The 123,689-nt window shown below is 33.3% G+C and overlaps 17 protein-coding genes across 25 annotated transcripts; 4 read left to right on the forward strand and 13 right to left on the reverse strand.

Annotated features, from left to right (window-relative positions):
- Positions 1-8,340: 8,340 nt before the first annotated feature.
- LOC140883691 (probable carboxylesterase 12) lies at positions 8,341-9,582 on the reverse strand. The gene has a single exon (XM_073290253.1). It carries the CDS (start codon positions 9,470-9,472, stop codon positions 8,444-8,446), a length of 1,029 nt encoding a protein of 342 aa, XP_073146354.1. The 5' UTR covers positions 9,473-9,582; the 3' UTR covers positions 8,341-8,443.
- A 954-nt stretch (positions 9,583-10,536) lies between these two features.
- On the reverse strand, positions 10,537-11,727 carry LOC140883404 (probable carboxylesterase 12). The gene has a single exon (XM_073289852.1). The coding sequence runs from the start codon at positions 11,613-11,615 to the stop codon at positions 10,620-10,622; it is 996 nt and encodes a 331-aa protein (XP_073145953.1). The 5' UTR covers positions 11,616-11,727; the 3' UTR covers positions 10,537-10,619.
- An 8,291-nt stretch (positions 11,728-20,018) lies between these two features.
- LOC140883887 (2-hydroxyisoflavanone dehydratase-like) lies at positions 20,019-21,140 on the forward strand. The gene has a single exon (XM_073290503.1). The coding sequence runs from the start codon at positions 20,071-20,073 to the stop codon at positions 21,022-21,024; it is 954 nt and encodes a 317-aa protein (XP_073146604.1). The 5' UTR covers positions 20,019-20,070; the 3' UTR covers positions 21,025-21,140.
- An 842-nt stretch (positions 21,141-21,982) lies between these two features.
- Positions 21,983-27,462, forward strand: LOC140883084 (GPI mannosyltransferase 1-like). 2 transcript variants are annotated; one of them, XM_073289389.1, is made up of 5 exons: positions 21,983-22,191; positions 23,969-24,372; positions 25,562-25,744; positions 26,492-27,030; positions 27,132-27,462. In XM_073289389.1, the coding sequence occupies exons 2-5, from the start codon at positions 24,102-24,104 to the stop codon at positions 27,444-27,446; spliced, it is 1,308 nt and encodes a 435-aa protein (XP_073145490.1). In that variant the 5' UTR covers positions 21,983-22,191; positions 23,969-24,101; the 3' UTR covers positions 27,447-27,462. The 2 variants fall into 2 exon arrangements, with proteins under 2 accessions (XP_073145490.1, XP_073145491.1); XM_073289390.1 differs by lacking the exon at positions 21,983-22,191 and adding an exon at positions 25,031-25,130 and having other exon boundaries at positions 24,288-24,372.
- Positions 27,463-29,701: 2,239 nt separating this feature from the next.
- Positions 29,702-34,335, forward strand: LOC140880749 (O-fucosyltransferase 39-like). Of its 3 annotated transcripts, none has more exons than XM_073285461.1 (10): positions 29,702-30,284; positions 31,335-31,397; positions 31,498-31,579; positions 31,790-31,863; positions 31,967-32,055; positions 32,171-32,374; positions 32,691-32,973; positions 33,095-33,322; positions 33,398-33,595; positions 33,831-34,335. In XM_073285461.1, the coding sequence occupies exons 1-10, from the start codon at positions 30,150-30,152 to the stop codon at positions 34,038-34,040; spliced, it is 1,566 nt and encodes a 521-aa protein (XP_073141562.1). In that variant the 5' UTR covers positions 29,702-30,149; the 3' UTR covers positions 34,041-34,335. The 3 variants fall into 3 exon arrangements, with proteins under 3 accessions (XP_073141562.1, XP_073141563.1, XP_073141564.1); XM_073285462.1 differs by having other exon boundaries at positions 31,793-31,863; XM_073285463.1 differs by lacking the exon at positions 29,702-30,284 and adding an exon at positions 30,328-30,413.
- A 147-nt stretch (positions 34,336-34,482) lies between these two features.
- LOC140880790 (pumilio homolog 23) lies at positions 34,483-41,223 on the reverse strand. The gene is made up of 10 exons (XM_073285557.1): positions 40,992-41,223; positions 40,527-40,890; positions 39,979-40,278; positions 39,281-39,442; positions 38,389-38,532; positions 37,580-37,699; positions 37,157-37,342; positions 36,714-36,862; positions 36,017-36,199; positions 34,483-35,447 (listed from the first exon to the last, which is right to left on the reverse strand). The coding sequence occupies exons 1-10, from the start codon at positions 41,126-41,128 to the stop codon at positions 35,102-35,104; spliced, it is 2,091 nt and encodes a 696-aa protein (XP_073141658.1). The 5' UTR covers positions 41,129-41,223; the 3' UTR covers positions 34,483-35,101.
- A 3,529-nt stretch (positions 41,224-44,752) lies between these two features.
- Positions 44,753-46,042, forward strand: LOC140883689 (uncharacterized). Its single transcript, XM_073290249.1, has one exon. The coding sequence runs from the start codon at positions 44,845-44,847 to the stop codon at positions 45,871-45,873; it is 1,029 nt and encodes a 342-aa protein (XP_073146350.1). The 5' UTR covers positions 44,753-44,844; the 3' UTR covers positions 45,874-46,042.
- Positions 46,043-47,516: 1,474 nt separating this feature from the next.
- LOC140883301 (zinc finger protein ZOP1) lies at positions 47,517-51,246 on the reverse strand. Of its 2 annotated transcripts, none has more exons than XR_012150365.1 (6): positions 51,016-51,246; positions 50,061-50,261; positions 49,367-49,490; positions 48,898-48,993; positions 48,337-48,797; positions 47,517-48,197 (listed from the first exon to the last, which is right to left on the reverse strand). XR_012150365.1 is itself a non-coding variant. In XM_073289720.1 (6 exons), the coding sequence occupies exons 1-5, from the start codon at positions 51,022-51,024 to the stop codon at positions 48,436-48,438; spliced, it is 792 nt and encodes a 263-aa protein (XP_073145821.1). In that variant the 5' UTR covers positions 51,025-51,246; the 3' UTR covers positions 47,522-48,197; positions 48,400-48,435. The 2 variants fall into 2 exon arrangements, 1 of the variants encoding a protein (XP_073145821.1); XM_073289720.1 differs by having other exon boundaries at positions 47,522-48,197; positions 48,400-48,797.
- Positions 51,247-51,533: 287 nt separating this feature from the next.
- LOC140878699 (CDPK-related protein kinase) lies at positions 51,534-57,736 on the reverse strand. Of its 2 annotated transcripts, XM_073282315.1 has the most exons (11): positions 57,235-57,736; positions 53,727-53,857; positions 53,533-53,574; positions 53,364-53,472; positions 53,212-53,290; positions 52,831-53,127; positions 52,643-52,755; positions 52,436-52,543; positions 52,297-52,359; positions 52,047-52,214; positions 51,534-51,973 (listed from the first exon to the last, which is right to left on the reverse strand). In XM_073282315.1, exons 1-11 carry the CDS (start codon positions 57,601-57,603, stop codon positions 51,842-51,844), a joined length of 1,611 nt encoding a protein of 536 aa, XP_073138416.1. In that variant the 5' UTR covers positions 57,604-57,736; the 3' UTR covers positions 51,534-51,841. The 2 variants fall into 2 exon arrangements, with proteins under 2 accessions (XP_073138416.1, XP_073138415.1); XM_073282314.1 differs by having other exon boundaries at positions 52,831-53,290.
- Positions 57,737-58,975: 1,239 nt separating this feature from the next.
- LOC140885289 (uncharacterized) lies at positions 58,976-59,905 on the reverse strand. The gene is made up of 2 exons (XM_073292249.1): positions 59,563-59,905; positions 58,976-59,441 (listed from the first exon to the last, which is right to left on the reverse strand). The coding sequence occupies exons 1-2, from the start codon at positions 59,822-59,824 to the stop codon at positions 59,182-59,184; spliced, it is 522 nt and encodes a 173-aa protein (XP_073148350.1). The 5' UTR covers positions 59,825-59,905; the 3' UTR covers positions 58,976-59,181.
- Positions 59,906-60,710: 805 nt separating this feature from the next.
- On the reverse strand, positions 60,711-66,709 carry LOC140877767 (peptidyl-prolyl cis-trans isomerase CYP40). The gene is made up of 10 exons (XM_073281344.1): positions 66,377-66,709; positions 65,169-65,669; positions 64,963-65,050; positions 64,809-64,861; positions 63,647-63,751; positions 62,546-62,621; positions 61,679-61,716; positions 61,522-61,582; positions 61,254-61,436; positions 60,711-60,958 (listed from the first exon to the last, which is right to left on the reverse strand). The coding sequence occupies exons 1-8, from the start codon at positions 66,548-66,550 to the stop codon at positions 61,529-61,531; spliced, it is 1,089 nt and encodes a 362-aa protein (XP_073137445.1). The 5' UTR covers positions 66,551-66,709; the 3' UTR covers positions 60,711-60,958; positions 61,254-61,436; positions 61,522-61,528.
- Positions 66,710-70,776: 4,067 nt separating this feature from the next.
- On the reverse strand, positions 70,777-73,480 carry LOC140877766 (la-related protein 6C-like). Of its 2 annotated transcripts, XM_073281343.1 has the most exons (10): positions 72,864-73,480; positions 72,626-72,707; positions 72,433-72,527; positions 72,282-72,353; positions 72,081-72,160; positions 71,897-71,978; positions 71,750-71,797; positions 71,587-71,655; positions 71,344-71,463; positions 70,777-71,146 (listed from the first exon to the last, which is right to left on the reverse strand). In XM_073281343.1, exons 1-10 carry the CDS (start codon positions 73,263-73,265, stop codon positions 70,907-70,909), a joined length of 1,290 nt encoding a protein of 429 aa, XP_073137444.1. In that variant the 5' UTR covers positions 73,266-73,480; the 3' UTR covers positions 70,777-70,906. The 2 variants fall into 2 exon arrangements, with proteins under 2 accessions (XP_073137444.1, XP_073137442.1); XM_073281341.1 differs by having other exon boundaries at positions 71,750-71,978.
- A 4,876-nt stretch (positions 73,481-78,356) lies between these two features.
- On the reverse strand, positions 78,357-80,849 carry LOC140883327 (transcription factor HHO2). The gene is made up of 5 exons (XM_073289750.1): positions 80,487-80,849; positions 79,911-80,170; positions 79,444-79,828; positions 78,988-79,064; positions 78,357-78,888 (listed from the first exon to the last, which is right to left on the reverse strand). Exons 1-5 carry the CDS (start codon positions 80,698-80,700, stop codon positions 78,649-78,651), a joined length of 1,176 nt encoding a protein of 391 aa, XP_073145851.1. The 5' UTR covers positions 80,701-80,849; the 3' UTR covers positions 78,357-78,648.
- A 5,502-nt stretch (positions 80,850-86,351) lies between these two features.
- Positions 86,352-89,645, reverse strand: LOC140882289 (pentatricopeptide repeat-containing protein At2g15820, chloroplastic). The gene is made up of 2 exons (XM_073288214.1): positions 88,990-89,645; positions 86,352-88,400 (listed from the first exon to the last, which is right to left on the reverse strand). Exons 1-2 carry the CDS (start codon positions 89,524-89,526, stop codon positions 86,490-86,492), a joined length of 2,448 nt encoding a protein of 815 aa, XP_073144315.1. The 5' UTR covers positions 89,527-89,645; the 3' UTR covers positions 86,352-86,489.
- Positions 89,646-90,572: 927 nt separating this feature from the next.
- Positions 90,573-93,883, reverse strand: LOC140884105 (uncharacterized). Of its 3 annotated transcripts, none has more exons than XM_073290775.1 (4): positions 93,734-93,883; positions 92,330-92,755; positions 91,369-91,623; positions 90,573-90,971 (listed from the first exon to the last, which is right to left on the reverse strand). In XM_073290775.1, the coding sequence occupies exons 1-3, from the start codon at positions 93,776-93,778 to the stop codon at positions 91,384-91,386; spliced, it is 711 nt and encodes a 236-aa protein (XP_073146876.1). In that variant the 5' UTR covers positions 93,779-93,883; the 3' UTR covers positions 90,573-90,971; positions 91,369-91,383. The 3 variants fall into 3 exon arrangements, with proteins under 3 accessions (XP_073146876.1, XP_073146873.1, XP_073146875.1); XM_073290772.1 differs by having other exon boundaries at positions 90,573-91,031; XM_073290774.1 differs by having other exon boundaries at positions 90,573-91,036.
- A 1,013-nt stretch (positions 93,884-94,896) lies between these two features.
- On the reverse strand, positions 94,897-101,247 carry LOC140883685 (uncharacterized). The gene is made up of 6 exons (XM_073290245.1): positions 100,739-101,247; positions 99,646-99,973; positions 99,207-99,482; positions 96,439-96,911; positions 95,372-95,699; positions 94,897-95,151 (listed from the first exon to the last, which is right to left on the reverse strand). Exons 1-6 carry the CDS (start codon positions 101,194-101,196, stop codon positions 94,897-94,899), a joined length of 2,118 nt encoding a protein of 705 aa, XP_073146346.1. The 5' UTR covers positions 101,197-101,247.
- A 2,715-nt stretch (positions 101,248-103,962) lies between these two features.
- Positions 103,963-105,877, reverse strand: LOC140882404 (protein LATERAL BRANCHING OXIDOREDUCTASE 1-like). Its single transcript, XM_073288393.1, has 3 exons — positions 105,365-105,877; positions 104,535-104,862; positions 103,963-104,437 (listed from the first exon to the last, which is right to left on the reverse strand). Exons 1-3 carry the CDS (start codon positions 105,826-105,828, stop codon positions 104,159-104,161), a joined length of 1,071 nt encoding a protein of 356 aa, XP_073144494.1. The 5' UTR covers positions 105,829-105,877; the 3' UTR covers positions 103,963-104,158.
- Positions 105,878-123,689: the final 17,812 nt, after the last annotated feature.

Raw genomic sequence — 123,689 nt, forward strand, 5'->3', positions numbered from 1 at the left:
AGGGAGGACATCTACCTATGTGTCATGGAGTTTTTCTATCCAAGTCTATGTGTCCCAAGACTGACGAAGAGATAGAGAAAATGACACATATATCATATGCGTCAGCCATAGGTAGTATCATATATGGGATGATATCTACTAGACCGGATGTGGCCTATGCTCTGAGCATCACGAGCAGATATCAATCCAATCCAGGTAAAATGCATTGGAAAGCCGTGAAGGATATTCTTAAGTACTTGAGAAGAACTAAGAATATATTCATGGTTTATGGTGGAAGAGAATTGAAGTTGGAAGGCTACACCGACTCTAGCTTCCAAAGTGACGTGGATGACTCGAAATCAACCTCTGGATTTGTATTCGTGCTCAATGGCGGTGCTGTCTCTTGAAAGAGTTCCAAGCAAGACACCACAGCGGATTTCACCACTGAGGCAGAATACATTTCAGCATCAGCTGCTGCTAAAGAGGCGGTTTGGATGAGGAAATTCATCCAAGAGTTGGGTGTGATTCCAGAATCTGTTGGTCCAGTCCCGGTGTACTGCGACAACACTGGTGCCGTTGCTCAGGCAAAAGAACCAAGGTCTCATCAAAGATCCAAACACATACTAAGGAAATACCAAATCATCCGGGAGATCGTGGAAAGAGAAGACATTACAGTCGAGAGAGTGGCCTCTGCAGACAATATCGCTGATCCGCTTACGAAGCCCTTGCCAGGACCATTGTTTGCAAACATCGCGAAGCAATGGGATTACGTAATATGACTAGTTGGCTTTAGGGCAAGTGGGAGATTGAAAGAGTGGGTGCCCGGATAGCCAACTTGTGGCTAAGGGCTTTTATGACTCTCTGTGTAAACAATCTTTGTTTAATATAATTTATATTTTATTAATGGCAATGACTTTATCTTTCTTCATATTGTTATATTATGATATACTATTGTTGTTTTGATAAAGACCTTGAATATACTATAGTGTATGTAAGATGTGGTAGTACATGGGGATGACTATCATGAAACACATCTTATAGTCACTGTATATTCTAAACAGTTCTTAGTCGATTGAGCCGTCTGATAATAAGGATAAGGATTGCTCGAGTTTGAGACTAGCATTTGCGATGCAGAATACCACGTTTCATTGGTAAGGAATATAGAGATGTTCGAAGCATGCAAATGAATATTCATATGATGAATGATCGAACTACCCTATTCGGACTTTCCAAGTGGTTATCACTTATCGAGTGGATAAAGTCCGCGGTTTTGGTTGTACACCATTAGTCCTTATTACTTGAAACATCATTGAGACCTATATGCTAGTACTGTACTTTGACTCGTTTACCGACTCTATTGGGGTCATCAGGTGTCGGGATTGGGTACAGTTACGACACATATAGGAGTCGATGCTTTGTTGTCAAGGATTCACCACATACTTGCGAGTGTGGATATCCTATGCGATTTGAGGAGATATTAATGTGACGAATCTCTGGCCAGAGTACATGATGTGTTTTAGGTTAATGGTTATCCTAATAACACATGCGATGTCACTAATAGATCTCCAAGATGTTGTGCATAGTTATCGAATCTCGAACGACTCTCGATGCACCAATGGTTGTTGATTCGATCGAGATATTTGGTTGAATGGACCGTACTGTACGCTAACCAAAATCTACTGGTTCTTGCAGGCACTATCAGTAATACCTAGGGAATCATGGGGCGATGTTGCTAGACGCTCTACCATGATTCGTTGGGTAAGTCGGAAATTATTGTTCCGAGTCACAAGGAGTTGTGAGCCCACGGCTAGCTGTATTACTGAACCATTGAGGGTTACACAAGTAATGGATTACTAAAACCCCGTAGAGATAGTTAAATTTAAAGAGTTAAATTTAATGAAAGAGAAATTGGATTAACAACTAAAGGGAGTGGAATTTCCTAAAATGACATAGTGATGGGCATTTTTGGAAATCACTGAATTCGGATTCAGAAAAGTTATCTTGACTCTAAAAGATGCAAAAATGGTTTCTGTGCACATTGGTGAAATCAGTTTATCAATCGGAGTCACAATGAATTTTATATTAATTTCTATAACAACGGGCTTGGCTTGTTGGGCTTAAGTTACGGATTGTGGGCTTTAAGGAGTTAGAGTCCTGATACAGTTATAACTAGAAATTATCTATAAATAGAGGTATTGGGTTCGAAAATCAAACACTTTGTGTCTTATAATTTTCCAAATTACACTCTAAATATTCTAAGGGTTTTTCGAAATCCTTGTCTCTCCCGGAGAAAATTCAAACTTGTGATTTTTGTGAAAAATTACAATTCTGAATTAACAGATCATATCTGTTTATTCTCTACGCAAAACTTCTGATTGATTTCTAGTGCAGTCAATCAGAGGATTTCTGTTTTCTGTTCGTGGACCTTATTCCGATGATTGATCGTGACGCCATCGATTCCCGAGATATACAAGAAGAGCAGATTAAATTTTGTTGGTGTCCATAATCTCGCTTCGAGATTGGAGGTAAAATATTTAATTAATTATTATTTATTTTACTTGTGTGATTTAATCGTTAAACGTTTTGATACCCATGATATGAAATTGTTTCATATCAAAGAAAAATAAAATTTTTAAACTTTCGCTGCACCGGGTATCGATTCAATTGATCTGAACACGGTTTTCCAACAATCTTGAGCCTCAGACAGGCGATATGTTTATAGCACGTTTTGCTGATTGTTATTTTAATGAAGAAATCTTTCCAATGTTAGGGGGAAAAAAGAAACACATCGAAAAAGAAATCACATGGTATGTACCATCATTGTTACATTTGGATCCAAGGACCAAACAATGTGAGAAAGATGTACATCAAATTGTGCACATGCAAAGAATTGCAAATCAAATTCCAGATGCATTTGCAGACATAAAAGGGGTAACAAAATCATATATACATGTTGTAAATGCCCCTGCTCGAATTGAAATTCCAAAGAAACAAATTGAAGACATTCATGATGTCATAAAACGCTTGAAGCGTGGAAGGCCAGTTGGTTCCAAGGATAAAAATCCTCTGAAAAGAAAAGGCATAGAGAAACACGATGATCATAAAATAAAAAATGGTGTTTCAGAAGAAACGCCTGATGATGAAAATGTTCTGTCAGAACCACAAACTGACGAGAATCGTGAAATCTCTATTAATTATATTAATACTGGTAAAATATGGAACCGAAAAGACATAGAATATATTGATGATATATTTTCTTATAATGTGGCTTATGACATCATAAATGAAAATGAGGATCATGAACCAAAATCTTTTGGTGAATGTAAAACTCATCATGATTGGGCCAAACGGAAAGATGCTATCCAGATTGAATTGGATTCGCTGAATAAACATAATGTTTTTGGACCTATAGTCCTCACACCTGAAGGTGTAAAACCTGTTAGATACAAATGAGTTTTTATTCGAAAACAAAATGAGAAAAATGAAATAGTCAGATATAAAACTAGACTTGTTGCACAAGGTTTTTCTCAAAGGCCTGAAATTAATTATGAAGAAACGTATTCTCCTGTTATGGATGCAATTACGTTTCGATATTTGATTAGTTTGGCAGTGTCTGAAAATTTGAAAATGTGTCTTATTGATATTGTTACAGCTTACTTATACGGATCACTTGATAGTGATATATACATAAAAATCCCTGAAGGATTTAAGATGCCTGAAGCACAAAGTTCAAAACCCAGAGAATTTTATTCTGTAAAATTGCAAAGATCATTATATGGGTTAAAACAATCCGGCCAAATGTGGTATAATCGGCTAAGTGAGCACTTGATGAAAAAGAGATATGTAAATGATCCAATATGCCCTTGTGTTTTCATCAAGAAAACAACATCCGGCTGTGTAATTATTGTTGTATATGTTGATGATTTAAATATCATTGGAACGAATAAAGAAATTCAAGAAGTTATGATGTACTTGAAGGAAGAATTCGAAATGAAGGATCTTGGAAAAACCAAGTACTGTCTGGGTTTGCAAATCGAACAAAAAGAATGTGGAATTTTTGTTCACCAGGAAAATTATACAGAAAAGGTCCTTAAACGTTTTAATATGGATAAATCAAATCCATTAAGTAATCCAATGGTTTTAAGATCATTAAACATAGAAAAAGATCCATTTCGTCCATGTGAAGGTGATGAAGTTATTCTTGGTCCTGAAGTACCATATCTAAGTGCCATTGGTGCCCTTATGTATCTTGCAAATTGCACTAGACCTGATATATCTTTTGCTGTAAATTTATTGGCAAGATTCAGTTCATATCCAACAAAAAGGCACTGGAACGAAATTAAACATATATTTCGTTATCTACGAGAAATGACAGATTTGGGACTTTTGTACTCAAAAGACACCAATCAAAGTATCATTGGTTATGCTGATGCTGGATATTTATCTGATCCACATAAGGCACGTTCCCAAACCGGATATGTATTTACTCGTGGAGGCACCGCAATTTCTTCGCGTTCACAGAAACAAACACTCGTAACAACTTCATCAAATCACGCTGAGATTATTGCGCTATATGAAGCAAGCCGTGAATGTGTTTGGCTAAAATCAATGACACAACATATCCAAACTTCTTGTGGATTATCAGTAGACAAGAAGCCTGTGACGTTGTATGAAGATAATATTGCATGTATTGCTCAAATGAAAGAAGGATACATCAAAAATGACAGAACCAAAAATATCCCCCCAAAGTTCTTTGCCTACACTCAAGAGCTTGAGAAGAATAAAGATATTGATATCTGCTACATTCAATCAAGTGAGAACTTATCAGATCTCTTCACAAAGGCACTTCCTATGGCAATATTTAGAAAGCATATATATAACATTGGGATGCGCAATCTACGAAATATGTGAAAAATCACTCATGTTAACATGAGGGGGAGTTTACGTGGCTGCACTCTTTTTTCCTTACTATGGTTTTTATCCCACTGGGTTTTTCCTAGTAAGGTTTTTAACGAAGCAGTATAAAACACGTAATGAAGACAATCATCATATCACGATCATCGTCACAAGGGGGAGTGTTGAAAAACATATTATTATTATGTTGAATATTGAATATTGAATGTTGAATGTTGAATATTGAGTTGTAAAATGTGGAAAATTAGTGTGTGATGATGTAGATGATGATGTATTAATTTTTGAACTAATCTCAAATGTGGATCTATAAATAGGTCTTCATTTGTGATGAAAAATACACAATTGAGTTGAGAGAAAAATATTATAAAGTGTAGAGTTTGATATATTTTGAGTTTTGGAGTATTTACCTTTTTACCGTAAATTTTTACTTTTTCACAACACGAAGATTATTTTTTAAAAAATATTTTTAGATTTTGTTGAGATCTTCAAAACATATTGTCTTCTCCCAAGGCCGAGAAAAAAAAAAAAAAAAAGTACCTGGTCTCAAACCAATTTGTGTCGTGTTTCTATTTTCTAATTATAAAAAACTTTAAGATAGTCTAATTTGTATCATTATTCGATATGTTAAAAAAACATATATATATAAAATAGGATACTCTTATTAATCACACACAATTAATTAGATTCACTCATAAATGATCGTCATGAATATTGCATTATCAATATTATACAAAAATATATAGAGAATAAAATCAATCAAACTCCAGTACTATATTATCATATTATATAAAGTGTTGTCATTTTAATAATATAATTGTAAGGGAATGGAGGTTGCATATAAATAGATTGAGGTGTTGTCACAAGATGTTGACAACACCTACAATAACACCTTGAGTAATTTGCAGAGGAATATAATTTAAACGTGAATAAAATAAACAAGCAACCAAATAAATAAACTCAAATGATTTAAGCAAGAGTATAAAATACTCTTGCAGCGCTTCAAGGCAAAACTTCACTAGAAAATAATTCAAGAAGTTTTACAAATCCTAAAACTAGTGATCATTGTAAAAATCAATTTCTCAAAGCATATGAGAAAATAAAGAGTAAAAGTTCTCCTAAAAATTTTATATGAAATAGAATAAAGAAAACGAATTAAGGAGAAAAATCTTGAAGTCAATATCACACCAACACACTTCTTGATCAATGATCTTCGAGAGTTCTTCAAAGCTTCAAATAGTCTCGACCGATACAAGCTTCAGACCAATCTTCAGATCTCTTTCAACGTACGTATATGCAGCAATTTAGTAAATCTCAATTAATCGGTCTCTCTCTTTCTTGTTGTACGTCAATCTTAATATATAGACAAGACTCATTCTTGTCTTAGTTTTCTTGTAGGCGTAAGATTTCTCAAGATTTGACCATATCAAATCTACATAGATGAAGAAAGATATGTGTTAGATATGATGTGATAAAATTATAATAAGCTTAACAATATCTCAAATCAACTTAATAAAGAAAATAAATAATATATATAAGTTACTTTATGTTCAAAAAATACAAAAGATATTAAATAAAATCTTGGAAAAATAAGTTTTTTGGTCCATTAACTTGTTTATATTTTGGTTTTGGTTCATTAACTTTTCCGATGTGGATTTTGGTACACTAACTTTGCTTTTTCAGTGTTTTTGATCCAATTGCATACTTGTCAACTTCTGATTGGTCCAAAATGATGTCGTGGACCAATCAGAAGCTGACATGGATGCAGTTGGACCAAAAAACACAGAAAATGAAAAGTTAGTGTACCTAAACGCAAATCAGAAAAATTAATGTAACAAAACTCAAAGGGGGTAAAATTACTGGACTAAAAAACTTATTTTCTTTAAATTCTTTTCAAAACTTGAGAAATTTAAGGAATAAAATATTTCTTTCAATAATTATTAACAATTCCGATAAAATTGTTCAATTCAAAGAATAATGTAATGCTTGAACTTTTAAACAAAGATCCGTGCTTTATTTTCTAATTGCATTCTGTAAAAAAATTAAATTATTATATTACAAAAATTATTCATGTATATAATACGTACATACATGCAACATTTTTAATAACATATATATGATCATCATTGATTGATATTATTATTTACAATCTGAATAAGATTTTTTTTTTTTGAAAAACTGAACAAAATTGGTTATATTCATAATATAATGAACCATGTTAGCGATTTTAGATTAAATGTCAATTTCAACGTTTAATTAATGAAATATTTAGATGTATCGGATCTGTCCGTCCCTCTTCCGGATATTGTACATATTGATCCTGAATTGCCTCATCTAGATGTCGGTTGGTGGTTAATTTTATTTTATTAGAAATGCATGTTTGTTTTTTTTGTCGCTGTAAAACTATATCTCATATGAAATAATATTTGATTCATGTGTTATTAGTGAAATGAAGATCTTATTTGTTACTTACTTCTCTAGCTACTCTATTGTTAAGATTGAGACTTGAGGAGCCTCATAAACTGTTTTGATAATGTCATGTATGCACAAAAAAAATTATCCCTATTCTACAATAAAAAAGTGTCAATTTTTTTTATTGATTTGGTTAATGCCCCACTTTCTCCTCAAATTTTTTTTATATTTTCTTCAATTACTTCTTATCGTCACTGATCATCGGCAAGAATATAATAGACTATATAAGATTGGTTATATTATAATATAATGAACCAGTTCATGTTAGCGATTAAAGATTAAATATATCAATTTCAAGTTTTTATTCATGGAAATTAAAATATTTAGATTATTATATACTTGAAATATTAATATTTTTCTCTATGTTTAATATGTTAGCCAAACTGAAAAAATGGAATCACAATAAGAATTAATTTGCAACCAATATTCCACCATATGAGGATGACCCTAAACTACCCTATATATATATATATATATATATATATATATATTGCTTTTTTCAAATGCCCACCAATGATGTGGTACTATTCTATTGGACATACAATTTATCACATCTTTATTACATTTAATAGAATAGTGTCACATCATTGGTGGACATTGTGATGGACATGGTAGTGGGCACTTGAAAGAAACTTTATATTTATATTTATATATATATACATACCATATTACTACCTCCGTCTCAATTATATAGTTCATGTTTTCTTTTTTGTTTGTTTCAAATATATAGTCATATATCATATTTAGTAATATTTTTTTACACTTATTTACTAATATACTCCTATTAACTACACATTGAAAATTGTGCAATCATTTTTTAATACATTAAATAGGGATAAAATAGGAATTTTATATAAAATTTACTTTCCCAATAATTTTTTCTTAATCTGTGTAAAAAAAAAAGTACGACTATGTATTCGATACAGAGGGAGTATATATATATATAAATCAAAAAGGATAAACATGCACACAAACCAATAAAAACATGAGACCATGTTTTTTTTTTATTACATCTGCCGGCCGCAATCGGACATTATTAAATTACTGTAAAACCAACATTAAAAATTATAAATCTCAATCGTCACTGATTGAGGAAAAAAGCCAAAACTTTGAACATTGCAATGGCTTTAGGGGTGGTTGGATCTATCACACTGAACACATGATTTTCCCCTTGGACCTCCACAACCTTAACTATCCCATTCCACCCACTCTTCTTCAATACTTCCATGTAATAAAAACCCCTAAACCTCAGCCCATCATTTCCAGCTACATAAACCAAAACCCTTTTGCACCCAAGCTTCTTCAGACCCGGATCCATACCCGGATTCACCAACGGGTCATCCAGCCCCGTGGTGTTCGGGTACGCATGTAACCACAGTGCTTCGAATACCTTTCTTGCATTGGCATCCGCATTTTCATTCCCCACCAGCCTCTTCCCCCAGAAATATGGACAATTCAGAAACATCCCGTTGATTTTCACCCCAGGATCCGATCCCTCCAACCCGACCCGGATCGCCATGTGGTGTGCAAGGGTGCCACCCGCGCTGTCTCCGCCTAAATACACGCGCCCGAAATCGGCGTACTCCGTCAGCCACGGCTCGCCACCGTTCCCGCCGGCGTGACGAAAGACCCATTTCAGCGCTAGCCATGAATCTTGAAAAGCAATGGGGAGAGGGTTCTCCGGGGCTAATCTGTAATTAACTGATACGGCGATTACGTTGGCTCTCGCCACGAGTGCGTTCAGATGGTGGTGGTAGTTCGGAGAGAAGGCGGATTCGGTGAAGAACCCGCCGCCGTGGTAGTATATCAGAAGTGGGATTTTGTGGGCTGGATTAGCATTTTTGGGGAGGTAAATTCTGGCGGAGATATTGAGGTCTTTGGCAATGGTTATGTCTTTGGATTGAACCCCGGTTCTTGGATCGGTGGAGGCAGGGAGAAAACCTTGTCCGATGAATCTCTGAATGGTACCATTTCTGTACACTCGTATGAAGGGATAAATGTCGTATAGGATTGGATCATTTGCAGCAAATGACGGGGTAATTTGCAGTAGTAAATGAATGCTGCAGGTGATTAACAGTAAGAGGAGAGTGGAATTCTTACCAGAAAACATGGCTGGAAAATTTAATAGATAAGGTTTGAACAATGACCTGTGGTGAAGAAAGGAAATGAGAAATTTTGCTAGTTGAATTTTTTTTTCAAATGATGGGACCACGTGGAGCCGGAGATATAAAGTTTTTTGTCCAAGTCGGTTGGGACAACAATATGGGTGCACTCTCATTTATGGAAGAGAAAATTGGAATGTTAATTCCCTTTATAATTTCGTTTTTTCAGATTTTAATTTTGTATGTTTTGATTTTTAACAAATTTATTTTTTGAAAATTTTTATGTGCTGCTTACACGTCAACACTGCATTGGATACATTGAAAAAATACTAAGATTGCAAAAACAACAAAGATATCAGACCAAAATTAAAATATGAAAATATAAAATATCGAAATCACAAATTTACAAACACATCAGATCAAAAAACATTTTTTCCTTTATCAAAATACAGAACTTGAATTATAAATATAGCAAACGTATTTTGTATATATTTTTTTAATTATGACTTTAATTTTTTTTTGACAGGATTATGACTTTAATTAATGACTTCATTGATTTATTTATTTAAATGTTTATTATTTTGATACTCCTTCCTTCTCAATTATATAGTCCACGTTTCCTTTTTTCTTTGTCCCAAATATATAGTCATACACCATATTTAATAATATTTTTTTACACTCCTTTTACTAATATATTCCTATTAACTACACTTTGAAAATTGTGCAATCATTTTTTAATACATTAAATAGGGATAAAATAAAAAGATTATATAAAATTTACTTTCCCAATAAATTTTTTTTTATCTGTATAAAAAAAAACGTACGACTATGTATTTGAAACGGATGGAATACATTACTTCATTAATTGATGATTTTAATTCATGAAGACTTCTTAATGACTCAAATTAATGAAGTTTTCGTGATGACTTTGATTTTAATTTTAATTCATGAATTTTTGGTTCGTTTTCAAATAAAACCTCTACTAAACTACATTAACCCGTTCAACCCTTTTGAACCCAAGCATTTTCAAACCCGGATCCAAATGATATGAAATATGACGCCGGATCACATAGAATAGAATCATATATAATTTATTTCCCAAAGATAACTCGAAATCAAACAATACAAAAGAAATCAAATTTCAAAGAGAGCTTTCTATTCATCCTTATTGATAAAAGAAGCAACTTTTTTGATCATAGCCAAACCATTGTCACTAGTAGGAGCAAATACACTGAACACATGAACCTCCCCTTCAACATCCACAACCTCAATCTCTCCATCCCAACCATTCTTCTCCAATATCTCCTTGTAATGCAACCCTCTTCCCCTCAACACATCCGTCTCCGCCACATAAACCAGCACTCTTTTGCACCCCAAACTCGCAATTCTTGGATCCGTCCCCGGATTAATCAACGGGTCGTCGCACCCTTTCGAGCTATTCGGGCTGGCGTAGTTCCAAAGCGCATCCAGAAAACTCTTGGGAAACAGGGGATGAGTCACTTCATGATCTCCCAAGGAAACCTCGCCCCAAAAGAAGGGGCAATTCAGAAATGCCCCGCGTAGAGTGATGCCATAATTGTCACCTGCAGCTTTCAACTTATCACGATCGATCCCCGCACGTAAGGCCACGTGGTGTGTGAGAGTTCCTCCGGCACTGTCCCCTCCCAAGTACACACGATTCATATCTGCGTGATCTTTGATCCATTCTTCTTGATCTTGCCCCTCCTCTGTGAACTGAGCGGCGATCCATTCGAGGGCTTGCCAAGAATCTTCGAAAGCGATCGGGAGAGGGTGCTCCGGGGCCAGCCTGTAGTTCAACGAAACGGCGACGACGTTGGCTTCGGCAACCAAGTGATTCAGGTGATTCTGGTACAGTTCAGAGAAGGCGGATTCGATCACGAAGCCGCCGCCGTGAAAATACAGGAGGAGGGGAAGTTTGGCGGCGGGGGAGGCGTTCTTGGGAAGGTAGAGCCGGGCGGAGAGGTTGATTTGCGGTGAAATTTCGACGTCTTTGGACTGAACGCCGGTCACGGGATCGAGTGATGGGGGCACGAAACCGTTGCCGAGTAATCTTTCAACTCGGCCATCTTTGTAGTGTCTGAGTAAGGGGAAGAAATCGTGAAGAATCTCGTCTGAGTTTGCTGCAGCCATTGGAGCTAGCTAGCTAGCTAGGGGGGAGATGGAGAATATAGTCAAGATCGAAGTGTTCTTGCTTCTTGGGGCAATCAGACAAGATTTTTGCAGAGAAATTTATAGATGAGAAGATGGTTAAATTTGCACGGCATTGAAACTGGCCAATAATCATCTAATCATTTTGGTGTTCCAAAAAATAAATAAATGTTTTGAAAGCAATAAAACATTAAAATGTATTTCCAAGATAAATTTAACTACTCTGTATAATAATAATAATGATCAAGATTAAAAACGTGAAGCGTGTTAAAGCGTTGATCTGAAGTTACTAGTTTTTCAAGTTCAAACGATATTATTATATGTTTAAATGGAACAAAAAATGTTGTCAATTTTTATTATATTAATTCATGTAATAAATAAATTGATAAAAATTATCATAAATTTAGATTTAAAAAATAAAGTTAAGAACATACAAATATTAATATTATATTAATTAATATTTTCCTACAAATATAAAAAAATAGAAAAAATTTCGATCCTTTATGTTTGTCACTTTGTGATTTCAGTCCTCTATGTTTTCATATTTCAGTTTTAGTCATGCATGTTTTTTTTTTTGCAATTTTAGTCTTTTTTTATTCGAAAATGCTTACGTGGCAATATACACGGCAGCTCCACGTCAACACTGCATTTGTGTCACATCAACGCCACATCAGAAAAAAAATAAAATTGTCAAAAAAAATAAATATAGCGGACTAAAACTGAAATCTGAAAATATAGAAGACCAAAATCTTAAAGTGACAAACATACAAGACTAAAAAAACAATTTTTCCTAAAAAATAATGTAATAAAAATAAGCTTATTATCAATTAATATATCATATTTACATTTATAAAATTTTTTATTTAATATTTATAAAAATATATTCATTCATAAATATAAATAAACTATTGTGTTTTAAAAATTATTTCTTAAAGTTTAAGTGAGATTAAATACGGTTTAACGAGTTTTTTAAACACTCATGATGATGATGATGTTGTTTAGAGATTTTTTCCCAACAAATCAAGACAAAACAAAATATCATTTTTCGAGATTTCAGAATTCAATATGCATAATAAATAATCCAACATAAAAAAAAAAAGATTCATCAAAATATAGTGATTTTTCTCCTAAATACGTGCACAAAATCAAAATAAATAAATATAAAAGAATTATGAAAAAACTTTTATAAAAAAATCTACACACTTATAATTATATACAATTTTCAAAAATAAAATGTCAAAAAATATTTAAAAAGGAAAAAATTACATATTTACTCGGTTTTTTTAATTCCATGTGAATTTTTATGATTTTTTTTTTTGAGTTAGACCCCTAAGTATAGATTGTTATAATTGAGTCTCAAACTCAAGACCATCTTATACTTATATCTTGTGTCAGATGAACTACACTTTATGATCGGTGATTTTTTGGTACATTGAATGCCCGAATTATTATTGTTCTTCTTGTTGTTGTTTGTTGTTGTTGTTGTTATTGTTATTGTTATTGTTATTGTTATTGTTATTGTTGCTGTATATTTTGTACAAATATTTGTTCCAACAAATATATTATTATTTGATGTGAGAGTCAATCATGGTCTCCCGTAGGACTTCTTTGAGGAACCTGATATTTTGTTATGGTTAGTTGTATCCAGAGTTAAAAATCAAAATATTTTGAAAATCTTGAATCTCATGGAACTTAACTATCAAAAAATTCAACGACAAATATTAATGTTTGTGAATTATTTCATCATTATAAATTATTTAAAGTTTTGTATCTAATTATAAGTTCTATAATCAATTTAGCTTATTAATATTTTTAATGATTTATTTAAATGCATGAGTAGCTTACTAATTTTTACCACTAATTAATTAGACAAAAATAACGGTGGTGTGATGCACAAGTAAAATACTAGTTGATTTAATAATAATAAACTCTGCACTAGCCTAAACATAAACAAATTAAGAACATGCCTGGGTTCAGCTCCGTTAGGTATAGTTTGGTAGCCTGTATTATTAATTAATTATAGCATATTGTATTCAATCTCACGTTTTTCTCGTCATATTATTTATTTATATATTAAATATTTATTTTATATCAATCAAATCATTATTTATCTTACATCAATCAAATTATTAAATTTAAATTACTATATTACTTCTTATAAATAATATTATTCATATTTTATTTATTGTTAAAAGAAAAAAAATGGTAATTTATCATTTTTATATAAAATTTAATCAATCAAATCAAATAAACTATAATCTATAAATCAAATCAAATATTATATTAACTATCATTTCTTATTTATTTTTTTATAACATTATATTACTTTATCTAGATGTATTATTTATCACATCATACCTACCAAAAAGTATCCTAATGTACAACCAGTCAACTACAACACAAAATGACACCGGATTTGGCAAGATATGAAGTACTACTACTCGTCTACTGCACTGTCAATGGCGGATTTATAAATTTTGTCGAGAAAAAACAAAGAGCCAAAAATCACACACCCATATATAATCATTCATTAAAAAAATTAAAATATAACAGGGCAATATAAATAATATATTTTAAAATTTCTTATTTAACTTGTAACATCCCGACGACCTACATTTTTTTTTTGAAAATAATTAATAATAAATACATTTGACAAATCGCAAAATATGTTTATTTCAATGTAAGTAACTAAACTATCATTCAAATATACATCTTCAATTAGATTTATAGATTAAAACTTTAGTTAGAGTATCAAAGAACAACATAAATGAATTAAAATAAAGCAAAAGGAAGACAATTTTTTTCACTATTGGACATGCGGTGTTGGTAAATAGTGGAGGAATTTGGGCATCTACTTAGGGCTACTGCTATTGCCCAGTGTTGAAGCATTTTGGATCCCACAGTATATCATTAAAACGGAATTGTACAATATAACATGTATCTTTTTATATTTTAAGGGAAATTAAAGTAAAATATTATATGATTTCACATGCACCTCAAAAAATAATTCGACTAGCAAATAGCAATTCTGGATAGCCCCTTTTTACCTTTTTCATTAATTTATCTCATTAAATTTTATTTCTAAATTCCAAAATTTAAATCCACTAAAAAATTTAAATAATAAAATAAATTTGTCTCCTAGATGAAAAGTTTCAAAATTTGTAGGCTACTCATGATGAAAATTATTTTCAGCACCTCAGTGAGCTTCTTATAATTTCCATTTGTTACTGGATCGATTAATAAACGAAAAACATTGGATAATTTAGATATGGTAACAAGAGTTAATGCCTGAGTTGGTTCGATGGTAATCAAGTATTAATAATGATATCACATGTTCCTAAATCCTAACTATATTATTTAAGTTGAACAGAACTATAAATAAAAACGTTTGGTATGATTTATGAGCTGGTGGGTCAACGGGCCAGATCGAATAGACATGTTAAAAAAGATAGGCCATCGGCCAACCCTAATGGTGAGTGTCGGGTCGGGTACACTTAAGTGAGTAGTTGTTTTAGCGAAAAATTTGAAATTTTGGTATTGTAAGTTGGTATGTTTTGAATTTTAGAATATTAATTTACTGAAGTTTGGTTTTCATTAAATAATTTGGATTTTTTTTTTGTTTTGGTCATTTTTCTTTCGGAAATCGATGAATCCAACAAATGTTGTTTATTTTATATCGATTATATTTTCTCTTATGAGGTTTATACTTTATATTATGCAAATAAAGAATTTCACACAGCATTAAAATCTATTTAAACAAAATAAACCAGAACGACACATAATATTTCAAAATGAAAGGAAATTAAAAAAAAAACTATTTATTTTTCTTAGATAACTTTTAATATATGGTTTATTATTTTCACCACGTAGATAAACATCGATGTCAAATAAACAATATCAGTTAGATTAAGTGATTTACTGAAAAAAAAGATCAAAACAAATCAAAAAAAAATATTACTTCGACAAGCTACAAAGAAGTAAATTCCAAAACCAACTACGTCTCGTACCACCACTCCTATATTGAAAAACTTCGAATATGATAAAACAGCTGCATCAACATTAATTTTTACAAAGTTTATATCGGGACGTTTCCATCTACCATTTGAAATCGTATTCTTAGAGCTATGACGATTATCCCAAACACACCTAGAATAATAATATCAAATCTTCCCTGTGTGCTCAATAATCCCTTGAGGAGTTGACTTCAATCCGCCAAAAATCATTTGTTCCTTTCTAAATACTCCAACAAACCAAGACCATCCCCTTGTCCAAAATTCAAGACCTAACACAATAAATTCACAAAAAATCTCCCAGGAAAAGCAGATAATAAAGGCCATAAAGAAGTTTTCAACAAGCACGAAGACTACATTATTATTATTCCACTTGGTTGTACATAATTATTGTAAATATCGTTATACAATATATTGATTATACATATAACATTATTCTTTCTAAAATTACAACTAGGGATGCAAACGAATCGAACATGTTCGTAAGCTTTACGAGTCCGCTCGATAAATATTTGATTCGTATTCGAGCTTATCGAACTCGAGCTGAATTCGAACATGTTCGAAATTTTTTTCGAGCCGACCTCGAGCCGAAATTACTCTGTTAGACAGTTCGCAAATTGTTCGCGAGCCTTAATATTTAATTAATATAATATAATTATATAATAAATATATATACATTTCGAACTTTTTTCGAACATTTCGAGCTTTTCGAACCATAATATCCGAATAGTTCACGATTCACGAATAGGTTCGAATATTTCAAACCGAACTCGAACTCGAACTTCATTTCGAGCCGAGCTCGAGCCAAAATATTTGAAATTATCGAACTTCGAATCGAGCTCGAACTCGAATATACTCTTATGAGTAAAATGTATTTTGGTACACGAACTATTGGTAAAATGTCATATTGGTACACGAACTATTGAAAATGGCTTAATTGATACATGATCCAATTAAAATGTCAATTTTACCCTTAATAGGAATTAATATTATATTTATTAAATTTAAAATATCATATTTATATAAAAAAATTAATTGAGTAAAATTCATTTTGATACACGAACTATATGTAAAATGTCAATTTGATACACGAACTATAAGAGAATGATTTAATTGGTACATGATTTAATTAAAAAGTTTAATTTATCCTTTAGTAATTGATTTTAAGTTCAATTATTTTTAATAATAAAATCAACTAAGTGTACATTTTATTTTTTAAATTAATTTTTATTTATTGTAAATTAAAATTTATATTAATTTAAAAATAATAAAAAATAAGTATCTTAATATTTTTATAATATATTTATATTTTACTCATTAATAAATTATTTATATTTTTAAAATATTAATAATATAAAATAAAATGGTTTTTTTTGTTATCTATGTAAATAATTATCCATTTAAAAAATTGTTATAAATTATATAATAATAAAATCACAAACTCAATGAATAAATAATATGCAAGACTAAAATATATTTAATAACGATAAAATATAATTAAATAAATATTTATTTATTTATATTTAATTTAAGTGCGAGTAAAAAAATATAAAATTACAAATTATTAAATCGAGTAAAAAAATTTGGGTTATTAGAACTACGTAAATTGAGATAATGAGTGAGATTTTTTCTGTGATATTTGTTTTTGCATGATCTAATTTTTAATGTTGAAAATGTTTATACTAAATTTTGGAAAACTAAAATGGTGATTATGCTTGTTTCAATCATTTAAACACAAGATCAACAGACTTCGGTGATATTTTTTTTTTATCATATAAATATATTATAATATTTAATTTGACTTAACAATTGTTTATCATTATATATATAATTAATTTTTAAATAAATACGATATTTTAAAATTAATCAATATAATTTTAATTATTATTAAGAGTAAAATTGAACTTTTAATTGGATCATATAACTATTAAGCCATTTTTAATTGTTCGTATACCAATATGACATTTTACCAATAATTCGTGTACTAAAATACATTTTACTATTTTAAATTAATAAATATAATATTAATTCTTATTAAGGGTAAAATTGACCTTTAATTGGATCATGTACCAATTAAGCCATTTTCAATAGTTTGTGTACCAATATTACATTTTACCAATAGTTCGTGTACCAAAATACATTTTACTCATACTCTTATTGAGCCGAATTCGAGCCTTAAAATTTTACTATTATTCGGCTCGATTCGGTTCGATTGCACCCCTAATTACAACTATGGATTGGTCTAAAATAACTAAATTCTCTAAAATAAAGGGTTGATCAGCGGGCATTTTTTAAAAACTGTTTATAGAAATAATACCGTTTGGTTCGAGGATAGGATAAATAGTACTTAGATAAGTAATATAATTCAATATAAAATAAATAAAAATGATAGTTAATATAATATTTGATTTGATTGATAGATTATAGTTTATGTGATTTGATTGAATTTTGATAAGCACGAATTTTATAGCTTATTTGACACTTTATTTTGTCGTATTCGTGCTTATTTGGCATTTATATTCCGAGTTTTGTGCATAAATTGTCATATTTTCTATGTTTGTAGGTTTGACTAAGAATTGAGAAGAACTGAATATTGAAAAAAAAAAGTCAAACAATTCAATGTCACGTTGGAACTTGGCCGGAGAACACGAAAAAATCTTAAGTCGCCAAGAGAATTGAAGGAAAGAAATAGCACGAACCCTGTGCATACTTTGGAAGATGGTCCGTGCATGTTCGAAGCAAAAGAGATTGGATGAAAAATAGTGCACGGACCCCGTGTATCATCTGGGAAAGGGTCCGTGTACCATCGGCTTTTGAGATGTTCATCACAGAAAAATGCATGGACCCCGTGCACCTTCTGGAAGAGGGTCAGTGTGGCTTCGTAAAATGTTGGGGCTGGAGTTTTTAATACACGGACCTAGGCACAGACCATGTCCGGGGTCCGTGTACATCGCAGATATGGAAAAAAAATAATTCGCGCAGAATTTGGGATTTTTGGAACTCTGATTATTTTAGGCAATATTAGACATTATTTTGGACGAGAATAAGGGAGGTATAAATAGAGCCAAGCCCTAATTAGAGGAAACGTCTGATTTTTTACTCTGAGACTTTTGCGAGATTTTCGGGATTTGACGGCTGAGTTCTTGGAAAAGAAGAAACGCGCAACGCAAGCAAGATTCGGCATTAGTGCTGAGAATTTTTTTTCTTTTTTATGTTTTATTTTATTATGAATTCAAACATGAAACTTTTGTTTGATTTTATTATTATGGAGTAGTCGTCCTTTGACCGGGGCCACAATAGGGCCAGACTATTGATTTTTGTTCATGGAACGGATTGATTGAGTTTTGGTTTATGAAATATTTATTGATTAATGTTTGTGCATAATTCTTGGTTTTTATCTGGCCAATTAATTGCATGTCTGTCGTTCGATCTGGACTTGAAAAAAAAAAGATTGAAATTAGCTTCAAAATATTGATTAACACATGGTTAAACCGACTAGAAATAGTATTCGGTTTCAGTGTGCGATTTTAAGCGAAAGCTAAAATTCCATAACTCGTGAATGCGTTTTTGTTTAATTAAATTCAATTAGAAATAATTAGACTGTTAAATGAAAATAGGGTTATTAATTCTAAAAATAGATTAATGATTATTCTAGGGAATTTCGTCGTGAATATGAATGATTCTTGTTTGATCAAATCCAATACATGACAATTATCGATATCTGGTACCGTTGTGTGTTCTTGGTCATTTTCCTAAAATATGAATCAGTCTTAAAGCTTTTCTGCTCATTTAATTTAATTTTAACTTCTGCTTTAGAATAATTTAGTTTATTTTCATTAGTTTAATAATTCCTTAAAAATCCTTTATTTTAATTAGCCTAGATTAATTTGAATAGTCTATATATTAGTATTTAAACGTTATTCTCTGTGGGATCGACTTGGACTCTGTCCAATTATATTATAACTTGACCTAGTTCACTTGCTAGAATTTTCCCAACCGAAATCGTCGGTCAAATTTTATATAAAAATGATAAATTATAATTTTATCCTTTTTAAAAATAAATAAAATATGAATAATATTATTTATAAGGATAAGATAATAATTTAAATTCAATGATTTGATTGATATAAAATAAATGATTAATGATTTGATTGATATAAAATAAATAATTAATAGATGAATAAATAGTATGACAAAAAAAACGAAGTATTAGATATGACAAGTTATACAATTATTATTTGTACTTGTATAAACAAGATATCAAATTCTTACATTAAAATCTATCGATGAAGGACAAATTTTAGTTTTTTTTTTATAATTTAATTTAAATAACGTAAAATATATATGTTTGGTACAACTACTACAATCTCTTCTCAAAAACAAATCTTCTCTTAATTAGAACCATAAGCTCCCCATCTTCTTCAGCCATGGCCGCAGCCAGCTCAGACGAACTCCTCCACGACTTTTTCCCCTTGCTCAGACACTACAAAGATGGCCGAATCGAAAGATACATGGGCACCGATTTCTTCCCAGCGTCGCTCGACGACCCAGCGACCGGCGTGCAATCCAAAGACGTCGTGATCGCACCGGAATTCAACCTCTCGGCCCGCCTTTTCCTGCCGAAAGACGCCGCCCCAGCCAAGAAACTTCCGATTCTTGTCTATTTTCACGGAGGTGCCTTTGTGATCGAATCCGCCTTCTCTGCACAGTACCACAAGCACCTGAATCTCTTGGTCGCAGAAGCCGACGTTGTAGCAGTGTCTTTAAACTACAGGTTGGCCCCGGAGCACCCTCTCCCGATCGCTTTCGAAGATTCTTGGCTCGCCCTCAAATGGGTAGCTTCGCAATCCACAGAAGAAGGCCGTGAAGAATGGATCAAAGAGTACGGAGATATGAATCGCGTGTACTTAGGCGGGGACAGCGCCGGCGGCACTATAGCACACCATGTAGCCTTACGTACGGGGATCGAGAACTTGAAAGGCTTAAATCTACGTGGGGCTTTTCTCAATTGTCCATATTTTTTGGGGGACACTCCGTTGAGGAATGAAGAGACTAATAATACTAAGGATTATGTGGATAAACTTTGGCATTACGCATGTCCGAGTACTAAAGGATGCGACGATCCGATGATTAATCCGGCGACGGATCCGAGACTTCTGAGCATGGGGTGTAAAAGATTGCTTGTTTATGTTGCGGAGAAGGATTTTTTGAGGGAAAGAGGGGTGTATTATAAGGAGATATTGGAGAAGATTGGGTGGGATGGAGAGGTTGAAGTTGTGGATGTGGAAGGGGAGAGTCATGTTTTCAGTGTGTTAGCTCCCACTAGTGAGACTAGTGTGGCTATGTTTAAAAAAGTTGCTTCTTTTATTAACGATGAATAGCTGATTCTTGTCTTTTGAGTTCGTGCTTGTTTGTAATCTGTGATCAAAGACAAAAAGCTAGAAATTAAGGGGACATCAAAGCAAGTGCTGTGTGTAAAGTGAGCTTTATTTGATTAGTACTCTGTATTTGGCTTTAGATGTCTCTGCTTGTGAGAAAATTGAAATCTTGCACATAATTTATTAAAGATAAAACCTATTTGCGCCAAAGCTAGCTAGCACCATGGATTGGCGCTCGATGTGAGTTGGTCTTGGAAGGCTTTAATGCACCAACACCTCAAACTAAATAACTTGGGCCATTTCAGTGGATGACCAAAAATACATTTTATTTTATATCATTCAATAAATAAATTCTAAAATGAATAATTGATTTGTTAAATTTTTTAAAAAATAATTAATTATTAGTACACGGAGCACATGCGTTGCATGTACATAAAATATATATTATTGAAATTAAAATATTTTTTTAAACTTGAATTTAATTATAATTCTTGTTTAAATGCTAGGATAGTGTGATAGTGAAGATAGTGAAACAAAATGTGGGAAGTTTTTGAATAAAAAAATTATTTTTTTGGGCCTTCATTATTAAACACTTGTGTGTGTCATATAATATATAATATTTTTTGATTTTTTATGGTACTTGAAAATTAATTATTGGAAATATAATATAAGTCTAATATGCTAATATAATCAAATTGATATTTGATATATATATATATATATTTGATATTTAATATATATTTGATATATATATATATGTGTGTCATGACACACCAAAAATTATTTATTGTAAAGCACCAAACCTTTATATAATAATATAGATAGTATAGATATTAGAAAAATGATAAAATGATAAATTTGGAAATACATTTTAATGATCAAATATGTTTTTTTATGGGGTTTATATATTATAATACAACAAAGATATATTATTGACTATTGGGCCAAGCCCATACAGAAATAATGGGAACGGCGACGGAGAAATCGCAGGTCCAACTGTTGAAGCTGCACCGGACTCAATCGGCCGGCAATTTGCGCGCCTCCTTCACCACAAGCATAGTCCTGCGCCGCCTGCAATCTCTTCTCTCCCACCTGTTCGTTAGCCACGCACCACGTCTGCTCCACGGTACTAGTGGAGAAGTCCCTTGTGTCGCCACTGCTGCTATTCTGGTGAGTGCGTTTTTCAATAGTCATCGTAAAGTTTTCATTTTTGAATCCTTTTTTGGGCCAAATCGTTTCTCGCGATGTGAATTGCTGTTAATTCTTGTTTGTTTAGTTTTTCTCGTTTCTTGTTTGTTTATTTGGGGTGCGTCGTGTGACGAAGTTGTGAATGTTGTGCTTTTGAAGGAACAGTCTTTGTTGGACATTTTTGTTAATGTGCGTCGTGTTGCATTGAATGAACCTTGTGCTTTTTTTTGTGGAGAGAATGTAGCAATGGAAAGATTCACGGCCATGGGAGTTAATTGTTTTTGGATTTTGTAACCTTTTTCTGCTTGTCCTGGGTCAATCTCTTTAAGGTTAAATTAGTTTCATTTGTATGTTATTCCTAGAAATAGATTAGTAAAAAAAACACATATTTTTTAATCTCTTTGCATTAGTCATTGACTTGAAAAATTGGTTTCGTTTCCTGTATTAACTGACGACAAAGTACCTGCAACTACTTCCATGAGCAACTGTATGTAATTTGATTATGCTATTATATTATATTTTTTTAGAAAACCAGACAATAGAAATTCTTCTGTTACCAGACCACATCGAGAATTGAACACTATATCTGATTGATTATCAACCCAGCGGCCACAAGCAAGAAACAGTACAGAAGCCACTCTAGAATCTACAGCATGGACTTGTGAACAATTCATGTTCACCACCACAACTATCAAAATAGCATTAGATAATTCAAACCTCAAGATTCGATTTTTACACAGTCAACACTATCCTGACTATCTTTCAATATACACATTTCTGAACTTCAAAATTAGCTGAAAGTTTTCAATTTACTGACATTCCACACGACGCTCCCAACAAGCACGAAGGACAGTTATGCAAAAGCTAAGACACTGTAGATGCACTCCCAAAGTAAAACTGTAAAATGCATCAAGAAATCAAGGATAAATATCAATTGCCTCTTCAAACGCCGTTGTAGAAGAAAACATAGATTAAAACAAAGACCTTGACTTTATCTTTGAGTCGCTGGAGCTTGGAGAGCTCGGAATGTGGTGATACGGAAACGGAATAACAGCAGAGTGAAGGAGCGACCGATGCCTTGACAACCAATAGGTGAAACAAAACTAAGTCTAATGCACATTTCGTTGTGGCACCGAACTGGGCTATTGCTGATTTTTAAAGTTGCTTTTTTTGGCCGTTTACTTGCATATTTTGCTGAAACCGGTATCAAATCATGACCTAAAACGACCCCCCCTTTTCAGATTTTGGACATTATTTAATCGATTAATGAAATGAGAGGCCATAGAAATTGTTGAGTAAGTGGTGATGTTTTTGTGTGAAATGCACATTGCTTCATGGCAATTTGTCCATCTTCATCCCGAGATCACCAACCACATTGAATTTTTTGACATACCCTCTGTTAGATACTTTAGAAAATTGGGCTGGATAAGTGAACATGGGGTTATTATCATGGGCCTCTCCACTTATCAAGAGAATTCTAAAGACAGCAACTACAAGAGGAAAGGGATTAGAAGGGGGCAAGATAAATTAGGCTGGATAGAAGGGAAGGGGGATTCGTTCGTGTTTATTCTGTGTTGTTCTTACTACTTTGTTCTAGGGGCAAGGAAAACGAGTGTATTCTTCTTGTATAATGATTCTATCCTTGGCTGAGATATTCCTCATAGTAAATCAATTTATTTTTCTTTTTCCATTAGGGAATATTTGCAGATTTAATTGTGTTAGACTTAGGAGATCTAGATCCTAACACCCTCTTCCACAGATATCTCAATCAGCATGTCAGATGGACCACGACAATGTTCTCCGCAGCATGGCCAGTTGTGGTGTTGAGCATTAGGAATAGATATTGTGGTCTTTGACTCAAGGTGGTTGTTAATTTGCTGGACGTATTATCTATGGCAGAAATAAGTTTCCACGCTCTAATTCTTTTCTCAGCATTGTTTCGCATATTTCTGATTTTGTATGGGGAGTGGCAAGATGCTTTTATGGGGGTTAGATACACGGATATTGACTATTTTGTTTTTTCTGATGCTGCTGCCTTGATGGCATCTGGAAAATCACCTTATGAAAGATCTACTTATCGGTATTCACCCCTAATAGCATTTCTTCTTATGCCTAACTCGTTTCTTCATCGATCGTGGGGTAAATTCCTTTTCTCAGCCTCAGGTATGCCATGTTATTTACTAGAAAAGTACCTATGTTTTTATGTGGCAATTGAACTGGGTTGTATTGAAATTTGGACTTATGTTTAATCAAAGGGGATTGATTCTAACAATGAAAGAAAAGAAACATATTCGGTGCTAAATTCTTAAGCATTGTAATCTGAGGGCAGCCAAGTCAGGTCGGTGTTGGTCGGGTGCTATTATCTTGATATCTTAACCTTAAGAAAAATGGTAATTACTAAACATGAATTGGTTGTATCCAGACTTAACTGCTTAATAAGATTTTAAGGCTTTATGTTTGGAATTTATTGATGCTCTATATGTATATTTTTTGTAATTTTCTTTCTTTTCTTTTCGAAGGGGTTGGTAAGGAGGGGAGCTCATCATAAAGCTCATTTCCAAAAAAACTAATCATTTGTCAACTAACTTCTAGATTCTGTTAACTTATTTCTGGAAAATATGAAGGGAAAACAAAGTAATGAGTACTTCACCTTTATGAAAATTAAATAGGCATCTCAACACTTACTTTTTATAAAAATTGTAAAATTTACCCTTGTTAATTCGATTTTTTGAACATGCGTCTATGTTGCCACTAAAAATGTGAATAATATTACGTTGAGTGTACACAAATAGTCTTTTATTGTTATATAATATTTTTCCAGATCCACAGAATACATCCATAGGAATATAATTTTCCAGATCTACACAACAAGGTTGCAAGAAACTATGGAATAATTGAGCAAGAAACCATGAAATCTTCGAGTAAGATTCAACAGTTTCTTGTATGGGAAATTTCGACTCAATATTGAGCTTCACGTTGGTTTCTTAGTTTTACCACGATCACGTGTTAAAAAGATTACACTAGCAGGGGTATATCGTGCAATTTATATAAAATATCAAGGGTTTAGACGTCTATTTAATTTTCATAGGCGTGAAATACATATTTACGATATTTTACAGGGGTTTTGGTGCAAATAGCTTTTTCAACTATGTAGGTCTCAGGAAAAATAAAATTATGGAGGGCTTCCTTCTCATGTCAATCTTTTTGGACCAGTTTGCACTCATCTTTTCCTTTTAGTAACTAAAGTATATGTTAAGGTGCTAATAGGAACAAGATTACTTGTGCATTGGATGGTTTGTTATGCATCCAATGACAATTCGGTTATATATCATAACTCAAATTCACTCAACAGATCTACTTGCGGGATCCTTGATTCACAAAATCTTGAAGTTACGGGGAGTACCTGCCAAACTCTGCCGCTACTCTGCTATGGCATGGCTTTTTAATCCGTTCACGTTCACGATTGGAACCCGGGGCAACTGCGAGCCCATTGTGTGTGCCATTATTCTTTGGATCTTATTACTTCTGATGAAGGGTACAACTTCAGTCCCTTTTGATGAATTTTCTTCCAGTATATACCTTAACAATTTCTCACTTGTTTTTCTAAATGCCTGCATGTGAAGTTGAACTAACGATGTATGTAAATCTATCCGCATTTGAAGACACTTGGTTAGTTATTACTAGGAGTTTAGGAGCATTAAACTAACAGCATATACTTTAATAGACTCCAAACATATGCATAGGAAAGTTATTTTTGTTTTCAAGTACTAATTTTGTTATGCAATCTATAGTTTGTGTGAATGTTAAATCATTAAAGCAAATTCACTCGAAAGTGATGCTCTATTTGTGCTCTTTCATTTTTACTAACTGGAGCACATACGAAAGCCTCACTTATGCATGCATAAAAGTTGCAGTATCCACCTTCAGTGCGAGCACAAAAAGCCAGTAAGACATTGAATATGTAAGCAAATTGCAGATGTACTAAAGAAGATACAGAGAAACCAAAGCTTTTTAGGTATTTCTGCATCAATATACTCAATTTATAATCAATTTGTAAATTTTAAGTAGCAGTCAACTGGCTGCGTCTTGCAAGACATTTCTGTGATGAGATTCATCAACATGAGTATGTCTGAAAATTAATACTATCCAACATCTCTCTACATGTTCATGTTTGCACTTGGAGTCAAGACCCAAAATTTTTGTTATCCTTTAGGTTATATATTTCTTTGTATGAACTGCAGCCAAAATCAGCTATTTTAATTTTTTGTTGTCATTTGGACAGGCAATCTGTTACAGGCAGCATTTTGGTACGGGCTTGTTGTTCACCTCAGAATATATCCTATAATCTATGCACTTCCCATCATCTTGTTTCTGGATCCTCAACATTTTCGACCGGGTAAAAAACCTGCCTTAGTGAACTGGAGTTCTAGAAATTCAAAATTATCCCATGACTTGAGCGACACCATCTCGCAGTCCACATGGGCATTTCTAACAAGCACTATTACTTGGAAGAGAGCCATATTTGGACTAATTTCTGGATCCACTTTCTTCATCTTGACTGGGCTATGCTTCCATTTATACGGATGGGAATTCTTGCACGAGGCGCTTCTGTATCATCTCACGCGTACAGACCCACGACACAATTTTTCTATGTACTTCTACCACATATACCTCCGTTACGAACACGAGTTCTCCGTGACAGAAAAGCTCATTGCCTTTCTTCCTCAGTTCACAGTGCAGCTAGTTCTGATATTCAGTTTTGCCCGTGATTTGCCGTTCTGTTTCTTTCTCCAGACACTTGCATTCGTGGCGTTCAACAAGGTTTGTGACGATATAATACCTTTACTTCTGCAAAAATACCCCTTTTATGCATAAATTATACGAGAGAACCATTATTTGATTGATGTTTAATGTTTATCCAGGTCATAACTGCACAATACTTTGTATGGTTCTTCTGTCTACTGCCTCTAATATTGCCATGGAGCAAGATGCAGCTTAAATGGAAAGGTCTGGCTTGCATCTTTTTCTGGATTGGAGCTCAAACCCATTGGCTGTTTTGGGGTTATTTGCTCGAATTTCGAGGTAAGAACGTGTTCATTCAGCTTTGGGTTGCATGTTTGGTGTTCTTGGCAGCAAATACTTTTGTACTTGTTACTGTCATTCGCAACCATGTGTACTGTCCAGTGTTAAAACGACTAGAGCTGGAAAATTTGAGCAAAACTCTGAAAGATGATTGATATGTATTCTTTTGAATATTTGATTTTATTTGATTTTTTTGAAAATTTGTCATGAAGATTTTTGTAGCCGATTAAAATAAACATGGAGGTGGAAAAGGCTATTTATTGAAATATGTGTGAAAATGGGGCCAACTATATTATATAATAATTAAGACACTATCAGACAAACTTTTTTTTTTTTTTAAAAAAAAACCAAACAAATAAACAAAACAAAGACCCCAAAAAAAAAAAATCGAAACGAAACGAAAAGAAAAGAAAGAACACTAGGGGACATGATTTAGCTTCGCATCTCATTGGATCAATTCATGCTAGTCTCCTTAATATGATATGCCAAAACTTTAATTAGTTTATTCTCATTTTGATTCTAGTGAAGTAATTTATTTTTATTTTTTTTCCAATTGCTACGACTTAGAATTTGTCAGATACTTGAAATATTTTGATTTTGAATTTTTTATGCTTAAAACATTTTACTTGAACAGTAAATATATTCAGCTATTTTTTTTAATTTCCCCAAATTTCTCCTAAAATAAAGTGCCCATTTATTTCACACCAAAAAAGATAGAATTGATCATGTGAGCATCAGACCGAAAGAAAGGCTGTAAGATCAGGTGGCTCTCGGATATCCACCAATAAAACTACGTGGCATAATAATTTTTTCAATCTTTTATTTAATTCTCGGCATTTATGATTCATTGTTGCTGAGGGGTTGGGAAACCAGACTTATATAATATATATGTATATATTATACACACACACACACACACACACATATATATATATATATAAATGAGATATTTTTCTGGATGGAATGTATTCGGACTTCTGAGGATATTTAAGAGAAATATTTCTATATAATAACAAAATAGCAGTGATTTTCACAAAAAAAATAAAAAAAAATAAAAACAGCAGGGACAAATACAGAAGCCTAACGGAAAAATTTTACTGTAGAAAACAAATGATGAGTGGAATAGGCAAATTAATTTGAGGAATCCAAAATTAAGCAAAATGTCAAGATAGAGGGAATGAGTTAAATTAATCGTAAAATGACAAAAACATTAATTAGCCTGAGTAACATTCATTTAAAGAATCTATTAATTCAATGTTTTGTCATACTCGATTTTTATTGACAAATAATCACGTTTCCATTAATGCACGATCAAAGTGTTAAATGTGTAATGGTCATATTTCGAAGCTTAAAAACAAGTTCACGTATTTATTTGCTTTTTCCCCATGATAATAAGTAATAAAAATATTTTGCATTTCATTATTCATCAAAAAAGACAATTTTTTTTTTTTTTTTTTTTACATTTTCAATATGCCATAATGAAAAAGAAAACACCTTACTTTCGAAAGGACATATATGCACTTGGATTGGTCCACAAAGTGGGTGTCCAGTAGAGTCCATTGCAGTCCAATTGATGTTGGGATTATGATTTTTATTTAAAGGGATTTAAGATATAAAATATATTCCTCTTTTTTTTTTTCTTTTTTTTTTTTGGGCTGAAATGAACTGTAGTTCGTTGGTCTGTCGACATATGAGTTCAGAAAATTTATAGTAAAAAAAGAAAAGAAGAAGAAGGAATTTATGTACGATAAGATATAAAAATCTCACAGATCTGATATTCTTGTAGAAAGATAACAGAAGAAAAATTACTTTGTTTTCCCTCTTAATATGATTTAAATATAATATTATTTACTCAACAATTTTATTGTATCTTACAAATTTTGATTTAAAGCCAAACACAATAATAATAGCAAAAATCTGCCTATACTTTTTATCTTGGGAACGAGATGATTTAGTATGATTATCGAGTTTAATTATTGTTATAGATTCTTATCCTATATGAAAATGGAGTCACCTTATGATACATCAACAGGAGTAGCTTGATAAGGTGTCCTATGTAAAAGTGGCGCAAACAGTGAAACAAATTCATTGATTGAGCGACACGTGCTAGCGGTGCCTCTGCCCATTATATCTATCCGTGCTAGAGAAATATTACAGTTGTATTTGTACCATATGTTTGAGTTATTTCACATATTTTGTTTTCAAGTGATGTTTGTTCGAACATTTTATGAAAAATTACATGGACACGTGTTTGTGTTTGTTTTCGAGTGAGATGTTTTTCGATCATCTTATATAAAATTACATGGAATTGTTTTTATCCGTGTAGCATAGTATCATCTGTGTGCGTTGGCCTGTGAGTGAAAAAGACACCTCAACACCCCTCCAATCAATTAATTAATTTTCTTCCCATCCAAAATGGCATAAACAACACACGGCTACCATCTGCTGACAATCTGTTTCTTTGCGTATTTATTGTGTGTTAGCCTTGAATCCTATACCGTTCAATTATTCATTTCTTAATTATTGAGCTAAGTAGTACTTTGTACGCTAAAAGTTGTCAAGATTTAATTTTTAGCCTTGCATAGGGTTAAAAGAAACTATTTTTGGGTGTGATAGTTGTTTACACGGAAAACCCATAAAAGAAGTGCTGTGCTATCAAGAAAATATCATTTTGTTTTATTTATTATTAATTTACAACTGCGTCAGTGGTTCCTGTCTGATTATTTTATTACAGCTTCCCTTCTGCATGTAAGCTGCTTTACTGAAAAATTTCCATGGTGAAAGGCCTTAAAGCCGCAATTTTTTAATGACCAAAATATATTATCGTAGTAATCGTACAATTCAAGTTATTTATTAAAATGAGGCAGCAGAGTCGTTCTCTTAGTAATAGCAACAGAGGAGGAGCCATGGCTGCTGCTATTGTTCTTCTTCTGCCCCTTTTGTTCCCAAGTCTTTTCACTCCATTCAGCCATGCCTTGCCCTCTGCTCTGTCGGTGTGTTCTTGATTTCCTCTTTTTTTTTTTTTTTTTTTTGCAGTTACCTTGATGTGCGTGGTGTTTGAAGTTTTTTTGCTTTCTTGTGTGAAATTTTTGCAATTCCGTGTTTCGTATTTCCTTTTTGAGGTACGTGGTTTCGGCTAAAAGTTGAGTGGGATTCAGGTTCTTGTAATTCTTGGTCGAATTTTAGCGGTTGGCCTTTGTCGGTGGTGATATTTCCTTATTAAGTTGGTGGAATCTCTTAGGAATTATTGAATTTGGGTTATTTTAGTACATGAACTGAAAACAAATGTGGATGCTGTGTGTGTAAGAATATATTCATGTACAGTTACTGGAAAAGGGATCGGGGAGAGAATTCGCCTTCATTTCCGAATTGGTTAAGTATGGAAGTGCTAGGTGAACTTGATTCGAATCCTGTTAGTTGTATATATGGATTACTTCAATAGGATCTGGTAATTGTTGATGTGTAACACGGCTTAATATCTGGCAGAGCCCTTAGAATCTAAAGATTCTGAGAATCTGGAGGCTTCGAAACTCTAAAAAATGTGGGAGAATATGCATTTATGTAAAGAAATATGCCTTGAATTGAAAACTCATTTAAAATCTTTACAAAATGGAGTGGTTGATCGATCCCTCCCCCTACCGCTTTATTCTTAGTTCTGGATGGGGTGTCCCATTAACAAGGGCAGCGAGTATGAGTGTATATGCAAATGATATAGTACCTATTTTGCATTGTTGGCGTTAGACAAGTGTGATTGAGAAAGGAAGATAGTGAGATCTGCTTATATCTGTTGGGAAGCGAATGCCAGAATTGGTGTAAGAGGATTTGTAATAACCTCTCTGATGTAATAGAATATGATCGTGTGTGTGCTTAGTGGTAAGAAAAAAGGTCAGGGCTGTTTAAAACAAATTTAGGATTTAAAACTCGTGAACCTAACCTGCGACAGTTGTGTAAACTGTGAACATCTTCTGAAGTTGGTGCATGACTATAAAAATATTTGTGTTGAAAATGTCTCCTGAACTGCTGGTTTTTGTTCACGTATTCAGGAGTGGAATACTCCAAAACCTATGCACTCTCGCTTACTCAAGAGTGCTCTGCAGCGCGAAAATGTGAGTATGATTTAACTTATTTGTAATCTAACTTGAAGTAAAAATAATTGTTTTGTTGAATATTGCTATATAATTTGTTCATGTTCTTTTTTTTTTTTAGTCTGATGAACAACAAGCTGACCTGTGGATGCCTTTGCCTCGCCAACAATGGAAAACCTGTGCTCAGCACAGCCTCACCTCCAGTAAGTGTTAGGGCTATGACTTTTCTTTTTTTCTTTTGTTTTTTGGTTCTTTTTCATTCTATTCGGAACTTACAATTAGGATAGGTGGGTGAAACATGAGATCTACTCTTAATCAAGTTTCAACTATTTGTCCCAAATAATGTAATTAAAATTTTTTCATCACACAGTCACGATTTGGATCCCTTTGACTGATTAGCAATTTGATTTCAGCAGAATTGTCTGAGAAATCTCAAGGGTATATTCAAGTTTTTCTTGATGGTGGACTAAACCAGCAGAGAATGGGTGTAAGGACATCTTTTTATTATATATGTTTTATGATAATTGAGCATATACAACGATGGTAATAATAATAAGCTTATTCACTAATTTGTACTTCCGTTCGTATAGATCTGTGATGCAGTTGCAGTTGCCAAAATTTTGAATGCTACTCTTATAGTTCCTTATCTGGAAGTAAATCCTGTCTGGCAAGATTCAAGGTACTCCTTAGGACCCCATACTATACAATGTTTATGCTAAAAGAATATCGTTCTCTTTTATTTCTCTTGTTGAAGGTGTGCTGAGAATGCGACCATCTCCATTTTTTTAATGCAGTACTTTCATGGATATTTTCGACGTGGATCATTTTCTTGATACATTGAAAGATGACATATCTATAGTCAGAGAGTTGCCTGATGAATATTTTTGGAGCACAAGGGAGTATTATGCTACAGCTATTCGAGCTACAAGAGTAAAAACAGCACCCGTTCATGCTTCAGCAAACTGGTATCTAGAGAATGTTTTGCCTCTCCTGCAAAGGTTGGTCAATATGATAAATTGTTCTTTTTGTCTATTGGTCTTCAAATTGTTTTTCGGTTCTTAGTCATATCTCCCATATAGCTTTAGTGTGCTTATTTTCAAATATTCGAGGAAAGTTCATTTTGCCTCCGAAAACCAGAGCGACTGTCTCAACTTTATACAACTTATTCGAATATTGTTTAAGAGTGTGTCACATATTTGAATTTATTGAACTAAAGTTTCATCACTATTTTAGATTAACACTAAGAAGACTAATTTATAAGTTTGCTAGAAAGTTAACCTTGTCAAGTTCTAAGCTTCAATTTTTACGGTTCAGTTATGGAATTGCTGCGATTGCGCCATTTTCTCACCGTTTGGATTTTGACAACATGCCTGCTGACATTCAACGACTACGATGCAAAGTCAACTTCCATGCTTTAGTTTTTGTACCTCACATCAGAGCTCTTGGAGATGCACTTGTTAGTCGCCTCAGATACCCACCTGGCCCCAGTGAAGCCGCTGGCACCAACTACATTAGGGAGTTCACCAATCCCAAGTACAAGTACAAGTACAAGCAAGAAGCTGGAAAGTTTGTTGTTCTCCACCTTCGTTTCGACAAGGTATATTTTCTGTTCTAGTCAATATTTAATGCACGTAATAAGTTTAAGATCATGTATGTTTACACATCCTTATTGTGTGCTATATATGCTAAAGGAGTGTCAAATTTGGTTGTCTTCTCAGGATATGGCTGCTCATTCGGCTTGTGATTTTGGTGGAGGCAAGGCCGAAAAAATGGCACTGGCTAAGTATCGACAAGTTATTTGGCAAGGAAGAGTGTTAAATTCTCAGTTTACAGATGAGGAGTTGAGGAGTCAAGGGCGGTGCCCATTGACTCCTGAAGAAATTGGATTGCTTTTGGCAGCCCTTGGATTTGATAACACGACTCGTTTGTATCTTGCTTCGCACAAGGTTTTGCTGAGTTATTTTATTTCCACTGATGATAATGTCTGAATAGTCGGTAACCAAACCTTTTCTTGAATGAAGGTGTATGGTGGGGAAGCCAGGATCTCAACTTTGCGAAGTTTATTTCCTCTAATGGAAGACAAGAAGACCCTTGCTTCTTCAGAAGAAAGAGCTCAAATAAAAGGAAAGGCTTCTCTTTTGGCAGCTGTTGATTACTATGTCAGTATGCATAGTGATATATTCATTTCCGCTTCTCCAGGAAATATGCACAATGCTATGGTAAGCTCTTCAAGTTATCTGTTTTCGTTACTCTTGTGAAACAAAAGAACTTGAACATAAAATGGATCGAAATTGAAGTTTTCCTTCTCGCCTTGGTAACATTTGGTTTGTTTTACTGGATTCGGGAAACTCATGTCGTTATGTTCCCGCAGTATCTCTTTTTCATTCATTCTCATTGAATGACTCACATCAAATTTTTGAGTTACATGAGATTAAACCTCTCGTCCAATACCAGGTTGGCCATCGAACTTACCATAATATGAAGACTATAAGGCCAAACATGGCATTGTTGGGGCAGCTTTTCTTGAACAAAAGCTTGACTTGGCCAGAATTCCAGGAAGCTGTCATTCAAGGGCACATATCAAGGCAAGGGCAACTCAGACTACGCAAATCAGAACAATCAATATACACGTATCCCGCTCCCGACTGTATGTGTAAAGTCTGAGTTCTCTTTTGTTAGCACACGGGCTTGTGGCAATTTATGGCTTATATTGTTTGAAATAAGTTATGAACCTTTCTGGCTTGGGAATAGAGCATTGGGAATTCATCTGCATTTCAAATCTTCTACGGCATTTTAGCACCAGATGATGTTTATTCCACTGATTGATCCAAGGGGTGTGCATATTTGTTAAATATAGGGTCAAAGTCATCTAACTTGGAGTGGTATATACATATCTTAAATAGCTTTTAGGCTATCGTGTAATATGTTATTGGATTGAATTGTTCGTTATTCGTTATTATTCTGTTTTATCTTATTACGTTTAAATTCAAGGACAAAGGCATTTCTTACGTAGAAACACCGATGCCCACCCAATCTTGATATGTAACATGTATTAAGACGCATTCTCCTAATCGTTATTCACATAAATATCAATTAATTTAACCAACATAAATATAACAGTAAAAGAATGAATCAGATGATGTCACTTGTTCCGGGAGGAAGAGAATATACAAGAATCAAATTAAAGACTATAAAACTATAAATCTCATTACTGCACCTTCAAATCTTATCAGGAAAAGTCTCAAGTTCAGTTCTTTTTGCCAAACACCAGGCATAAGCAACCAGGTTCCTACTGGCAAAAGCACGAGTACCCTCTTCGACAAGTGTGGATTGATCTCGAAGATTTGCATGTGAAAGAAAAGAATCAATACAAGGGGCTAAATTCAAGCTCCCGAATCATAGCTCCGAGCTTATCAAATCCAACACAGAACAAGTAATTTCGAATTACCAAACGTTTCGACCATTTTCCCTACAAAGAAGTTTCGCACCATATCACGGTGTTTCTTGTGCCAGGTGCATTCAATCCTCCATAGGGTTGCTGAAGGAAACATCAAGCAGCAGTGGAGACTACCTGCTGGACTAGTCTTTCATTCGATTCTGATGTAGCGTTCCCCACTTCCATCCTTTTAGATCATAGCTAGTTTACATCTTTAATTCTCATTCATACCAGTAGATGATTTCTCCGTGCCAAGAAATTCTCGAGCACCGCATTCTTATTAAAACTACTAACCATTTCTAGTTTTAATCTTTTTGGTTTTTTTCCTGAAAGAATCATTGTCAACGCCATCTTTGGAAAACCCACTGCTTTCTGTCACCCGCTTATTGAATGACCCTTTACGTTTAGTGGAACCCTGGTGAGCCAAAAACGGGGAACCTGAAGAGAAAAAAGTATCGATCTCATTTCTCATGCCCTTCAAAGTTTCTGGTTGTGACTTGTGACTTGTATCTGCCAGAAAGTTAGAGCTTCGGGATGACAATGTCTCCTTTGATCCAAATGCTGCCTGGAAATCCTTGTAAGTGGATGCTTTAGAAGCTTGACTTGATCTCCATTGTTCCGGGCGCCTCGCGAATCTAATAGTGAGCAGTAAACGGTAATATATATCAATTAACGGATAAAAGTAGAGAAAACGAAACTCGTTATAGAGTTCTTTGGAAAACAAGAAATATTCCAGGCGTGCAATTCATCAATTACCAATAACACATTACCAAAGAATTTAGATTGATGTGTACAAAAAAAATCATACAATCTGTGTAAGTTACGATGAGTTGCTTAGGAGTAGGACAATGGAAATAATTTTTTTTTAGGAAATAAAATTATTCAGTGCAGCATATAAACCTATGATCATCGCGCACAATTTTTCCCCATGTTGACAACTTGTAATGCTGAAAGCAGTGACAGTGGATCTTATAATGAATTTCATATTACAAGATTTTTTTTTTCATTCAAAACATACTCCCTTAGTTGAGGCCTCATGAAATTAAATAAAGTTTTATGCCTCACATTCTCTTTTAAGGGATGAAAAACAAGACGTCTATTTTTAATCCTTTTTATCCATTTACATGCGTGAGAGACACTAAAAAAACTGGGAGAATATTAAAGTTTAGCAACACTTCCAATGAGAAATGGAAAGTAGATTTACCTCTCAACATCAAGTTTCTTCAAGAGGTAAGGGCCCTGTTTAGTCTTGGACAGCTCTGTTTGGACAAGTAGTAGTTCTGATACAATTGTTTCTCTCAGAGATATATTGCTCGCAGTGAAGCATTTATCAATAATAAATGAGCCAGAAGGATGCACAGAAAGCTCTCCAAAATGTCCTTGAAGCCTTAAAGTTTTGGAGCAGTCCATAAAATAACATTAGTAGAAACTATTGAACTCAAGTCTGTGAGACCCTTTATAATGCAATTTTAACCCACTAATAAAAAATAAAGGCAGTCTTACTTTTTGCTCAATACACTGCACGCTTACTTAAAAGAAACTGATATAGCAATGTTTAATATTGTAAACTAAAAAATTAACGGCAAGTGTGCTGTCAAATTCATACAACGAACATCAAAGGTCGCATGCTATCCTCTAACATGAAAGAGGATAAAAAAAACAACACTTCATGATAGATTTAAAATCCAATTTACTAATAGCATTATGCTCTTTGTTTTTAAAAGTTTATCAGGCAGCTACCAATTTATTTCTGCAGTTGCTGCAAACAATTCTGGGTTAACAAGCAAGCTGAACACACTGTTCACATAGCTATTCCAGGCACTGCATGGGATTTACTAGCACAGCGGAATGAATAAGCAAATTGAAAATAAGGTGCAACTTAAGACAAATTTAAATCTTACTTTATGATCAGCTTGCGCTTCTGCTTAAATGGAGCATTTGAGTTGAGAAAGGTTTCGATTACCCGGTTACTAGTGGGATCCTTTGATACTTCAAGAACATGGTTAACTTCTAAAGACACAATGGCAGCAATATAAACTTTTATGTATTCCTACAACCAGAAAACAGGGTGTTTGATAATAAATACACATGCAACAAAATGAACCAGCTTTGTAAAAAATAAAGTATCTTACGAGGAAAAAAAAAATCATGCAAAAAAGGATCTCTAGCACATTTATGCTGTAATCCAAAAAATCTTCTTATAAAAAAAATTGCATCACTTGGTGGATTTTTCTCTTGGAAAGTTAATTCCCATAGAATTAGTGGTTGAGTGGACATTGGAAAAGTTACTGGATTTCAAAGCTACACTATTGTTGCGGAAAAAGGAAAAGCAAAGGTCACATACACTTGGAAATTTGAAAATTGACTGCAGAATCAAAGAACCTAGAACTTGCATTTTGACACCATTTGGCCAATTCCAGTTGGCTTTATCATTAGAACCGAAGTAAGTGTCAAGAAACAAAATCCGTGGAATGATGGATGCTGAAGGCTCGTCTGCATTATGCACTGCATCAGAAAGGGCCTGACAACACTGCCACGATGATGTTGAAAAAATAGTCAGCAATTAAAACATAAAAAACAAAAAAAAAACTTTAAAACTATAAAGGGACACGGTGAAGTAAGGGAGGATCAAAAGTTACCTAAGAAAAAGTACATTTCACTGATTATTTTATCAAATAAAAGTTTTCATATATGAGATTAACATTTTCGGGATATGGAAATGTGAGTTCAAGTAAATATAAAGAAGGAAAATGAGGGACTTAGAAACCTCATGCTCATGGGTCTGAAGCCTTTGACCAGCAGCAAGAAGAGCCGCGACAACTCCTGACTTACCCATTTCGAAAAGAATCTTAAACTTGGTACCTAGTTCCTCGCAAATAGCTTTTACCTGGATAGTAAAATGATCAAGGAATTGTAAATTGCCAAACAAATCTTCCAAAAAAATTGAAATCAGGGAAGTGGGAACCATAAAAGGTTAACAAATATTATCATCATACATCATGTGGTGACATATGTGCCACAATATTAAAATCAAAAAGCTCAGAAAGGTCAACATAAAAACCAAATAGACAGCAAGGTCCATTGCAAAAAACATTGACAAATCACCTCACAACCAAATAATAGGTTTTGAACACATAAGATATAGCTTTCTCAGGCGAAAACAGGTAACGTTCACTGTTCAGAACACAATGATATTAAGCTTGCCAAGGTAACAGCCCACAGCCTTGGTCAAACCATGTAAATTTGACCCATTTCGAAGGGGTGACGATTTAAAATTATTTGCAGGTTCGTAAAATCTTTCTGTAAACTTTACTCCTGCAGGGAATAGAAAGATCAACTGAAAAATGCAAGCGAACTCAAATTAAGAATGAGCTGAAAACCAAAATAGCAGCCAACTTTTCAACCACGGGAATATTTGATACAAGCCAAGCTAATCAAGATCTGACATAGCAGCTCAAATAAAGGTAAAAGAGATTCTAACCCATATTATGGATAAATGTAGCATACAAAAATTAGACAAGTACAAATCCCAAAATGGTAGATAAATAAATAGAGCTTTAAGAAGTTTGGACGGACATGCTCACGACTTCTGGCATGAGACACCAATGCTTGCACAACAAAGTTAGCAAAGGGATGCGATGACATCTTGAACAAAGAAGCCTTGAAAACTTTTGTGAATATTTGATTATATAAGCCATCAGGAGATACTGCCAAAATAACCTGCAAAAGGGACGTTAAGTCTTGACAATTTGAAGAAATCACTTTAGAGAAAAAGTATTGTTCCCAGTTCCCCTAATATTTTGTTTCTTTTATGAATTTTAAGTGTCATTCTGTTCTGCGTGTTTTACATTCTCAATTTCCAAATATAAGTATGCTTTTTGTCAGAGCCACTCTGTTTTTATTTGTTACACCAGGTCTAACCGTTCATCTGGCTAAGTGTCTTGCTTCATCTACATTTATAATTTGTCATGACCACTCATCCCACGGAGACGAGTTCATTTTCACTTTAAGTTTCACATGCTTTTTATTCTCAACTCCATTTAAGCCTAAACAGTAAACATGGTTAAAATGACAATTTGGGAATATAACTATGAAATCCCAATATTCAATCACCGCTTTCGAGTGATAAGCTTTGAGAATAAGCTAACAGCCATATGATCAACAATAGTTATAACTGGTGAACCTGTCATCACTGTTTATGTGATTCTAGTAGGGACAAGGCATCACATTGTGACTTTTTATATTCAATTCCCTACCCAATATGATATTTAAGCTATGCAATAAAAAGAGAGACACTTTTTTTTTGACAAAAATGACACATAGCATTACTTCGAGTTGCACCTTTTATGAACATAGATACTTGCAGTGTTAGATTAAAAAAAAACATATCTCAACATCAGAACTTGTATCTATGATGAAACATGGGCATTCAAAATCATATCAAGAACGCAAAATTATAAGCTCCCACCTCCATTAAATGGCTGTAAGCATTTTCTTCCACCAAATGTAGAATTTTTTTTGCCGCTTCTGTTAAATATCCTTCCAAGTCTTTATCCACACTGCAGCCAAGGAGAATGGGAATTATACGCATCAACTCCGGCTCATTTCCAGCTAATAACTTCAAAGCGGTCTGCAATTACAGTATAGTTAATCACATGCAAAACTATTCACAACTGAGAAATACAATAAAAACCCATTTCTTATCATCTCACTAGAATTCTAAGCTTTTGATATTAAAATCATTGGCTAGCAACCATACACGAACAAGTTCACAAATATAGTGTCTTATGAATGAACATATTATCGTAACACTACCGGGTCTCGTGCTCATACACAGTAAAGATGAAAAATAAAGTAACCACCCCGGGTACCCATCCCCGGTTTAGTCTATGCAACAACAAGAAAAGATCTTCCTGTGTACCGTTGAACTTCAAATATGAGTCTCATATGTATTTTATGTAGGACTTACATGTGTGTTAATGCATCCAACAGCATATACTACAGAGAAAGATTTTCTCCTCGTGTAGGATAGATCAACCCTCATCCCCATAATTTCACCAGTGATGGAGTAGATTTAAAATGAATAGGTGTGCATGAAAGATCAACAAAAAAATTTGAACTACGAAATGATGAGGTGAAAAAATTATGACTACAGCTCAAACATACCTGCAGAACCAAACTACTATACTGATTCAATTGTATGGTTGCAATGTCCACTCTCAAAGGGTTCAACATTTCTGACATGAGAAATGTTAGTTGATCAGGAAATGACTGGTGTTGCTGTGAGTCATTGCCCTCCAACTTGGTGGATCTCAGATTCAAACGTTCTGCCAGAACAACTGCCGGCTTTGTGCTGTGAAACTCCGGGGTGTCTACAGAAACTCCTTTACAAAAGCAAAGCAGTCTCCGCAGAACGTGAGATCCATAAGAATTGCACATTAGATCACCAGCATTGATCACAATTTCCTGGAACAAAGCAAGGAGTGGAGAAATAAATAAATAAATAAAAAACATCACCATACAAAACCATATATTCCTCCCAATCGTTGGCAAATTATACAATCTGAAAGCTAAAACTTTTTTGATGAATGACAAAAAAAAAAAAAAATCAAGTAAAAACAGCAAGCTGTTTTCTTCTAACGCATATCCAAATTCACTCTATTCCCAACAAAAAACGGTTTCATAATTATCATGATCTAAGTAAGTAAATATACCTGGCATAACGAAGCTAGCGTCTCCCCAACGAGAGAATAAGTGTCGTCATCCTGAAGGTGCATGGCCAAAGACTTGAGGGCTGTTTCAGCGACATGTGAGCCAGACCTATCCATAGCAATACGTGAAAATTTCCCCGCACTGCTTCGAAGAAAAGAACAAAGCTGGTCACAAGAACAGCCTTCCAGGAGAGTTTGCATGGTATGGCTAATGATGTAGTCAGTTGCGAGTTCCAGCTCTTTCCCTCTAGCTTCCTCCAAAGCATTACCACAAATAACTGACCGCTGCTCTAAGTCAATCTCAGTTCCTTCTATCACATTTGCTATCTCGGTAAAGTACTTGGTTGTCTCTGGGTCAACCAACTTTCTACAACAAAAAAATTCCCAATATATGAATAGGAAACACGCACAACAATCGATTTCAGAACACTAAAAACTCAAGAACAGAATATAATTCGCATTCAAAACCTGATCAATGATGCTTGTGGTGTATAGGCTGTTTTGTCCTCTGAAAATTTTTTAGCTTTGAAGGTTGAGCCACCTGGTTGGTATTTAGCTGAATCTCCGCCATTTCTCTTCCTTTCTCGTCCGCTCATTTTCCCCATCCTTCTGTAACTTCACCAGCGGGCGTTGGGGAAAATCAACCAAAGAGGGAGCAAAAACTGCCGGGAATCAACCAGCTATGAACAAGGGTTTGAGAATCGGCTGGGCCTTCAAGTTTACTCGTGGGCCAAGCCCATATTTATTATTTTTTTTAAAAAAAAATCTTAATTGTTGTCGGAAACTCGATCCGATTCAAATTATCCGGGGTCGGATAGTACCCGAATGAACCCAACTAGTTATATTTATTTCTCACATCTATGATATACTATTATATATATATATTAATAAAAGTATAACTAAATAAATATACACGATTAAAATATATTTTAATATATTGATAAAATTATAATAAAATAAACATCTTATATTTGTATTTAAATAAAAGAACAAGAATTAAAATGACAAAACTTTCCATAACATTCCTAAATCAATTGCAAAAAATTTCGACTATCGAAATCATGTAAACGGAGACAAAAAGCGATATTTTTTATGATTTATAACATTCATGTTGAATACTTTTTTGAAATTTTCAGACTATAATATTGATCAGGTTTTCTTCGGTAGCGTGGAACCGTACCTTCGGGCTCCATCTATAGATATCAATTTTTTTTTATCAATGTATTAAAATAAATACAACCTTTTTAAGAAAAATCTAATCGATAAGATTATATTGAAAATTTAAAATATTACTTAGTCGAATTTAACGAGAGTATTGGACTTAAAATAAACTTAAGTTGAGGATACGCTTGATTTTTTTTTTTAGTTTAATCATGTATTAATTAAGTCATTTATAACTTTTTATGTATTAATTTGTCAGTTTATATATCGATAATTTGTATATCAAAATGATTTTCACTCCCTTCTTCTTATTATTATTATTATTGTTATAATTATTCATAATTTACTTATTACCATTCGTTCATCAATTATTTGGCATTTATCAATTATTTGGCATTGTTTTGAAGTATCTACCTGTCTCTATTATGTAAGAGAGGGGTCTCTTGTTATGTGGTGCACCAATGCCTCTATTAACCATTGTCTAATTTTTTGCCCACTAGTTCTGAGACTTGAAGAAGTGTAGTAAGATGAATTTTCTTTATTGTGGATTTTATTTGTTCAGAAAACTTATGTTGAAGACCGATCTATAATTTTTTACAACTTATGCAATTGGGTCATTTGAGAAGAGCTCTGTCGGTTGAAACACCAATTTAAGCAGTAACATGTTTGGTTTAAGGTTGATTGGGTATGATCACATTTGATGAATTTAAAAAAGCACAGACGGTAAGTTTGTTTCAAAATCGGAATAATAATCGTTTGGTAGATAAGAAGTGAGAAACGTTGTGACACTCGGAGCTGAGGAGGCGAGGAGTGATCGCCGGTGCTAAGAGGTTGCACGGACAATGAGCGGCTCCTGGTAGGCTTCTGGGCGGAGGGAGACATGAATGAACCGATCCTGCCGAAATGAGAGGTATTATGAGACTGTGTAGGTATGAGACTACATAGTTGAGGAGATTTTAAAAGATTTCATATGTACTACTCATATCAAGAAGGTGCATCTTCTTTTCGGGAGTTCATAATATAAGAACTCCAAAGTTAAGCGTGCTTGACATTATAGGATGGGTGACCCCTGGAAAGTTTCTCATGGTGCATGTAAGTGAAGACATAAGCATGCTGAAAAGACTCGTCGTGATACAGTGAGTCGTTACAAACGTCTCATGTAGGATTCTTTAGACTTGACTTTGATGCGCGATACAATGAGATGATTGGTTACGTTAGTGTAGGTGCGGTGATCCAAGATCACAATGGTATTGTTCGTGTTGCTTAGCTAGAGAAATAGATGGGCACGTAGGATTTAAAAACAAACAAACAAATACAAAAAATTAAAAAAATCGAACGCGTGCAATAAGGCTAGTTATTATTAATTAAAGATGGTCAATGGAACCCAAAAATGGGAAACTAAAACTAGATGACCGATTATAATAAGAAATGACCGATTTCGATTAATGTTAATCCACACGCCTGCAAAAAAATAAACAAAAGGCCTATAAAAACGCAGGTATGGGGTCAATAAGATCCGCAGCCATAGCATATGATATATGTTATTCAATTATTCTTTATCAATAATTTATTTGCTTTTGCAGCTGTACATGGCTGACCACGTACAATTTTCACCTCGAATATATATTTTTAGCTTAGGGAACGAAAATACGCAACAAAATAAAAATATACGGCGGAGCTTAATGTTTTATTTAGACAAATACTTTAATTTTTTAAGTTTTTATAAGCGGAAAAAAATTTAAAAACTAAAAACATTAAAATATGTGTTTGGATAAAATTTTAGTAAAATATTTATGGAAACATTTTTAAATTTTTTTGTCTAAATATAGTTTTTAAAAAACAATTGAAATATATATTTTGTGATATTTTTAGGCTTCATTTGGACAAGAACAAATAAAATGTTTTAAAATATTTTAATTTTTTTTAAGAATAAATATGTATTGGACAATTATTGTATAAAAACATTTTTACCATTATATAATAGTAAAATGAAGTATGAAAATCAAAACACTTTACTTTTTAACCATACATATATTTGTATAGAATTATTTTCCAAAACACAATTGTTCTTAAAACAATTTTTAAAATATTTTATAAAAAACAGTTATAAAAACGTTTTATAACTAGTCGTGAGCCTAAATTTCATATTGTCAATTCCGATCTTATAATATAAGATCTTATAATTTGGGGGATATGAAGGTGGAAGGCGTCGTGTATCATGCGTAGAAAATAGTTGCAACCGCATCTTAGCATTATTGCTTCATATTGTTGGAGAAAATAAGTAAACAAGGGAGTTGAGCAAAAAAAAAATCAGGTGATATATATTATTAGAGTATTAAGTGCGATTTTTATATGTTTAGAATCACATTTTTCTAACAATATGTCTTCGGGATTGTATTAAAAATCTTGAAAAAAATACGATTATTATTATTATAGTTTTTTTTAGCATAATTATTATTATTATAGTTGTTATTATCGTATATGTAAATTAGAACGAGATTAAATTTGTCTTGAAAAGAAAACAAATAACAAAATAAACATACCTCATTGTTTTCTATACTATTATGAAGACCATTATCATCATTATTATTATTATTATTATTATTATTTTAAAATACACTTTCCCAATCATTAATGATGTTTCTCGACAAAATCCTTTATTATTTAACCTAAATAAAAATGGATCATGCTACATGTACAAATTAGATTATAAATTAAGTTACAAATTGCATTTATAATTACAAAACTATCCTAAATACATTTTGAATTTTTTTTTTTAAATAATATGTAGGAATAATTTTGTAATTTCAATTACATTTTGTAATCAAATTTGTAATCTCATTTATACATATAGCATTTTTCATAAAAATGGTTCCTTAAAATAAAGTTTTCAAAATTTATTTCTTTTTTCGCATGAGTTTATTTAAGGAAAAAAAACTTATTTCTCCAAATATTTTTGGCAAAACATTTACACAAACAAACGTTACGTCACGCTACAATTTTGACTCGAAACAACATTAAAACTGCAACTACTATATAACATTCTTGTTCGGAAGAAAACTCATTTCCTGTGTGTCTCTCCTTTCTCAACACTTTCCTCTGCAAGCATTTGATTATATTATATATCTCAAACTCACTGAAACAGAAACAGAACACCAAAATGGAAGTAATTTCACCATCTCTAAATGTACCCTTCAACTTCCACACTCCCTGCATCAGCGCCCCTTCTAGCCCCCAGAGCCTCGGCGCCACCTTCTTCTACAGCGCCCCCAGCAGCCCCGCACGGAGTTTCCACGGCGGCGACAACTGCTCTCCGTCGTCTTCGTCGGCTGTTCCTTTCTACTGGGAACAGAGACCCGGAATTCCTAAAGAAGAATACTTCAGCAGCACCGAGCAAGGCACAGACTTCGAGTTCGATTCCAGTGCTAATTTCCAGAGATGTTCTTTGTCTGCCGACGAGCTTTTCGATGGAGGAAAAATCAGACCATTAAAGCCGCCGCCTGGGTTTCTGTACCACAAGAACAAGCCCTTGGGTTCTCCGAAATCACCTCGTTCGCCCACGAAACTGATCGTTGAAGCATTCTCCCCCCGCCACAGGAAGAAAGATTTCGACCCGTTTGCCGCAGCCTTGGAGGAGACGCGAAAATCGAACGTTCAAGAAAACGTAAATGCAGACAAAAGAGGAGGAGACAAAACATCGAGCGATTCATCCAAATACACTACAGGTTCCAAGTTTCGAGTTTCTGATCTGTTATCCGATCAAGAACCCACTAAATATCAACGCCCCGCCAAGGCTACACTCTCCTCTGCTTCGTCTCTCTCTTCACTCTGGCATAAAAAATGGAAGATCAAGAACTTGTTTCTGTTCAGAAGTGCATCGGAAAGCTGGGCAACAGATGTTAATAACGACCAGTTGAAGAAGAAAAATTCGTTCTTGAGGAAAACCCATGATCAAGAAGATGAATTTACTACAGAATCAAGTTTTAGTTCAACTGCTAGCGGTGAATCGGAATCGAGCAGGAGAAGATCAGTGCCTCCGATCTCAGCTCATGAACTTCATTACAGTGTAAAAAGGACAGTGGTCGAGGAAATGAGGAAGAGGAGGAGTTTGTTTCCACACAGACAAGGGATATTGGGTTGCTTGGGATTTCAACCAACTGTTCCTGAAATTCATCGTCAAAGCCTGTGATTTTGATCTGTTTCCATGAATTAAGGGGTGAAAAATATGAATAATTGTCATGTAGCAATGCGGTTTCGTGACTCTTGTTTGATGTGGATTCACGTTTTCTGTCATTCTCTTGTTTTGTATGTTTTTGAAAGCTCGTAAATTTTGCTAAATACAGAGTTTATATGCGTAATCTCGGATTCACTACCATTTGCTAAAGCTTAATGATGCTTCCTTTTTCGATAATTATGTATGAAACTTTCATGAATGATGCAATTTCTTCGTTTAGCTTGATTGTGACACATAATCGATGTGATTTTAAACTCTGATTCGATCATACAAGTTTTTGTGTTTTTGATGTTTATTTGGATAATGCAGTATCATAGTTGATGTATTTTAAATGATTAAAGTATGGAAAGAGTGAAAGTTATTACATTTTTAATTAATGAGAAATAATTGTCTCTCCCAACAATGCGGTGATGTCTTACTTCATAAAAACACCTAATCTTTTGAATTATTCCTACAATTCGAGTGGATTTTTAATAATCCAAGGATGAAATGTATAATCCTAATATTTATTTAGTTAATTGATTTTGAATATTAATATATCCTCTCCGAGATTCTATTGATTTTCCCTCAGTTTTGACGTAAGGTAGGTGGAGCACATGAATTAATTGAGTGGCCTAGTGAAAAATATAGGTTGGGATCATATGATATGATCATGCTAAAGTTACTCTTGCAGACAAAAAGTGAAGCCACCAACTAACAAGTGCTCGATTATCTTTATCAAAAAAGGTTCATTTCACTCATAATTCATAAAAAAATTATTCAATGTATGTCCCCTCAGCTAGTTAGCCTCCTTTTCCCCGGAGTTGGTGAAATATTAGAGACAGGCTACGTCTTCATCAAAAAAATATCTATTAAGAAAATAAACCAAAGCTTTGAGAGTTCACTTGTCTAAAATATGACTTTGACCCCTCGTTCATATACCGGGTCAGACTTCAAAAAGGAAAAAAATAAGTAAAAATGACATCAAGAGATGTTTCCACAGACCTCAAATACAACTACTCTGCCGAGTGCTGACCATTGAATACGAAGCCATAACAATTATGACAATGACTCTGCTTCACGGTTAAGTCAGTCCCGTGCAAGAAAATATGATAACATTATATTTACGTCCCGCACGTTTAAAGGCTCGTTGGTCCGGCTTGACGTTTAAACGATATATCGAACCCAAATTGACGCCTCTAATCAGATAATATTAGAGGAGTCGTAGTGTAATTACTTTTTTTCCCCCCACTTGTTTAACCAAAAAAGAAAAACAAAAAAAACAACCGACAGAATTGGTGTTGGGTGATTGGCAGGAGAAAGATATGAAATCGGTGCATAAATGAATATTTATATATATAAATAAAATATGAATGCTAAATATTTATTTTATGGCCCTCGCTTCTAACCCACATGTTGGTTACGAGTCCGGAAAATATGATCAGATGGGGAGTATGTCTATGGGACCATGCCGCTGGAGAGACTCGGGTCTCCCATTGAAGTTAAACGTGTGGCTGAGAAAAAGCAATGGTATTAAATTTATTCGATTCGATTTTTTTTATTAAAAAAAAAATAGTGTGAACATTGACATTCTACCAAGAGATTTTGACAAGAAGAAAATCAAACCTTGGCCGATTTGTTTGAATGGTCAACTCAGCAAGATATCCCTACCCAAGTTGGAGAATGAAAAGAAATGTTTTATTAACCATCGACACTTCACAGTTTTAAGGCTTTAAGCAACTATCCAAGAACTGAATAGGACTAGGCAATTTAATATATCTTCCGCGTGAAACTCAATATATTAAGTTCATCTGATGAAAGCGACGGTATCTGCTTGCGGCCGCAGAGACATAACGACTAACGAGTTCCAGCTCCCAAGCATATTCGAGTTCAAGCCCAATGATAGAGTCGAGCAAGCATCTCAAGGATAAAATACTGGAGAAGAGGAGTTGAAGACCGATAAAAACAAATGTGAAGGCCGTCTACAAGTGATATAAAACCAAATGCCAAACGTCTCGTTTACTAGCTAAGACTAGCAGTATCAGTCAAATCGCTGGGTCGCTCGCAATACAATTGACATTAAGACTATATGATCTTGTAGTACGATTCCATCTGCTTAGGAAATAGTCACCTCAAGAGTAGCGCAGATAACACAGGTTCATGCAGAACCACACTAGATGATAAAAAGTTGTGATCACCTTTTTTCGCAAGTTATCTTGTGCATCTTTCAAAGCCTGAGAAAAAATATATGCATCGTAGTGCCTTTGCGTGTTGGTCATGGTCACACTGATTCAGAATTCCTGCAGTTTAAAAAATACCGATAAGAATCACACTATGTGCAATAACAAAAAATAGTATTTCAGAAAGTTTTGCGTGCCATAAAAAAGGTAATATACGATTACAGAGTTGAGTACTATCAGGAAAAACATAAATACCAACCGATTAACATGTTTTGGTTTTCAACTGTGTTGTAGTTCACTTGAGAATTCTAGTGAAATTGACCTCTTTTATCAAACTTGACACATACTGCAACTCATTCTAGCGCTTATAAAGTCCCAGCAAAGGTTTCTCTCTCTTTTCGACTCTCTTCTTCGCAGCTTCCCTAGCCTTAATGGCAGCTGCTTCCTCTTCAGATACAGCTTGTGGCTTTCCATCTGCCCTTTTTCTCTTACCAACAGTGACAGACGAAGGAGCACCCTTTACAGCTCTCATGGGATTGAGCGGTGTGGAGACAACACGCCCAGGTGGAGGTGCAGTTTGAGAGATGGAAGCACTCTTAGATTCAGTGGCCGGTTTATTAGCTGTTGCTAACGGTTGTTTCCCTATAATAGATTTCTTCCCGATAGATTCTGATGATTTTTGAGATGCAGCAAGGGCCTCCTCTCGTGTCACCCACTTACCTACAACATTGGCTCACCATGAGAAAAGCATGAACAAGAAGGAATTTTTTTTTAAGGGGGGCAGAGGTAGAGGTTTGAATCATTGAAGAAGAAACTGTACCTATAGAATCTGTATAATAAAAGCCAGAATTTGGATCATAGTAGCAACCAGTCCTTTGATTGTAATAATAGCCTGATGAACTTTCATACTCCCAATCTGCCATGTCCACATAATAAAAAAAAAAGGTTAGTACAGAGACATTGTTTTAAGAAAAATGGTAATCATCAAAGGGAAAATATAGACAAGCTCAGTTATAAACTAACACCGGCATGCTAGAACTTAAGGAGTTTAATTTACCTGCATTCTAAGACAAAATTTAATTGTCATACTTGTCTTAAAACATAACGCCTTCATGAACTTCATGAATAGAAGGTTCGTAAATCATACACTAACAAAATTAAAAAGTGAAATCTCAGGTCATTAATTGGATACGACATATTCAAAAGGATAGATAAATCTACTAGTCCCAGTGAACACTGGATGACCATTAATTCATTTCATAATTCAAAAGACACCAAAACTTTACTACCTTCAGATATTGTGGAACCTCCTCCTGTTCCTCTATTATTGTCCTCGGTAAGTAGTGCATCTGCGTTAGAATCCCTTGCCTCCTGAAAAGATGCCAAGTCCTTTTCATAGCTGCGCTTGGCTTTCTGGCAAAAACAGAGCAAAAATAAGAGAACTTGAATACCAAAAGGAATACGAGCAAAAATATTTCTGGAGATCATTAAAGAAATAGGAGAAAATCATGAAGTGCTTTGTAGATAACTATGGGAAAGCATTTGAATGATGGAAGAAATACCACCACTAATTCTGCTCAAAATGATAATTACTAAGTTGCCACCACGAATTATTTACATGTAAACTAATAAGCATTAGGAATTGCCACAAATAGGGGCTGTTGTGACTAGCAACGAGTAGCTGCTTAAACCTACTACCTGAGAAGCAAACTACAGAAGTCACAGGAGAAAGGTAATGTAAATATGAATCATGATAGAAAGCTGAGCAGCTACATTGTGCAAGCACTCAAAAAGGGGTCCCCTTTGACAAGCCACTTCAGATATGGCACGGCCAAGGTTGATAAATATACGGTTCATCAACTGTCAGCATTCAGAACTTCAGATATCTTGGAGGTCGCAAAAAATGTTTGCAAATGAGAGTACATTTAAATGACAAATATCCAAACAAGGGAGAAATTTTTTTAAAACAATGTGAGTGCTTACAGACTCTATTTGTTCCATGACACGAACTGCTGCCTTTTCTTCTTTATCTTTTGCAGCTTTCTCTTCTCGCATGGTAGTGAGCTTTTGGGAAACATTAGCCTTATGCCTCTGGCCAAGCTCATGATTTCTAATGCTTGCTGGATTGTTTGATAACCAAATTTTGCAGATGTCACACCATTTGTTACCCTGGCTAACCCAGTACTGCAGAATAAAAAGAAGGATCACTCAACAGATAATGTCGAGAGAAACCATATAGAGAGAAAGAATAGGAAGAACCGAATACAGTCAATCATATTTACATGTTTTCATTATTGAACTAAACTAGCATTACAGCACACACATTGTGTGTCTAACAGAATCAACTATTATATATAGTATATATAATATAGATGATATAATAAGATATTCTTTCAAATTAAGAGCATGAAAAAACATTGAATTGTACAAATTTGACCATTGAAAACCTTATGAAAGAGTTCAGACTTCACAGGAATGCATTGGACAACCAAAACTCAGATTCACCACTCTACCAATGATGCAAATCATACTCGAGCTTTTAAAACAAATAGTGAAATTATCCATAACAAATGGAAACAATCCAGGTGAAAAATAACTTAGCCAGAGTCCATATCTAGCAGCATTGAAAAAAATAATACATTATACATCACAACAAAATACACTAGAACTCGTGAAATCTTAACTTGGAACAGTGCACTTTTATCAGCATTGGAACTTGGAAATTCTAAGTTCGGGATTGGAACTAATCGTCTGAGTTCTTAATTTAGTTTTGCAAAAGTTGTTACGAGGAACAGATATATGCGTATAACCACCCAAAAAAAATCATACATTCACACCCCAAATACGGTCGTTGAATCAAATCTTTGAGCTTACAATTAAAAATTTAAAATGTTCAAAAACAAAGGGCGATAGTTTAAACGAGGAAGGGTGAACATACCTCTGTCATGGCTCCAAATTAATTTTCCTGGCTGAGATATATATATATATATCTGAATCGGAAGAATTAAGAGCTGAAACTCAGTAACTTGGGCTCGCGATTCCGGAATTCTCGACTTTGAATATGATCTAGTCCTTAACCCTAAATTTTCGATTCCCAATTCTGTTCGCTTACCCGACGACGTTTCGAACTTTAAAACCCCAACCCAGCGCCCCAAAAAGTCTTGCTGAAATCCGTTTGCATTCAATTTATTCTACATTTCCATATAAAAAAAAGCTAAATAAAGTAATGATTTTGTAATTTTGGTTGACTTAGTTTAATCGATTTTTTTTATCGAAAACCAAAAAAATGATTTTGTAAGAAAAAACACATTATAGCTTTTAAAAAGCACTTTTAAAAGTTAACTTAAAAAAATATTTTTAAAAAAAAAAAAACTACAGAACGCAAACGAGCTCTATATCAACTAATGAGATCGTGGATAAAATTTTTAAGTGAAGAAAAATTGTCCTAAAATAATATTCATCTCTGAAATTTGAAGATTAGTATGTATATTTTAGAAGGGAGTAGTGTACAAGAAAAGCCTATACTATATATATTCATGTAATCTCACACATTATCTTGTATTTATAAGACCAGTTACCTATAAGGCTATAACTCATATATATGTATTGTACAACAGCCATTTATATTCAAACTCGTGATCATATCAGCATTTCATTCGGACACCGCGGTTATTGCTATCAATATACACGCAACAAGTGAGACATCCTGCACTTGAATCCGCGCTGCTCCAATTTTTATCAGCTCGAAAACGCCTTTAGCGCTCTCACTGCAGGCGACGTGTGGATGGGCCGTGTAGCAATTTGATGTATCCTTTGAATCTCAATTTCCCATCAGTATGCCTGATCCATTCTTGTAGAACAGTATACACCGGCTCCGAAGGACTAATCCCGAGTTCCTGCAAGATCAATAGTTTTCATACGTGTTGTGACAGTTCAAAACATAGGATACAGCAGAAACTGGAGACTTACTGATGCTACTTCTTCGATGACAATAGCCCGGTTCCCATTTCTCTCAAACGCATCATATCCGGAACGCGCACGTTCTTCCCAGTTTTCGTGTGCTTCCATTTGATGGACAGTTAATGCAGCAGCACAGAACTCCTCAAAATACATCTTGCTATATTGTAGCACATTCAGCTGTCAATGGAAAGTATGTGAGCACGATAACCGCGAGAACAAATCAGGGGTGATCACAAAAACGGTATGTTCTGTTTACTACCGAGGCCAGGAGATCTGGAACATAAGAAGATTTCATTGCATCAGTAGCGTTTGTCATCAGCGCCTGCGAAGAATCAAACGAAGCTGAGAACTCATTGGAGGAGCGGGAAAATAGTCAGAAAGGATGAAAAAAGACCAACTGTTCTCATGTTTTCTATTGAAATGCCACGACGTTCGTCGGGACAGAGAAAAGCAAATTGCTCCTTGAGATATAAGAGTTCTTCTTGTGCCAACGTAGTAGACAAGGCCTGACAGAAGATATAGCGAAAAACGCCTCAAAAATGACTGTTTGTAAACATCACAGTAATGAAGAACAATTTGGTCTGAATAATGATGCTTGCACACACCCTTAAGGCAGCCTTACGCAAAGGTGGCGTTCGCATGTAAGCTTCCATTTGACAGAATACATGAATGTCAAACTGGATTTTCACTCGGCTATGATTCCGAATCCATGGATGACCTGAAAACAGAAGATTTTGGACAGCCCGAAACCAAAAAAACACAAAAATTTGGAGTACTTGAGAGAATGGCTTACGCAGAGCCTGAGTAGCTGTTAGCCTTCTCCTAGGATCTTCATCCAATAATCTCTTGATAAAGTCCTTAGACTCGGAAGATAAAAATGGCCACGGATTTTCGTCGAAACTTGGGCTAGCTTTCAGGACCTCCCGAAAAATGCCAGACTCGGTTCGAGCCCAAAAGGGGCGACTACCACAGAGAAGGATATAAGCTAAAACACCCACACTCCATAGATCGGCTTCTCTACCGTATGACCTGTGTAAAACTTCTGGCCCAACATAATACGCACTGCCAACAATTTCATCAAGTTTTTGATCTGCATATGAGTAGCAATATTCAAATCCTACCCCAAATCTAATATATAAAATTTGAATGAATAAATTCAAGTGCAGAGTTTTACCTAGTTTAACAAAAGTTGATAAGCCAAAGTCTATGACTTTTAATTCAGAATCTTCATCTTTGGAGGAAAATAGAAAATTCTGCATAATATAATATGATATATAAAATGTGTTCATCTTTCTGATTTTCAAGAGCAATAGTATATCATTCTACCTCCGGTTTAAGATCACGGTGAACGACGCCTTGGAGATGGTAAAATGCTACAGCATTCAGAATCTGTACAAGAACACTCTTCGCCTGATCTTCCGAGTGTTTCCCACCTCTGTTACAAAGAGTTGTTATATAACTAAAAAAGGAATACAACAGTGAAAAATAACAATACCTTGAGAGCAATCTTTCAAGAAGATCTCCCCCTTCGCACAGCCTGAAAGACACAGATTTACATCAAACAATGATATAAATTAACAAGCTGGAAAATCCCAACTTGTAACATAATTCGCGTTGAAAGTGTTGGATCAAGTTCACATGAGAAACAAGGTTTCATGACGAGAAAAAAATGATGTCTTGAATGCTTACTCCGTCACAATATAGACATTATCAACATCTTCAAAAGCTTCGTAGAATTTCACGATATTAGGATGCCCTGTGAGAGCACGAAGTGTTTTGACCTCCATTCGGACATCCTCGATAGCAGTAGCTGCTGTCATCTGGTGACCAACAAAGAATCCAACAAGAAGAGATAGCAGGAAAACAAACAGAGAGACAAATAACTACATATAGTAAGTTTGATTGTATTCATACTCTCTGATCTAAGGGATTCCGAAATAGCCACGTAAATCCTACACAAAGAGAGGTGATCACCTTAAATCTAAGCCACTCGGAAAATTTTTTGAAGGAAAAACTGAGAAATGCTTACTTAGAAGCTCTACCAAACACTACCTTAATCTTTAATGAAGTTCAATGTTTGGATCAAGTGTATCTAAATCAAAGGTCCAAACTCATTGAATCGAGCCGAAAGCAAGTCATTCTTGCATATTCAAATTTCAAGCTCGAGTTCAAATTTCTTTTCTTTCTTATCCAAATTCTATGCTAAGCTCAAGGGAGGCACGAATGTGAATTCGAGTACTTCGATTTAAATTTCATTATGGGGCTCTATTATACAGAAGACTCAAATTTTGCATTCATGAGCTCCTTTAATTTGAATATATTACAAAAATTTTATGAGAATGATAAAACTTGTACTAGCAAACAAAATATTCCAAGTTCAAACTCAAAATATATTCCATTTATTCTTTGTTCTGAAAGAAACAATTTTACTACTAAAAAATAGAAGAAATAATTATACCAATTATTCTTAAAAAGAATGATCAAAGTAAGCAAAATTTTAGATAGTATATTATATATGCAATTATATGATAATCAAATTTATAATCATAAAATAAAATATTTCATGTAAATTAAAATTATTGGCCAAATGGAAGCTATAAAATTAACTTAATGTCTACGTTTATTACATTATGAAATTAGTTCAATTTCCTCAGAAAAAAATTTAAAAATTGACTTCCATATATTAAACAAGGTCCCGTCATGCAATATTGTAAAATTACCTTTTTTAATTATTAGAATAGTAAAATCACTTTTTCATTGTATTATTATTATTATTATTATTATTATTATTATTATTATTATTATTATTATTATTATTATTATTATTATTATTATTATTATTATTATTATTATTATAGCCACTATATCTTTATGTGCATCGGTAAACCTATGGGTTAAGTAATAATATTATATTGAATCTAGAAATTAAAATCAGATTTTCAATATTGTGCTAGTCATTCTCGATCGTCACGTAGGGATTAGCAATTAATGTCTGATTAGTAAAGTAATGAATCCAGAAATTCAAATAAGATTTTCAGACGTAATTTATACTACGTACCAAAAAGACTTTTCAAGAAATGAATTGTGAGCCATTTACGTGTCCCAGAAAATGTGAATCAAACGTACGTACGTAGACAAGTAAACTAGCTATTAGAATTCAATAATATTTGCATATTCTTAATTAATTAGTTGTTCAATGTTCACCACCTATTGCATAGATACGTATCGATCCATCACCCTGTGTTGAAATGAACTGATTTAGAATTGTCAATTATCGTAGCAAGTATACAAATTAAAGAAGGTCAAGAATCAAGTTATTATTTATGTTGATCTAGAAGACTATTAATCCGTAAAACAAGAACGAATACAAAATAAATATTAGGAAAAATTGCAAATTTAGTTCGGTATGTTTGTCACTTTGCGATTTTGGTCCTCTATGTTTTCACATTTCATTTGTAGTCCTGCATGTTCTGATTTTTGGCAATTTTGGTCCTTTTTATTTGAAAATGCTTACGTGGCACTGTACACGTCAGCTCCACATCAGCACTGAATTGGTGCCACGTCAGCGCCACATCGAAAAAAGAATTAAAATCGCAAAAATAACAAATATATAGGACTAAATTTAAAATTTTCCATAAATATTACAAAGACTCGTCATATATAACCCCACTAGTAGAGGCATGCATGAACACATAGCATGACACTAGTTGTATAAATTTATAATGATATATGTAAATGGAGAGGCCCTCCACCCAATGAGAGAGCCCACCAAGAAAATAAATATTACTGCAGCCACCAAAAACAGTACTGTAATCTCCATCTTATAAGTCAATGAAGAATTCCAGAAATTGTGCTGAGGTTGGACTTATTTCTTTTTCTTTTTTAATAATAATGAAATAGTCAAATAGATCTCTATTTTTAATAGTTTTGGTCTAAATTTCAAGTTTGCTTTTTTAATATCTTATATTTTTTAAAAAAAAAATTAAGAGGAGTGTTATTTACACTCCAAAAGGTGTTAATCACACTTCAAATTATATTTTTATTATAGTAGTTGACAAAACTACCCTTATTTATGACTTTCTAAATACACATAAAATCTTATTTGACCTTCCAAACATATTTTGCATTCATTATAAAAATTATTATGTTTAAATCATTCATATTTTTATTCTAGATATAATAAAACAATAAAATTTTAACAATTCACGTGCAAATATATTTATATATTTTATGTTTTATCTCGAATTTTACAAAATATTATAAAATTTTGGTTAAATCAAGTTAAATAGTAACTATTAACTAAATTCGTGTATAGTTTGATTTGGTTATATCATGATTATCTCGATTATTAATTTTAAGAATATATATTATATTATTTAAATTTATTAAATATTTGAAAATTGGACCAGAAAATAAATTAAAGTTCCGGAAAGATAGTTTTTGTTTTTATATTTTTTTTAAAAAATATTCAATTGCCTTTATTTATTGAAAATATTTACTTAATTTCATTACTCAGAAATAAATAATTCTAATTATTATAATTTTAATTATTTTATTTTATTAGTTTTCAAATCGAATGATTACACAATATTATATAATTTACACTGAAACTAAAATTACAAATTCACAACATATTTATAAAAAAATAAAAACAAAAATTATATTGAATATACTATATTATGATTAAAAAATTATATTATTAATTTGATAAGCAAAGTATCACGTCAGATAAACTAATGTAATTAAAATGTATAAAAAATTTATAACTATATCAATATTTAACAATTCATTTAAAATTTAATATTATTGCTATAGTATAAAAAAAATAAAAAAAATTCCCCAAATTCAATCAATACAATGATAAATTATATTTGTAGGTAGTTTTAGTACTATATAAATTTTTCCTATTTTGAAGTTTAGTTTTTTAAGATTTTATCTAAAAATAATTGATTGTTTATTTATTTTTTTATTAATTATACAAGGAAGTTAAATTATATTAGGTATATGTTTAAATTTTAGAATGATTTAAAAATTTACTAAACAATACGAATGGATAATATCGATAATATATATATATAACAAAAATTAAAATGGAATGTGATTAGTATTTTTTTTTTAGTGTAAAACACTCTCCAAATTGCGTTACTAAATTATTATTATTATTATTAAATATATAAACCAGTTTCAGATTACTGACCTTGGACTTGGGTATGATTTTGATAGCGACTTTTTGGCCTTTGAGCTCTCCTTTCTTAACAATGGAGGAGTGAACATTCCCGAAATGCCCCCGCCCCACCACTTCCCCTACCTCGTATTTTCTCGAGAACTGCTTTGTGAATCCGAAATTCTTATCCATTTCAGGATAACCAGCTTCCATGTCGTCTCTCCTAAAAAACAACTCCTTCAAGTGCTTTGCCGGCGAGGGTGGAGGAAACATCCCTCTCAAAGGCGTCTTCTTGGAGGTGTAGAGCGGCGTCGGAGGTTCGGAGACAGTCTCCGGCGGTGGTGAGGCTTTTCTGGCATAAGGGTTGGGTTTGGGAGGAGGCTTGGAGGCGCAGGTTCCCATGGCGGAATTGGAATTAAGATCAATTCATGCACTCATACAAGTGTTTAATTTACGCAATATATATCCACTCGTCTTAGAATAAATACAATATACAGATCGATTCCATCATATTATAATTATAAAAATAATAATATTTTTTCATAAATATGACATACATCTTATACATTTAACTCGCCAGGTAATATATATGATGTTTTTGTGTATGTCTGAAATGAGTTGTGATAATTATCCTCCAAAAGAAAATCATTTGGAAAAATTATATAAGTGGCCGTGTCGGCCATGCTTCACTTATTTATGGAAAAAATAATTAACGTCGTGCGTAGGCTTGTATCATTATCATGAGATTCAATGCAATTGTTAATTATTCGATTTACTATAATTTCCTTTTTATGCATAATAATAATAATAATAATAATAATAATAATAATAATGGGGAGTTAGAGTGATCATTTACTTTACGGGTGGTGCTACATGTACACAGAATGTTAAACGTTGGGTTACACGTTGCACTTAAAATTATATATATCATTAATGTATTTTGGAAAGATTTTTTTCAAATCAAGTGGAAAGATAAATTTGTAATTTCATGTGTAATGTGTAACCCAATGTGTAACTTAATGTGTACATATAACATTTTCCTTTATGAAAATAGAGTCAAACTAGAGTGTTCTATCTCATATTCAAAGCTTAATTGGTGTGAGTAGTCTATAATCTATTGTTTATTTTGTTCAATTTTTTATTTTTATTTTTTTATAACAGTTTGTTATAATTAGATATTGAACTTGATAGTTGAAACCTCATTTTAATTTTTATTTCACGTGAACATATCAAATGCAAAAAAAATTGGGTTTTGAATGCAGCACAAGAACACTATAATAAAGTTTAAGACTTCAATGAGTAGTACGCATACATTAATTTGGCAGCTTTTTGAAGATACCTACGGATCAAATTAAGGTTGTTGCTCACCTAGGACAGTAATAATTTAGTACCTGATATACCAAACCTTTTTTTTTTTTTTTTTTTAGCCTGATATATATGCGAAAATTTTTGTACCATTGAATGTGGATATCATATTGTTTTTCCATAAAATGACGTGTGCGTGTATGAATGTGGAGAACAAACTCATTATAATTAACTTGTCTCCAGGGCCGATGCAAGCTGAAAGGACAATATATACATACATATACACACACAAAAACAGGGGCCAAAGTAAATTATAACGTTTTTAAAAATACTGATTGTATCATATATATTTTGATTAATTATAATAGTGAAAAGTATTGAATAATTATTTTTTGTAATGATTAGTACATAGTTGTACTTTGTAAATTATCATGAAAAAAGAATTAATTAAAATGTAAGTTTATTATAAATAAATTAACCATGGAAGGAAACACAAGCCCTTCGATTATTAATTTGCTACATAACATGAATGCAGAAACCAAAAACACACAAATTAACACAAAAGAAAACAAAATCAATATAGCTAATAGTAACACGGCCACGACACATTATTTCAAACATATTATAAGAAGAACACACAAATTTGTTCCTTCATAATTAGTTGCGCGAAACGTTTTAGTAATACCAACGGACCAAAGGCCAGACCGCGAATTTCATCATTCCGACGTTGCAATGGGAGCCGTTACGCTCGCCACAAGCGAAATAGTATGGCTGCCACCTCTTGAGCACGTACTCGAACCCTTCTCCGCCTCCGGCCGTCACCTCTCCTATTTTCTTTGCCCTTCTCAGGTCACATTTTTGGAAACTCGGGAAGTTTGGTAGCAGATACACGCTGTGAGGGAATGTGGTATCGTTTGGTGGATCATATTTGAACACTACAAATTGAACAACAAAAGCATATATATGATTCAATATAATTAAATTACAATTAACTCTCTCTCTCCTGAGATATATGTTTACTGCATGCAAAGGCCTTAAAAAATAATTTATACGTACCTAGAGTATCATTCAAGTACAAGGGTCCATTCTTGATCGCCCAATCAGTATAATTGAACCCAAAATGCCACTTTTCAGAGCCACCAACTACGATCCTTTTGGCATCCTGGCTAACATTTTTGTGCCAGTATCCCCAGTAGTCTTCAGTGCGGTTCCAGTTTCCGGCCACCGTGCCGGTCAAGTTCTTGTTCGCCGTTGCAAGGCCAAACATGGACGTGGCCACAGCAAGAATTGTTAGAGCTGCTCCAAATTTCATGGTCATGGTGTATTATTCGATTTTCGATTTTCGCGCAATTGATAATGAATGGTATGTGATGGAAGGAAAAAAAAAACAATTTGAATTAAGGAATTTGATTCTGGGATGCTGATGAAGGATATGGGTTGGGGTATTTAAAGAAAGTTTTTCTGGTATCTTTACATGATCACTTGAACGAGTCATATGAAACATGGTAATTTTTTCGTAAGTTGGGTTGGTAAGATTGACTTCATTGCCGTTATTTTGTGTTCATAATTTGGTTAAGTTTCCGAGTCTTCCACTTAGCATCTTGGGCGTTTGGCACTCGTGTATGTGAACGAAATTAAACATATATAGAACTAAACACAAGAATCTCAAGCATCAAGAGTGCAAATATTAACATTTACTTTGTTTGAACCTCATTAATTAACACTAAATAATTTTTCAATTGGACTCGAAGTTTTAACCATGCATCTTATGGTTAATATATGATAAGTTCCTTGTTCTTATACTATATTTAGCTTCATGAAGAAGTGCTCGTACAACTAAGAACGAGGCCCGAGGGCTTGTAATTAAATGTTTTTTTTATTTATATATTTTACATTTACCAATTTTAAAAAAAATGATAATAACAATGTGGACATGAGATCCTAGGACATTTTGACTTTGGTAAAAACGACCCCAACTAACATGAGTAGTTGTCAAATAATGCAACTATCCATCATTATGTGCGAAATCGGGGCATTTTGAAAAAAATGGCAGCCTATTATAATTCTTCAATTAGGCAAAATTGCAATAGGATGGTTTCTTAGCATACTTGGTACTGATTTTTTCTAATACCTTTTGGAAGTTAAATTTTTGTGACCAAACCATGACATCACATATGATGTATGATATTAACAATAGAATTAGCATAGATTAGCTGCTAAATCTACATTGGGAGGGTAACATTCTTGATTTAGAATAAAGTACAACAGTTGAGAGAGAGATAGACTCCAAAACTTCATAGGAATACAGAATCGAGAAAGAGTACGTAAAGTTACATTTTGCCTCCTTTTAAATAATCCAACACACTCCCTGGTTATGTCTGAAATGGTCCAGCCATAGCCTTGAACACCGGTTTTACCAAACCAAGCAAGGGCCGATAAGATCCTTATTATGCTGGTGGGAAAAAACACAATGTAAGAAAAGAAAATTATCACGAAATGCAAGAGATCTGATTGTTATTGTCATTGTTTTTACCAAATTACTTGGTACCATTTTGCTAGCCATTCCTAATTCTAGAAAATATATAATTTCCATGCATATGAAGTTTCTTTATTGACTCCAAAGATCACCAAAACAAATCAGATCACGGAACAGATTTTAACCTAGTTCTAGCCCGGAAGAGTTTAAACTTCATCGTGTTATTCATCAATGAAGATAAGATAAGAACAAAGAAAACTTCTTCGCTCACCAAGTATCAAATGTAGGTCGCCAGATGCTTCTGCAACCAGGTAGTTTTATGTTGATCAATACCACAAAACCCTTTCAAGTAATTGGAGCAAAACGGAGAAAGAAAAAACGGAGAGAACAGATTGACCCTGAAAAGTACTAAATCCTTAATGAAAAGAAAATGTCAAATGGCGGGATGCAAAACCTGAAAAGCAACAAAAAATCAGTAGTTAATGTGAGAAACAATATTCTAATCAAGATTCTTGAAACTGACAGGTTCACGTTCTTACTAAGTCGTCATTGGAACATCTTGGCATATGCTTTCCTTTCCTGGTTACGTCTATCAGAAATCTATTCCAGTGAACCAACATAGAACGTGAGTTAAGTAGTCTGTATAGCAAACAGTTAAAAGCACGGGAGATCAATTTAAGAATAAGAGATTCATACCCTTTTCTTTGCAGCCGCAAACTCCTTTTTAATTGCACCTATAGCAAGACCAGCTCAAATTTCAGCTAAAAAATTTTTCATAGGCCTAGAAGAGATGTATTCTTTGCTGATTCTTTAATTCAGTCACCAGGTTTATTTCAAAAACTTGGAATATAAATATAATAACATTAATTATTAAATCAAAAAGTCTCTTCAGAGTACATTTGTTATTTGTATTGACATATTTGTACTCATGGATATCAACTCTATCTGATTTATTTGTATAAATCCATTATTAATTTAGCCTTCAAATTTGAAATGCACCCAAGATGGTGTCATTTGAAATTCCTTGAATGCATTTCAAATCAATCCTCGAATCAAATATCTTTAAACAAATTAAATCCATCAATCCAATCACAGCATTAGTATATAAGTCACTTTAGAACATTAATAAAGAAACCAAACATGTATTAATGTGTTATCTTTAGGGTCCCAAATGGGAAGGCAACGTGTTGAATTTCCTCCTATTTCCATATTTCTAGAGGGGCCGCCCGCACATACTAGTTCAGAATGAGACATGGACAAGAAACAAAATGCTATAATGTGATTGGTTGTCTATTACTCTATTTCAAGATGCTTTTTTTTTTTCCAAATCAAGAGTAGTTTTTTCCCAATTATTTGTTTGTGCTCGCTCTTTTTGCCTTTTTGGTAACTTGCGTCACATTTTTTTCGAAATTACATACATATTTTTATGTCAAACATTCCATTTATGATATAACAATAAGATGATCGATAATATTAATTGAACTAAAAAGAACACTTCCTTGAATTCTCAAGTATCTAGAGACGTGAAAAAAAATAGAACGAAAATCAAATGGTCTTACTAACCATCATTTGGTTCCAACTCCAATGCTTTCTTAAAACTCTCAACCGCAGCATCTATATCATTTAAAGCCACATGTGCCTGATGAACAAAAATGATTAAAGCATCAGAACCAATAAGCCAAAAAAAAAATAACTCGTTCCACAAAGAAAATCCTTAAAATTAGCAGAGTCAAAGGAGGATCACAGGAGAGGACGCTCTGATATAGAAGTGAACAGAGTGCTTTAAATCTCAGTGTCACAAAGTCAAATCAGAAAGTGACAGATGCACACGCATGATATGAAGCACCTTGTTTCCTGAACAAGGAAGCCAGTCACGCCACTGCCTACATTTCTAACAACTACTGATGATTAAGTATGATTAAAAAAGAAAAGAAAAGAGTGATAATCAATCATCAACCAAGCATCTTACTAGATGAGTTACCCAACAGAAACAACCACTAGGCAGACAAGGTTACCAGCCTATCATATAAATCAGCCTAGATCACAGAAATCAAGTAAGAAAAGAGACTGACACATCTACAGCCGTGTTTAAAAAATTATAGGTTATCAATTACAAGTACATTCATGCACAGCACGACAAATTAAACTTTTGGAGTAAATATGAGAGAAGTAATGTCATTCGGTAATCAAACAATCTCATTTGAAGAAGGTAAGTTTAAGACTGAAAATTATGGATGGACCTAAATAACTAAGAACCGAGAGGCCATCTTGGAAAAGGTGCTCTACAACGTTTTCAACCAGAATACAAACACTTGTAGGAATGAAGAAATGAAATACAGATCTCCGTATCTTTGGTTGTGTTATTCATGGTGACAATAGGTCAGTTCCTGGTTTGCAACAAAGTACAAACAACGGCAAAACAAACTCAATAAATATTTTCTGTGCCATACTGCCAGAGAGCCCATGTGTTTTAACTCTGGTAAAGAAGAAGTACAAGACTGGCTATGTAGTTCCAGATCTCTTACTCCTAAAAGATCTCTAGGTACTAGTTCAAACTGTCAGCTGAGGTGCCAAAATAACCGTAAAATAAAAGGCATTCAACCATTTTCTTAAAATAGACATTTATAAAAACTAGATTAAAAAAGATAGAGAAGAAAAACTAACCTGGCCCTGGCGGAACAACGCCTTTGCATTGTTTTCATCATCCCGCATAGCGAAGTCTGTGTCTAGAAGTGCTCCCTTCAAGTCTCCCAGTTTTAGTTTACAAGCCTAGCAAAACCAAAATTGTTGGGTAAAAAGAATGTCTTTTTAAGACTGGAGGCATGGTCATCTCAAATTTACACCAAATTCAACCGCAGCTAAAACAAGAGGGCAGCAATCACACCCTTAGGAACGATATAACTATCACAAATGTTCTACTTCTAAAAGTGCGAAAAGTTATGATTAAGTGCAATTAAGCCCGAATCGTAATAGAAAGCTCTTATTTGGCCAAAAACAGGGGGAAACAGTCAACATATGTTTGACTACATAAGCACAAAAACGTGATAGTTTTATATACAATTTTAAATTACCTTTTAAATTTAAATAATAAATATTTAATAGTATAAAATATATTTACCAAAAATAATAATAATCAAGCTAAATCTCCTTCAGCCTTCACCCAGAAAAAAATAACACCCCAAGATCCCAAACACTTTCCTTACCTTCACATTCCAAAAAGAGTCCATTTTTGCAAATAAGAGTCCACTTCACTGGCGACAGAGTAATTTGTGGGATGGCCAGCAAAGCTTGTGTTAATAAAATCCGTTGATTGACATGATGCAATTAACAATTAAAAAGTCTTTTTTACGCTCAAACTCGTAAAAATTGAAATTTGATAGCCACGTGTCATCACGCTTCGCACTTACTCTAAACATCTAACCACAAGTGGCTAACTGCTGTGACTTGTGAGCTAACTTGATCTTAATACCAGAACCTTCTATAGAATAGACGAGATTCCCTGTACAAGATTATCTTTAGAAAAAACACGGATGACTGAAAACCTCATCGTTGCCGAAGGAAACCAATAATCAAAAGGTACCAAGAATCATGTAAGCGGAAAGCACAGAACACAATTACCAATTTTCATAAACTCGTGGAAACAAATTTCTCGACATATGAGCTACCAGATCACATTAGCATGGAGTGATGCATCTTGTAAATTTCAACATCCACTTAGATAATAAGACATCGAATACGGAAAGACCAACAATTTAGGGAAAAAAAAATACAACGGTCCATGCAACGAATATATATTTAGAAACTCAAAACTAATTAAGAAACTTACGGAACTGTTAGTAAATATTTGAGCTTTCATCTTTCTCAAATATACGCTCTTATCTGCTCGAAAAACAAAATGAAATGTCAAAATCATGGTCAAACTCAAATTTCCTGTTCCAGAAAGTTCCAAACTCTAGCATTAAATGGAAAATAAAGACCACCTTCGTCAATCCCTTCTTTTTCCCAGCAGATGTCCAGATACCGCAGAGCCTTACGGTATTTCCGCAAAGCCATCTTATAGTCTTGTTTCTGTAAATAACGTAAATGAGCAGAAGAGTTATTTAATAACATGAAAAGGGGAGTTCAAGAAGCAATCAGCCAATAAGCCAGGATTTTTATTAGGTATATACTGCAGATAAATTATTACCTTAAAATGCTCATTTCCATATCCCTTGATTGATTCAACAGCATTCATCCACCAAGAGAGCTCACTGGAATTATTGTCGAGATCGGCGGGCCAGTCAGGAAACAAATCGCCGTCTTTGAAAAAGTTAACTATCCCATCGTCAGCACCCTCTGCGATTTCTCCACAATCGGAAATAACAACATCAACTGAAGGGCAGTCATTTTCACCAATTGTGACATGTTCGACAGAGCGCACGACACCCATGCCTTTTATGACTTTCCCAAATACAACGTGCTTTCCATCCAAATGAGAAGTCCGAGTAGTGGTGATGAAAAACTGGGAACCATTAGTGTTTGGTCCAGCATTGGCCATTGACAACATGCCCTTCCTTTCATGTTTTGATTCAAAATTCTCATCTTCAAATTTCAGTCCATAAATGGATTCGCCTCCAGTCCCATCACCAGCAGAAATATCACCACCTTGTATCATAAAACCTTTAATGACACGATGAAATCTAGATCCCTAAAATAAACATAAGCGGTTGTTAAATATTATCCAGGAGAGAAGCAATTCCCTGGTTCAATCAGGAACAACTCTGAAACAATAACAAGTGGGGAAAAAAGAAAAAAACTTGCATGCTTAGGTAGTGTTTGGGAGAGCTTCCAAAAAACACTTTTCAGCTTTTCTTTCACAAAATTTTGAAATTTTGAGAAATTTTGTGACGGAAAAGCTGATAAATGCTTCCTAAAATTTCTCCAAGACACTACCTTATTGCACTTACAACACAAGCCAACTACTTTGAACTTAAAAGAACTGCTAAAAACTAAATTCCAAACTCGAAATTCATGAACATCATTAACGTATAATTAAAATGTAAAGCAAGTTTCCATCTTTGCCAAATAAAAATGAGCTCGTAGTCGCATACCATTTTTGAAGAGAGGTATAAAAGTCAACCACCATTTTTTCCTAGCTTAAGACCAGAATAACTAGGTAAATTTATGCTACATCAATAATTCATGAAATCAATCAAAAACAAAAACAATCAACCGCCATCGAACGAATTCACGACACCCCATAAATCTAAGTTTTCAGAAATGATCAGTCAATAAGATAAGAGGAAACAACAAGAAACAAAATTCCCAGACACGAAAATTTCGTTGCACATTTCCGCATATAAGCCAAAAAGAATTACTTTTTGTATTAAAAAAAAGAAAAAGAAAAAGACAAACCTTGAAATGGAGAGGGACACCGGTGTTAAGGCCAATGCCCTTCTCTCCAGTACAAAGAGCCCTGAAATTATCAGCCGTTTTGGGGACTACATCATCGAACAATTCCACAATAATCCTTCCTTCCAGCTCCTCTCCAATGCTAATATCCAGAAAGCACCGAGGTTTCCCACCCATAGCTTTTTCCTCACACAGTACGCGCGTTAAATATGTATATTAACTGTATCTGTAGCTGAAACAAAGAGTCCGGAAAATTGATTCCGATAAACCCTAAGCCTCGCACTTTATTATATAGTACAAGTACAGTGTGTATACCGCCAGTCCAATGGAGTTCTCCTTTTATGAAGTAGTATTTAAATGTCACTGGTCCTTGCTATTTTGCGCTGGTGTTGCAGTGAAACTCTCTCTTTTTTAAATGGATCCGGGTCAATTATTCGCCCAATGGATTGGATTAGTTTGTCAATAAAAATATTTTTATACACAAGCCCAAAGCCTCTCAAACCAGAAATAAATCCCAAATAAATATTGATCCACCTGCCTAATTGGACCTCCAACCCTGGTCCAAAACAATTCATGGGTTTTGCCTTCCATTTGTGTTTTCTCATTTGTCAATTATTTAGAAATAAATGTAGCATAGAAAAGACACACTTAATCTTTTTAAAGCACGGTTTGAAACGTAAGATAAAATATTGATTGATTATTCGATTTTTGATTTTAAAGAAGATTAATGTCATAACTCATACATCATTATTATCTTATCCAAATAAACTGATTTATTTCATCATCCTATTTACGGCACAAGCGGTGCTTAATAATTAATTAACATGGTATTATAGAGAAATTAAGATGGTCTAAGTTTGTTTGTTAGTTGAATGAATAGTACTACTTCCTCCACCCACTATTCAAATTCAAAGATGATCATAAATGCACGAGTACTGCCAACCGACGGGTAAAGGCTGGTTTTGTATGTAGTAAAAACCCTTTTGAGTTTGCAATGTCAAAAAAAGAAAAAAAAAACCCTTTTGTGTTTGGACAAATATACATTAAATGAGAGGCTTCAAGAGTACGATGTCTGCTTCATTCTTGAACCTATGATGATGACACCCCCGATAGTAATCAATGCATTTTTACTCTCTTATTATTATTTAACCCCAAACTTCTATTTTAATTAATGGCCCCACATTTGTCTCCACTTCTTTTTATTTCTTTACGAAATAATTTAATTATTTGAATCAAACTTATTTAAAATTCGCTGCTTTGAACATTTGGTTAAGGAACTTTATGGTTTTAATTTAATAGGTGGTCGCTACATTGTTTGTATATACATATGCATGTACGATGAAACACATATTATGTTTAAATAATTGTTGAAAATTCATTATATAAATGCCACAATGACTTATATAATATGAAAGGTACGTGTTGCATATGATAATTAACATTGCATTCGCGAACCATAACTAGTCATTCGGTTCATTATCTCATCACATCGAATCAAGTGGTACAAAAATTCACTAAATTTTAACATCAACCATCGAACCTAAAAATTTATGTCAAGTGAATCATATGTTACGGGTACAAAATTAAAGTCCGGGCAAGTTATAAATTTATAATCATGAAGAAGTAATTTTTCATTTAATGATTTTTTATTTATTTATGAACTTCTCCTCGATGAAAAATATTGCATGCTAGCTCTGATAATTCTATTTAATAGGAAACAGATCATATAAATATACACTTTTTTCAGTTAGGGAAGATTACTGGAACTCAACTCAAATTTAAAGGCGTCGTAAACTTAAAACTAGACGAGCTATAAGTCATCGACTAAATTTGTGGAAGAATATTAAGCGCAAATTGAAGCTCCGATTAGCATAACGCAAATGAAAACTAATGTTTCAATAAAATAATAATAATAATTACCCAAATAATAATAATATATAATAAAGTGGACCTAATTAAGTAATTATGCATTATTTGAAAACAGAGACAGAAAATTCTCCAATTCACTTCAAGACTTAACTCTCTGGTGCTGCTGACTTTCAGATACTTGTTCTTCTTCATCCCTGTCTTCCTCGTCGGGCGCCGCCGCCGCCGCCGCCGTGGAAACGTGGCCGGAGGAAGTGTGCTCCACCGGGACGCGCGGCGGAGGAGGGTCGACCCGGCCATTGATGCAAGCCCCGCATTTGCTCTCCACCCAGCCTTCAAAGTCGTACATCCCACGCCCCATTATCCTCCGGCCCGAACACAGCCTGCCGATCATCACAGCCATGGCACCCAGTATCGTTATCACCGCAAGAACTCCGATGACGGGCCCGACCGACCCGTGGCCCGAACGGGCCGTGTACGCAGCTTGCTGAGCTGCCTGAAATGGCGGAGCCTGCGAATAAGGGTCCAGCAATGGCGGACTACTACTGAAACCAGACATTTTCAAGAAAATAAATATGCTGAGTGGAATAGTATACTCTTTTGAATCTTGATGAGATATTATATGGTTTAGAAATCGGTATTTGATTTGAATAAGAATCCCACCATGATTTGCATCAAATGTTTGAATACCAAATCGGAAAGTACAAAATTTGTGGAGCTAGCTGGGAGAGGAGAAAAATGGGGTTAGAAAATTTTGGAAAGAAAAGTGAATCGAAATGATTAAAGAATATGTCTAGAGGAGGCAATATTTATCTGTTAGATTTTTGTGATTTAATTTTTTTTTTTTTTTTTTTTTGCTTTTTGAATGATTAATTATAATGAATTATTGGTCATGCAGGTTTCCATGTATGTATTGTGGTTGAATAAATTTTGACCAGATTCGAGGAAATTTTCGGGGATTACGAGCATCGATCGGTCAACATTATTGTCGTTCGTAAATCACAAATATTCAATAATACGATTAATCTAAAATTTTAATCTAAAACAGGAAATTATATTATAATGTTGGTACGCGACGATAGATCGAGAGTTATATATGGACCGAAGATATATCGGGTTATTTTATGTTACATCAAGAATATTTCTCTCTCAATTTCAATACTATTAATTGCAGTATGTAGGTTATTTATATTTTTATGAAAGTTGATATCTGTGTTGATATATAATCAAGAACTTATAACATTTTTACCACATCATATGAAAGAAATATTTTAAATGTAACATAGAATAATTCACTTATATCGTCTTTACTTTTATTTGTTATTTTTCCTGGAAATAAATTGGCTTTCTTATTAATAAAGTTAAAAGGCTCTTAAATTCATCCCCACTCTCTCGGTGCATTTCTATATATCCATCCTTTTGATATAGGGATAAGTGATAACTTACTTACATGCTAAGCAATTAAACTTAGTTCACCATAATTACAATATAACTTATGAAAATACAGTTCATTCGTGAAATCGTCTCGCGAAAAATCAATTCATTAAAATTATAACAAGTTAATTTTCAACTTGAAACCCACCCTCAATTAATCACGATGCATTATTATTTAGACTAGGAGAGCAACAACATAAGAACGTATATCAAAAACCAAGAAATACATGTGCCCAAAGACTCCAAAATTTAGCATAGATTAATGAAATAGGGGTGCCCTTTTTAGAAACATGAAAATGTTGATATGAAGAAAAATGCCATGACATGAATGAAAAACAAAGGTGTCAGATAATTTTAATCAGCGGAAAGAGTAAGAGAATCTCAGTGCAAATCAAAGAGAGAATATTTGCATTGGTAATAGCGATGCTCAAAATTATTTTTCCAAAATTTTAATATGATGTTCCACCATTTTATGATTTATGTTAAAGCACAAGATTTTGAAATTTTATAAAATTATAATTTCTTCCAGTACTGGATGCACTCAGGCTCGTGATTTTATACTTGCATGTGGTGCATTGTTTAAATTTGAAAAATGGGTACATAATAAAATATACATTCTCAAGAACTGCATGTCAATTTTTTATATGGAAAAAGGACAGGATTCTCAATTTATAGTACAAGGGTTTAGTCAAAATCAAATGAAATTTCAGCAGCTTTTCACCTTTTTTTATTCATCTTTTGAATCCAAACTCTAAATTGTCTGTTATCTGTTGAATCCATGTGCTTTATTTTATTTTTTCCCCAGTCGAGTTCTTTCTTTTTTTCCTCGAGTCTTTCATACTATCGAGGCTAGCAAGTCTTGATGATATTTCTTATTAATTCATATATTTTATTTTATGGGTATATGATATGATATTTAGTCCTAATGATTACAAACGGCACACATAGATATAATTAATTATAAAAGTCCTAAGCTTTTAGAGATTTGTGGAGGAATAGAGGTGTCTCCTTGTATCAGCTTCTATTTAGTAACAAATATAATAAATAAAATTGGACTTTATTTTTCTAAAACAAAATATTTAGCAATCACTTAAGTTGGTACATTAAGTTCATTCTCTACTCCAAACAATGACCAATGAATAATGTGAAAACACTATATACTTCTTTTCTTAAACAATTATATATATATTCTATAAATATTTTATATATATTAATTTATATATACTCGACTGTTTAACTTGAATGGACAGGGATACTAAGTGGCTTCCCCCTCCCCATGGTGAAGCCCCTTGTTCCATCCGGCATTCTTGGCCCTTTCGTGTTCTGTCTACCAGATATTTCTCCCAAAAATGAGCAGCTCGAGCTCGAATTTGTCGTTGGCAGGCTTCGTGCGGTTTGGAGTTGGCTACGAGGCTTGGTTTTTGCGCGGTTTTTAGCCCAGATTTTCTTCGATCCGGCTGAACTTTCCTCAGCCTACACCAAGTTTTTGAGATCACTTAACACATTAACATGTAACACATGTACATTAAAATGGCTCTGTTCTTAGTGATGTGTGACAAATAAATTTAACAAGTTGATCATATAGCAGAAGATTTGAAGCGTTAATTCATATACTTGTCACATTTTGGTAGTAATAATTTAATGTCATTAGTAAGGAATTAAGTATTGACCTCGAATGATTCTGTAACGTTTGCCCGAGAGGATGAATCTTCCTCGTGAGACATCGACCCTTCATCGTGGTCCAGATATCCTTCGAACTCTGATTTTCTGTTCTTTAGCACGGATTTTGGCTGCACAATGTAACTTAACAGATTGAATTCATTTTCTCCAAAAACCAATTTATGAACAAAAAGGGACTTTCTTTTGTTCTGTTTTGTCTTTAATTTCCAAAAAAGTAAGCTTTATGAACATACCGAACGTCTCAGCATCACTCTCACACGCATGCCTTCTCTCCAGTTTCTTTCATCATTCAGTTTCTCAGCCTGGTGAAAGAAGGAGATCATTATTATCAAACAAAATATAACAAACATAATTATAGTCATTTGAAGATCAAAAGGTGAGAACATATTCACACACCGCTTTTTCGGCTGTTCGATGGTTCTCATATTCTACTAATGCATGGAGCTGCAAAGAAATTAGTAAATCAGATAAGCACAATGGAAATAAAGTTTTTATCACATTCAATGACCCATCTACTATAATCTCGAGTCCACCCCTTTTTACCTTGTTGCTGATGACTAAATCGCCTTTGGAAGAACGTGAAGCGTTTGGATCCTGTGGTTGACATATTCGAATTGCTTTGATGCTGCAAATCATCACAAAAATTTAGATTATTGCGTGCATCCGCTAAATTGACAAGAAAAGCAAAATAAATTAGCAAGATGCACGATATTGATCTTTACAGTACCTTCCAACCACATTGAAAATTTTCTCAATGTTCTGATGTGAGTGATCATCAGGTAGATTTTCTGCTATAACCGTGCGTAACTGCGTGATAAAATAACGATCAAACTAACACCTGTTTGCATAAAAATTCTCAACTAATTTTAAATACTCATCACTTGTTTTTATCAAATTAACATGTGTTAATTTGGTTACATGTGTATACCTGCAGCTCCTCTTTCTCTTTCTCAGTAAAGGGCTGTTTTCGTTTCACCTTCTTCCCATCATGGCTTACAATCTAATCAACAAACACCACGGTCACGTTACGACGTATACTAAAACAATGTGTTGCTTCATATCATGGTCGGAAAACCAACCAGTTTCGAAGAGGAACGGAGAGATTCTGCCATGATTTGGTGGCTGACATTCAAGGATTTGAGTTTCTTTGTCGACGAAATGATGTTCATTGGAACTGTTAGAAAATGCACATCATCATTTATTGATTTTATTCATCAGACGATATATAACACATTGAAACTAAAAAAAAAAATTGTCGTAAAATGTCCTCACCGAAGCCTTCGGGATCTTTGTTGACATGTTTCACAAAGGATTCATTGGCTAGCAAGCTCATGTCACTAAATTGATATTCCACCTGATGTAATACATGCAACAAATACAAATGTAAATTTTTACTCTGAAAGCATTCTTATAATGAGGATATATAATAAGAATTGATTGCATATGGATTATTAAGAAAACATGTAATGCGTGTTATAATATTTCATTTCAATGCAAGAAGTATATATACTTGTTTTATAATCTTCTTCTTGAGCTCCTCGGAGATGGCGGCGTTGTTTTCCTTTTCACGGTGTTGTGGCAGAGCACCGGCGGCCATCTTCGCCGCCGCCTTGACATTGGGCTTCTGGTCGGAAACCAATGGGACATTACAGGTTTCTTGACCCGCAGCAACGTAAATCCAACTCCCGCCACTACTGTTCCCATCAATATACGGCAGACAAGGGAAGAAATACCCCATCATGGACACCTCCGCCGGCTGCAACCTCGGCACAAACTCCGGCGCCGCCGCGTTGAATTTGAACGTGCCGCCGCCGATCATTCCCTCCCCCTTGGCCTCCTCCTCATACGCATCGGCGAAAACCTGGAGATCGTCCCCGATATCAACACCTTTCTTCATGACCAGTTGCGCCATTTTTCTTTCTTCCTTTTATTTTTAATTAATAAAGAAAACAAAAGGGTTGTGAAATGATTCCTTGAATCTGTTCTCGGAACATTTAATGTGATGAATTGTTCGCAGTGGTGGGATTATTAAAGCAAACACGTCGAGGGAGTGGCTTGCGTGTATGGGATTTTCACCATTGTTTTTGGCAGTGAAAAAATGAAGAAGAATTGATGTTTTCTCCTGAATTTTAGTGAGTGAGTGATTGAATTCAACGGGGAGAATGAATATTGTTTACTGGTTTAATTTCTCTTTACGTATTGACGGTGGTATTTCTTGGGTTTGACCAAATATGTTTTTCAAAGGTTCGGAGAATACGAGGTCTCAAATACACACGTGGCAGTTATCTTCCATTAGGTAATATTATTTGAGGTGGGCTTTTGTCGATATTAAAGTTATTGGGCCCGAACCATTAAAAACATATGTGGGTGGTTAAAATTCGATTACGTGATCCATTAGAGTTGATGTATACAATGATTTATTTTATAAAGATCTTATTTAAGATGTTAACTTCCAATAGTCTATGTATTACATTCAAAGCAATCCAAACCAAGTAGTGAAAATAAAGCAATTGTGTGACTTAGGGGACTAAACGAATCCAGGGCCGATTTTAATAATTTTTGGGTTTGAGTTCATCTTTAAAAAAAGGCCTCTAATTCATAATGTATGTTAATATTTATTTTAGTTGCATAAAAATTTTTCGAATTAAATCAATATATTAAAGACAATAAAAAAAAATTAAACACGCGATATTCAAAATATTTCTATTGTATTTAAATAATAAGATCAAACATGTCCAAAATGATCACTAAAAACAAATTACTTATTGATATTCTCAGCTTGATTTTGAATTAATTCTTTAATTTTTAGCTTTTTTTTCTTTTTTTAAAACTCAGGCATGTACTTGGGAGGCATGATTGACATAAAATTCAACAGTTTGACTTAAAATTAATTCTCCAAATAACATGATTAGATTTAACATTTGCCCCCTAATGATCTATGTATGTAAACTGAATGAAAATACTAAAAATAAGATAATTAAAAATTACAAGCAAAAAATTCGGTAAAACCCAAATTAAGTTTGAAAAATGTATGATACTTTTTTTTTCACTTGTCATCATCGAGACCTTGAGTTTAGTCTGGATAAGCATCACAAACAAAAGAAGGTGAATAAATGCATAAAGTTATCACTTATAGAATGACATCTAGTAATGGAATCGACCACTCGAATGGACAAATGAGCAAATCAAGAATGATAAAGAATAATCAAATGATTATGAACTATTCCCATCCTATGAAATCAAAATTGACAAAATTTTACATCGGCTATTACCATAATCAACAAAGTCAATAGACAATAGAGACAAAACAAAGACATGAAAATCACAATTAAAAAAAATCAAAACCACGAAGATAGCCAATGCAACTCACGTGAAGAACAAAAAAGTCATTAAAAAAATCATTATATCCATATCTATATGCATACAGTGAGAGAAAAAGTAAATCCTTCAAAACAAATCTGTTATGCGAGCAGTATTACTTCTGGTTTGGAAAAAAGTTGATGTATAAAAAATTTAAATTAAATACTACTATATATATATAATGGGTTTTAAAAAAAATTATGGGCCCTTAAAAATTATGGGTCTGAGTCAATTGACTATTTGGACTCCACATAGGAACGGCCCTGAACGAATCAAATTGAGCCAAATGTCAAAAAATAATAATAATTAAGAATCGAATTTGTTTAAAAAAACAGTTCTATATGTTCAAGTTTAGCTCAAATTTGATAAATTTTATACGAATCAAATATTTATCGAGTCCAAAAAATCTCACAAAGACATGAACCAATAATCAAATTTTTATTTTTATAATTTAAAATAATCATATTACTATAATTTAAAAATTATTATCAAAAAATAAATTTAAAGCATTTAATTTGAATATAATCTGTAATTCTTTATAGTTTCTACGAACAAATGATCTAAAACAAAAAATTTAATATGTTGCATACATAGCGTGCATAAAGACGCTAATATTAATAAGGTAATGGATCAGAGTAATTAAATTATTTGCAATTTATCAATAATTACAAAATCTCATCTAATTTTAAAATTTTTAAAAGTACTAAATATTCGTTTGTATGTTAATTTTGACTTTTAATATTCAATTCATGACATGATCATGAAAGTAATACGAAAATTAATAAACATAAATATATATATACATATATACGTATGTATACATATCGCGTGTTGAAGATATTAGCTGTATTATTTTTTTTAAAAAAAAATTAATATATGTTGTTATGCTTTTTTTCTATATGATCATCTTCTACCATTAGTATGAAGACATCTCTACGTGATTTGAAATAAGGATAAGGTAGTGATCTTCAATGGAATAAGTCTTTCCAACTAAACCATTATTATTCATCCATTAAAAAATTCTTTTGCGTAGAATAGATACCCTAGTTGACAAATAAAATAAGATAACTAATGGACATCCATAAAAAATTTTGTAAAAAAGTTAATAAGGAGCCCATAAAAGAACCATCGAGCATAATAAAAACCCTAAAGTTAATTACTATCTATTTCATTATCGGAAACTTTCACACAACATTTTTTCGCCATCTTTATCAATGTGGGCCTCATTCATTATATAATGTCCTAAAGATTCTTGCTCCATTATTTTGTTTGCGAAAGTGATTCTTTGTCGAAGAGTTTTGGATAAACATTATTGTTGGGTAGTCAATTATGAAGATCAAAGAAATATCATGAATTATTATATGAAATAATATCTCTATTGGTTGAAGGTCTTTTGGATGGTTTCAAAAGTAAAACCATGAGAGTTTGTGCTCAAAATGGATAATATCATATCAATGTGAGATATTGGTTTTCGTTGTTCCAACAAGTGGTATCAGAGCAATGGTCTGATCGAGCCAAGTGAGAGGAATCTTCGGAGACTTGAACGAAGGAGGTGCGGCTCTCGGTAAAATCTGTGACAAGCTCTCGAGACGGTGATGCTCACGGCATGTTGTCATGGACTTAGTCCTTCTAAGATCACGTGCGAGCTTTTCTCCTTGACTTAACCTCTCGCGAGTACTAGCAAAACAGCCTTCGTTGCGCAAGTGTGTGTAAGTGTCTGAGTAAGAACACAAAATAACTTGGAGAATGCTTTATATTGCTTTCCAACTTGGCCTTTTACAAATAAGCCCTTTGTTGCGCAAGTGTGTGTAAGTGGTTGAGTAACGCCCTCGCGAGTACTAGCAAATCGTTGCGCATGTGTGTGTAAGTGTTTGAGTAAAAACACAAGATAACTTGAAAAATGTTTTATATTGCTTTCCAACTTGGCCCTTTACAAACCAGGGCTTCACCCTTTTTATAGTAATGGTTTCTACAATAAATGACTAAGATTGTTTTGATCATACGGTGGAGATTAACTCTCCAGAAGCTTTTGCATCTATGAGATTCTAGATTGTTCTTTCTATAAGCTTCTATACTCTCATACATTCTAGAGAGTTCTACGCAACTCTATAACATGAATAATATAGAGACTTCTAGAATTTATGCAACCTCTACCATGCACCATGCTTCAGAGTCTTCTGGAATGCGCACGATGGTGCTGGTGCATGACAGTGCGCTCCAACACATTGAAGTGAAGTGGTCTCGATTGGAGGACGGATTGGGAGGCCAGGCCCGGATCATGTGAATAATGGTGGGACTTCGTTTGAGGGGATAATTGTTGGGCAGTTAACCAAAGTCCCATATTGAAAGATCAAAAAAAGATTATGTGTTACAGTGTTAATATATGGAATAATATCTCTATTGGTAGAAGACTTATTGGGTGGTTTCGAAATCAAAATCATAAAGACTTGTGCCCAAAGTGGATAATATCATATCAACCTAACATATCAAATTCTGTTGGTCCAACAATTACAATAGCTTGCATTTATTTAAAGTTAATCAATACTTGTCTCAACTAAAAATTCAATTTACTTCTGTTTATTAAAATTTATTTTGACAGCTTAGCTTGCGCCAGAAGATATGGATTTGAATTTGAAATCATTCGGGATAACTCGAAAAATAAATAAATGGGATATGAAATTCATAATTAAATGAATTTAATTAAAAAAAAATTGCATGGCATATATTATTATAAATTTGTAATAATTGTACTTCAAATCCATCCATCCAAATCAAACTTTAACGTACGTCCATGAAAAATGTTTAAATGAGCTCCATTTTCGTATGTTGAAATTGAAGCATGAAAATGTACTAAATTATCTTTTAGGATTTCAAATCCTTTATTTAATTTTGAACTAAATCCTTAATGTGAATTTGAGGTCTTTAAGCTGTCGAACCGATCTTTATAAGTTAAAAGTAATGAATAAGTAGTATCTTATGAAACAATATTATTTATTTATATTCATAAGATATGTCAATCTGATCTAATAAAAAATAATATTTTTAATATAAAAATAATATTTTTTAAAAAAATTGGATGAGAATCATGACTTTTATGTCGTTTTGAAGAAACCTTTCTAAAAAGCTAATATTAATCTAATATAAGAATTTCATATTCCAACGTTGATTAAATCAAGATTCTCCCATTTGAACCATCCTTTATCTTCACATTTATATGTACTTTGTTTGTATGTGGATTCCAACAATAAAGTCAAGAGATTTTTAAAAACCTTTTGATTCCAAAAATTTGCCTTGGCTACAAAAAAACAAACAACATTGATTATCCTTATCTCTTCAAAAGATTACAAATTGACCGATTCCAACTAATTGATTTTTATCACAATAATTAATTGAAATAATAATGTTACTATACTATACTAGTATCCTAGGGAGATTCTAACTTATCTTTGTCTTGCATAACCTTCTTTCCATATAATAAATATTAAATACTATCATCCTATTTTGCTGAACAATTCAACACATTCAGATTGCATTTTAATGGATAAGATTCTTGAATATTTTTTTATTTTTTATTTCAAAAAGCATCCCCATAAATTTTGGCAATTGATAATAAATATTAATTCAGAAAAACTCCGAAAAAAAATAAGAAAGAAAAATGTCACAGGATTCAAAACTGCACTAAAAGGAGAGATTCAGCTCATATGCATCGATAGCTGGAATTGGTTAAAAGTTGTTCACTCTTAAAGAAAACAAAGCCGGAAAATAAATCTAAGCCTGCAAAAATTTCATTACTCTGCCTCAACAATAATGATAGTTAAATGTTTATATATTGTATATTTTATTTTTCATATATGATCAACGCCGCCTCTTCCATATGCACCTCTGTACCCGGAAAACTTAAGGTGAAAAAATTAACGACCATCTCTTTCTCTCCTTCATAATGTAATTTGATTCTTCCAACTCTGAGACTCGAACTTTTCATCGTCTTCGTCATCTTCGTCGTCCATGCTGTGGCCTCCTGTTACCTTCATATGGGCCTGAGGGGATCCAGATTGGGAATTTCCCAGCCTTGAGGATTCACTATACTGTTCTTTGGACATCCACATACCTTCAAGAACGGCAGGATCGGTGGAGGGGTGGCTTGTAGAAACTTTACGAGTGTGAAGCCGATATTTCTGAATCAACACAGAATCCAGCAATGTTAGAATTGACATTTCTTTACACAAAAAAGTGGAGCTATGTAAAGAAGGAAAAGGAAGGAAGATCAAACGCACTTGCAAATGACTCTTCACTTCATCATTAGATAGACCATCAACTTGCATAAGCTCTCTAATTTGTTTAGGAGTCGCAGCTGCATTGCACAAGGCAAGATAGGATTAGATGAGCTTCCAAAAATAAACCACTACATGATTTTCATTTTCATTCAAGAAAAGCATCCTTCATCGCTATATCATTTGACACTCTACAGTTTGCTGTTGCGGATCATAACATAGCTGGAGCAGAAAAACTCATCCAAGACTAACCAAAACAAACAGGTTTTTTAATCATAAATTTGATCAAAATCAAACAAGACAAACACAAATTCTTGGAATTTTACCAAGAATCCATGCCTAAGACAGACAATAGTGTTTATAGTAAATATTAGAGCAAAAGAAAGAAAATGACTTCGCCAAAGGAAATAACTGATCGTGATAGCATAGAAATGTAACAAATAACCATTAATTCACAACCTTGGGCACCTCCAAGCTGCTGCAGGGCATCGATAAACCGGCGATGCAACTCAGGTGACCAGCATCTCCTTTGCTTCCTAGTCATCTGCTGATGCTTCTGTCGAGCCCGTAAATTCGATTGATAGTCAGTGGCAGAAGAGGACCCTGATTTGCTACAACTCGATTTAGAGCTAAAACCAACAGAATCAATGTCCTCGCCTGGATTCTTGATCCTAACAACACGAGGCGTAAGCCCATTGAGTTCATCACGGTCTTCCTTCACCATCATTGCCATGGGAAAGTTATTCCGCCCCTTAAACGGGACAAATGCCGTACCTATGGCCATGTTCATACCACTCCTAGGTATACTGTTCATCATCGGTGGATTCATTTCCTCTTCAACACCCTAATGACCAAGAGAATAAAACACCAAGAAACCTTTTTACGCCATGTCCCAGTAAAAACAGGATTCACAAATTCCGCTGTACCTTGATTTTGTCGAGATTTAAGGTTTGATTATCGTTGCCGGAACCAGAATTTGGATGATGATTCTGATCGATTGGGTTGCATAACTGCACGGAGCTCATCCAGTTCATTTTATCAATGCCGTTAACGTCATTTTCTTTACCGATCTCATTTTTCTCTTCTTTTTCATCATTGCTTCTCTTCAATGGAATGAATTCTTTCAACACTGGTGTCGCCTTAGGTATCTTATACTGCTCTAACTCTTCCTTCATTATCACCATCGCTGCAATAGCAATCGCAAAACCCAGATATCAAAAAATCAATCTTACGACATAATTTTTTTTTTTAAAAAAAAAAAAGTGGAACAAAGATCACAAATGAACATCGCAACAATCCCATTAATCGAGAATCCAAAAGCAACAGAAAAAAATAAATAAACAAATTAGCTAAAACCCACACGTGAAAGAGAGATTTTTCTAAAAAAAAATTACAAGGATAAAGCCCGTTTACCATTACGTTCGTCTCCGAGATCAACAGCTCGATAAAATGTCTACTCTAATAGTTCAAGAATCCTACATATAATCGAAGAAACAACTCACCATCATTGACGATGCGCGTGCAAAGAGGCAGTTCCCTTTTAAAAACCTCAATCTTCTTAATCTCGACTTGAAGCCCATAAACGTAATCACCAATCTTGGCCATCCTCTCAGATTTATCATGAATCCTCGAAACCTGCGTGAGAAACCCCCCGATCGACGGTGCCGATAAAACCCTGCGATCCAAGCTCAGCTCCGATGCCATCAATGAACCCATTTTCTCTTCCTTCCAGATCAATGATTTGATTGTTCTCTGTACAACATCCTACGACCCCGAAATATATATATAGTGCAAAATGCTGAGGATGAATATACGTGGATGTATAATACATACGTATCGTACAGTTTAGAGAGAGAAACGCGAAAGATTCTGTTAAACGACGTCGAGTTTTGACAGGAATAATTATAATATATATATGCGGCGTTTCAACGCCAACTAGTCAGTCTTTACACAACAAATGTTTACTTTAGCCCACCTCACTTTTAGGAAATTCTACATTTACCCTTTACCAAATTGCACTTTGAGTCCTTTCCCTTTATTTTTACCCGTTCATTGTCCGCTACATTCGGACAATGCTCGAAAGATAGATATGACTCTATTTCAATTGCATTTCACGTGCAAATGAAATTGGGTAATTGATACTAGCACGTGACCAATGTCGATATGCTAACATTGAATTTTGCGTTTTCACAAATAATTTTATGAAAAAAAGTTCATTCGAATTGGAATAGGAACTAGTTAGCATTAGCTCAAAAACCATATGAGCAAGAAAGTGTGAGTTTAAAAACTTGGATGGACAAAATGTATAAATACCCGGAAATTGGACGACACAAAGTGAAATTTTGTCCGAAATTTTGTCCAGTCGGTACTTTTTTCAACTCTTTCTTTACTTTTTTTTTTTCGGGTAACTAATTGGTGAAATTAGACTTGTCGCCCAAGTTGGTTCTTGTTTGGGTATTTTTGTTTTAAGATATATAATATCTTGTTGCCTTTCCTGAGTTTCCTCTCGAGATTGTCGAGAATTTATTCTTGGATATTTTTTTACGTATTTTTTGGATATTGTTTCTAAGAGTAAATAAAATTGGGAAATAAGTTTATGATTGGTAATTTGGTAGCTGGAAAATAAAAGGAAAGAAAAAAATAATAATAACAATTTTCAAATCATGAAAATTATTTAGGATGTGAAATAGTAGTTTTGATAAAATCAGTGGCACAGTCAATTCAAATAAAAGACTTAGATCTTTCTTTCCAGTTTTCACTATATCATATATTACCAAATGATTAAAAGCAATAAAATACCGGAAAAAATAAGTTAACATTTTATTATTTAAACTACGAATTTGATATCTATATATACAAGCTAAGTTTTAAGAAAAATAATTTTCATAGGGCCAAGTTATTTTTTTTTTTTTAACTTTTTCCAAATTATTCAAAAACACCCACACGCACACATACACACACAAAGGTCCTAATGGTCTTAATATTCTTAGTTGTTCAAACAAATTTATGAAATTTGTACTCCTCAAAATCCCTACAAAACCGAAGATGAGTAACTGTGTTCATTTTCAAAAGTCAATCAAATAATATTCTATCCCACTTTTTACGGATGTATTTTTGTCATAATTATAGTATTCTAGATTCTTCCCATAATCCCAATCAAATTGTCTTACCCTTCATAAAATTTATAACATGATAAAAAAATATATATAAATTAATGCTTTAGGCAGCGTGTTTATTTTAAATTAAAAGATGGTATATTGTAATGTAATGATCCGATATTTTCGATACGCAAAGACTTTTGATCTTTGGCAAAAGAAGTTGTCCAGAGGTTTGATGGTTTCCGGAACCTTGTAAGTGTAACGATCTCTTGAAGGCAAGAGGAAAAAAAATGATGAAAAAAAAAAGAAAAAAAAAAAAGAGATCGAAGGGGACTCGAAAATTCTAGATTCGTGTGAAAGGACCTATAGTATTTTGGATTAAACTTGAACATTTTAAGTTTATGTGGAACGAACTAATTATGAAAAATGTTGGGTCTAGAGATTTTTGGACAATTTACGGAGAATCTGAGACGAAAAAACTTAAACGAAGATCTAAACTATTCTACAGTAATCTTATATATTGTAAATATATAAAGAAATCTTGGATAGTATGATACTCTCGTTTAGAACGTAGAGTCACATGAAAGGTTCTAGACACTAAAATGATCTAAATAGGATGTGACTTATATATAAAGTTGTAACATCTCAGCTGTAAAGAACTCCACACTTCATTTTCATTTTATTTGGTTTACCCGTAATTTAGATATTACTTTTTAGAATAGGTATTTTGTGAGATAATCTCACGAATAATCCTCATGTTTACAATAAAAATAATAATACTTTTGGAAAAAAAATAGTACTTTTGATCGGTAACTAAAATATAATATTCATTTCACAAAATTTTCGATGTTCGTCGATTGAGATCAATGATCTCACATGAATGTTGTGTATTTTTATGACAATTGTTACTTTTTAACCACTAGATACACTAGGAAGTTTTAAGAAAAAATAAATTTTCATTAAAAAAATCGCCAAATTCTACGTTTAATTCTACTCATATAAATTATAATCAAAATCAAATAGTAATAATCTCATAAAATTAACTGTTTCAAAAAATAAAAAAATTTACAACATAATATAAACCAATGGCTTAGGCCACATGTTGTTTAAAAATTAAATAATATATTTCAACTTTATAAACTATGATAACTTTGTACCTCATAAAAATATAGCTTTCATCAGCAAAATGGAACTTCATTCACCATTAAATCCTCACAAGAAAAAAAACAAAATAAATAATACAGAATCTTTTCAGGACATAGCCTCGAAATTTCCCTCACAAGATTCATTGAATGGAATCCACATGATTCCCCGCTTTAAACTTACATCATTGGATTTAAAAAAAAAGAATAATATAAAGCTATAAGATATAAATGACTATAATTAAGGGTATAAGAGTCCACTCATCTCTAATTTATTTAGAATTTATCTTTATTTAAATTTTTTTCTTTGAAATATAAATTAATAAATAAAAAATATTATCCCAATCGCACAAATGAACAAATATAATGAGCTTAGAAGAGAGAAGGACCCAAACAACCCCTCAGCACGAAACCATGCTTCACGTGAGAGGACAAGTCCTTTTCTTGGTCATTATAATTTTGTTGGGCAGCCACAACTCTATGTTTGCTTATTTTCCACCTTTCCTAGTGGAATCTTTGTTTATTTTCTTTCTTATCTTTCTTTTTTCATAGCTACCACCAAAATTTGCTTTTGGTCGTGAAATTACTCTGATAATTTTACATGACAAGTATCAAATATTTATTTCACAAGGCTTATTTGATTCTCATTTTGCCATTGTATTACTACATTCCATGATTCACGATGAGTAAAATAGTGTGCGTGGAGATGACATAAAAAATAGATTTGACTCTCGTAAATTGTTGAGTTTATAACGAGAATAACAGATTATTTTGATCATTTTACATCTACGTATACCTATAACTACGATTATATTATCAATGATAATAGCAAAAAACAAGAAAAATGCTACTTATATTCACCGTTCTTCAGTAATCAACAATAACGTATCTAATCTAAATGAAAATTTGTGTTCGATTGTCATTTCTTATGTTTATGACGGGATGTTTTAGCGTATTATTTGTGTAAAAAAAAAAAAATTTAAGTGCAAGTCAAATCGTATTTAGCTACAACATTTTGTCAAGATTGTATATGATTCTAAAGAGCACACTTTTTTTTTAAAATAATTTTGATTCAGTGTTTTTCAAAGCTCAACTTAGCTGATCCAAGATGATCATTTCAACTATTTGATTTCTTGACCAAATTAATATAATATTTTGAAAAACATACAGCAACAAATTAGTGGAGTTGTAATTATAAACCATATACTCTACCAAACGATACCGGATTTTATTTATTTTTTAAAAAAATTATACTTACATATCCGCCATATGAAATATGCTTTTATCGGTGATGGTTGTTTGTAAAACACATACAATCTTTTAAATGTAACTTATCTAAATAAAAATGTATAATCGTCATTTTATTATATATGAAAACTTGTCAATTGTCATTATATGTAGGGGTGGAAAAGGAAATTGAAAAGAAAAAAAAGAAAACGCGTGCCGCGAGACATTATTGGTCTATGGTATCGATTCGCCGCATAAGGAGAGTGCGGTGTTTTCTCTTGTGAGGATCTTAAATATTGGCCAGGCCCACGTCTCGGATTCTCCATTTGACAAATGAGCTCAAAAAGGACAATATAATTTAATGATTTTCGTTTTGTCTTTGTAAAATTCTAATCAAAATGAATTGATTTTTTGACATTTTAAAATAAAAAGGTAGGCGTAGTTACATAACATTCAATACAATGTAATAAATACAATTGTTTATTTTCCAACTTTATGCCTTGTCATTTTAGTTTATATATTATAAGTGTAATTAAGTTAAATTTAGTTTATAAAAAAAGCAATGATTATAGATATACTCCAATATGTGGTATATCAATATTTACATAAGTTATATTAGAAAATTTTGTTATTATATCGTAAGATTTTATATTCAATGTATTATGAATGAGAGTGACAAATGAAATTTTTGTATCGAATTTTTTTTGTGATATAAAAACTAATAATAAATTGTTCACATCCGATAACTTTTTCTACACATATGCAAATCAATAGATTTAAAATATATATGAAGAAAATGATAAATCACCCACCAACAACTAAGGAAAGGACCAAAGTTCAAAGGAGAATGTCGATCCTATAGAGGGTATTACCCCCTCTGTGTTTTCTTGGCCATGATTGATGAATTTTCACGTGGGGCTCACAATTTTCATGTGGGCCCCACATAAAAATTGAATGTGGCTTAATCATGGCCAAGGAAAATGCAGAGGGGTCCCCAAAGAAACCAAAAGTAATGGGCACTCTCAATGGATGAGGCCATCATCATTTTATCCTTCTCCATTGTGTCCACCAGTGTTGTTCGCCACAAAAATAATACAAATAAAATAAATATAGCAAAACAAAATCACTTGCCATCATTTCTTTTTCTTAATTTATTTATTTATTTATTTATTTATTTCTTTCTTTCATTTTTATTTTATTTTATGTATTCATTTTTACTGATGCTTGTTTTGTATCCTTTTGCATCTAACATTTCGTCGGCAATGCACTCACCTCTTTTTACGTTCACTTTGGTGATGGGTGTGGGCCCTTCTCTAGATAGTTCAAGATTTACAAAGCCAACAAAAATATGTAGCATCCACCATTGGACGTTTCACATCAAATAAGTTTTTCTTTTTTCAAGAAAGTCCATTCATAATTTTGTCGAGAAGTTTCGATTTTATAATAATTTATATTAAAATAGTATTTGATAAAACTTTTAGAAAATACTTATTGTTTTTTACTTCACAAAATTTAACAAAATTTTAAAATTTTGTTAAAAAAAACAGAGTGCTTTCTAAAAATTCTCCCAAACACTACATAATAAATTCGAAATTCAAATTTTATAAGGTATAGATTGAAAAATCGAACAGTTATCGATCTAAATATATACCGAGTTAAGATTAGATTCCATTTCGCGACACAACATTTTATTTAAAAAAAAATTGCCAAAAACTATCTAATAAGGCTAATTTTCGCTTGAAATAAGGAGGATAAAAAAAAAGAATCCGTTTGCAAATCTCTTAAACCACTAGACTTGCGAACAACCCTGGATTCTTGAACACGATTGTTTGATTAATCTCACCTAAAAATATAATAAGAAAATAGTCATTATCTTATTTCTTTCATAGGTACCTTTTCTTCTATAAAATAATCACTTCAATGCAATTAGTCAGATTCATGGATTTTCAGAACCCTTAGTTGGATTAATTTAGCCTATAGGCTATAGCAGAAGATATATTCCTCATATAGACTAAGACTACAAATGATCAAAGCCAAATTAAACAAAATTATACGAGCCATCATCGTCGTCGTCGGGTTCTGAATTCGTCCCCTTGGAATCAAAGCCGTTATCATGATAGACTTCTTTAGGACCTAATGCTCCATCCCCTAGCTCGTTTCCCGCTTCTAAGTGTTCTTTCAAATCCATAAGGATAAAGGATTCTACTAGTTTCCAAAACTGCACAGCATTGCTTCCTAAAAGACCAATCCACAAAACAGATCCCTTCCTTTTCACCCGACAATCCAACGTCTTCACCTTCAATGCTTTCACAATTCTCTGGACATCATCTTTATCTCCTTTGAACTTCAACAAGATATCTCCCGATGATGTTCTGTAACCCGAATACATATACCAGTATGCAAGAACACGAGGAGTCACCCATCTATGAATTAGCTTAGGGATCACAGGTCGGCCCTGTGGCCAAAACTGGTCTGCATAGAACTGGAAACATGTGTGAGATATTGTAGTAAAACGACAAGGGATGTCATCGTTTTCACCAGTATCATCTTCCTCCACTAGCTTTTCGGTATGAGACAACCATTCACGAAACTGGTTGTATATATGTCTCTTCAAAAAATAATGGATTTCGAAGTTCTCTCTGAACACAAACTGGATGGCTAGATTCTGATTCTTTTCCATATCGTCTAGTTCAATCTTCAATCCCCCAAGCAGTAAACCCACCAGGGTCTCTCGCTGTTCTTTACTGAGCTTCGGCTTTACTGGTTTTTCCATATCTTGGTTCCCTAAACTCTGGAGCTTTTCAATCTTCTCCAACAACGAGGATTCAATGTTAAATTTCTTCAAACGCATTAAATTATAAACATTTTGTGCCTTTCTATAATTGCAATATGTAAGATAGCCCCTCAAGATCGTGTTGCAGGATCTAGCATTTACACCAATTGCCTCATCGCTGTGCATTTGGTTGAGCATCTCTTCTGCCCTGTCAAGATTACCCACTTTCACCAACGAATCTAAGTACATAGAATACACTGACTGGTTAGGACGACATTTCTCTATGCACATCAAAAAACTTGACTCCACTTTATCGTGCAAATTTAAGTCGCTGTACATGATCATTAAATCGATAAAAGATCGCACCAGGGGTTTCATTCCACTGTCTATTAACTCTAACATAAGAGCCTCGGCAAGTTCCATCTCATGAGCTTTGCACAGTACCTCAATAATCTTGTAGTAAGCCACAATGCTAGAGGAATGTCCTTTCCGCGTTTTCCTGAAAATTTCCATAGATTTCATGGGTTTTCCTATTTTCGAATAGACCTCCATTAGATAAACATAAGCTTGATTCGAGGGTTCACGGTTAAAGGAAAGGATCTTGGTCCAAGTTCTTTCAGCTTCAACAATATCACCATCTTTTGAACACGCTCTTAATACCGACACAAGCATTTCTTCACTCTCTTCTATCCCCTTTGATTTCATCTCCACTCTTAGAGATTCAATTCTTTCTTTATCTATTTCGTCTTGATAACTATGGATCCATATCAGTCCACCATAGATGTCATTGTGTATTTCAAGTCCAGACGTCACCAAATTATGAAATATGAACTCTGCCTGTTTGAGGTAAGGTTTGCACGAGCCTCCCGTTTTGGTCAGAAGAGCTCGGAAAAGGGAATTATGCAAGCTAAGTCGAGGCTTGTAACCTCCTAAATGGATCATACGATTGTAAATGCTGCATGCTTGGTCTAAAGCATTAGAGGCAGAGGAACTAAGATAGGCAACAATTAGGACATGAAATGTGGATTCATTAGGAACGAGGCCTTGATTTATAATATCATCAAAAATCTCATGACATTTCAAATATTTCCCCTCCTTACCCATGTAATTGGCTAACTTGGTGGCCAGAGCAAAATCAAAACGAAACCAATGCTGCTGCATCATCCATTTATACACCTAAAAAAAGAGAAAATAATCCCCATTCTTAACAAGCAAACAGTGAGATCATCCATTTATACACCTAAAAAAGAAAAAAAAAAGCCTCATTCTTAACAAGCAAATGACGAGCATTGAACCGACAGACGCTCTAAAACACCCTAGAAGTTTTAAGAAGCAGACAGACCCAATGGTTTAATGCAATCATGAATGGGGTAATTTAATTTGTTTTTATTGAAAATAATGATATACGGTGCTTGAAACACTCCCACTGGCAATCTGCTCAAATTTGGTCGTCCCTTGGTGAAAACTAGTCGAACCAAGTCGAATACCAGTCATATGTCTGTATTTGAGCTTGTTTTATCAAGCTGGCTCGAGACTGGACACACACACAAACACACAAAAAGGCTTTGGACTTAAAATATATGAAAGTTCGCGACATCAACCTACTTTAAGCTTAAAATACTTTAAAAGATGATCTTTTTTTACTCGAGTCCGACAATTTTAAATCAGCATAAGATATTATCAACCCCAAAGATACGAGCCTGGTTTATTCTTAAGGCACTCCGCCACTAATGTGCAGATAAGTGAATAAAGTATTGATACTGACCCCAAATGAGGCCTCATTTTGGCGTATTCGCATGCAATGAACCGCAATGTAAGTGCAATCATCTTGCCTGATCCACTTCCGCTGCGCATTGAGCACCCGTGTAAACGTACTTGACCTGTGCGCCGGCAGCTCTTTGCACAGCCACGCCAATCTCGACCTTCGCCACTGCTCAGGCAACTCTTCCAGCTCTTTCACTTCAACCACCGGAGAATCAAACCGCATGTTCAAATCAGACGACCCTGAAGGCACACGAAACTCGAAACTTTCAGCTTCTAAATGGCTTAAAGAATCGAATTCGCTTTCGTTAGCTTCTTCTGGGCCGTCGGACGCATGTGTGTTGATTGAATCAGGGGAGGAGACAAGCGGATAGGTGGACTTCTGATGAGAATTTGCGGGGAGGGGTCCACAGTAGAGATTACGGCGGTGGAAATGGAAAAAGGGGCGGCAGTTAAGAAGGTAGAGTTTAGCGGAATTGGAGGGCTTCTGGATTTGCGCGGTTGGAATATGGAAGTTGCAGAAATGATTGCTCGGAAGCATTGTTCAGGTGGGCAGAGGCAACGGCGTCGCCGCCGCAGGAAAGTTGTGGCGCCGGTATGATAATGGCTGGGCTACTGGTGCGTTTCCCTCGTGAAATTTAATCCCATAGCTGAAATGTGAAATGGCCAAATTTCTAGAATGAATTAAACAAAAATAAATATATGCCTTTTTCTATAAAAAATAAATATATCAGTAAAAATAAAATATTACATGATATTAAACAAAAATAAATTTCTAGAATAAATCTAAAATCTTTGTGCATTTTTAAGGACGATATTTAACATAATATGTAGATCATTAACTAGTTTTAAAAAAAATAAAATGTATACCATTAACTAAGCTTGAATTATGAATAGTTATTGTATACTATCATATCATATACGACATTAATCTAAATTTATATTTATAATCATCTTATTTTAATTATTAAATTAATAATATTAAAAAATGAAAAAAATAACCACCTAAATAAAAGGAAAAATCTTCTTTACCTTGTTAATATAACTAAAAACCATTATCTTAAAAAAAAACTAAAAAACCATTATATAAATTTGAAAAACTGTTTTTCCATAAACAAAAAATTACATAACACACATGTCGCGTATATCAATTACTAGATTCATTGGTATGTATAAACAATTTCTTAAAAAGTTTAAAAATTTATTTTAAATTTAATATAAGATTATTGGTAAAGTTATTAAATTTATATATGTGTTTCTAAATATGACAGTTATTGTTCACAACATAAGATTGAATTAAAAATCTTCATGCTGCCGATGATATGTAGTTCATTTGACACTAAAATCTCAAATCACTTAAGACAAAGTCTCAAGTTCAAGACTCAGTTATAACAACAATCTCCTCCCCCAACTAAAAAAAACCCTTAAAACAGTAGAGAACTTTTGATCGGGCACGGGCCAATTGCTAAGGTTTGTTAACCAAATAATTATGGCGGAATACAATATTTTGTAAGACCTCTTAAAATACTTTACTACTTTTAATTTTATTATAGTTAAAAATATAAAAATTAATTAAAAGGCCGAAACATTGAACTATTTAAACAATAGAAAAAGAAAACGTCAAAATTCGTATAAAAAAGGAAGATATTAACGACAATACAATGAAGAGTCCAACTCGCAACACATCTACAAAACTTGAAACAATTTGCAAATCCCATTTATCCAGTAAACATGGAACCTGAAACGGAAAGCAAACATTTTCCCAACTTCTACATCTGCCCATAAAGCCAAACACACATTTGATTCGATGCAATGTGACGATGTTCCTACCACACGATTAGCGAGGGTTGTCGATGAAATGTTGCTGTTCTGTTCAGGGATGGGCAGACAGGCAGTCTTGGTCTTGATCAAAAGTATCTTGGGCATTCAACTTTCTGAATAAAGGAGACTCTAGTGGCCAAGAAACGATGTTGTTGAAGAAATGAACTGGAATGGCAAAGGGTTAAAACTGTTTACATGTATATTTTTTTCTCCCATGGGCCATGACTGCACTTGAGAGAAAGAAGATCAAAAAAATTTCAAGACTAGCAAACTCCGACTCCAATGCTTAAAGGTGGAAATGATGGAAATGAGAAAAAAAGTTAGTTGACATAGTTGATAAGGACCTATCCAAACGCCCAAGAGAACAGGTAATATAAAAGGATGTGAAAAACATATCGTACTAAAATGAATGATCGACCATGCAAATACAGACGGAAGAACCCGAACTTCATTGTATTTCATCACCGTTAAATTTTTATGTTGTATCAAAAAGAACAATTGATAGCCGAAGTGCATACTCAGAAACAGGCTAATTATTTTAGTATGACTTAACATTTGGTACCTGAGTATTTCAACGTTATTGGGAGCTGTTTGGTTCGGGACTTGCAATTGTAGAATCAGTCGGAATTGATTCCAACGATTTTTGTGATCTCCAGTACCACATGAACATGAACCACAACGTCCTTAGTAATACTCCATTAGCCAAATGTGGAATAATTATACGCCCCCAATATGGGTAATAAGGGCCAGGACACTTGAGCAATACGAAGAATATCAACATGGAGATCAAGTGCCAGGGGACTGCTGCATGGTGTGTCTACAAAAAGACAATACTAATATTAGTACACAAATGCCCAAAGAACAATTTTCCCTGTCAGTAGTTAAATTGCAAGAATGAACTGTCAGACACTGACACAAAGTTGGTTTACAGTAAAGGATCAATCAAAATTTAAGTTTCACTGATTTGGGGCTAAAGGAGTTAACAAAATGGAGCAAACAAATCTCAGCGATTACCATGAAATTTTAATTATTAAACAGCAACAAGAAATTCTCCTTGATAAAAAATATTTTCTTACTTGAGAGGGCCATTGCAATTTTGGATATTGTTGACACATTTCTATCAAAATATGAAAAATTTGTTGGCCTGCATCTCATAAGTTCGAGCTTCTTAAAAGCAATTTTAAGCTCAAGCTTCTAAAAGCGTAAATTCTAACACGGCGGTTAAGTCCAGTCAAGAGCTCAAAACTTTTGATACTCAAGTTCCGTTATATTTCACTAAACCAGTCGTCTCATGGTTTTTTTTGTCTTTGTAGCTTGATACCCGACAAATCTGCAACTTACTAATGAGAAGGGGTTTGAAGTATAGGTTATGCATCCCAAGAACCCAAACTTTTAAGAAAAGAGACCAAGTTTGATGCAATATTCCATACAATCCCTTTTCACTGAATGTATAATAGGGCGAATATTTAAAATTTTCAATCCTGCTACTTCCAGGTTAAGAAAATGAAATTAAAAAAGAACACCTTGAGATATGGAGACGACTCCAATGCAGCATCTCTTAAGACACCAGCAACAACATAACCTATCAGCAATGTGAGTGGGACAAGGAATAGCTTTCTCTCGTGTGCACAATAAGACATCTCACTAATTGAACTGACTGCGAACAGAGGAATAGATAAGTATTTGATAACGTTAAAGAACAGGTCGAGATTTAGTTGAATAAAATGATCAAACGCCTTGTTCCAGGGAAAGCTCTTGATTGGCTGAGGAGAACTATCCCACATAGTTTTTGCCTTATCCAGTATAAGGCTTAGACTTAGTTTACCACGATCATCTGATTGACTGGATGCCATGTTCATACTGCACGAAATTCCGGGGCTCGGTTGACACAATTGATTTTGTCTGATATTCAACACAGAGCTCCGAGTTCTGCGAAGCAACAACCCATTCTGCAAACAGAGAACTTATCACCAGAAAGCTACTAGCAATAGGCGTCACATATAGAAGCAAAAATTTGAACCACAGTTATATCAGGCGTAAAATGCACCGACTGATGAGTATATTAGTGCGTAAGCACAAGATGCAACGCAAGGCCCAGGGTATAAAAGTGAGACTGCGTGAGGATAGCATCCTAATAGTATATATCTTCCCTAAATATGGTCATTTATCATTAACTATTCACTTTATTAACCTTTCGATGAACCAGCACAACTGTCAAGATGGTTTAAAGGCGAAGTCCCAGGCTACAAAATACATGAGCTTCACTGAAGGGTTGTACACATTAGCTCTTGACTAGGTGCAAAGACTAAGCCTAGTCGCACCTTGAGCTTGGACACACGTCCTCTAAGCTTTTAAGAACTAGCTTGGAACTGACAAGCGACAAAATTTTATGCAAAAAGCATATGAAAACTCGCCAGTTCCCTACAAACACAAACGACTACAGATAACAAGAGCACGCATATGCATTGCTTTAAAAAGAAACCACGTGGATGAGAAGATTATGGCCTACGCAATGAATCAATTCACGAGCATAAACAAGTTGCTTCTATCAATGTAAATTGAAACAAGGCCGGGATTTCACACAACACATTAGAAACGCAAATAATTACACTAGCTACCGCCTTTAACTCAAATTCTCAAAATCAAAAGGTTGAACAACACTTTCACTTTTTTCCTCGATGAAACAGAACCTTCGATTTTATTTAATCTTAATCAATGAGTTGGCTTGCAAGTAGCCCATGTCTTCTTGAATTTTTCGCCTCTTCGGCTCTCCGAGTTCCCAAACACGAAACTCCAAAATTCAACCAAATAGATAGAACCTCCCCCCGTCGTATTATGAAAATGTTAAAAAATTAGCACCACGCACTTCTTTTTCCAGGGAAATGAATGAAAAGTTTCAAGAAAAAAGAAGTTAATTTTTTTTTTACCTGCAACCCATAGACAGAAGAAGCAATATTGACTCGCAGAGCCATCTCCCAGTTTCCCACCAGAAGATAAGAAAATGCACCAAGATTGGAGAATTATGAACGAGTATGCGGCATTTTCAATTGCTCTATGATTTCTCCAAGAAAATTTTAGAAACCTTGTTCGAGATAAAACCAACAATCGGGGCTACTTGAGTTCAAAGGAGAGTGTTATTTGCTTGGGCTCGTAGGAGTTGGGCTTCTAGCATAGGTTTTAAAAACGGGTCCGGATATCGATCCACTGCTCAACAGTCGATTACGACAATTTTCGCGATTTTTAAAATAATTGATTATGAATTTTTTTAAAAAAATTTATGAAAAAAAAATCCATAAACATATATTTTTAAAATGATTTCAAATACTCGATCAAGATCGAGCAGGGAAAATTAAAATCGAGTCGAGCTCGATAAAAAGTTTATTGTTATTCTAAAATCATATTATTAGAATATTTACAACAATAAATACAATCATATTTAAGCTCTGATAAGTCTCTATTATGGCATTTTTTATATTGTAAAAATCTAATAATTTAACAAGGAATATTTGAAATTTTGAATGCATCAACGTAGTGCAACTGTAACGATCATAAAATTTTCAACCTCAGAAAAATACATATTATAATTTTCATACGTATTTTTAGAATCTCTATAATCAATTTTTTTTAAAGGTTGCAAACACTACCTAATATAGTTGTCAATTATAATAATTAAATAAGTATTTTTATACTATCCAAATACCAAATATACATCACGTACATACCAGCGCAGTGACACATATTTAAGACATCGCTTCAAATTGAGGCCAATCAAAACATTAGAAATTGATCAGGTGAGTTTTTAGCAAATAAGACTTCATATATGCAGACAGATTTTGAGCTCTAATTTTGGCTAATGTTAAGAATAAGCCCCAAGTTTTAAATTTTTTATTATCATTTTTTTATATATAAAAAAGCCAAGTTGATGCACAATATTAATTGGTACATATATTGGAAACTTTCTTGAATTTGAAAAGACAATCAATCATACAAAGCAAATTAAGCAATCACTGGCACAACAACAGCCTTTCGTTTCTTTTACGAACTTATTAATTCACAAGAGCATTTCCCTATATATATATATGAGTACGGCCTAAAGTTTGAAGTGATGAACTTGAATGTTTTCAGCAGTGAGTTTCTTGAAGTTGCTAAGTTTTCTGGTGGCGTAAAACTTTCCCCAGCTATATCCTTTGTACTTGGCTGGGTTTTGGTCATCCATCAACTCCTCCAGCGGCTCCACCCATATGTTATGAGAAGGATTCAAGAAAAATGGGATCGAAAATCTTTCTTTCTCCGAATTCACCTTCACTCTGTGCTCCACGCTTTCATATCTATCATTGCTCCACACCTAGCAGTACACAAACATTATTAATCCATAGACACCGTTTGATGTGAAGGATAACATATTAATTGATTAATAATCATTGTTTTGTCCAATGTTTGACTCAAGTTCTTTCAAAGATTAGTGTCATGCACCATTGTCTAATCCATGTATATTGATTTAAAATCCTTATATTATTAATTCATCATCATCCAATCCATGAACCAAACAATGACAATTTAGGTACCTGGATGAGATCTCCTGCATTGACTATATAAGCATCCTGAATTGGTTTGACAAAAACCCATTCCCCGTCAGCTTTCCTCTTAACTTCTAGTCCTCCAACATCATCTTGAGCTAGAATCGTCATGGCCCCAGCGTCCTTGTGTCGGCCGAGGCCGAGGGCTAACTGCGGAGCAGGACATGGAGGATAGTAGTTGAGACGCATAAAGCTCGTCTGGTGCTGGAAAAAGCCATACAATCGATCTTCTACCAAGCCTAAGCTTAATGCTATGAGTGCCAGCATCTTGTATGCTAGCTTTTGCATCTCTGCAGCATTCTCTTCGCACGCCTCCCTGTGAAAGCGCAAAAACAACCTCTTGCTACATATAAAATCTATATGTAACACAATCATATGTAAATCAACAACGTTTTGAAAAAATCATTTCTTAGGGAAAATATTTTTTTTGATCTATTAACTTGTCCATATTTTGGTTTTGATCCATTGACTTTTAAAAATTTGATTTTGGTACAGTACTAACTGTAATTTCCAGTGATTTTGGTCCAACTGCATACGTATCATCTAGACATTGGCACACGATCCATGAACAATTTAATGAACCAAAAAAAGTAGGGAAAATTGCTTTTTTGGTCCTGTATATTTGTCACTTTGCGATTTTGGTCTTTTATATTTTTAGATTTCAGTTTTAGTCCACTATTTTTCTTTTTTGGCAATTTTAGTCCTTTTTTCGACGTGGCGCTGATGTGGTAGCAATGCAATGCTGATGTGGAGCTGACGTGTACAATGTCACGTAAGCATTTTCGAATAAAAAGGACCAAAATTGCCAAAAATCAAAACATGCAGGACTAAAACTGAAATATGAAAACATATAGGACTAAAATCGCAAAGTGATAAATATAGAGGACCAAAATTACAGTTTTCCCAAAACAGTATTTTCCCTTTTCGTAAAAAAACATTGGAAGATCAAAGAAATGATCATCACGTTTTTTATAAGCAAAGTGGACATTAATATCATATCATTTGTGGAGATATTGGACTATTGGAGTTTCATTAGTTGAATCATATATATATACCTCAACTCTGGAGGATAATCAGGCCATTGATTGCTCAGCTCCCTCAACTCTTCATCACCAGGCTCATCCGAAGCATATATAATCGTGGGATCCTCTATCGTGCAATCGAAAACTTGTTTCCAGTCTCTTACATTCTTTGTTATCTCGTGATCAGAATATCCGAATATGTTCACTTCATTCCGACTCACCTTCCTCTTGTCATCATGCGACAAGGCGAAGAATTTCCTCGAAGCCGAACCGATCTTTTCGCGAACTCGTGTAGGCACCCCGTGGTTGATCACCTGGAAGAATCCCCAGTTCTTGCATGCTTCGCTGATTTCAGACACTAATCGTGCCATGCCGTCGGAATCGTGATGTGGGGAGTTAACTGGGGAAAGATCGATTAATGGGATGCCTTCGGCGTGGATTGTGTCGAGTTTAGGCCGGTGTTCCAGTTCTTGGATGTAATCTTGATCAACTTCACCCATGGATATAATATGAAATTAATAATAATGTTGAATAATATTAGTGCTAATGATTTGATATTTATAATGAGAAGCCAATAATTTTGATTTTTTGGTCACATTAGTGAAGTTTTCGGTGTCACCCACCTAACTAATTCAATTTTGTCAAGAAAATAGAGATGGCGTGGGAGAAGTGATTAATTAGAGAAATATGAAAGAAACAATGGTAGGTCGTGCATGTCAATCAATCAAGTTTCTTGTATGTATGACAAATCAATGAACTGTTTGCGGTCACTAAAAATAAATTAATATGGATTTTTTTTCATAAATTTGTTATAAAAAAATAAATTCATAATCATTTATTTTTAAATGTTACGATCAATCTCTAATATTACATGTATACGACACACAATTAAAATTACATGATTATCAGACATTTTATTTTGAAAAAACTTCTAAAAATATATATAGAATAATCATGTAATTTAAAGTCTAATGTGTAACCCAACACGTAACTTTCTCTGTACTTCATGTAACATAACATTTATTATTTAATCAGCGTTCTAGAAGTACTGCTTCATTTTGCTTGTCATCATTCAAAGGCCAAAGCTAACACCCAAAAAAAAAAAAAGGCCATGTGCATAATTTCTTTCAAAATGTTAACCAACTTAATTAATTATACTAAAGTCAATATCGTGTAAATTCGGGGCTTGAACTTACAATTATTAGTGTTGGCAAAATTTCTTCAGATTTTTACGGACGAGCTTTAAAGTTTTTTCTCATTCTGCATTTATATTTCAATTTCATTATTGATTTATGATGTAGACGTTATTATAAGATATATATTTAAATTTTTTTGTAGCTCAGTTAAAAATAAATTTTTTTTCCTCTGCCTTTATAACAAGACTACAAGACTATATTTGGTTGGATTATTAATAATCCATGTATAAATTTATTCTGTCTAATCCTATGTTCTTTCCATCATATTATTATCCATCTTTTAATTATAATTTTACATCAATCAAATCATTTATTATTTATCTTACACCAATCAAATCATTAAATTTAAATTACTATATTACCCCTTATAAATAATATTATTTATATTTTATTTAATTTTAAAAGGATAAAATGGTAATTTATCATTTTTATATAAAATTTAATCAATCCAATTCTGAGAAAAATGATTTTTTTTTACGGTAAAACTTGTAAATATTATCGATGCAAATCATTCATTACAAGTCTGATCAACTCAAAGAAAAATTCTCCATTCACCCATATAAATGATGAAGGAGAGGGAGAAACAAAATGAGTAAACAACGGGCACTCTATGGTTGTGTTACACATATGAATTAACTAAAAAATTACTTATTTCTTAATTCAGTCATTCTCTGATACGCAGAACCCCATATAGCAAAGATTCTCCTGATTATATCATAGTACTATATATACTCCAACTAACGCACATATTTTTTTGATTTTTTTCCCGTAAGTTAAATATTCAAAGTCTTACCAAGTACGTACACTAAATCGCATATATTTTTTTCGATTTCAATATTTTTTTGTGATCAAAACCTACCCATGACAGGAAAATGCTTATGTGACAAATATTACATAAGTAACTGGTATCCACTAATAAATTGGTCATTTTAGATTTTAGAAGAAAAAATATTGCATATCATGTGACATAAGTGGATGAGAATAGTGTCTCGCACTAAGAGATCCGTTCTAAGTGACATATTATTAATTTATTGATAATTTATTTTATAGAATCTCATTATAGTTTGTTATATTATTTATCTTTATTCATCAAATACTTATCATAAATCAATCAAATCATTAAATTTAAATTATAATATTTCTCTTAATAAATAATATTATTCAATTTTTTTAATTTTTAAAATGACAAAATGATAATCTATCATTTTATTTAAAATTTTATCAATCAAAATAAACAAATTATTATTATTTATCAATCAAACTAAATACTATCATTTTGTATTTTTTAAATCATATTAAATTATTTATCTCTTTATTATTATTATTATTATTATAATTATTATTATTATTATTATTATTATTATTATTATTATTATTATTATTATTATTATTATTATTATTATCATCATCATAACTTTAACTTCAAAAACAAACAAAACATACAACGAGTGACTAAATAAGCAATTATCCTTAGTTTTATAAGCATAAACATATAGTTCTCCCACATGTATACCCTGATAACAATGCGCGCCAAGCATGATTTATTTCCCAATCATGATTTATTTCCCAAATTAATATTACATAAAGACCAAATCAACGGTATCATTCAGTACTCGACAAACTTGTGTGATTCTTGAAATGCTGGATCTGAATGTTTTCAACGTCAAGCTTCATGAAGTTACTGCGTTTACGAGCCGATAAAAACTTCCCAAAGTTATAAGGCTTGTACTTTGCAGGATTCTGGTCATTTACCAGCTCTTCCAAAGGCTCCACCCAAGTATGGTGTGCGAGACTATGGAAGTATGGTATGGAAAACCTCTCCTTCTCCGAGTTCACCTTCACCCTGTGCTCCAGGCTCTCGTACTTGTCATTGCTCCAAACCTACACACACATGAGTAGTACTACTCATTTGTAATTGAGCATGTTCGAAAAGCTCGCGATTGCAGTTGATTTGGGAGTTCTCCAAAATTTACACTACTTCATAAATTATAGTGAAATTCTATGAGGTTCGATCAGATCATTTTTTTAGCAAAATTGTATGTACCTGCATAATGTCACCAACATTAATGATATAAGAATCAGGCGTAGGCTTGACAAGGACCCATTCTCCATCTGTCTTTCTCTTCACCTGAAGGCCTCCAACATCATCTTGAGCCAAGATTGTTAATGCTCCCCCATCCTTATGCCGGCCTACACCTAAAGCTAGATCCGGAGCTGGACATGGAGGGTAGTGATTCAACCGGATAAAGTTTGCGTGATCATCGAAAAAACTATTGAACCGCGTTTGTTCTAGGCCTAAGCTTAGGGCGATGAGTCCGAGCAACTTGTGAGCCAGTTTTTGTATTTCTACTGCGTACTCCTCGCACACCTCCCTGCACAATGATCGGTCGGGGTTAAACTCGAGTTAGTACGTATTTTAAAAAAGGGATGTGTGATGCGACCCAGTACTAACTATGAATCTAGATCAGAATCTTGAGAAGGATATATCAAGATAGGATCTACTCGTGAAGTCATGACCACCAATTAAGGATCGGTTCCAAGACTCTTTTTTTGTTAAGAAATGGACAACACACCCCTAGCACTATCACACCAAAAAATGAAACGAACCAAGCATGAAAACATTAACCGATGAACCAATTATGGACAATCCAACATATAACGATAGAACCTGAACGGGTGGCTCAACTATAGACAGTCCAACATATAACGGTAGAACCTGAACGGGTGGCCCAACTATGACTTGTCCAATAGGGTGGACCAACTATAGACAGCTCAACATATAACAGTAGACCCTGAACGGGTGGCCCAACTATGACTTGTCCAATATATAACAAAGGAACGTGAGTTCTGATACCATGTTAAGTAATAGACTTGGACCGACCTCAACCACAAAAACTAACTAGCTAGCTCAAAAGATAGGATTATTAAGAAATAAACTTTGACCCGACTCGGCCTCAGAAACTAGCTCAGACTATTTACCGAATGTGAGACATAATTAACATACCAACAATCTTGTGGCCTAGAAGAATCCAAATAATTTCATCCCAGATAATAAAACCAATCCATTAATACATGTTCTGAAGAAGCAAGAATCATGATTTCATGCAAGAAAATAACTTTTGCAAGCAGAAAGACACCTGATGTCCGGAGGAAACTCAGGCCACTGATTATTCAACTCCTTCACCTCCTGGTCATCGCTCTCAGGCGAAGCTGGGATCAAAATCGGATCCCGAACCACAAAGTCGAACACTTCCTTCCAGTCCCTCACATTCTTCGTGTGCTCTGTGTCATAATACCCAAGAGGGTTCACTTCATCTCTTGCCACCTTCTTCTTGTCTTCTTTGGGCAGGGCGAAGAATTTCCTGGCCGCTGATTCGATGTTTTCGCGTGCTTTTACAGCTACTCCGTGGTTGATCACTTGGAAAAATCCCCATTCCTGGCAGGCGCGGCCTATTTCGGCAACCAGCTGCGGACTTGGTTCGGGGGAGTTAATTAACGGGGAAAGGTCGATCAAAGGGATTCCTTGGGCGAAGGAGGTCTGGAGTTTGGGTCGGTGTTCCAGGTCCTGGATGAATGCTGGATCAACTTCTCCCATGGCGGATTTTGTTTGAGCTAGCTCGGAGATATATAGCTAGGATTATAGTCCTTATATATATTTGGCAGTTAGTTAAAGAAATAAAGAAAGAAAATACGATGAATCTGGACGGTGTAAAAATTGATTGGGGATGTCATCATTTTCACAACAAAACTATAAAATAATAATATCGTCTTAATAAAACACATATTGTAATTTCTTTTTTTGAGCGTCACTATATATTAACCCCGTTACCAATTCCAGTGGTCCAAAGTCCAAACTCAAGAATATAATATATATATTGTAAGATGTAACTGAAATAGCTTACTTCAAGATCTTTGAGTTCAAAATAGGCAACTATAATTAATTCGATTTTGTCAAAGAAAATAGAGATGGCGTGGGAGAACGAGTAATTAGAGAAATATGAATGAAACAAACAAAACAATGTGAATATCAATTAATCAATCAATCAATTCTTGCATGACAAATCACTTATATAAGATTATTAATTAATTCATATTTAATTAGCGTTCTAGAAGTACTGCTTCATTTTGCTTCTCATCAGTAAAAGTTAACGCAAAAAAAGGAATGGATATTTGGCAAAATGGATTTGGTTAAATATATGGGAGTGCACTCTATTATTTGTTAAATATGCTCCATTATTTATTTTTGTTGTAGAAATTATAGACAATAATATCCTTTTTGATGCGGACAATAAATCGACTACCTGAATTTGCGGAACTCGGGTGATCCACCAAATTAGGAAATCCGAGCTCAAATGACCACTTGTTCCGACGGGTCACCTGATTTAAGGTCCGAAATCATTTAATTTTAATTTAAGAATATTAAAACCCGAGATTAGTTAATTTTAATTCGAGAATATTTAATTTAAGAATATTAGAATTTAAATCTAAACTCTAAATATTCTTAAATTAAATATTCTCGGATTAAAGTTAAATAATCTCGAGTCCTACACCTGAAAATTTTGAAATCTAATGTGTGATCTCCTTTGGGCTCACTTGATTCACGAATAAACGTTAGAGGCGTCGGGTGGCCACCTGACGAAAATCTTCAAACGCTCAATTCAGCGATCACCTCCACAAATAACACAAAAGTAGAGAACTTTTGGAAATTGAAAAGTCACTTACCTAAAATGAGAGGAGTTCTTGGTATTTATAGACAAAGTGATGTGGGTCTAAACTGCAAACAAACACCTCTAGAGTTTAAAAATTAGCAACCGAACCTTTTCATGAAATACACTTTACAAATTGAGCTATACATATTTTATTTCTATATGCAATTTTTAGATTACATTAAAATTACTAAAATATGCTTATATCCATCACTTCCATTGATTGCTCTCTTTTCTTTAGTAAAATTTATTAGTAATAATCTTCCTTCCTAAATAAATTATATAGGATTTTAGTTATTCAAAATATTTTTAAATTTGTAAGTATCTATAAATATAAAAAACACAAAAATAAATTAAAATTTCGAATTAAAATTTCCAATCGGTGACGTTTTATTCTGATGTTTTTTATTTATATTTTATCTAAATGTTTTAAAAAAATTGATGGATAAAGGATTAAAATTATCCTAGATCTTTTTTTGTATTTTTATTTTGAAAAAATTACAAAATATTCACAATAAATATAATAGATAGAATTTCATTTAAAATAATAATTTTGTCAATAATTATATTTTTTTATACAATTAAAAAAATTTCCTTTTTTTTACTTATAGGTAAACACTCAGAACAATCCCTTGTTTAAATAAATAAATTAAAATTATATAAAGTTGATATTATTTTAATGTATAATATTTTTAATTTTTTTATCATTGTATTGTTCTCCGTATAGTTCTAATTTGGGATAAGATATTGTTAATGAATTATTATTAGAAAAATAGTTAATAGAAGGATATTATTGTCCATTTTACTAAAAAAATTAAAGATGTAGTGCATTTAACAACTTGTGGAGTGTGTGTTGAAAAACAATTATATGAAGTATCTTTCAAAATATTATATGAAGTATAAAACAATAAAATTATCTTCAGGTTTTTGCGAATGAGTTTTAAAATTATTTTTCATTAATCTGCATGTATATTTTCAATTTCATTAGTGACTTATGATGCAGACGTTAGATATTTAATTTTTTTATAGCTCAATTATGATGGTTTTTTTATTTTATGATTACTTGAGTAATTAGATTGTAAAAATATTTCGTGTGGTATTTATTTCCACGTACAATTTTTTGTGAAAAATTTGTTAGACTCTCTAATTTATTTTAAAGATGTTATAATATGTATATGAAGAGTTACATATTGAGTCACATATTACATTTCACTTGAAATTACACAATTATCTATCTATTTTATTTGAAAATCTTTTTCAAAAATACATTAAGAATGATTATGTAATTTCAAATATAACCCTCATGCATGTAACTTCATATATATATGTAGCATTACTTTTTTTTTTTCCAACTATAAGAATATGGATAATTAATTCACGGTCCAATTGGCACACACTAAACTCACATATTTTTTTCATTTTTTATTCCCGTAAGTTAAATAGTCAGTCTTGTAAGAATTAAGTACACACTAAATCACATTTAAAAAAAAATCGATTTCAATCTTTTTTGTGATAAGCTAATGATGACAGGAATGTTGTTTATTTGACAATATATCACATAATTAGCTAGCATGGACTAATAAATTGGATACTTTGGATTTTAGAAAAAACATATGTGACATAAATTTTGTATGAGAATAGTACCTCATGCTAAGCATACAACGAGAGACTAAATAGGCAAATTATATATCTTAGTTTTATACACACAAAACACACATGTACAGTTCTCTCACATGCATGTATACCCTCACGAGTATGACAACAATGCCACACATAAATTACTCAGAGTGAAAATTAATTCTCATTTATTTTCCTAATTAATATTACATATATAAGACCAAATCAACGGTATCATTCAGTATTAGGCAAACTTGTGTGATTCTTGAAATGCTGGATCTGTACGTTTTCAACGTCAAGCTTCATGAAATTACTGCGCTTACGAGCCGAGAAGAACTTCCCCCAGTTATAAGGCTTGTACTTTGCAGGATTCTGGTCATTTACCAGCTCTTCCAATGGCTCCACCCAAGTATAGTGTGCGGGATTGTGGAAAAATGGTATGGAAAACCTCTCCTTCTCCGAGTTCACCTTCACCCTGTGCTCCACGCTCTCGTACTTGTCATTGCTCCAAACCTAGACACACATGAGTAGTACTACTCATTCGTAATTGAGTCTGTTCGAAAAACTCGCTATTGCACTTGATTCAGAAGTTCTCCAAAATTTACACTACCTGTATAATGTCACCAACATTAATGATGTAAGAATCAGGCGTAGGCTTGACAAGGACCCATTCTCCATCTGTCTTTCTCTTGACCTGAAGGCCTCCAACATCATCTTGAGCCAAGATTGTTAATGCTCCGGCATCCTTATGCCGGCCTACACCTAAAGCTAGATCCGGAGCTGGACATGGAGGGTAGTGATTCAACCGGATAAAGGTCGTCTGATCATCGAAAAAACCATTGAACCGTGTTCGTTCCAAGCCTAAGCTTAGCGCGATGAGCCCGAGCAACTTGTCAGCCAGTTTTTGCATTTCTGCTGCGTACTCTTCGCACACCTCCCTGAACGTACAATATATAGGATTAACTCATGATGAAGTGATCACCAATTAAGGATCGGGTCGAATTTCTGTTTAGTTATAGTTTCCAAAAAAAGGAAGAAATAAATAAACAAAGTAACTATGTATAGTTTGGGAGATTGAATCACTTCTCAGCAGAAAAAAATACTTCCTAAAATCTCTATCTAATTCCGTGAAATAATCTGACAATCTAATGCAGAAACATTACATATCCATGAATAGAAAATTCTAGAGGTCAGAGTAAGAGAAGTAAAAATAAATAAACACTTCTCAGCTGAAAAATGCTTCCCTCCCTAAACGCTCAATCAAATAATGTCTAATTACCTGAAAGAATCTGATCATCTAATGCAGACACATTATCCATGAATAAAATAAACAAACAAACTTGTGGCCTAGAAGAATCCAAAGTATTTCACCAAATTAAGATAATGAAACCAATCCATTACATGTTCTGAACAAGTAAGAATCATGAATTATGAGATCACCTGATGTCCGAAGGAAACTCGGGCCACTGATTAATCAATTCCTTCACCTGATCCTGGTCATCGCTCTCATCAGGCGAAGCCGGAATCAAACTCCGATCCCGAACCACAAAGTCGAACACTTCTTTCCAGTCCCTCACATTCTTCGTGTGCTCTGTGTCATAATACCCAAGAGGGTTCACTTCATCTCTCGCCACCTTCTTCTTGTCTTCTTTGGGCAGGGCGAAGAATTTCCTGGCCGCTGATTCGATGTTTTCGCGTGCTTTTACAGCTACTCCGTGGTTGATCACCTGGAAAAACCCCCATTCCTGGCAGGCTCGGCCTATTTCGGCAACCAGCTGCTGACTTGGTTCGGGGGAGTTAATTAACGGGGAAAGATCGATCAAAGGGATGCCTTGGGCGAAGGAGGTCTGGAGTTTGGGTCGGTGTTCCAGGGCCTGGATGAATGCTGGATCAACTTCTCCCATGGCGGATTTTTTCTAGCTAGGTGAATGGTGGGAGTTATTAGGTGCTAGAGATTTTAGCAGTCGGTGAAAGAAAGAAAATACAATGAATCTGGACATATTGTAATTTGTTTTTTTGATTGGAGATGATGTCATCATTTTAACAACAATAATATTATTTTCATCATTCATAAAACACATTGTATAATTTGTTTCTAATTAGAGCGTCACTATTAACCCCGCTACAAATTCTACCGGTCCAAACTCCAAACATATATATGTTATGTTTTCTGTCCATACTCACTCCTCAATTATTATTTTTTTTATGACAATCCTTAGAGGTATGTCAAACTAAAAGCATTAGACATATATCTTTAACCACTACCAAATCTATCATAACTAGTGTTCACTACCATTTTAAAAAATGTAAATCCTCATGTCGCGCGTCGAATCACGGAAATCAAACCTCAATTTAACAAAATTAATACCAACTTATTTAAACATAAAAAATCATTTTCAATTATAAGTGAGCTTTTAAAAGACTGCTGCTACAATAATGTTCATCTTTTTTGCGGAGCTGCGAGTCTGTGACCAACTTCTTGAAGGCCTTGCCGTCCCGAAGTTGCACGACCAGGTTCCTACGAGTTCCATTAATTTTAGAGAGATGAATGGGGATATTTCTTGCTAGAAAGTTTTGGAAATAAAAAGGATATAATTCATGGCTTAACAACACAAATATATGCATATAAAATGACGTACAAATTTCAAATACTAGTATTGTCAGAGATGTTAATCAATTGATGCAACTAATTAAAAAGCGAGAGGTGAATACTGAATAACAATAAATTTGATTTCTTTTTTTCATGTACATGTTGAGCCAGAAAGATTCATGCTTGTAGATTTAAATAAATAAGCAAACGCCCAGAAACTCAAGATTATATGTAAGAGTAAGATGTAACTGAAATAGCTTACATCAAGATTTTTGAGTTCAAATAGGCAACTATAATTAGTTCAATTTTGTCAAGAAAATAGAGATGGCGTGGGAGAACGAGTAATTCGAGAAATATGAATGAAACAAACAAAAGAATGTTAGGTGGTGAATATCAATCAATCAATTCTTGCATGACAATTGACAAATAAATTATATTATAGGATTATTAATTAATTCATATTTAATTAGCGTTCTAAGAATACTGCTTCATTTTGCATGCATCAATAAAAGCTAACACAAAAAAGGAATACAATGGATATTTGGGAAAATATATTTGGTTAAATATATAATTTTTTTTTTTTAAAAAACATGATCTACCAAGTACATTTGAAATACAATACAGAAAGTCATTTAATGTTGAGCAAAAGTTATATGAAGTATCTTTCAAAATATAATTATATGAAGTAAAAAACAATAAAATTATATATCTTCAGGTTTTTGTATGGAGAGCTGGGTCATGGTTGCGATGGTGCTAGTGGCGAAAAACAAAGATGAGTTCATAGCCAAAGTCGCCGAAAGTGACCCTTTGTATGGAGAGCTGGGTGATGGATCGGAGTGACAAAATAAATTTCACTAAGGACACTAGGAGCCAAGTTTTTTGTTGAAACGTCGACGACGAGATTTTTGGCAAAAATTGCGCCAGCAAAATCATTCTTCATAGCAATGAACTTAACCATTAATGGATTTGTGTTAAAAACACATTTTTCTATTTGTGTCGATGAATAATCCTCATGGCCACGGCCAAATCTTGCCGCCACGATTAGTTTTAACTTTGATTTGTGTAGGTGTGGGATGAGGATACCATCCTCATACCCGAACAATATTGGGGTGGGTATGAAGATGCTATCCTCATTCCCGAACCCGCCCCGATAATAATAATAATAATAATAATAATAATAATAATAATAATAATAATAATAATAAATATTTTAATTATCAAATTTTATTAAATATAAAATATTATAAAAAATTTAAAATTAAAAGTATTATTATTATTTGGTTTACATATATTTTTATACATTATATATAATACATTCGTTTATGATAACATAATTTTTCATAACATAAAAATATTATTTGAATCTCATTAATGTTACGTACACATATAAACTATTTATATTAGTCAATATATATATTTTATTTATTTTGATAAATTTAAAAACAATATATAATCTTAATAAATTTTTGATACATAGTATTTTATTTAAAATAATAATTTTTATTGATAGAAATATTTTTTATTTAAAATATTTTAAATAATTTTAAAATTTAAAATTAAAATAAAAAATTTGAACCAAAATATTTTAGATATTTTATCTTAAAATTAAACAATAATTTTTATATTTTTATATAATAAAATTTACTGATATCATATATATATATATATATACATATATATATATATTCGAGTATGTGTAAAGGATGGAGATGGGGAATCCACGATAAAAAATATTGGGGATCGGGGCGGGTATGAGGATATGGTTCGAATTCGGTCTTCATCCCCGTCCCGCTGCCATCCCAATGTGTGATTTTTGAAATGCTGGATCTGTACGTTTTCAGCGTCAAACTTCATGAAATTACTGCTCTTACGAGCCGAGAAGAACTTCCCCAAGAACAATAAAATTATTCTCGAACCTCAATACCCCAAACTTCTCCGATCTCTCACATTAACTTTCGTAACAAAAACGAAAAACAGCAATGATGCTCTCCAATATCCATTCTCTGTCACTCCGACCCATCACCCAGCCCCCCTCCTCCGTCCGATTCCATACTTCCACCGTTTCTTTGCTCCCCAAAAAATTTTCTTCGTTCTCACACCTACACAATCAAAAGTGAAACCAATCGTGGCGGCAAACTCTGGACATGGCCATGAGGATGATTCACCGAAAGATGCACAGATAAAAAATGTGTTTTTAACACATATCCATTGATGGTTAAGTTCATTGCTATGAAGCACGATCTTGCTAGCGCAATTTTTGCTAAAGATCTCGTTGATGCTTCAACAAAAAACTTGTCTCCTAGCGTTCTTAAGACTGCCTAAGGTTGGCTACCACTTGTTTCTGAGTCCAATTTGGTGGACAGACTCAATCTAGAGCTGAACTTGGCCCTGACTGATTTGATTTTTCATAAAAAAAAACCTTCCCACATGGACGATGACAATTTCATTAAGATCTTGAACGCGAAGATGAAAGAAACAGAGGGATTTCGACACAACTATTCCCCTATCATTGTTCATTGGATAAAAGAGCATGAGATGAGCTTGTTTGAGATATAATTTTTGTAAGTTTTTTTTTCCTTTAACTATAATAACATTATTTGTTAAAATTTGTTAACTATTTTAAATGATTTATTTTGTCCAAAAGTCCATTTCTTGCTGAGTTAATTACGACCAAAAAAAATCATGAGATTGCCCTGGCTGCGATGGTGCTAGTGGCGAAAGCAAAAGATGAGTTCATAGCCAAAGTTTCCGAGAGTGACCCTTTGTATAGGGAGCTGGATGATGGGTCGGAGTGACAAAATAAATTTCACTAAGAACGCTAGGAACCAAGTTTTTTGTTGAAGCATCGACGAGATGTTTGGCAAAAATTGCGCTAGCAAGATCGTGCTTCATAGCAATGAACTTAACCATCAATGGATCTGTGTTAGAAACACATTTTTCTATTTGTGCATATTTCGATAAATCATCCTCATGGGCACGGCAGAAGCTTGCCGCCACGATTTATTTAACCTTTAATTTGTGTAAGTGTGGGATGAGAATATCATCCCCATACCCGCCCCTATATATGTTTCGGGTATGAAGATGATATCCTCATCCCCGAACCCGCCCCGATAATAATAATAATAATAATAATAATAATAATAATAATAATAATAATAATAATAATAATAATAATAATAATAATAATAATAATAACCCGAAAAAATTAATCGAGTTTGGGTTGGGTTAGAGTCAACCCGGGTTGACACGAAATGACCCGAAACTTATAATTATTATTATTTTATATAAAATTAAGAAAAATTTACTACATTTTTATACATTGTATGTTTAAAAAATATATATATTATATATTAATATAATATATTTTCTTCATTTAATGTTTATTTTGTATAATTTTTATTTTTTAAAATATTTTTTTATTTTTTTTGTAATAAGCATATTTTAAATTTTCTATAACTAAAAGTTCAAATTTAAAATATATATATAAGCTTAGATTTTGTTATTATATGATTAAATTAAATATTATTATTATTATTGTGTGTTCTGAATTTTAATTTAATTATTTTGTTAAAAAATAAAAAAATAAAATCAAGTTGGTTCATATTTGGGAAAATATATTTGGTTAAATATATAATTTTTTTTAAAAAAACATGATCTACCAAATACATTTGAAATACAATACAGAAAGTCATTTAATGTTGAGCAAAAGTTATATGAAGTATCTTTCAAAATATAATTATATGAAGTAAAAAACAATAAAATTATATATCTTCAGGTTTTTGTATGGAGAGTTGGGTCATGGTTGCGATGGTGCTAGTGGCGAAAGACAAAGATGAGTTCATAGCCAAAGTCGCCGAAAGTGACCCTTTGTATGGAGAGCTGGGTGATGGGTCGGAGTGACAAAATAAATTTCACTAAGAACGCTAGGAGCCAAGTTTTTTGTTGAAACGTCGACGACGAGATTTTTGGCAAAAATTGCGCTAGCAAAATCATGCTTCATAGCAATGAACTTAACCAACAATGGATTTGTGTTAAAAACACATTTTTCTATTTGTGTCGATGAATAATCCTCATGGCCACGGCCGAATCTTGCCGCCACGATTAGTTTCAACTTTGATTTGTGTAGGTGTGGGATAAGGATACTATCCTTATACCCGAAACATATTGGGGCGGGTATGAGGATGCTATCCTCATTCCCGAACCCGCCCCGATAATAATAATAATAATAATAATAATAATAATAATAATAATAATAATAATAATAATAATAATAAATATTTTAATTATCAAATTTTATTAAATATAAAATATTATAAAAAATTTAAATTTAAAAGTATTATTATTATTTGGTTTACATATATTTTTATACATTATATATAATACATTCGTTTATGATAACATAAATTTTCATAACATAAAAATATTATTTGAATCTCATTAATGTTACGTACACATATAAACTATTTATATTAGTCAATATATATATTTTATTTATTTTGATAAATTTAAAAACAATATATAATCTTAATAAATTTTTGATAAATAGTATTTTCTTTAAAATAATAATTTTTATTGATAGAAATATTTTTTATTTAAAATATTTTAAATAATTTTAAAATTTAAAATTATAATAAAAAATTTGAACCAAAATATTTTAGATATTTTATCTTAAAATTAAAAAATAATTTTTATATTTTTATATAATAAAATTTACAGATATCATATATATATATATATATATATATATTTATATATATATATATATATATATATATATATTCGGGTATGTGTAAAGGATGGAGATGGGGAATCCACGATAAAAAATAATGGGGATCGGGGCGGGTATGAGGATAGGGTTCGAATTCGGTCTTCATCCCCGTCCCGCTGCCATCCCAATGTGTGATTTTTGAAATGCTGGATCTGTAAGTTTTCAGCGTCAAACATCATGAAATTACTGCTCTTATGAGCCGAGAAGAACTTCCCAAGAAGAATAAAATTATTCTCGAACCTCAATACCCCAAACATCTCCGATCTCTCACATTAACTTTCGTAACAAAAACGAAAAACAGCAATGATGCTCTCCAATATCCATTCTCTGTCACTCCGACCCATCACCCAGCCCCCCTCCTCCGTCCGATTCCATACTTCTACCGTTTCTTTGCTCCCCAAAAAATTTCTTCGTTCTCACACATACACAATCAAAAGTGAAACCAATCGTGGCGGCAAACTTTGGACATGGCCATGAGGATGCTTCACCGAAAGATGCACAGATAAAAAATGTGTTTTTAACACATATCCATTGATGGTTAAGTTCATTGCTATGAAGCACGATCTTGCTAGCGCAATTTTTGCTAAAGATCTCGTTGATGCTTCAACAAAAAACTTGTCTCCTAGCATTCTTAAGACTGCTGAAGGTTGGCTACCACTTGTTTCTGAGTCCAATTTGGTGGACAGACTCAATCTAGAGCTGAACTTGGCCCTGACTGATTTGATTTTTCATAAAAAAAAACCTTCCCACATGGACGATGACGATTTCATTAAGATCTTGAACGCAAAGATGAAAGAAACAGAGGGATCTCGACACAACTATTCCTCTGTCATTGTTCATTGGGTAAAAGAGCATGAGATGAGCTTGTTTGAGATATAATTTTTGTAAGTTTTTTTTTTCCTTTAACTATAATAACATCATTTGTTAAAATTTGTTAACTATTTTAAATGATTTATTTTGTCCAAAAGTCCATTTCTTGCTGAGTTAATTACAACAAAAAAAAATCATGAGAGTGTTATGGCTGCGATGGTGCTAGTGGCGAAAGCAAAAGATGAGTTCATAGCCAAAGTTGCCGAGAGTGACCCTTTGTATAGGGAGCTGGATAATGGGTCGGAGTGACAAAATAAATTTCACTAAGAACGCTAGGAACCAAGTTTTTTGTTGAAACATCGACGAGATGTTTGGCAAAAATTGCGCTAGCAAGATCGTGCTTCATAACAATGAACTTAACCATCAATGGATCTGTGTTAGAAACACATTTTTCTATTTGTGCATATTTTGATAAATCATCCTCATGGGCACGGCAGAAGCTTGCCACCACGATTTATTTAACCTTTAATTTGTGTAAGTGTGGGATGAGGATATCATCCCCATACCCTTCCATATATATGTTTCGGGTATGAAGATGATATCCTCATCCCCGAACCCGCCCCGATAATAATAATAATAATAATAATAATAATATTTTAATTATCAAATTTTATTAAATCTAAAATATTATAAAAAAAATTAAAATTAAAAGTATTATTATTATTTGGTTTACATATATTTTAATACATTATATATAATTCATCCGTTTATGATAACATAGTTTTTTATTACATAAAAATATTACTTGAATCTTATTAATGTTACGTACAAATATAAATTATTTATATTAGTTTATATATATATATTTTATTTATTGTGATAAATTTAAAAATAATATATAATCTTAATAAATTTTTGATACATAGTATTTTATTTAAAATAATATTTTTTATTGATAAAAATTGTTTTATTTAAAATATTTTAAATAATTTTAAAAGTTAATATTATAATAAAAAATTTGACCCAAAATATTTTAGGTATTTTATCTTAAAATTAAACAATAATTTTTATATTATTATATAATAAAATTTACTGATATCATATATATATATATATATATATATATATATATATATGGGTAAAGGATGGGGATGAGGGATCCCCGATAAGAAATCATTGGAATCGGGGCGGGTATGAGGATGAGGTTCGAATTCGGTCCCCATCCCCTCCCCGCAACCATCCCTATGTGTGATTCTTTAAATGCTGGATCTGTACGTTTTCAACGTCATGCTTCATGAAATTACTACTCTTACGAGCCTAGAAGAACTTCCCCAAATGGAATAAACTTATTCTCCAACCTCAATACCCCAAACTTCTCTGATATCTCACATTAAATTTCGTAACAAAAACGAAAAACGACAATGATGATCTCCAATATCCATTCTCTGTCACTCCGACGCATCACCCAGCCCCCTTCCTCCGTCTGACTCCGTGCTTCCACCGTTTCTATGCCCCCCACCAAATTTTCTTGGTTCTCACTTCTACATAAATCAAAGGTGAAACTAATCGTGGCGGCAATCTCTGGCCATGACCATGAGAATAATTCACCGAAAGATGCACAGATAGAAAAATATGTTTCTAACACACATCCATTGATGGTTAAGTTTATTGCTAGGAAGCAACATCTTGCTAGCGCAATTTTTGCTAAAGATCTCGTTCATGTTTCAACAAAAAATTTGGCTCCTAGCGTTCTTAAGACTATCGATGGTTGGCTGCCACTTGTTTCTGAGTCCAATTTGGTGTGCATGCTCAATCTAGAGCTGAACTTGGCCCTGATTGATTTGATTTTTCATAAGAAACCTTACCATATGGCCGATGACGATTTAATTAAGATCTTGAACGCGAAGATGAAAGAAACAAAGGAATCTGGACACAACTATTCCCTGTCAATTGTTCATTGGGTCAAAGAGGTCAAAGAGCATGGGATGAGCTTGTTTGAGATAAATTGTTTTTGTAAGTTTTTTTTTCCTTTAACTATAATAACATCATCTGTCAAATTTTGTTAACTATTTTAAATGCTTTATTTTGTCCAAGAGTCCCTTCTTTGCTGAGTTAATTACGACCAAAAGAAATCATCAGAGTGTCATGGCTGCGATAGTGCTAGAGGCGAAACCCAAAAATGTGTTCATAGCCAAAGTCGCCGAGAGTGACCCTTTGTATAGGGAGCTGGGTGATGGGTTGGAGTGACAAACTAAATTTCACTAAGAACGCTAGGAGCCAAGTTTTTTGTTGAAGCATCGACGACGAGATTTTTGGCAAAAATTGCTTTAGCAAGATCGTGTTTCATAGCAATGAACTTAACCATAAATAGATCTGTGTTAGAAACACATTTTTTTTTATTTCTGCATCTTTCGATTAATTATCCTCAAGGCCACGGCCGGAGCTTGCCGCCACGATTGGTTTCACCTTTGATTTGTGTAGGTGTGGGATGAGGATACCATCCCCATACCCGAAACATATTGGGGCGGTATCGGGATGTTATCCTCATCCCCGAACCGGCCCCAATAATAATAATAATAATAATAATAATAATAATAAAAAAAATAATAATAATAATAATAATAATATTTTAATTATCAAATTTAATTAAATCTAAAATATTATAAATAAATTAAAATTAAAAGTATTATTATTATTTGGTTTACATATATTTTTATACATTATATATAATAAATCCGTTTATGATAAAATAATTTTTTATAACATAAAAATTTTATTTAAATCTCATTAATGTTATGTACACATATAAACTATTTATATTAGTCTATATATATATATATATATATTATTTATTTTGATAAATTTAAAAACAATATATAACATTAATAAATTTTTGATACATAGTATTTTTTTTAAAATAATAATTTTGATTGATAGAAATATTTTTTTATTTAAAATATTTTTAATAATTTTAAAAGTTAATATTATAATAAAAAATTTGACCCAAAATATTTTAAAAAATTTATCTTAAACTTAAACAACAATTTTTATATTCTTATATAATAAAATTTACTAATATCAAATATATATTTAGTTATGGGTAAAGGATGGGAATGGGGAATCCCTGATAAGAAAAAAAATGGGGATCGGGGCGGGTTTGAGCATGGGGTTCGAATTCGGTCCCTATCCCCACCCCGCTTCCATCCCTATATGTGATTCTTGAAATGCTGGATCTGTACGTTTTCAACGTCAAACTTCATGAAATTACTGCTCTTACGAGCCGAGAAGAACTTCCCCAAGTGGAATAAACTTATTCTCCAACCTCAATACCCCAAACTTCTCCGATCTCTCACATTAACTTTCGTAACAAAAACGAAAAACAGCAATGATGCTCTCCAATATCCATTCTCTGTCACTCCGACCCATCACCCAGCCCCCCTCCTCCGTCCGATTCCATACTTCCACCGTTTCTTTGCTCCCCAAAAAATTTTCTTCGTTCTCACACATACACAATCAAAAGTAAAACCAATCGTGGCGACAAACTCTGGACATGGCCATGAGGATGATTCACCGAAAGATGCACAGATAAAAAATGTGTTTTTAACACATATCCATTGATGGTTAAGTTCATTGCTATGAAGCACGATCTTGCTAGCGCAATTTTTGCTAAAGATCTCGTTGATGCTTCAACAAAAAACTTGTCTCCTAGCGTTCTTAAGACTGCTGAAGGTTGGCTACCACTTGTTTCTGAGTCCAATTTGGTGGACAGACTCAATCTAGAGCTGAACTTGGCCCTGACTAATTTGATTTTTCATAAAAAAAAAAAACCTTCCCACATGGACGATGACGATTTCATTAAGATCTTGAACGCAAAGATGAAAGAAACAGAGGGATCTCGACACAACTATTCCCCTGTCATTGTTCATTGGGTAAAAGAGCATGAGATGAGCTTGTTTGAGATATAATTTTTGTAAGTTTTTTTTTTCCTTTAACTATAATAACATCATTTGTTAAAATTTGTTAACTATTTTAAATGATTTATTTTGTCCAAAAGTCCATTTCTTGCTGAGTTAATTACGACCAAAAAAAATCATGAGAGTGTCATGGCTGCGATGGTGCTAGTGGCGAAAGCAAAAGATGAGTTCATAGCCAAAGTTGCCGAGAGTGACCCTTTGTATAGGGAGCTGGATGATGGGTCGGAGTGACAAAATAAATTTCACTAAGAACGCTAGGAACCAAGTTTTTTGTTGAAGCATCGACGAGATGTTTGGCAAAAATTGCGCTAGCAAGATCGTGCTTCATAGCAATGAACTTAACCATCAATGGATCTGTGTTAGAAACACATTTTTCTATTTGTGCATATTTCGATAAATCATCCTCATGGGCACGGCAGAAGCTTGACTCCACGATTTATTTAACCTTTAATTTGTGTAAGTGTGGGATGAGGATATCATCCCCATACTCACCCCTATATATGTTTCGGGTATGAAGATGATATCCTCATCCCCGAACCCGCCCCGATAATAATAATAATAATAATAATAATAATAATAATAATAATAATAATAATAATAATAATAATAATATTTTAATCATCAAATTTTATTAAATCTAAAATATTATAAAAAAATTAAAATTAAAAGTATTATTATTATTTGGTTTACATATATTTTAATACATTATATATAATTCATCCGTTTATGATAACATAATTTTTTATAACATAAAAATATTACTTGAATCTTATTAATGTTACGTACAAATATAAATTATTTATATTAGTCTATATATATATATTTTATTTATTGTGATAAATTTAAAAATAATATATAATCTTAATAAATTTTTGATACATAGTATTTTATTTAAAATAATATTTTTTATTAATAAAAATTGTTTTATTTAAAATATTTTTAATAATTTTAAAAGTTAATATTATAATAAAAAATTTGACCCAAAATATTTTAGGTATTTTATCTTAAAATTAAACAATAATTTTTATATTCTTATATAATAAAATTTACTGAAATCATATATACATATATATATATATATATATATATATATATGGGTAAAGGATGGGGATGAGGGATCCCCGATAAGAAATCATTGGAATCGGGGCGGGTATGAGGATGAGGTTCGAATTCGGTCCCCATCCCCTCCCCGCAGCCATCCCTATGTGTGATTTTTTAAATACTGGATCTGTACGTTTTCAACGTCATGCTTAATGAAATTACTACTCTTACGAGCCTAGAAGAACTTCCCCAAATGGAATAAAATTATTCTCCAACCTCAATACCCCAAACTTCTCTGATATCTCACATTAAATTTCGTAACAAAAACGAAAAACGACAATGATGATCTCCAATATCCATTCTCTGTCACTCCGACGCATCACCCAGCCCCCATCCTCCGTCTGACTCCGTGCTTCCACCGTTTCTTTGCCCCCCCACCAAATTTTCTTGGTTCTCACTCCTACATAAATCAAAGGTGAAACTAATCATGGCGGCAATCTCTGGCCATGACCATGAGAATAATTCACCGAAAGATGCACAGATAGAAAAATATGTTTCTAACACACATCCATTGATGGTTAAGTTTATTGCTAGGAAGCAACATCTTGCTAGCGCAATTTTTGCTAAAGATCTCGTTCATGTTTCAACAAAAAATTTGGCTCCTAGCATTCTTAAGACTATCGATGGTTGGCTGCCACTTGTTTCTGAGTCCAATTTGGTGTGCATGCTCAATCTAGAACTAAACTTGGCCCAGATTGATTTGATTTTTTATAAGAAACCTTACCACATGGCCGATGACGATTCAATTAAGATCTTGAACGCGAAGATGAAAGAAACAAAGGAATCTGGACACAACTATTCCCTGTCAATTGTTCATTGGGTCAAAGAGGTCAAAGAGCATAGGATGAGCTTGTTTGAGATAAATAGTTTTTGTAAGTTTTTTTTTCCTTTAACTATAATAACATCATCTGTCAAATTTTGTTAACTATTTTAAATGCTTTATTTTGTCCAAGAGTCCCTTCCTTGCTGAGTTAATTACGACCAGAAGAAATCATGAGAGTGTCATGGCTGCGATAGTGCTTGAGGCGAAACCCAAAAATGTGTTCATAGCCAAAGTCGTCGAGAGTGACCCTTTGTATAGGGAGCTGGGTGATGGGTTGGAGTGACAAAATAAATTTCACTAAGAACGCTAGGAGCCAAGTTTTTTATTGAAGCATCGACGACGAGATTTTTGGCAAAAATTGCTTTAGCAAGATCGTGTTTCATAACAATGAACTTAACCATAAATAGATCTGTGTTAGAAACACATTTTTTTTTATTTGTGCATCTTTCGATTAATTATCCTCAAGGCCACGGCCGGAGATTGCCGCCACGATTGGTTTCACCTTTGATTTGTGTAGGTGTGGGATTAGGATACCATCCCCATACCCGAAACATATTGGGGCGGTATCGGGATGCTATCCTCATCCCCGAACCGGCCCAATAATAATAATAATAATAATAATAATAATAATAATAATAATAATAATAATAATAATAATAATAATAATAATAATAATAATAATAATAATAATAATATTTTAATTATCAAATTTAATTAAATCTAAAATATTATAAATAAATTAAAATTAAAAGTATTATTATTATTTGGTTTACATATATTTTTATACATTATATATAATAAATCCGTTTATGATAACATAATTTTTTATAACATAAAAATTTTATTTGAATCTCATTAATGTTACGTACACATATAAACTATTTATATTAGTCTATATATATATATATATTATTTATTTTGATAAATTTAAAAACAATATATAACATTAATAAATTTTTGATACATAGTATTTTTTTTAAAATAATAATTTTGATTGATAGAAATATTTTTTTATTTAAAATATTTTTAATAATTTTAAAAGTTAATATTATAATAAAAAATTTGACACAAAATATTTTAAAAAATTTATCTTAAACTTAAACAACAATTTTTATATTCTTATATAATAAAATTTACTAATATCAAATATATATTCAGTTATGGGTAAAGGATGGGAATAGAAAATCCCCGATAAGAAAAAAAATGGGGATCGGGGCGGGTTTGAGCATGGGGTTCGAATTCGGTCCCTATCCCCACCCCGCTTCCATCCCTATATGTGATTCTTGAAATGCTGGATCTGTACGTTTTCAACATCAAACTTCATGAAATTACTGCTCTTACGAGCCGAGAAGAACTTCCCCAAGTGGAATAAACTTATTCTACAACCTCAATACCCCAAACTTCTCCGATCTCTCACATTAACTTTCGTAACAAAAACGAAAAACAGCAATGATGCTCTCCAATATCCATTCTCTGTCACTCCAACCCATCACCCAGCCCCCCTCCTCCGTCCGATTCCATACTTCCACCTTTTCTTTGCTCCCCAAAAAATTTTCTTCGTTCTCACACATACACAATCAAAAGTGAAACCAATCGTGGCGGCAAACTCTGTACATGGCCATGAGGATGATTCACCGAAAGATGCACAGATAAAAAATGTGTTTTTAACACATATCCATTGATGGTTAAGTTCATTGCTATGAAGCACGATCTTGCTAGCGCAATTTTTGCTAAAGATCTCGTTGATGCTTCAACAAAAAACTTGTCTCCTAGCGTTCTTAAGACTGCTGAAGGTTGGATACCACTTGTTTCTGAGTCCAATTTGGTGGACAGACTCAATCTAGAGCTGAACTTGGCCCTGACTGATTTGATTTTTCATAAAAAAAAACCTTCCCACATGGACGATGACGATTTCATTAAGATCTTGAACGCAAAGATGAAAGAAACAGAGGGATCTCGAAACAACTATTCCCCTGTCATTGTTCATTGGGTAAAAGAGCATGAGATGAGCTTGTTTGAGATATAATTTTTGTAAGTTTTTTTTTCCTTTAACTATAATAACATCATTTGTTAAAATTTGTTAACTATTTTAAATGATTTATTTTGTCCAAAAGTCCATTTCTTGCTAAGTTAATTACGACCAAAAAAACTCATGAGAGTGTCATGGCAGCAATGGTGCTAGTGGCGAAAGCAAAAGATGAGTTCATAGGCAAAGTTGCCGAGAGTGACCCTTTGTATAGGGAGCTGGATGATGGTTCGGAGTGACAAAATAAATTTCACTAAGAACGCTAGGAACCAAGTTTTTTGTTGAAGCATCGACGAGATGTTTGGCAAAAATTGCGCTAGCAAGATCGTGCTTCATAGCAATGAACTTAACCATCAATGGATCTGTGTTAGAAACACATTTTTCTATTTGTGCATATTTCAATAAATCATCCTCATGGGCACGGCAGAAGCTTGCCCCCACGATTTATTTAACCTTTAATTTGTGTAAGTGTGGGATGAGGATATCATCCCCATACCCGCCCCTATATATGTTTCGGATATGAAGATGATATCGTCATCCCCGAACCCGCCATGATAATAATAATAATAATAATAATAATAATAATAATAATAATAATAATAATAATAATAATAATAATAATAATAATAATATTTTAATCATCAAATGATATTAAATCTAAAATATTATAAAAAAATTTAAAATTAAAATTATTATTATTATTTGGTTTACATATATTTTAATACATTATATATAATTCATCCGTTTATGATAACATAATTTTTTATAACATAAAAATATTACTTGAATCTTATTAATGTTACGTACAAATATAAATTATTTATATTAGTCTATATATATATATTTTATTTATTGTGATAAATTTAAAAATAATATATAATCTTAATAAATTTTTGATACATAGTATTTTCTTTAAAATAATATTTTTTATTGATAAAAATTGTTTTATTTAAAATATTTTTAATAATTTTAAAAGTTAATATTATAATAAAAAATTTGACCCAAAATATTTTAGGTATTTTATCTTAAAATTAAACAATAATTTTTATATTCTTATATAATAAAATTTACTGATATCATATATATATATATATTATATATATATATGGGTAAAGGATGGGGATGAGGGATCCCCGATAAGAAATCATTGGAATCGGGGCGGGTATGAGGATGAGGTTCGAATTCGGTCCCCATCCCCTCCCCGCAACCATCCGTATGTGTGATTCTTTAAATGTTGGATCTGTACGTTTTCAACGTCATGCTTCATGAAATTACTACTCTTACGAGCCTAGAAGAACTTCCCCAAATGGAATAAACTTATTTTCCAACCTCAATACCCCAAACTTCTCTGATATCTCACATTAAATTTCGTAACAAAAACGAAAAACGACAATGATGATCTCCAATATCCATTCTCTGTCACTCCGACGCATCACCCAGCCCCCATCCTCCGTCTGACTCCGTGCTTCCACCGTTTCTTTGCCCCCCACCAAATTTTCTTGGTTCTCACTCCTACATAAATCAAAGGTGAAACTAATCGTGGCGGCAATCTCTGGCCATGACCATGAGAATAATTCACCGAAAGATGCACAGATAGAAAAATATGTTTCTAACACACATCCATTGATGGTTAAGTTTATTGCTAGGAAGCAACATCTTGTTAGCGCAATTTTTGCTAAAGATCTCGTTCATGTTTCAACAAAAAATTTGGCTCCTAGCTTTCTTAAGACTATCGATGGTTGGCTACCACTTGTTTCTGAGTCCAATTTGGTGTGCATGCTCAATCTAGAGCTGAACTTGGCCCTGATTGATTTGATTTTTATAAGAAACCTTACCACATGGCCGATGACGATTTAATTAAGATCTTGAACGCGAAGATGAAAGAAACAAAGGAATCTGGACACAACTATTCCCTGTCAATTGTTCATTGGGTCAAAGAGGTCAAAGAGCATGGGATGAGCTTGCTTGAGATAAATAGTTTTTGTAAGTTTTTTTTTCCTTTAACTATAATAACATCATCTGTCAAATTTTGTTAACTATTTTAAATGCTTTATTTTGTCCAAGAGTCCATTCCTTGCTGAGTTAATTACGACCAGAAGAAATCATGAGAGTGTCATGGCTGCGATAGTGCTAGAGGCGAAACCCAAAAATGTGTTCATAGCCAAAGTTGCCGAGAGTGACCCTTTGTATAGGGAGCTGGGTGATGGGTTGGAGTGACAAAATAAATTTCAGTAAGAACGCTAGGAGCCAAGTTTTTTGTTGAAGCATCGACGACAAGATTTTTGGCAAAAATTGCTTTAGCAAGATCGTGTTTCATAGCAATGAACTTAATCATAAATAGATCTGTGTTAGAAACACATTTTTTTTTATTTGTGCATCTTTCGATTAATTATCCTCAAGGCCACGGCCGGAGCTTGCCGCCACGATTGGTTTCACCTTTGATTTGTGTAGGTGTGGGATGAGGATACCATCCCCATACCCGAAACATATTGGGGCGGTATCGGGATGTTATCCTCATCCCCGAACCGGCCCCAATAATAATAATAATAATAATAATAATAATAATAATAATAATAATAATAATAATAATAATAATAATATTTTAATTATCAAATTTTATTAAATCTAAAATATTATAAAAAAAATTAAAATTAAAATTATTATTATTATTTGGTTTACATATATTTTAATACATTATATATAATTCATCCGTTTATGATAACATAATTTTTTATAACATAAAAATATTACTTGAATCTTATTAATGCTACGTACAAATATAAATTATTTATATTAGTCTATATATATATTTTTTATTTATTGTGATAAATTTAAAAATAATATATAATCTTAATAAATTTTTGATACATAGTATTTTCTTTAAAATAATATTTTTTATTGATAAAAATTGTTTTATTTAAAATATTTTTAATAATTTTAAAAGTTAATATTATAATAAAAAATTTGACCCAAAATATTTTAGGTATTTTATCTTAAATTTAAACAATAATTTTTATATTCTTATATAATAAAATTTACTGATATCATTTATATATATATATATATATATGGATAAAGGATGGGGATGAGGGATCCCCGATAAGAAATCATTGGAATCGGGGCGGGTATGAGGATGAGGTTCGAATTCGGTCCCCATCCCCTCCCCGCACCAATCCCTATGTGTGATTTTTTAAATGCTGGATCTGTACGTTTTCAACGTCATGCTTCATGAAATTACTACTCTTACGAGCCTAGAAGAACTTCCCCAAATGGAATAAACTTATTCTCCAACCTCAATACCCCAAACTTCTCTGATATCTCACATTAAATTTCGTAACAAAAACGAAAAACGACAATGATGATCTCCAATATCCATTCTCTGTCACTCCGACGCATCACCCAGCCCCCTTCCTCCGTTTGACTCCGTGCTTCCACCGTTTCTTTGCCCCCCACCAAATTTTCTTGGTTCTCACTCCTACATAAATCAAAGGTGAAACTAATCGTGGCGGCAATCTCTGGCCATGACCATGAGAATAATTCACCGAAAGATGCACAGATAGAAAAATATGTTTCTAACACACATCCATTGATGGTTAAGTTTATTGCTAGGAAGCAACATCTTGCTAGCGCAATTTTTGCTAAAGATCTCGTTCATGTTTCAACAAAAAATTTG

This window comes from Henckelia pumila, chromosome 2 (genome assembly GCF_033568475.1).
Source record: "Henckelia pumila isolate YLH828 chromosome 2, ASM3356847v2, whole genome shotgun sequence".
Lineage (NCBI taxonomy): Eukaryota > Viridiplantae > Streptophyta > Magnoliopsida > Lamiales > Gesneriaceae > Henckelia > Henckelia pumila.

Coding starts and splice junctions, on each gene's coding strand:
- LOC140880790 (XM_073285557.1), bottom strand. CDS start 41,128: ATGGGGAAAATGAGCGGACGAGAAAGGAAGAGAAATGGCGGAGATTCA. Junction 39,443..39,978: donor ATAGTAGTTTGGTTCTGCAG/GTATGTTTGAGC, acceptor CTGTAATTGCAG/ACCGCTTTGAAGTTATTAGC. Junction 36,200..36,713: donor AAGCGCAAGCTGATCATAAA/GTAAGATTTAAA, acceptor CAAAACTTTAAG/GCTTCAAGGACATTTTGGAG.
- LOC140883689 (XM_073290249.1), top strand. CDS start 44,845: ATGGAAGTAATTTCACCATCTCTAAATGTACCCTTCAACTTCCACACT.
- LOC140883685 (XM_073290245.1), bottom strand. CDS start 101,196: ATGGGAGAAGTTGATCCAGCATTCATCCAGGACCTGGAACACCGACCC. Junction 99,483..99,645: donor ATGTTGGTGACATTATGCAG/GTACATACAATT, acceptor ATGTGTGTGTAG/GTTTGGAGCAATGACAAGTA. Junction 95,152..95,371: donor ATGCAGGAGATCTCATCCAG/GTACCTAAATTG, acceptor GTGTACTGCTAG/GTGTGGAGCAATGATAGATA.
- LOC140877767 (XM_073281344.1), bottom strand. CDS start 66,550: ATGGGTGGGAAACCTCGGTGCTTTCTGGATATTAGCATTGGAGAGGAG. Junction 64,862..64,962: donor AAAAGAAGGGATTGACGAAG/GTGGTCTTTATT, acceptor TTTTTCGAGCAG/ATAAGAGCGTATATTTGAGA. Junction 63,752..64,808: donor AAATATTTACTAACAGTTCC/GTAAGTTTCTTA, acceptor TGGTTTTGCTAG/GCTTGTAAACTAAAACTGGG.
- LOC140884105 (XM_073290775.1), bottom strand. CDS start 93,778: ATGGCTCTGCGAGTCAATATTGCTTCTTCTGTCTATGGGTTGCAG. Junction 92,756..93,733: donor CTTCTGTCTATGGGTTGCAG/GTAAAAAAAAAA, acceptor CTCTGTTTGCAG/AATGGGTTGTTGCTTCGCAG. Junction 91,624..92,329: donor AGTCGTCTCCATATCTCAAG/GTGTTCTTTTTT, acceptor GTCTTTTTGTAG/ACACACCATGCAGCAGTCCC.
- LOC140883691 (XM_073290253.1), bottom strand. CDS start 9,472: ATGTTTTCTGGTAAGAATTCCACTCTCCTCTTACTGTTAATCACCTGC.
- LOC140880749 (XM_073285461.1), top strand. CDS start 30,150: ATGAGGCAGCAGAGTCGTTCTCTTAGTAATAGCAACAGAGGAGGAGCC. Junction 31,398..31,497: donor GTGCTCTGCAGCGCGAAAAT/GTGAGTATGATT, acceptor TTTTTTTTTTAG/TCTGATGAACAACAAGCTGA. Junction 32,056..32,170: donor CCTGTCTGGCAAGATTCAAG/GTACTCCTTAGG, acceptor TTTTTAATGCAG/TACTTTCATGGATATTTTCG.
- LOC140883301 (XM_073289720.1), bottom strand. Junction 48,994..49,366: donor AGGTTCCACAATATCTGAAG/GTAGTAAAGTTT, acceptor TGGACATGGCAG/ATTGGGAGTATGAAAGTTCA. Junction 48,798..48,897: donor TTATTATACAGATTCTATAG/GTACAGTTTCTT, acceptor CCAATGTTGTAG/GTAAGTGGGTGACACGAGAG.
- LOC140877766 (XM_073281341.1), bottom strand. CDS start 73,265: ATGGCGCAACTGGTCATGAAGAAAGGTGTTGATATCGGGGACGATCTC. Junction 72,354..72,432: donor TCCGTTCCTCTTCGAAACTG/GTTGGTTTTCCG, acceptor TTTGTTGATTAG/ATTGTAAGCCATGATGGGAA. Junction 71,979..72,080: donor ATTTTCAATGTGGTTGGAAG/GTACTGTAAAGA, acceptor GATGATTTGCAG/CATCAAAGCAATTCGAATAT.
- LOC140882404 (XM_073288393.1), bottom strand. CDS start 105,828: ATGGGAGAAGTTGATCCAGCATTCATCCAGGCCCTGGAACACCGACCC. Junction 104,863..105,364: donor GAGTTTCCTTCGGACATCAG/GTGATCTCATAA, acceptor TTGTACGTTCAG/GGAGGTGTGCGAAGAGTACG. Junction 104,438..104,534: donor ATGTTGGTGACATTATACAG/GTAGTGTAAATT, acceptor ATGTGTGTCTAG/GTTTGGAGCAATGACAAGTA.
- LOC140883084 (XM_073289389.1), top strand. CDS start 24,102: ATGGCAGAAATAAGTTTCCACGCTCTAATTCTTTTCTCAGCATTGTTT. Junction 24,373..25,561: donor ATTCCTTTTCTCAGCCTCAG/GTATGCCATGTT, acceptor TTCACTCAACAG/ATCTACTTGCGGGATCCTTG. Junction 25,745..26,491: donor CTTATTACTTCTGATGAAGG/GTACAACTTCAG, acceptor TCATTTGGACAG/GCAATCTGTTACAGGCAGCA.
- LOC140878699 (XM_073282314.1), bottom strand. CDS start 57,603: ATGGGAACCTGCGCCTCCAAGCCTCCTCCCAAACCCAACCCTTATGCC. Junction 53,858..57,234: donor AAATCATACCCAAGTCCAAG/GTCAGTAATCTG, acceptor GTTGGTCACCAG/ATGACAGCAGCTACTGCTAT. Junction 51,974..52,046: donor TCATCGAAGAAGTAGCATCA/GTAAGTCTCCAG, acceptor TTGATCTTGCAG/GAACTCGGGATTAGTCCTTC.
- LOC140883887 (XM_073290503.1), top strand. CDS start 20,071: ATGGCCGCAGCCAGCTCAGACGAACTCCTCCACGACTTTTTCCCCTTG.
- LOC140883327 (XM_073289750.1), bottom strand. CDS start 80,700: ATGGGTTCATTGATGGCATCGGAGCTGAGCTTGGATCGCAGGGTTTTA. Junction 80,171..80,486: donor CACGCGCATCGTCAATGATG/GTGAGTTGTTTC, acceptor TTGCTATTGCAG/CGATGGTGATAATGAAGGAA. Junction 79,065..79,443: donor GCAGCTTGGAGGTGCCCAAG/GTTGTGAATTAA, acceptor TGTGCAATGCAG/CTGCGACTCCTAAACAAATT.
- LOC140882289 (XM_073288214.1), bottom strand. CDS start 89,526: ATGCTTCCGAGCAATCATTTCTGCAACTTCCATATTCCAACCGCGCAA. Junction 88,401..88,989: donor AAAATGAGGCCTCATTTGGG/GTCAGTATCAAT, acceptor CTCTTTTTTTAG/GTGTATAAATGGATGATGCA.
- LOC140883404 (XM_073289852.1), bottom strand. CDS start 11,615: ATGGCTGCAGCAAACTCAGACGAGATTCTTCACGATTTCTTCCCCTTA.
- LOC140885289 (XM_073292249.1), bottom strand. CDS start 59,824: ATGACCATGAAATTTGGAGCAGCTCTAACAATTCTTGCTGTGGCCACG. Junction 59,442..59,562: donor GTACTTGAATGATACTCTAG/GTACGTATAAAT, acceptor TTCAATTTGTAG/TGTTCAAATATGATCCACCA.